This window comes from Equus caballus, chromosome 20 (assembly GCF_041296265.1).
Source record: "Equus caballus isolate H_3958 breed thoroughbred chromosome 20, TB-T2T, whole genome shotgun sequence".
Lineage (NCBI taxonomy): Eukaryota > Metazoa > Chordata > Mammalia > Perissodactyla > Equidae > Equus > Equus caballus.
Window position 1 is genome coordinate 32,536,648 of NC_091703.1, and position 121,896 is coordinate 32,658,543.

General features: G+C 42.2%; 2 protein-coding genes, 3 long non-coding RNA genes and 1 pseudogene across 12 annotated transcripts; 3 read left to right on the forward strand and 3 right to left on the reverse strand.

The window, feature by feature from the left end:
* Positions 1-22,658: 22,658 nt before the first annotated feature.
* LOC138919614 (uncharacterized) lies at positions 22,659-29,142 on the reverse strand. Its single transcript, XR_011429940.1, has 3 exons — positions 29,040-29,142; positions 25,121-25,230; positions 22,659-22,823 (listed from the first exon to the last, which is right to left on the reverse strand). It is a non-coding gene; the product is annotated as an uncharacterized lncRNA (long non-coding RNA).
* Positions 29,143-29,267: 125 nt separating this feature from the next.
* LOC138919384 (class I histocompatibility antigen, Gogo-B*0102 alpha chain-like) lies at positions 29,268-32,345 on the forward strand (annotated as a pseudogene).
* Positions 32,346-59,461: 27,116 nt separating this feature from the next.
* On the reverse strand, positions 59,462-103,068 carry LOC102150905 (uncharacterized). Its single transcript, XR_002801989.2, has 6 exons — positions 103,019-103,068; positions 102,572-102,877; positions 79,401-79,473; positions 67,219-67,517; positions 62,163-63,994; positions 59,462-61,595 (listed from the first exon to the last, which is right to left on the reverse strand). It is a non-coding gene; the product is annotated as an uncharacterized lncRNA (long non-coding RNA).
* On the reverse strand, positions 85,046-102,158 carry LOC102150938 (uncharacterized). Of its 6 annotated transcripts, none has more exons than XR_011429934.1 (3): positions 101,973-102,158; positions 87,679-87,796; positions 85,046-86,256 (listed from the first exon to the last, which is right to left on the reverse strand). It is a non-coding gene; the product is annotated as an uncharacterized lncRNA (long non-coding RNA). The 6 variants fall into 6 exon arrangements; XR_011429932.1 differs by lacking the exon at positions 87,679-87,796 and adding an exon at positions 101,408-101,594; XR_011429930.1 differs by having other exon boundaries at positions 101,955-102,158.
* On the forward strand, positions 102,684-115,875 carry TRIM39 (tripartite motif containing 39). 2 transcript variants are annotated; one of them, XM_023624195.2, is made up of 7 exons: positions 102,684-102,792; positions 104,867-105,326; positions 106,336-106,431; positions 111,029-111,259; positions 112,435-112,457; positions 113,006-113,121; positions 113,843-115,875. In XM_023624195.2, exons 2-7 carry the CDS (start codon positions 104,874-104,876, stop codon positions 114,388-114,390), a joined length of 1,467 nt encoding a protein of 488 aa, XP_023479963.1. In that variant the 5' UTR covers positions 102,684-102,792; positions 104,867-104,873; the 3' UTR covers positions 114,391-115,875. The 2 variants fall into 2 exon arrangements, with proteins under 2 accessions (XP_023479963.1, XP_005603729.2); XM_005603672.3 differs by having other exon boundaries at positions 102,733-103,494.
* A 1,030-nt stretch (positions 115,876-116,905) lies between these two features.
* On the forward strand, positions 116,906-118,681 carry RPP21 (ribonuclease P/MRP subunit p21). Of its 2 annotated transcripts, none has more exons than XM_003363792.5 (5): positions 116,906-117,133; positions 117,208-117,308; positions 117,400-117,482; positions 118,276-118,401; positions 118,538-118,681. In XM_003363792.5, the coding sequence occupies exons 1-5, from the start codon at positions 117,077-117,079 to the stop codon at positions 118,633-118,635; spliced, it is 465 nt and encodes a 154-aa protein (XP_003363840.1). In that variant the 5' UTR covers positions 116,906-117,076; the 3' UTR covers positions 118,636-118,681. The 2 variants fall into 2 exon arrangements, with proteins under 2 accessions (XP_003363840.1, XP_005603728.1); XM_005603671.4 differs by having other exon boundaries at positions 116,976-117,133; positions 118,276-118,408.
* Positions 118,682-121,896: the final 3,215 nt, after the last annotated feature.

A 121,896-nucleotide genomic window follows, 5' to 3' on the forward strand; every position in this document is an offset into this window, starting at 1 on the left:
TCAAAAAGTTACGTAAGAGACGTGAAAGTATATAAAAGACCAAAATCAAACTTCTAGAGATGAAAATGTTTGAGTTGAAAAATACACTGAATGTGAAATGGGATTAATGGTAGATTTGATATTGCAGAAGAAAAGATTATTGACCTTGAAGATATAGCAATACAAACTGCCCAAAATTATATAAAGTAATAATTATTACAGTGTGTTGTTGGGTCTGTAGCACACATAGATATGATTTGTATGACAAAACAGCCCAAAGAAGAAGTAGGTATGCAGCTATAGAGTCATGTCTCTATATCTCACTGAAATTAATACAAACCTGAAGTGGATTTTGATAAATTAATATAAGGATATGGTAAACTCTAGAGTAACTACTGAGTAAATTACTCAAAATATAGTGAAAAATTATTAAATAAAGTATTACAGTAGAAAATATCCACTTAATAAAAAGGAATCAACAAAAAAGGAATAGAGAGGGGAAAAGACATGAGACACATAGAAATAAAAGTAAAATGGCATCACAAATCCAATGTATCAGCATCAACATTAAATATAAATGGATTAAACAAGTCAATCAAAGCACAGATTGTTAGACTGAAAACAAAACAAGATACATCTGTGATGTCTACAGTAGACACATCTGAGATTCAATTATAAATTGATTAAAATTGCAAGGATGGAGAGTTCTCATCAAGATGGTGCTGTGAGCAAATGTTGAACTCGCCTCCTCCCACAAACACAACCAGGTTACAACAATTTTAGGAAGAATCACCCTGGATTGAAAACTGAAAACTGGATAAAAAGAAACCCCACAACAAGGGACAGTCCTGACGAAAGCAGAAGAGGCAGTAACTCCGGCCAGAGAGGAAAGAAGCCACCTTTGGGAGCAGCAGAGCTTCTCAGCTGGCCAGGCGGGAGCCAACCTAAGGATATCCAGATAGCATCTCAAGAGGCCTAAGAGTCTCGTACTACTATACATTGGAAGGCAGAGGGACTTCCCCCGGGAGGAGGTGGAAATAGGTGAAAACTCTCCAAACCCCAACCCCTGACCCCCGGACAGCCTAGTTCCTGCAGGAGGCTCTCTTCCAGCGGACTCCCCCATAGCATCGCCACACATCAAGGGTGGGAGTGTGCACTCACTAGCGGAGCGACAGTGGAAACAGGTGACAACAGCCCTACTCAAGCACCCTGCAATTACACCTAAGCCCAGGGGGAATCCCCAGGGTCCCGCACCCACCAGCAGGGAAGGCCTCCACTCGCCATTAGCAGGGAGGCCCCACCCAGAAACCAGAACAAAGGCAAGCTCCCAGCGAGCAGATTCCCCGGCACAGCACCAGACCGCCAGCTGCTGCTGGGCCCATGGTCTCTGGCACATGGGTCGGTGCAGGGGGTGCCCAGACTTCCCATGGATGTGCTTGGGGACTGGGTGGAGCTCCAACACCTGGTTCTGTGGCCTGGGGGCACACTCCAGGGCCCCACACCCCCCCAGCAGGGAGAGCCTCTGCTCGCCATTGGCAGGGAGGTCCCACCCAGCATTCAGAACACCAGGAAGCTCCCTAGAGCAGAATTCCCCACAAGGCAGCAGCTTCAAGCCACCACCAGGCCCACGGACTCTAGCCATGTCCCAGACGAGGCAAGGGGCTCTTAGAGATCCCGTGAGAATGGAGTGGGGCAGAGTGGAGCTCCGGTGAAATGGCTACGTAGCCCAGGGGGGAACTCCAGGTTCCTACAGCCACCTCAGCAAAAGCCTCTGCACAGCACTAGTGGAGAGGTCCCGACTGGCATTCGCAAGGCGGGAAGGCCCTGGGGCAAAAGCAGCATAGCTAGGTGAGCTAACGACAGCCTGCAGAAGATACCCATAGCTCTGCTGGGACCTATAGTGGACAAGTGTGATCTTGTGGGCTCTGTTAGGGACAAAGTGGCGATTATGGGTGATCCTGCTCCTGGCTGCTGGGAAAGCCCACAACACTGCTGCAGACCACAAGAAGGGAGTGCGTCTAAGTGGGCTGCAACAGTAGGCATCAGCAGCCTGAGGCCCCCTTGCAATTGCCCCCACAACCGACGAGGGACCCCACAGGACCACTGTGACTACGAGGAGGGGTCCAGGTCCAGCCAGTAACAGCTGACAGGGTTCCTGGTTGGTGCAGTCTAAACAGTTGTCCCCCCCACCCCCCACACCAGTCACAACAAGTGGAAGCAGTGACTAAACGCCATCTCTATGTGGAGGCACAAATCCACGCCATCAAGCAGTATGAAAAAATATATTAAATCTCCAGAACAGAAGGAAAATAATAAGCACCCTGAAAACAATCCCAAAGACAATGAAACCTATAACCTAAATGACGATGATTTCAAAACTGCCATTATTAAAAAACTCAATGAGTTAAAAGAGAATTCAGATAGACAACTCAATGAGTTCAGGAGCTATGTCACAAAAGAGCTTGACACTATAAAGAAGAACCAATTAGAAATACTGGAGATGAAGAACACAATGGAGGAGATTAAGAAAAATCTGGACTCTCTGAACAGTAGGGTCGATAATATGGAGGACAGAATTAGCAATTTGGAGGATAGGAATATAGAAATGCTGCAGACAGAGGAGGAAAGAGAACTAAGACTAAAAAGAAATGGAGAAACTCTCCGAGAATTATCCGACTCAATTAGGAGATGCAACATAAGGATTATAGGTATACCAGAGGGAGAAGAGACGGAGAAGGGGGCAGAAGGCCTGTTCAAAGAAATAATAGCTGAGAACTTTCCAAACTTGGGAAGAGAGATGGAACTTCATGTGACAGAAGCCAATAGATCTCCAAACTTTATTAACTCAAGAAGACCAACCCCAAGGCATATAGTAGTGAAACTAGCAAAAGTCAACGATAAATAGAAAATACTAAGGGCAGCCAGGCAGAAGAAAATAACTTACAAAGGAAACCCCATAAGGCTATCAGCAGATTTCTCAGGAGAGACCTTACAGGCTAGAAGAGATTGGAATGAAATATTCAAAACTCCAAAGGACAAAAACCTGCAGCCAAGAATACTCTACCCAGCAAAAATATCCTTCAAATATGATGGAAAAATAAAAACTTTCCCACATAAACAAAAGTTAAGGGAGTTCATCGCCACAAAACCTCCTCTTCAAGAAATGCTCAGGAAGAACCTCATTCCTGAAAAATCAAAAAAAGGAAAGGGGTTACAAAATCCAGAACAAAGGAGATAAGCAGAAGGACAATAACACAAAGTAACAGCTGTCCATCAGGACAAAATGCAAAAGAACCAGAAAACAAGTGATAAAATGGCAACAGTAGGCCCCCACGTTTCAATAATCACTCTAAATGTGAATGGATTGAACTCTCCAATCAAAAGGCACAGAGTGGCAGGATGGATCAAAGAACAAGATCCAACAATATGCTGCCTCCAGGAAACACATCTCAGCCCCAAAGACAAACACAGACTCAAAGTGAAGGGATGGAAGACAATACTCCAAGCTAATAATGAACAAAAGAAAGCAGGTGTTGCCATACTTATATCAGACAAAGTAGACTTCAAAGCAAAACAGATAAAGAAAGACAAAGAGGGGCAGTATATAATGATAAAAGGGACGCTCCACCAAGATGACATAACACTGATAAATATATATGCACCTAACACAGGAGCACCAAAATTCGTAAAGAAACTATTAACAAAACTAAAAGGATACATCAACAGCAATACAATAATAGTAGGGGACCTCAACACCCCATTGAACATCAATGGACAGATCATCCAGACAGAAAATCAACAAGGAAATTATAAAATTAAATGAAAAATTAGATCAGATGGACCTAATAGATATATATAGGACACTTCATCCAAAAACAGCAGGTTACACATTCTTCTCAGGTGCGCATGGAACATTCTCAAGGATAGACCATATCTTGGGAAACAAAGCAAGCATCAATAAGTTCAAGAGGGTTGAAATAATATCAAGCATCCTTTCTGATCATAATGCTATGAAACTAGAAATCAACTACAAGAATAAAGCTGGGAAAGGGCCAAAAATGCAGAGGCTAAACAACACGCTACTGAACAAACAATGGGTTATTGAAGAAATTAAAGAAGAAATCAAATATTATCTGGAGACAAATGAAAATGAAAACACACCGTACCAAATGATTTGGGACGCAGCAAAGGCAGTGCTAAGAGGGAAATTCATTGCAATACAGGCTCACCTCAATAAGCAAGAAAAATCTTACATAAACAACCTCAAACGACACCTAACGGAATTAGAAAAAGAAGAACAAACAAAGCCCAAAGTCAGTAGAAGGAGGGAAATAATAAAAATTAGAGCAGAAATAAACAATATTGAAACAAAAAAGACAGTAGAAAGGATCAATGAAACAAAGAGTTGGCTCTTCCAAAAAATTAACAAAATTGACAAACCCTTAGCCAGACTCACTAAAAAAAAAGAGAGAAGTCTCAAATAAATAAAATTAGAAACGAGAGAGGAGAAATCACAACAGATACTGAATAAATACAAAGGATCATAAGAGAATACTATGAAAAACTATATGCCAACAAATTGAACAACCTAGAAGAAATGGATAAATTCCTAGACTCATACAACCTACCCAAACTGAATCAGGAAGAAATAGAGAATCTGAATAGACCAATCACAAGTAAAGAAATAGAAACAGTAATCAAAAACCTCCCCAAAAATAAGAGTCCAGGACCAGACGGCTTCTCTGGAGAATTCTACCAAACATTCAAAGAAGATCTAATACCTGTCCTTCTCAAACTATTCCAGAAAATAGAGGAAGATGGAGTACTCCCTAATACATTCTATGAAGCCAACATCACCCTGATCCCCAAACCTGACAAGGACAACACAAAGAAGGAAAACTACAGGCCAATATCACTGAGGAACATAGAGGCAAAAATCCTCAACAAAATCTTGGCAAACCGAATACAACAATATATCAAGAAGATTATACACCATGATCAAGTGGGATTTATACCAGGGACACAGGGATGGTTCAACATCCGCAAGTCAATCAATGTAATTCACTACATTAACAAAATGAGAAACAAAAACCACATGATCATCTCAATAGATGCAGAGAAAGCATTTGACAAGATGCAACATCCATTAATGATAAAAACCCTCAATAAAATAGGTATAGAAGGAAAGTACCTCAACATAATAAAGGCCATATATGACAAACCCACAGCCAACATCATACTCAATGGACAAAAACTGAAAGCCATCCCTCTCAGAACAGGAACAAGACAAGGGTGCCCACTTTCACCACTCTTATTCAACATAGTACTGGAGGTCCTGGCCAGAGCAATTCGCAGGAAAAAGAAATAAAAGAAATAAAAGGAATCCAAATAGGCAACGAAGAAGTAAAACTCTCACTGTTTGCAGACGACATGATCTTATATATAGAAAACCCCAAAGAATCCATAGAAAAACTACTAGAAACAATCAACAACTACAGCAAAGTTGCAGGGTATAAAATCAACATACATACATAAATCAGTAGCATTTCTATATGCTAACAATGAACTAACAGAAAAAGATCTCAAGAACTCAATCCCATTCACGATCGCAACAAAAAGAATAAAATACCTTGGGATAAATTTAACCCAAGAAAGATCTATACAACGAAAACTACAAGACCTTCTTGAAAGAAATCGGCAACGACATAAAGAGATGGAAAGACATTCCATGCACATGGATTGGAAGAATAAACATAGTTAAAATGTCCATACTACCTAAAGCAATCTACAGATTCAACACTATCTCAATCAGAATTCCAATGTCATTCTTTACAGAAATTGAACAAAGAATCCTAAAATTCATATGGGGCAACAAAAGACCCCGAATTGCTAAAGCAATCCTGAGAAAGAAGAACAAAGCTGGAGGCATCACAATCCCTGACTTCAAAACATACTACAAAGCTACAGTAATCAAAACAGTATGGTACTGGTACAAAAACATATGCACAGATCAATGGAACAGAATTGAAAGCCCAGAAATAAAACCACACATCTATGGACAGCTAATCTTTGACAAAGGAGCTGAGGGCCTACAATGGAGGAAAGAAAGTCTCTTCAACAAATGGTGCTGGGAAAACTGGACAGCCACATGTAAAAGAATGAAAATCAACAATTCTTTTTCACCATTTACTAAAATAAACTCAAAATGGATCAAAGACCTAAAGATTAGGCCTGAAACAATAAGTCTTCTAGAAGAGAATATCGGCAGTACACTCTTTGACATCAGCTTCAAAAGAATCTTTTTGGACATCGTAACCCCTCACATGAGGGAAACAATAGAAAGAATAAACAAATGGGACTTCATCAGACTAAAGAGCTCCTTCAAGGCAAGGGAAAACAGGATTGAAACAAAAAAACAGCCCACTAATTGGGAAAAAATATTCTCAAGTTATTTATCCGACAAAGGGTTAATCTCCATAATACACAAAGAACTCACACAACTCAACAATAAAAAATCAAACAACCCAATTACAAAATGGGCAAGGGACATGAACAGACATTTCTCCAAAGAAGATATATGGATGGCCAATAGACACATGAAAAGATGCTCATCATCACTAATCATCAGGGAAAGGCAAATCAAAACTACACTAAGATATCACCTTACACCTGTTAGAATGGCAAAAATATCCAAAACCAAGAGTGACAAATGTTGGAGAGGCTGTGGAGAAAAGGGAACCCTCATACACTGTTGGTGGGAATGCAAACTGGTGCAGCCACTATGGAAAACAGTATGGAGATTCCTCAAAAAGTAAGTTAAGAATAGAAATACCTTATGACCCAGCCATCCCGCTATTGGGTATCTATCCTAAGAACCTGAAATCAGCAATTCCAAAAGTCCCATGCATCCCTATGTTCATTGCAGCATTATTCACAATAGCCAAGTCATGGAACCAACCTAAGTGCCCAGCAACTGATGATTGGATAAAGAAGATGTGGTATATATATACAATGGAATACTACTCAGCCATAAAAAAGGACAAAGTCATCCCATTCACAACAACATGCATAGACCTTGAGGGTATTATGTTGAGTGAAATAAGCCAGACAGAGAAAGACGAACTCTGTATGACTCCACTCACAGGTGGTAGTTAACATATGGACAAAAGAACTGATCGGTGGTTGCCAGGGGAAAGGGGGGAGGTGGGAGGGCACTAGGGGTTAAGTGGTGTACCTACAACATGACTAATAATGATGTACAACTGTAATTTCACAAAGATGTTAACTTTCATAACCTTAATAAAAAAAATTTAAAAAGGAATGTTAAAAAAAATTGCAAGGATGGAAAAGATATCTCAGGAAAATCTCAACCATAACAAAGCTGGAATAGCTACACTGATATCAGACAAAAGAGACTTTTTAAAAAATGCTAGTAAGATGAACAGGGACATTTTATAATGATGAAAGGGTCAATCCATCAGGAAGATAAAATACTTATAAACATATATGCACCTAATAACTGAGCACCAAATACATGAAAACGAAATTGACAAAAATTAAGAAAGAATAAACAATACAACAATAATAGTTGGAGACTTGATTATACCACTTTCGATAGTGGATAGAGCAACTACACAGAAGATCAACAAAAAAATAGACAACTTTAGCAATACTATAAACCAACAGTGTAAACCTAACAGACATTTATGGAACACTCCACCCAATCACAGCAAAATATACTTCCTTCTCAAATGCACAGGGAGCATTGCTCAGGATAAACCATATGCTAGGCCAGAAAACAAACCTTAATAAACTTAAAAGGATAGAAATAACATAAAGTATGTTCTTTTCTCACAGTGGCATGAAATTAGAAATCAACGAATAACTGAAAGACATTTGGGAGACACAATCACGTGGAAATCAAATAACACACTTCTACATAACCAATGGATCAAAGAAGATACCAAAATGGAAATTAGAAAATGTTTCAGATTAATGAAAATGAAGACACAGCATACCAAAATTTGTGGGATGTTACTAAAAGAATACAGAGAGGGAAATTTATAGCTGTAATGCCTACATTAAAAGGGTCATCGCAATTCAATGACCTAACCTTCCACCTGAAGTCAAAGGTAAAAGAGGAGCACACTAAACCAAAAGCAAGATGAAGGAAGGGGTAGGGAAAGGGAAAGACTAGAGTGAAAATTAATGAAATCAGAAAAGAGAAGAGAGAAACTACACATAAAACTCACCAAACCAAATTTGGTCCTTTGAAAATCAACAAAATTGACAAAACTTCAACCAGAATCACTTAAAAAATGAGAAAGAGAGAGAAGACGCAAGTGACTGGGATCAGCAGTGAAAGAGTTATGACTGACATGGTGACTGAGCACAGAGAAACAAGGAGAATTACAAAAGAATGTTATGAACAATTGTATGCCAAGAATTGAATTAAACGGACGAATTCATAGAAAGATAAAAACTGCTAAAGCTGATTCAAGAAGTAAACAATCTGAATATACCTACAGTGAGTCAGAAGATTGAATCAGTTATCAAAATTACCGAAAAGTCCAGGCCCAAATGTCCTCACTGGTGAATTCTACCAAATATTCAGATAAGAATTAAAAACAAGTCTTTATAAACTCTTTCAAAAAGGAGAAGAGGAAGGAACAGTACCACATCATTTCATAAGGCCAGTATTATTCAGATACCAAAACCAGACAATGACATCCCAAGAAAAGAAAACTACAGGCCAATATCTCTTATAAATATGGACACAGAAATCCTCAATAATATATGGCAAGTCAAAACCAGCAACATATAGAAAATATTACACACCATGACTAAGTGGAATTTATTCCAGGAATGCAAGGTTAGTTTAACATACAAAATATTAATTAATGTAATACATCACATTAATGTAATAAAATACAAAACCCACACATTTATCTCAATAGATGAAGAAGAAGAATTTGGCATCAACACCCCTCCATGAGTTAAAAAAAAAAAAAACACTCAACAAACACACAAAAGAAGGAAATTATTCAATCGGATTCAGGATAATTATGGAAACTCTAAAGCTAGTATGCTAGTAAATGGTAAAATAACAGTTGTTTTCCTCCTAAATGAGCAATAAGACAAAGATGTCCACTCTCACTACTTCTATTCAACATTGTGCTCGAGGTTCTAGCCAGAGCAACTGTGCACAAAAAAGACATAAAATGCATTCAAACTGTAAAGGGAGAAATAAAACTATCTCTATTCACAGATGAGGTGATGTTATACATAGAAAATCCTAAGAAATCCACTAAAAAGCTTTTAGAACTAATGGAGTTCAGCAAGGTTGTAGGATATGAGGTAAATACGCAAAAATCAATTATATTTCTATACAATAAACAATCTAAGAATGAAATTTTTTAAAATTGCATTTTCAACAGCATCTAGAAGAATAAAATATTAGGAATATATTTCATAAAATAAGTGCAAAACTTACACTCTGGAAACTACAAAACATTGGTGAAAGAAACTAAACATCTACAGAAATGTAAAAATGTTCATGGATTAGAAGGCTTCATATTATTAAGATGGCAATACACCTGAAATTCATCTACAGATTCAACACAATCCCTATTAAATACCTAACTGACTTTGTCTAGGAATTGACAAACTCATTCTAAATTCATATGGAAATTCAAGGAACCTACAATAGCCAACCTTATCAAAGAAGAATAAAGTAGGAGGACTCACAATTCTCAGTTTCAAAACTTCCCACAGAGCAATGGTAGTCAAGACAGTGTGGTACTGGCATATTGATAGACGTAGAGATCAATGGAATAGAATTGAGAGTCCGTAAATAAAACCACATGTCTATGGCCAACTGACTTTCAACAAAGGTGCCCAGATCATTCAATGGGGGAAAGAATAGTCTTTTCAACAAATGGTTCTGGAACAACTGGACAGCCACATGCAAACTGATAAAGCTGGACACTCACCTTACATCATATACCAAACTTAATATAGAATGGACCAGTGGCCAGCCCAGTGGCACAGAGGTTAAGTTTGCACATTCCACTTTGGTGGCCTGGGATTCTCCAAGTTCAGATCGCATGAGTGGACATACGCATCACTTATCAAGCCATGCTGTGGCAGGCATCCCACATATAAAGTAGAACAAGATGGGCACGGATGTTAGCTCAGGGCCAGTCTCCCTCAGCAAAAAGAGGAAGACTGTCAGCAGATGTTAGGTCAGGGCTAAACTTCCTCAAAAAAAAGAAAGAAAGAAAGAAAAGAAAGTGTACAATAAGCCTCATTCATGCTGGGCACCGGAGATACAGGGAGGGAGCCCAGAGTCCCCTGAGGAGGAAGCTGGTCACAGAACAGTGTGAGCACAGGTGCAGTGCAGAGGGGTGTCCAGGTGCAATTGTGACATGCACAACTTACATAAGTAACCATCTAGGGAAATTCTTCAGATGACAGGCAGAGGTGCCCTAGAGGAGGGAGCATTGGGAAGGGAGTGGGAAAGGATGGCATTCCATGTTGAAGAACTGGCAGTTTAAGCTCAGGAATGATGTCAATACTGAGATTCTGGAATCACATTGTGCAACTGGCCTTCTATAAAACTTCCCTTCTTTATCTCCTCCAAATGTGGCTCTAAATCAGCTTCTATGTCTTCCTTGGTGTCATTTTAATCCTAAAATTGGTCCTCTTGCCAGGTTAGGAGTTTTTATATTTCCTCTCCTTTGACATTTCATCTCCACAGCCTGAAATTTGCCATCATTCTTGAAGAACATATTTAGGAGGAAACCCAGGAACCCGGCACCAAGCATGTGAGGCTGAGGGCCATGGCGCGCTACTCCAATTCTAAAAGAGCCCATCTTCCCCCTGTGCTCTAGATTCTGATGAAATGCCCAGCACCAGGGTATCCAGGCACCTTCAAACAGGATAATATGCACCAGCAATTTTGTATGATAAAGGCTTTAGAGACATAACATTGGAAATCCATTCACCTTTGAGCATTCAACATTAATTACATGACTCTGTAGGTGGACAGTGAGTAGCTCACCGAGTCAGTAATGAAACAGGAAAATGTGGAGATCTGTCTGCTGACTCTCAGGCTACAGGTCACGCAGGACTATCTCCTTAACTCAACGTCAACAAGGAAACTCTCTTCTCCTGAGACTCGGTAATCACCATTATTTGCTGCTACTCTCCCTGACCCAATAAGTCCTATAATGGATCATATCTTTGATAGCATTTCCTAGATGAGGGAAAGAAATGCTCTTCCATGACATGTAAACGTGGTCTATTCGTCACCATTTAATTGACACATGAGATATCTATTACCCCAAGGAGGGCTTACAAAGAGGAATATTAGTCAGGGAACCATAACATCTTTTCTACAGCATCCATTCACCCAAGCTAAGTATAGATCTCTACCTGCCAGAAGTAACATTTCATTCCCTCAGTTTTCAAACCCTGAAGATTCTTAAAAGTTTAAAGATGCTGAACATACTATATATAAAAGGAAAGCTAAACTACACCCCTGAAGGTGTCAATTCTTGTGCATTTGGTTAAAAATGTAATGAGCTTTAAACTGTCTCACTGGAATCCTGATTTCTGTTCACAAGGTCTGAATAATCCCTGGAGTTTATAAGATTCCCGAGTCAAGGGGCACAGATTGTGGATGGTTTGCTCACTCGGATATTAAAGCCTAGGAAAAGGCTGACATTTAATTTTTAAAATAACTTTAAATGACATCTTTTTGTCTCACTTTACCCTGGGCTTGCTCCAGAGGAAAACCTGGGTGCTGTTTGCAGGGGAAGAGGGATCAAGGAAGGAGCAGCTCCTCTTTCTTTCTGCGAGACAGAGAGCAATGCTCAGCTGACTACAGCCAGGGAGTCTGGTGCTAAAATCTTCCACTTGAGAAAAAGGTTTTGATTGAATGCCCATGACTGGTTTGGCTCAGGATCCACATTTAAGGCAAGGATCTCAATTCTCTTGTGACAACAATACCACATTAGCTGCTGGATTGTAAAGGGCTTGTGTTTTCACGTCTATGAAATTGAAAGTTTTGGAAGATTCCTGTGGGGTGCCACCACAGAGACAAAGAGCTCCTCAGCTGATGTTGCCTGTGCTTGTCTGAAGGTGGCCAGTAACAGGCAGGAGGTAGTTATCTGATTGTCACCTCAGCTGATCACGTACACTGGAAGCAGAACATGTAATTGCATTTAACCTAGATTTGATTTGTAACTGACTATTAAAAGGTTTGGATGATTATATTATAATTGAATATTAGTCATCACATATGCAGAAGAGTCCAAAATCACATTCAGAAAATAAAATTCTGTAAGAAAAGTGATTATTTATCAAGAGCAGAATGGCTGCACTTTTGGACTTTGTCATGAAGCGACATTCAGCTACAACAGAGGACCCACGCAGGGAAGAGAGCGGAATGTAGAGAAAGCACACTTCCATCTTCCTCCTTGAGACAGGGGTAAAATTGTTGTTTATCACATGCCTTACAATGTATTAAGGGCAGTACAAGCTGTCTTTTTCTAGAACAGTTTATAAATGTGTTAAAAATCAGTAGTTTGGTTTGACCAATTTGTGATACAAACAGGTCATCAATAGCTTCCATTTCATTTTCAAAGAAACTGTTTCAATTACATTTGTGACTTTGGATAGGTTACTTTCTCCCTCAGTACCCCAGCCTCCTTACACCTGAACTGTAGGTTAGTAAAAGTAACTATGATGTCTCAGAGGGTGGGAATTAAATGAGCTGATATTTGAAAGCACTTGGAACGGTGGCTGGCACATAGTAAGTGCTGTACTGGTGTTTGCTGTTATTACTAATCTTATTGCTGCAATATGCACGTGAAATTAGACAAAATAAAATGAGAAACTTTAACCAAACAGAAAATTCGGAAGAAATCCCCTGCCTTTCATTATGCTGTCAAAGTACATAGGTGATCTTGAAAGTGGTAAAATGACCAAGGTCACAAACAAGCTCTGACGAGCAGAGGATGGCAGCAGGTGTCTCAACGATGCTGTGCAAAACGACCTGTGGCCAAAGCAATTCAGAGAACGCTACAGAGTCTTTAGATTTCTCTAATTATGAAATCCTAAATTGTGGGTATTGATGAGAACATATTATACAATTGAATGGATAAATATATGGTATGCCAATCAGCCAAAACATTGCATACATTTAATGTAGATTCATCTCTTTTTTCCTTTAGCTGTTTTTTTGGTGACTTGTCTCAGAAAATGTAGGAAAATTCTCAGGTATGTAATGTTGTCTCCAACACTAGAGAAGCAATCAGTTGGGGGGGTCCCTCTGTGTCGTTGTGGGTTGCACGGAGTCAGTGATTCCCCTGAGGAGTTTGTGTGCCCAGACCCCAGCTCTAATCATAATTTCATTGCAGAAAAGTGACTAGGGACTCTCTGGTGCCTGGGTCTATATTAGTTTCACAAGATCAAATCATAGGCTGTGATCTTTTCTCCACAAAATCCTCTTTCAGATGGGACTTCTGGTAATGGCCGTATGAGAGGTTTGGGCAAGTCTTCCCACAGAAGACAATTATGAAAACTTGACAAAAATATTATAAACAAATGTTTGAATCCACTGAAAAATAAACAAAGGAAGGCAGAAATGGGGGAAGAATTTTCATCTTGAATTACTCCTACGATAATGGGTAAGAACTGCAAGTTTATAGCTTTCTGACCTGTGGGTGCTTCCAATCCACCTGCAGGGGCCCCAGTGGCTCAAGGGGTCAGATGATAGAATTCAGAGTGCAGAGTGGTTGGATATTTAAAGGTGAAAATTTGAAAGTGAGAGAACAGCAGAAGGATTGAGATAAACATGAATGCAAGCTCCATCAAAATCCCTGGTTGACCCCTACACTATTCATAGGTGTGGGAGACTCTAGAGAAACTGCTGAAAATCAGGAAGAACCCAGAGGGAGGTCTACACTTGACAGAAAGGCTGATCCTGGGAAAATCTGCGGTCTGCACTTTGGACTGATTCCCCAGTCAGCACAAAGCTCAGGCAGCAGAAACCAAAAATCTTACTAGATTAACGAATCAAAGGTGAGAGTGTGTGGCTGGCAGTGCATTTGGAAATTTAGGGGAAATATCAAAAACAAAGTAATCACAGAGGAAGTGAGTGTCAAAAAGTGAGTATAAGTTCCCAAATCCTTGGTTGACCATGAAAACACAGAGGCAGGGTAAATCTTTCAAGATCCATAGTAAAAATGCAGCAACTGGATACTGAAAATGGAGCAGAGACATCAACTGTTACAAACTGCAGGGTTTCAGATTTCACAGTGTGGTCCAGGCAAATTAACCACCTTGCAGGAAAAAAAGCAATCCTCAGAAAAATAAATAGATTCCAGATTTGCTAAAACATTACATCTTTGATGTCCACTTCTTTTTTATCTTAAAGATTGGCACCTGCGCTAACATCTGTTGCCAATCTTTTTTTTTCCTTCTTCTCCCCAAAGCCCCTCGGTACATAGTTGTATATTCCAGCTGTGAGTGCATCCGGCTGTGCCATATGGGATGCCGCCTCAACATGACCCGATGAGCTGTGCCATGTCCGCGCCCAGTATCTGAACCGGCGAAACCCTAGGCCACCAAAGCGGAGTGCACCAACCCAACCACTCGGCCATGGGGCTGGCCCCTTGATGTCCACTTTTAAATTAAATATTACTGGACATGCAAAGAAACAAAAATGTGTGACTATAATGAGAAAGTCAACAGAAATGTATTCCCAGTGTGCCGAGGTTGGATTTAGCACCTAAAGACGTCCGTACAGCTTTAGAAACATATTTAAAGAACCAAATGAAAAACTGTTTAAGGAATTAAAGGAAATATACATATTAAAGACTGAACAGACAGTAAATCTGAACAAAGAAAGGGAAAACAGAAAAAGTATCAAATAAAAATTCCAGAACTAAAAGAAAAAAAATGAAATAAAAATTTAGTGGATGAATTCAACAGAAGGTCTGAGAAGACAGAATAAAGAATCAGTGAGGACGAATAGAAATCCATAGAAATTACCCAATCCAAAAGAACACAAAGAAAATGGATTGAAGAAAAACAAGTAAAACCTCAAAAGCCCATGGGAGAATATAAAATAAGGCAAATAAGTGATCAGAATTCAAAAATGACAAGACGGAGAAAAAAGAGCAGAAAAAATATTCAAAGAAATCATGTTTAAAATTTCTCCAAATTCAGAAAAAAACTTTAGCTTATAGAGCCAAGAAGCTCAACAGACACCAAAAGAGAGAACTACAAAGAAGGCCACACCCAGGCTCACCAAAGTCAAACTGATGAAAACCAAAAACAAGAAAAACTCTTGAAAGCATCAAGAGATAAGGAATCTTACACACAGGATGTTGTGGTGTTAAAGTATTTACAAATTCTTTAATATTCCTTCCTTCTAACGGTAGGACTAACTCCCCTCCTCTCGAATGTGAACTAGACTCAGCGACTCACTTCTAAAGAACAGAATGAAGTGGAAGTGATGCTGTGTGACTTCAGGGGTTAGCTCATAAAAGGGACTGCAGTTTTCTGCTCTCTCTTCTCTCTCTCCCTCTCTCAGATCATTTGCTTGGAAGAAGCCATGTCCTAACAAGGAACCTCTGACATTTGCCTGGCTGGATGTGAACATTGCTATGGATCAGTGACTCCTTTGTGCCTCTCATTTCCCCTATTTTTAAATGTCTACTGTGTTTATCCTTCCATCTGTCCCATAGCTGCATAGTAGGTCTATTGTGGGAGGGGGGCAGATAACTCGTCTCTTTAGTTCACAGGTCTTCAGTCCATGAGGAACTCCATGTGAAGAGCTTCACTCACATAAACACACTCAGCGAGCATCATCTTCACCTGGATCTGTGTAGATGATAAGATTCTGGACTTTTCACTGATTCTGTAATGGAATGAGATTTTGGAGTCCTTGTGCAGAAAGCACTTTATTTTGCATGTGGAAAGTGACAAAGTTTCCCTCTTTGAATAAACTTTAGTTAGACTCATCTGATCCCTCTGTTTTACTAGGCCTTGACTTGTGTGCCTCAATATCCATCTTTGCTTCACCAAGTTTTGGTAGAAATCCTATCAAGTTGGTTTAGCAAGAATCCCTCATCCTAGATATCTGGTCAAATTCCTCATCCCCTACTACGCCTCATGTAATATTAGATTGCTCTGGCTTGCCCTCAGTAAGATCCTATTAGGACAGTTTAGCAGAATCACCGTATCGACTCAGGAGTTTTCTATCAACTGACACTCTAGCCCTTGGGTATATATCATCATTTTTCCTTGTTGTATTAATGGTTGAGTCCAATCTCTCTCAGCTACTGAAAAACCTCTAGTGCAGCGGTCCTTTGAATAAAGTCTTCCTTACCATTCTTTAAAAGGTATCAGAATAATTTTTATTTCTCTGATAGAGGAATGTAAATAATTAGTGGCCAGAAGATGGACTGTGGTGGTTTTCAAATCTCCACAAATTCTCTGATACTCCAGAGGTAGAGACTAATTCCCCTCCCCATGAGTGTGAGCTGGATTTACTGACTCACTCCTAAGGAATAGAATAGAGCAGAAGTGATGGTGTGCAACTTCAGGGACTGGGTTTAAAAGCACTGTGATTTCCTGTTTGGTCTTCTGTCTCTTGAATGGTTATTCTAAGAAAGTCACCTGCCATATTGTGCGGACACTCAGCTAAGGAGACACCCACATGGCAAGGAGCTGAGGCTTCTGCCAACAACCACATGAATGAGATTTGAAGTGGATCCTTCCGTGCTACTCACACATTTCAGTTCTGGGTGACATATTGATTGCAGCCTTATGAGAGACCCACAGCTGGAACTACCAAGCTAAGCCACTCCTTCTTCCCTCACCCACTGGAAACATGTGAGATAATAAATTCTTGTTGTTTTAAGCTGCTAAATTTTGGAGTAATTTTTTACAAGCCAATAGATGACTAATGCACAGAGGAACAATAATGCAATGAATGACTGGTTTCTCACTAGAAACAAGGGAGACCAGGAGAAATTGGAGCAATATATTCAAAGTCAAGATCAAAAAGATGGGGCCAAACAAGAATTCTATATCCACTGAAAATGTCCTTCAGAATAAAAATGATTTTTTAAATTATTCACATTGTTTTTAGAATTCAATTTTAATTCTTTTATTAGCTTTTTGGTATTTTTTTATTTTTATAGTGGTTGTCCTATGGATTACAATATACTTCCAGTTACTAATGTAGTATTTCACAGAAATATAGTGATCTTGCAACCATTTAGGCCTCGATATCATGCTCATCTTTTATGTTATAGGTGATATATGTAATACACCTGCGTGGATTACAATCCCCACAAGAAAATGTTATAATATTAATTTCAAACAGTTACATGTTTAAAAGTAACATGAAAAGGGCCTTAAAAAAGACAAGATGGCCTTTCACATTTAGCCAGATATTTGCCATTTTTTGATGCTCTTTATCTTTTCTGGGTCTCAGTTTCCATCTGGTATCGTTTGACTTCAGCCTGAAGAACTTCCTTTGCCATTTCCTATAGTGCAGGTCTGTTCGTGACAATTTCTTTTAATTTTCTTTTATTTGAAAATCTCCTTATTTTGCCTTCATTCTTGAAGGACATTTTTGCCAGATGTAGAATTCTGGATTGACAATATTTTTCTTTCAGGTCATTAAAGTATTTGTTCCACTTTCTTTTAGTTCTATATTTTCTGATGAGAAGTCATCAGAAAGTAAAGGAGGAACAAAAGAACAAAAAAAAAAGAAAATATCATGATAGACATAGAATCTATCATATCAACAGCTTCTATAAACCTCATTGATCACCATTCCAGTTAAAGAGCAGAACTTGTGAGAACAGGTTAAGAAACAACACCCAACTATACGCTGCTTACAACAGATGCACTTTCAATAGAAAGACACAAGTTGAAAGTCAATTGATGGAAAAAGATATGCCACACACAGAGAAATCATAGGAGGGTGAAGTGGCATACAGAAGATACATATGAAGATATATACAGAAAGGAATAACGAATAACAGAAATATACATAATGTTCTGTTTATCTACCTTTTTCTTAATTTCTTTAAAAGACACGACTTTTAAATAAAAAATGTGTTACATTGTATAACTGGGCTTGTAATGTACATTGATGTAATATATATGACAATAACAGCATAAAGTGGTTAAATGGAACTATATTGCTGAAAGTTTCCTCTATTTTACTCATTGTAGTTCAATGTTATCTTAAGCAGATTGTGAAAAGTTAAAAACACAGGTTTCAATTCTTACAACAATTGAAAAATAATGGAAATATAGCTAAAAAGCCACTAGAAGACATAAAATGATAAACAAAAATTATTTGCTTGAAACAAGGGAAGGTAGGAAAGGAGGCCCAGGAATGAAAAAGAGATGAGACCACTCAAAAACAAATAGCAAAATGATGGACCCAATTCCTACCGTATCAACAATCATATTAAATATAAATTGACTATAATTCCAATCTAAAGGCTGAGATTATCAGACTGGATAACTATCAAGACAGACTATATAGTCTATATAATGAAAAAACTTAAAATACAAACCAAAAATAAGTTAGAAGTTAAAGGATGGAAGAATAGACCATGTAAATAGAAAGCATAAGAAAATTGGAATGTCTGTATTACTACAAAGCAAAATAGACTTTAAGAGAAGGAGTATTGCTAGAGACAAAGGACTTTTTACAATGATAACAGGTCACTATCACAAGAAGACAAAAGTAATACATGTATAAATATCTAACTATAGAGCTCCACAATAGATAGAGCATAAAGAACTGAAAAAGAAACAGATAAATTAACAATTTTATTTACAGATCAATACTCCTATCTCATTAATAGAACAAGTAAACAAAAAATGAGTATGAACATAGAGGAGTTAAACCATATTTTGAGCCAACTTAAATAATTCACATGTATTGAGTACCACATCCAGCAAGAATAGAATAGACTTTTTTTTCAAGTGTACTTGGAACATTCACAAAAATAGACCATATTCGGGGCCTAAAACAAGTCTCACTAAATGTAAAGAGATTGAAATTATGGAGTACATTCTCTGACCACAGTGACATTAAACTAGAAATCCATAACATGAAGATATCTGGAAAACCCCAAAATATTTGGAAATTAATCAAGATACTTCAAACCCATAGGTTATCATAGCTTAAAGATATCACAAGGGAAATTAGAATTCTTTTTAATTGAATTGCTCTCCCCTGCTCTCAGTTCCTTGATTCTCCCTGTTACCCCAGCGTAAGGGGGTCGGGAGTAGAGGGGAAGGTCTTGCTCTGGAAAAGGGAAAGCCCCTTAATCACCTCGCTTCTCCTTGTCTTGTCTCTTTCTTCCATGCGTGTTTGAGTTAGACCACACCAGTAAGTAAGAAAAAATGCCTAAACCTAATTATAGTTTACCAGCCAGTTATGGAGCTAATAGCTGTGCAATTACCACCCAGGTGAAAACAGAGCCCTCAGTGCCCCAGAGAGGAGCCCCTGAGCCTCTCCCCACACAGAACCCACCCTCCTTCCATAGGTGTCCACTAAGCTGACCCCTTCCCCTGCCCCATCCTCTCAGGTTCCTCCCCCTCCACTGCTGTTGGCCTCCATTCATCTAATGCCCCTCCTTCTCCTCACTCCTCAAGGAACTTCCCCATCTTCCTAGGCCATTACCCTGGGGATCTCTCCCTCCTCTTCCCCCTTTCTACCCATCCTGGGAATGGAGAATCCAGAATTGATTCCCTGGAGGAGGAGACTTCATCCATAGAAGCAGCAACAGGAACAAGTGACAGGGACTCTGGGGTTCAAGGAGACTGAGGACATCCAGTAGGTTTGTAGGGTCCACTCCAGACCTGGGAACCAGCTCTTATGGACAGAAGAATTGTTCCTCCCTGAGGCCAAAGTCCATTGTCATTCAATGGGGAGGAGAACGTCTATGTCTGCATGTATTTTGGGAAACAATTCAGACTGTGAGCCTGACACTGGATGGGGGCTCCCTCTTGTGTGCACAGCCCTGTCCTGCTGCTGGGAGCCCAGGGAGACACTGGGGAGGTCCTGGGGGAAAGGCCAAAGGGGAGCTTTGGTCTTCCGTCTTTAGTCCTGTAGCCACTCAGGGGCACCACCACTCTGCTCTCTCCTATTCCCACAGTGAGGGCAGAGGATGGGCTGTGGTCTGAGTCAGGCAGAGGTGGCTGACTTGGAGGATGGACATCAGTGGGGGATGAAGATGCCTTCTGAGCAGCCCTGGGCTCAGGCTCGGGGATGGGGCATGGATTGGATGAGAGGGGATCTCTGGAGCCCTGCCCTGCGTCTAAGGCTTCCATCTTTTCTCCCACAACCACTCTCTCCAGCCCCTTGGTGATAACACTCTGGAAAACTGAAAAATAGATCATGTTTTTCTTCCACTCCCTATTCCTTTTCTGAGGGCTATTTTTAAAAACAATCTCTTTTATTTTAGAATACGAGTTTGAGATTTACAAAAGAGTTGCAAAGTTAGTACAGAATTCCTGTATATACCACACTCAGTTCCCTTGATATTAACATCTATAATATGATCATATATTTGTCACAACTAATGAAGCAATATTGATACATTATTACTAAACTGCAGACTCTTTTTGGATTTCATTAGTTTTCTTTTTTCTATTCCAGGGTCCCCTATGATACCACATTAGGTTAAGTCCCAATCACGTCTCCTTTAGGTTCCTCTGGCTGTGACAGTTTCTCAGACTTTCCTTGTTTTTGATGACCTTGACAGTTTTAAGGAGTACTGCCCAGCTATATTGCAGACTGTCTCTCAACTTGAGTTTGGTTGACCGGGTCTATGGGTTTTGGGGAACAAGCCCACAGGGGTGAAGTGCCATTCTCAACACAACTTATCAAGCATATATAATACCCACTTGATGGATCACCGATGATGTTAACCTTCACCACTTGGCTGAGGTCGTGTTTCCCAGCTTTCTCCCTGTGAAGTTCCTTTTTTCCTTCATCCTTTTCCACACAGTCGTCTTCAAAAGGAAGTCACTATGTGCAGCCCACACTTAAGGGGTGTTCTGCTTTAAACATTTACATGCATGTTTTGGTGCAAATGTAAGTTTTCAAATGACTTTGGGTAAACACCTAGGAGAATGATCTGTAGGTTGTATGGTCAGTCTACATTTAGCTTTACAAGAAACTGCTGAATATCTTCCATAGTGGCTGTGCTATTTTGTATTCTTGCCCACGATGAATGAGGGTTCTTGTTGCTCCACGTCCTGGGCAGTATTTGGCATCACCAGCCTTTGGATTTAGGCCATTCTAATAGGTGTTTACTGGGATATCACCGTTATTTTCTTTTGCAATTCCCTAATGACATATGAAGTTGAACATCTTTTCATATGCTTATTAACCAACCATAAATCTTCTTTTTCAGGTGTCTGTTCAGGATTTCGCTCATTTTTTAATTGAATATTTGTCTTCTTATTATTGAGTTTTAAGAGTTCTATATATATTTTAAAATAAATCCCTTATCAGATATGTGATTTGCAAATATTTTCTCCCAGTCTGTGGCCTGAGCCCTTTTATTGACATAACAGTATACATTAACACATAGATAAATTCTTCTGGGAATAGAAATGAGGAATTGCTAACTGCTATGGCTTCTGGGTTCAGGACATGGGTGACATGACTCATTTATTTTTGTATATTCTTGAGACTTATTTGAATTCTCTTGTGTGTGCATGAATAAAGTTTTCAAAAATAAATTATATTAAATTCCCTTACACTTGTAAAACTCTTGACAGATCACCCTCGGATCGTGATTTAAGATTCAGATTCTGATCCTCTACTTGAGGACCAATTACCTTTTCACTCAACTATTTTGCCTTAGAATTTCCAGTTCTGAAAGGGTGGGCTAGATTATATGGATCAATCCTCCCACTGAAAACAGCTAAAAATGCCACGTAAACCACAAAAAGCATCTTCTTAAAAGCATCAGAGCTGACAAGTTACTAATAAATGACCACACCCCAAAAAGAAGGGAAAGATCCTGCTTGGCCTCCACAGAGAACAGCGTCCTGAGAGATGGAGAAAAGGCTCTGTGAGCTCATTGCCCAGACAGGGAGCCCAGCACTTACAGCTCTGGGCCCTGAGCTCTGGACTGTCCTACCTATCTGTCTCCCTTTTAAAATTTAAACAAAGCTTTTATATTCTGATTATGATGTATACGTACAATGTACTATATATGATATAATGTATATTCACTATAGAAAGATTATAAAATGTTAAAAGTTATGTATGACAAAGTAAAAATAACTGTAATCCTCACACTTGGAGATATTTTGTTGCAGTGTCTCCTAGCCTATTATATATCCTCCTGCTGCTGCCCCAGGGCTGGAACTCTCTAAGTTGATAAGCACAGAGCTCAGTGGGCCCCAGCCCTGCTCTCTCCAGATGCCATCTCCAGAGGCAGTTCACTCTCACACCTCCTGAGGGGACCATTTCTCACTTTCTCCTCCCTCCTCAATCCCCCCCTCCCCTCCACTCCCCACTCTCAGGCAATGAGTTTATTTCTTTTTTCACTCAGAGAAAAGAAGACTAGGTGAGCACTGCACCATCATCCCCCCACACCCCACATCTGTACCTGTATCCTCTGCCTTCACAGCAGTGATGATGGATGGTCCTGCTCCTGTCTAAGGCCACCTCTCAGCTTGGGTACAGGATCAGGTCCCCTCCCTCCCCTGCATCATCAACTTCCTGCTCTCTACTGGTTCCTTCATTCCTGCATACAGACAGGCTGTAATAGCTCCTATTTTAAAAGAAAAGAAAGAAAGAAAGAAACTAAATAAATCAAAACAAAATCCTTTCATAAAAATCTACCACTCAATCCCATGTCTCCTTCCAACTATTGCTCCATTTCTTTTCTTTTCTTTTTTTTTTTTTTTCAAAGATTGGCCCTGAATTAACACCTGTTGCCAATGTTCCTCTTTTTTTTTTCCTTTTCCCCAACGCCCTCCAGTACACAGTTGTATATTCTAGCTGTAGGTCCTTCTGGTTCTGCTATGTGGGACACCGCCTCAGCATGGCTTGATGAGCCATGCTACATCCATCCCAGCCAGTGAAACCCTTGGCCACCAAAGCAGAGTGCACGAACTTAACCACTCAGCCATGGGGTCGACCCCTATTGCTCCATTTCTATGACACTCCTTATATGACAATTCTTAAGTCCATTCTTTCACCTACCATGTTGTCTTTTTATTTTTAGCAAATATGCATTTGCATATAGTTTAAAAGATCCAATACCTCTACAAGGCTTGTTAGGAAGACAGATGTTCCCCGCCCCCTCGGCCACATTTCCCGAGGCTCAGAGACAACTGGTTTTAGTTGTTTTAGCCGCTTCTCTAATTGTTACTTCTCTGCCTCTAAATAGAATACTTATAATACTCTTTCTTTTGTTTTTCAGTTTTATGCATCATCTTTAGTGAATTGGCTCTTCTTTCACACACCCCCATCCTCCCAACGTAATTACTTTACAATTTTGATGAGCTCAGTGTGCCACATCTGCCTTATTATGACCATGTAAACGTTAGTCACAACTGAGCTTTTAGTAGACTGTGATTACTTTTCCTTTCTTGAATCAACTTTTTATGTGCCCTGGAGTTAGTAAATACCTTGTTTCTTCATTTGCTTGGTTTAAATGATTCCACTACTCTCCCCAGGATCTAAATGTTCATGAACATATTTGAGCAAATCTCGTATGCTACCAGCTTCAACTCTTCACGGACACCTGTCCCACAGCCCTCAGTCCTGCCCCACGTGGACTGGTTTCCTGCACACCCGAAGCAGGGCTGACATCTTCGATCTCCTTCACTTCATCCTGGGAACCTTTGACTCTCTCTTGTTCTGGCTCGCCTGTTGCCTAGATCCCATTTTTCCCCATTTTTGGTTTTGTCCGTCCTTGTTCCCCACTTTGCCCAGTAATATCCTGAGGAAAGGAACATGGAAAATAAAACATTGAAACTCTAAACATCTAAAATGTCTTTAGGCTGCCTTAGCCCTTACCCACATCTTGACTGGATATAGAACTCCGTGTTGGAATATTTTTTCCTCGGAATTTGGAAGGCATTGCTGCAGTGTCTTCTAGCCTCCAGGCTCGTGTTTGTCGCCTCTTCAAGATATCAAGGTCTCTTCTTTTCCACCATCTTTCTGAAACTTCACTGTGATTGTCATGGTGTGGGTCTGTTTTCATCTACTGTAGTAAGAACTTAAGCCATTCAAAATGAAAATTTTTGTCTCTAAACTCCAAGAAATTTTCTTGAAATTTTTTTATCATTTCCTAGCCTCCATTATTTCTGGAAGTGGTTTTATTAACATGTTGGAATCCCTTGATTGATAGACTGATTTTCTCGTAGGTCTTTTCTCCAGCTTGCCATGACTTTTCCATCTGAACTATTTAGTGGGAGTATGACTTAACAACACATGTGATTATCTTCTTAGGATAAATTCCTAAAAGAGAATTTTCTGTGTCAAAATGTACACACATTTAGGGGCCAGCCCAGTGGCATAGTGGTTAAGTTCGCATGCTCCACTTCAGGGCCCTGGGATTTGCAGGCCCAGATCCCAGGCATGGACCTGGCACCACTCGTCAAGCCATGCTGTGGCGGCATCCCACATAAAATAGAGGAAGACTGGCACAGATGTTAGCTCAGCAACAATCTTCCTCACAAAAAATAAAAATTAAAAAAAATGTAAGCACATTTAAATTGTTGAGATATTTTTCAAAAGCTCCCTCTAAAGATTTTGTGTGTTTTCCAGTCTATTAATCTTTATGACATATATTTTCCCTCCCCTCTGGTTGATACTCTCATGACTTACCTTCATCTTTGCCAAGCTGATAGACTTTTGGTTTTAATTCCCATTTTTATTCCACATTCTCATTTTTGTTTACATTTATTACTAATATATTTATTTGACATTGTCATTTCTGCTTTTCCAAATTGTTTTATAATATTCTTTATTTTTTGTTCGAGTTGTAGTTATTTTAAAATATTGAATTTAGAAAGAAGAGAAAGAAGCCCCAACATTGGGTACTGGTCTGACACTTACAGCGAGGCCTCAGTGTGGTCAGAAGCTGGCCTGGTGCTCACCACTTGGCATGTTATTCTCCTGTTGGACATAAGTCATCTCAAAGAACATCAACACCAGACAAGGACACTCTGAGAATGCGAAAAAGTGAGAGAAAACAAGATCACTACATCACCTAAGCAAAACAAGGCACTGTGAAACTCACAAAATACCAAACATATCCCTCTGCTGGCTCATATGAGCTCCAATTACAGCTTTGTTCTTGCTCTAGTCGGCCCTGTCTACAGATAAGATTTATTGAGATGCCCAATCATAGAATTGCCCCCACTTCCTGACAACACCCAATCTAGAGTGAGCCCCTGCTTCTATAGACCCTCCCCCAAATCACCCAACCAAAGCCCAAATCCCGTATATGTTCTTACACCTTCAGACTAAGATGGCCTGTGGTCCCTGTGGTGTGCATTCTCCCTCACAGCAACAAGTAATAAACCCAAATTGTTTGCCCGTAAGTGTGCTCCTGGTGGTCTCTGGTTGAAAAACATTGGCCATGTTTTTATCCTTTTGTCTGTCACAATTTTCTGTGTGTCTCTGAGGTTGGTTACTGGCATGTGCATTTATCTTTGTGAGTGTGTGGTTGACATAGAGAAGTTTTATGTTTTTCCTTATGGTTTTTCATCTTTGGGTCATGCTTAGAGAATTCTTCACTCCACAACTATAAAACTTTCACATATATTTTCATCTAGGAGAGGGGTACAAGGGTGAAGGGAAATAGAATTGCTTGAATTTGGGCTGAAAGTGTGGGAAGGAGCAATAGGTAAAGAATTCTAAGGTGGTAGCATTCTAAGGTTTATATCTTCTGCTCTATAATTTTACAAGTGGATCCACAGGGCCTACAAGGTAATTGATATATATTGTGTTCAATAAATGCTTCCTCTTAGGCTAAGCGAAGACTTATGTCCCTACTTATATTGACCAGGTTAATGAAAACAACACCAAGAGCCCCAGTGTAATATACATAAGGATTAGCTCCAGTGATGGGCATTTTTGAACAATTATGGCCTTAAGGTAACAAATCATGTTTGGGTTAATGTCTGTACACTCTAGTTGTTAAAATACATGTTAATTCAACTTCTTGGGCATGCTGTATTTTAAGGATATGTCTAAGACCCACATGGACAAATCCACGACCCCCATATGAAGATAATTTTAATATACATCAAACTGTGAGTCACACAGTATCTTTTTTAGGGGAGGAGACTGAAAACTAAGAAGACCCTAGATACGCGCTGTCCACTATGGTAGCTACTAGCCACAGATGGTTACTTAAGTTTAAAGCAAACAAAATTAAAAGTTCAACTGCTCAGCACAGTAGCCACATTTCAAGTGCTCAATAGCCACGTGTAGCTACTGGCTTCCACATTGGACAGTACAGACAAAGAACAATTCCTTCATCGCAGGACATTCTGTTGGACATACTGCTCTTCATACATTGTGGGTCTCAAGCCAGATGCATTAGACTCACGTAAAATGAAAGGGCCAATATTATTTCTCTTAGAGATACGTCAGATTTCTATCTGAGATGTGAATACATATTAAGCTGGTATGTAACAAAACCAACAAATGTTGTCAGTGGTCTGGTGCCTTCACACATAAACTTGTCAGTTCCAAAGGGAAACCCCTGTCCCTGCACCTCCCTTCCCAGACTGAGGACACTCTCTGGCATCAAATTTCCAGCAGATGAGTTCAGGGGAGACTAGGGGCAATGCTCTAAGCTAAGTTTGGGGAGGCAAGGAGTCCAAACTCAGTGAGAGGGATTCTGGGAAATCAAGAGGAGGCAAAGATGGGGACCCGCTGGCAGACTCTCCGTGGTTCATTCAGAACAGCAGTTCTCAAAGTGTGGTCTGTGGAACCTTGAAGTCACAGAGACACTTCCACGGGAGCCATGAGGTCAAAAGTCTTTTCATAGTATTACTAGACATTATTTGCCTTTTCACTATGTTGGCATTTGCACTGAGGTAAAACTGAGTAAGAATGGAGGCTGTGGTACCAAACTGCAATCGTAGTTATCCCCACCTCCACTTACTTGCAGAAAAACAAAACAAAAACAAAAACCACTTACTTTAAAACGTCCTGGTTGAAGCACTAAAAATTATCGTGATCAAATAATTATTCTTAAATCCACATTTTAAAAATATCTTACCTGATGACATGCAAAGTATACATAAAGCCCTTCTGCTACATTTCCAAGTGCTATGTCCCAAGGAGTATAATTTGTGCGAGCTGAGCCAGCCTCTGTTTTATGGAATATCATTTCTACTTGAAAGAATGAATGACAGGAACTATGATTATCTAGACTTAGTTAATTGGCGTACACTCTCAAAATGAACAGGAGCTTCTTCCTTGAAGAAAAAAACCTGACAGGTAACAACTGACAGTACTTATTGCCTTGATAAAATGGAAGTTCTCGAGAGAAAACCAGAATTCTGAAAAACTTGTGTCCACCGTGTAAGCTTGACAGCTTCCCAGTACTGACAGACTTTCCTGTTGAGATCTGTGGTAATATTAATAAATGTGATATTAGATAATTTGTAGTTAAATGCATCAACACGAGAAGATCTATATAACTTAGGAAACAATGTATTACTTTAAAAATTACACATTAGTACAAGAGGCATTGATTATACAAAATAGGTCTGTGGATTTTAATGTAACAGAATAGGAAATATTCCATGATATTGTCTCAGGTTTCACCTTGCAAATAACCATTGAGAAACTACCACTTGTGTAATTTTATATTAGTATCACAGTTGAACATCCACAATTATCTGAAAAGGTTATTAAAAATGCCACTACATATTTGTGTGGGGCTGTATTTTTTTCATATACTTCAACCAAAATAACAGATTAAATGCAGAGCAAATATGAAAATCCAGTGGTCTTCTCATGAGACAGACAAGAAAGAGACTTGCAAAAATGTAAGATGTAAAAAGACCCACTCTTGTGCTACCTTGTTTATTTTGGGGAATATTTTTCATAAAAACTATAGATTACAAATATTATTCTAAATAAATCAATTAAAATATTTAAAAACTTTTATTCCTAGTGTGGCAAATATTGATAGATACAACCAACATAAACAAAATTACCCTCGGGGCCCTCGCTAATTTGTAAGACTGTATGGATATCCTGAAGCCAAAATGCTTGACAATCGCTGATTCAAACAGGCCCTGGGCCAGGACTCAGGGAGACGGTGTGACAAAGAGCTCTCGGTGCAGGAGGAGAGGGGTCAGGACAAAGTCCCAGGTCCCCGGGCGTGGCTCTCAGGGTCTCAGGCCAGAGGGCAGAGTCTGGGGCGGGGAAGTTCAGTGTTGGGGAGTCCCATCTCCTGAGTTTCACTTCCTCTCACAACCTGTGTCAGCTCCTCCTTCCTGGAGACTCATGATGGGCGGCCCCAGTTCTCACTCCCATTGGGTGTCTGGTTTCTAGAGAAGCCAATCAGCATCACGGGGGGGAGGGGGGGGGTCCCGGTGACGCCGCAAAATAACCAATAACTATCCCATAGATAAGAGAAATAAGGTGAGTTTACTTGAGCCAGAGTGAGCATTATAAACCTGGAAGGCCTTAGGAAGCGTTCAGGAGAAGCATGGTTTTCAGTACAGTCTTATATCTTTCTAGAACAAAGAACATACATTAAACACACCCAGGATATATTTTCACATTCAGTTACAAATTAGCAGGTCAATATGACTGTGATGTCAGACTTTACCTATAGGACATTACCAATATGGCGTAGGAGGGGAAGTAGGCATTCTTATCTTAAAAGAGTGCATTCTTTACTTTAATGGTTAAGCAGATGTACAACATATGTTTAATAGGCCGCAAGTCAGGTTTTTTAGTTCAAGCAGAATCAGTTTGGAACCAGAATAGTTACCCCATATACCTCAATAGGTGAAAATCTCTTGTCACCGGTTATAAATTCCACACTGGCCAGGAAGGGCTCAGATTCCTCCTCGACCACGAGGATGCGGGTCATGATGCCCCCAACCTTCCTCCTGCTGCTCTCGGGGCCCTGACCCTGACTGGGCGTGTGAGTGCGGGGTCGGGAGGAAACGGCCTCTGTGGGGGCCGAGCGAGGGGACCGGCTGGCAGTGGCACAGGCACCCAGGTGATGCGGGGTCGGTGAGCCGAGGAGTCGAAAGAAAGATTTCTTAGACTCTTAAGATCTGGCAGTAGTGCTCTTTTATTTAGAGAATAGAATAGCATGGGGACAGGGCCCATGGGCAGGCAGAGCTGGTGCGTGGGGACAGGACCCACGGGCAGTCAGAGCTCCTGCTGCTGCCCGGAGTTGAGGGTTAGGGCTAATTTTATAAGGCATGGGTATGTGAGTCATTTCTTTACAAGACAACGGAAAGAACATGAAAAAAAGTTAAAATGGTATCAGTGCAGGTGGGGTCTGGTCGTTGGGTGATCCCATGACTTTTAGACAAGAATCAAGTTGGATTAAGTAAAGGTCAGAAGCCACCACCCTAAATCAGTTACATGAGATTGCCAGACAGCAAGCAACTTAAGTTCTTGCCTTCCCCATTAAGAGTTTCTAGGGATAAGGTCATCTCTCTTCTTCTTCCTGGTACAGAGAGGGAGCCACCTTTTACAGATAGAGATTTACCTTACAAATGTGAATGTGTCCCAACAAGGGCAAGTTCCATTCCCCAGAACCTCCTTCCCTGTCCCAGTTTATCGAAAGCAATCAGCCCAAAACAATCCCGATGCCAAAGAGACATATCCTGGGGTGGCCAATTTCAGGTCCCTACAAGGTCATCCCCCCTTCCTTCACAAATGCAAATGTCTCTCAAAAGGGCAAGCAAAATTCCAGTCCTCAGAGCCTGCTTCTCATCTGCAGTTTTAAAAGTAACCAGCCTAAAATCCTCATCACAGGGAAGGCGCGTCTCCGCGGACGCAGCCCAGACCCTCTATCTCGGCCTGACCCGTCCTGAGCCCTCCCTTCTCCCGCCCCCTCATCTTTTCACCCCAAGTCCCCAACCTTCTCGGACCTGCCGCCCCTTTTCCGTCTCCCGAGCCCCTTCCCACTCCCGGCCTCATCACCCTCGGGGACCCGCGCCAGAACGAGGGTTGGGCCGGGTCCGGGGTCTCAGCCCCTCCCCGCCCCCAGGCTCCCACTCCCTGAGGTATTTCTACACCGCCGTGTCCCGGCCCGGCCGCGGGGAGCCCCGCTTCATCGCCGTCGGCTACGTGGACGACACGCAGTTCGTGCGGTTCGACAGCGACGCCGCGAGTCCGAGGATGGAGCCGCGGGCGCCGTGGGTGGAGCAGGAGGGAAGGGGGTATTGGGAGCAGCAGACGCAGGGCATAAAGGGCACCGCACAGAGTTTACTAAAGAAACTGACTCTCGCATGTGTCAACTAGAACCAGAGCGAGGCCGGTGAGAGACGGGGGCCCGGGCCCAGGTCGCGACCCCCCATCCCCACGGACGGGCCGGGGTCTCCCCGAGTCTCCGGGTCCGAGATTCACCCCGAGGCTGCGGGACCCGCCCGGACCCCGACCCGGGAAGAGCCGGCAGGGACTGTCCGCGGTTTCATTTTCAGTTTGGGTTTAATCTCTGCGTGGGGGCGGGGCGGGGCCGAGCAGGCGGGGCTGACCTCGGGGCGGGGTCAGGGTCTCACACCTACCAGGTTGTGTCTGGCTGCTACGTGGGGCCAATCTGTGCCTCCGCGGGTACAGACAGCTCGCCTACGACGGCGCTGATTTCATCACCCAGAACAAGGACCTGCGCTCCTGGACCGCGGCGGACGCGGCGGCGCAGATCACCTGGCGCCAGTGGGAGGCGGCCGGTGAGGCGGAGCGCTGGAGGAACTACCTGGAGGGCCCGTGCGTGGAGTGTCTCCTCAGACACCTGGAGAACGGGAAGGAGACGCTGCAGCGCGCGGGTACAAGGGGACACGGGGCCTCCCGATCTCCTCTCGGGTTGGGGGCGTCCGACAAAGAGAGAAGGAAAATGGGATCACCGTCAGAATACTGTCTCTCAGGAGGGGGAGGAATCCTCTCAGGTTTTCGTATTTGTGATAGTGACTTGCACAGAGGGCCTGCCGTTGTTCTCTAAAGGACACTTAGGGAATCCAATTTCTTCAGGGGTCGAAGGTGAGACCATGCCTGAAATTGCTCATCATTGGTCCCCTTTGACCCTGTCAGCGAGATCTTATGAACCGTGATTTCTCAGGGTTTTGTTCTCGGTCTGAGGACATCTTTGCAGGCCTGACTCCAGCTTTTCTGAGTCGTTCACCCTCCACCCAGGTCAGGACCAGAAGTCTGTGTTCTCCTCCTTTGAGACCTGGTGTCTTACCGTGGACTCTCACCCTGATTCTAGAACTTTCCAAAAAAGGATTATTCCAGATCCCCAAGTCCAGGCTGTTGTCTGGCTTACGTGCTTCCTCCTTCCAAACTAATTGTCCTGTCCATTCTCAGGATGGTCACGTGAGTGCTGCTTTAGTGGCCCATGGAGGTAACTGAAAGTGTGAATGAATTTTATGATTCTTCCTCCTCAGACGCCCCAAAGACACATGTGACCCACCACCCCATATCTGTCCGTGAGGTCACCCTGAGGTGCTGGGCCCTGGGCTTCTACCCTGCAGAGATCACCCTGTCCTGGCAGCGTGACGGGGAGGACCTGACCCAGGACACAGAGCTTGTGGAGACCAGGCCTGCAGGGGATGGGACCTTCCAGAAGTGGGCAGCTATGGTGGTGCCTTCTGGAGAGGAGCAGAGATACATGTGCCATGTGCAGCTCGAGGGGCTGTCTGAGCCCGTCACCCAGAGATGGGGTAAGGAGGGAGCCGTGGGCTCAGAGCCTCTTCTCAGGGAAATCAGGAGCCCTTCTGGAGACCTTCAGCAGGGTCAGGACTCAAGCCTGAGGTCAGAGCCCCTCACGTTCCCTTCCATCTCCGGAACTGCCTACTGAGTCCACCATTGCCACCATGGGCCTCATTGTCGGCCTGGTTCTCCTTGGAACTGTGGCCACTGGCACTCTGGTGGCTGGAGCTGTGATGTGGAGGAAGAAGCGCTCAGGTAGGGAATGGAGTGGGGGTTTGAGTTTTCTTGTCCCATTTTGGGGTTTCAAGCCCAGGTAGAAGTTTGCCCTGCCTCATTAATGGGAAGTCCCATCCACACACGTGTGCTTACCACTCTGGAGCTGATTGTTAACACTCTTATTAAAGCGCTTGTGAAAATGAAAGAGATTTCTTCACCTTGATAATTCTGGTGCTGGGAATCTGATTCCCAGCAGTTGAAGGTCAGAGGGGAAGGTCACGGCTGAGAACAGAGCTCCAGGAGGGCAGTTGGTCCAGTCCCCACATATCTCCTTTCTTCGTCTTTCCCGATCCTGTCCTGGGTGTTCAGTCACGGTTCTGGAAACTTCCCTGTGGTCCAGGACTAAGGGGTTCTTCTAGCATCTCATGGCCCAGCCTTCTCTCTCTGTTTTCTTCCCACAGGTGAAAAAAGAGGGGGTTACTTGCAGGCTGCAAGTAAGTTTGAGTTGGGAGGTTGATCCTTGAAACACTCTGGATAGTGTAGACTGGAGCCTGTGGGGGAGCTCACTCACCCCATAGTTCCTCCTTTAGTCTCATCTCCTTTGGGCTCTGGCCAGGTCTCGCTTTTGCTCTACCCCAGGCAGTGACAGTGCCCAGGGCTCTGATGTGTCTCTCACAGATCCTAAGGTGAGACTCGAGAGGGTGTGAAGTGGGAGTGGCATTGGAGAGAGGGGACACGACTGGGGTATGAGGATTCTTTGATTGGGACATTTTGAACATGCAGTGGGCTGTTGAGAATATCAACACTTAATGTGATTGACGTGAATTTATTCGTGATTATTTTCTTTCATGGTGTGAGACAGCTGCCTTGTGGGCACCGACTGATGCAAGATTTGTACACACTCCCACTTTGGGACTTCACATCCCCTGACTTCGCTCTCAGTAACTGGCATCTGAATCTGTCTGTGTTCCATTTAGCATAATGAGAGGAGGTGGGGAGACTCGCCCACCCCATCCCCCCCACGACCTCCTCCCCACAGCGACCTTCTTCTTTCCCTGATGACTTTCTTGTTCCAGCAGAGGTGGGGCCGGGCCGTCCCCATCCCTGTCATAACTTCCTGTTGCACTGAGTAGTAATGATTTGCTTCCTTACTGAAAATAGGAATCTTGATATGAATTTGTTTTTTCTAATTCTTGTCATAAGCGATTTATGTTTAATTAAAAGAGAAGATTCCTGAAGATGGAGAGAGGAAATACACGGATGCACAGGGAACATTCCAGAATTTGCTGTGCTGAATCTGTTGCAGGTGTGGACAGGAGAAGGCTGTGAGGAGCCCAGCGTGGACAGGGCCTGTGCCCAGTCAGTGCTCAGTGCATCACGGGCTTTGATATTGTCATTCTTTGGCCGGGTCATCTTTGCTGCTCCTTTGTTCTGGTCTGTTCAGTAGAACCTTGTCCCACCAAGACCTGTGATCACAGGGATGAGGATATCACCTGGACATTGTCTTCAGAACCATGGTCAGTGAGAGCTCTGTCTGGTTGGGTCAGCCTAGGCTCTGGCCAGGGTCCAGCCCTCAGCCCCTACATTTTGTGTTTGTATTTTGTTTCTTTGGGGATTTTTTTTTTATTATGTCTAGTTTTTCATGTTTAGAGTTCTGATCTCATTTTTTTCTGGGTGTCCCCTGTGTCTGACAGCAGCAGGAGTCATTTTGCCTGTCATTGTCCCCACAAGGGCTAGGGTGGCCCCTGCACACAGGAGACTCTGTGGTATCGAGAGATGGATTTTCGGATTCATCCCGCTCTTGCCCTCCTTCTAGGGCTGTTTCCTGCATTGTTCTTCCCATCTAGGGATCCGATAGGTTCTCATCTTAGATACATTCCTCTTGTATAACTGTCTTCTCTGCAGCCTGCCCCCTCTCTCTACCCTTAGCTCTAGTCATCCTGGTGCTGGCTCCAATCCAAATTCATGGATTTAGGAAGTTGAGTCTACTTTAGATTCACAATTGGTTGGAAAATAGGACTCATAAACCTAGAATTGTCTTTTCTGAAGAGAGAAATATAATTGTGTGTGAGTGTGCAGGAGGGCGGCTGTGGGAGGGAGGGAGGGGAGAGCAGCACTTGTCAGAAAAGCATAGGTGGCATTGATGTCAGTGTGAGTGGACGTTGTGCTGTAGCTGCCACAAAACAGCGTGTGACCTGAGATTACGTTAAGAAAGATACCGTCTCTAGAATAGCGAGGTGCTCTACACTGATCATTCATTCAACTGATTTGCCAGATACATGACAAATTATTATTGCATCTAGGAAACCTCACTGAATTAAAAGTAGGCAAAAATTGCTGGCCTTGGAGAGCATGTGTTCCAGTGGTGAGGGGCAGACTGTATGTTATAGGCATAGTAAATAAGGGAAGTGTTTATGTGAGAAGTTGTAAGTGCTTTGAGGAAGGTGATCCAGAGTATAAGCGTGTGGGGACAGGGAAGATGGCTGTTTTCCTAGGGTGGTCAGTGTGGGCCTCACTGGGAAGGTGACCTTGAGGAAAAACTTCAAGGACATAATTTGTCCATGAGGATGTCTGGAGGAAGTTCTTTGCAGGCAGGGGAACCTCCAATGCAAATGCGCTAGGGCAGGAGTGTGTCTGTGTGTTCTGGGAAGAGCGAGGAGGTGGGCCAGGCTGGAGCAGAGAGTAATTGAGATGAGGTCCGAATTACACCCAGGTCATGTAGACCTTGAGGATATTGAGAGGCTTTGACTTTTCTCTGAATAAGATATGGAGTTACAAGAGGGTTTTAAACAGAAGATCGATGTAGTGTGACTTCTTGAGAAGCATCAGTGTGGTGCTGTGCAGAATCAAGAGGTGAAGGGAGAGCAGCCACTAGAGAAAACTGTAGGAGACTAGTGCTGTGTCCCAGGCTAGAGATGCTAGCTGCTTTGTCTGGGGTGTAAGCAGGGAAAATAATAGGAAGTGTTTGGATTCTGGATACATTCTGAAGATGGGCTTTACAGCATCTCCTAATGGATTAAATCTGGGTTATGAGAAAGAGGATCAAGGAGGACACCCAAAATTTCAGACTGTGTAAGTAGAAATACAGAGTGTCTTCAGTGGAATTGGAGAGGACGATAGAAGAAACACATTTGTGGAAGTGGCATCATAGTCATCCGATTTAGGAAATGCTGAAGTTGAGTTGTTTATTAGAAGTACAGGTGCAGTTAGCAGTTGGATATGACTCTGGAGTTATGTGAAATGTCTTGGTTAGCAAAAATAGATTTGGGAGGTGACACCATATAAATGATATCTAAAGCCTTGAGAACTGATGAAGTCACCAAGGGAGTGATGACTATAGAAAAGAAAGGAACAAGGACCGAACTCAAGACCCCCCAGTGCTATATGATCTCATCAGAGTGCACACACAGAGTAGACTGCATAGTTCTGACACCACATCTAGAAGGCATGGAGACCAGGGAGTCCTAAACTTTTCTGTGCACAGGAATCCCTGGACATATTCTTAAGATCTAGACAGTCTGGAGTAGAGCGTGAGATTCTGCATTTATAACCTGTTTGGTAGTGATGCTACTGGTCTTTAGATCACACATTATTAGCAAGAATGTAGACCAGGATTCCCCCATGGCTGTGCATCAATCTCAGATGTAGGGCTAGCAAAATAAGTGATTCTTGGGCTCCTTGCCCAATATTCTGGGATAGTGGCTCTGGGGAGAGGCCTGAGTATTTTGTAACAAGCCCACAAGCAATCCTGGTGCTCAGCCAGATTAGGAACCGCTGAGCCCATGACCAGAGAGTGTTCAGGGAGGGGTCTTAAATCCACATTTAAATGTTTTTTTGCTACGAAGAAAGGGGCAAGATATATGCTGGGAGATACATGTTATTTTCTATACCACGGGGTATCGCCAGGTGGAAGATTTTGGAAGTGGTTATCAGCTCAGCAAAAGAAAATCTCTGAGTTGCTAAGAGAGTTCTTAAATGTTCTCACCACAAAACAGAAATGGTAATCATGTGACGTGATGCAGGTGTTAGCTAACTCCGTGGTGGTGATCATTTTGTAATATATAAGTGTATCAAATCAACAGGTTGTACACCTTTAACGTACACAATGTTATATGTCAATTATACCTCAATAAAGCTGGGAAAAAAATCTCTGCATCCTTTCTCTCTGAAACAATTCCCTATATGAATTTCTCACTCCCTTCTTGGTGTGAACAATGGATTCCAAACTGTTCTAATTGAAACATAAATGTATATAGATAGATAAATAGAGAAAGTATTGGGGCCTCGGGTCCCACATAGGAATCGCTGCCACTGCTGCTGGGCACAGATGCCACTGCTCCTACCATTGACTCTCCTGATGCTGGAGATGATCCCGCGGCTAGGACTGCTGTCTCTGCTGCTCCTGGCAACTGGATGATACTGCTGCCACTCGCCACCTTGGCCAAATGCATTCTGCACAGTCCCAGCTTTTCTGAGTCACCACATCCTGAGTCAGAGTCCAACATGTGGTCATCTGACTGGTGAAACCTCATGCCATGTCCAACTGCAAGAATGGGTGTCCCTCTTTTATGGATAGAGATAGTTTCTGCCTCCCACCAAGACTCTTTCAATGTGGAATTCTCCTAACGTGAGAAGAGGATAGAGGTTCTAGGGGTGTGGCTTGGTGTGAGGGATGGAAAAAGAATGACAAATTTCAATTTTTGGAGCAGTGATCTGAGACCAGAACTTGACCTGGAACATTGTAGGCACTCCGGTTTGGTTGGATGAATGAGTGACTAATAACATCTTTCAACTTATTCCCTTGATGGTCTTATGGGGTCCAGCTTTTGTCTAGTCTATTCTCACACATAAATGGAGTGGCACTGTGGGATGATGGAGTGATTATTCAAAATGTCTTCTCCCTGCCTTTGTCTCTTGCTAGGACTAAAAAACTAAAATCTATAAGACTTCAGAGGATCCATATATACACACTGACATTTCATATTAACTGTTATTTTTCTTAGTATATGCACATATTTCTTGGGAGAGTAGCTATAACATTTATCAGTATTTATGGACCCCAAAATTCTAAAAACCATTCTAGTTTAGACACTGTACTGTTCAATCTCCAATCCATGAAGAGCTAATAATCAAACTGTTTTAGCAGATCCAATGGCATGATGTAAATGCTCATCTTTACCTTGACAATTACCAATCTGCGCCAAGATAACGTAGAGGTTTACTTGCTGACACTCACTTTCAATTTCTATACGTATCTTATTGTGGGCTGAAAACAAACACCTCACAGGCCAGCACTGGCTCACAGACCACACTAAGTACCATTAGTTTAGGTGGACTTGTATTCTAGCACCTACACTGGAGCCAGATAAATATCAGGAATCAATAAATAGATCATGGGGATTCCATTTCCATAACATGGTAGGCTAAGTTTTAAGGCTGCCTTTTGCACCAAAAACAGCTAAAAATAATAGATAAAATATAAAAAGCATCCAAAAGTATAGTAGAATAATCAAGAGAATAATGATTTAGACCAATATATAAGTGTGGACAAATAATTCAGAGAGAAAAGTTGTTTTTATCCTTAGGGCATTTTCCAAATCTGTAAAAACCTTAGCTTTGGTTGTCTTGGGTTCACGAGCTGTAATACACCGGAAATGATGCTCAGAGCTTATTCATGTGGGGAGCATAAGACACATCCCCTCCCCAGAAATGTGGGGAAACAAGGTTCATATCCTCAGAGTAAGGGTGAAACAAAATAAAACCTGCTTCATCCTCTAATACAAGAGTATTCCAAGGAAATTTGCCTTTGAGCCAGCAAAAGAAGGGAGCAAACAACTGTTTCTGAGAATTTGCAATCATAGCTACACCTCATCTGATTTATAGTCTAAATTTACTTTACCACTTGGGGCCAAAATAACTTGATGGCATTAATTTAGTTTATAATTATCCTGGATTGATGATGACCCAAAAATTGGAAGAAAGAAACAGAAATAACTACAGAAATCTACAATTAACCTAGTTATCAAAGAATTTACACAAATAATTACACAAGGAAAAATAAGCAGCGCATAGCAAGAAACATGTAAGTACAAATGGAAAAAAGACTATGAGAAGCAGTAGAAACAAAAGATAGTGTAAAGAGGCTGATAATATTTCAATATTGGAATTATGAGATATAGACGATGACATAACCAAGATATGATATAAACATATAAATATATATGATGTAAAGAAAAAAATGAAAAATTGAAAATGCCTGCAGAAAAAAAGGACAAAGTTAAACATACTTGTAGGACATAGGAAACTAAATATAACCTATCTTATTTTAAAAAGAACTAAATAAATCTTTAAAAATTAAAATTAAAACAATTTGAATTAAAAACTCAGTTTATGGACTTTTGTTTTGGGTCATGATGGGATAAAGAGACCAGATTTACTCTCCCGTCTTAAACAACTGCAAATTCAGTTAAATATATGAAACAATGATGTTCAGACCTTGGACAACAGGCAGCAGAGGATTTGATCCCTAAGAGAAGGGAAATAAAAGAAGTGAGGCCTACAGTTGCCCAGCTTCCTTCCTGGAGAGAGTGTCCAGGACACTTGCAGGGAGGAGGAGCCCTAACAGAGCCCAGCAGTCTCGCTGAGTTGAGGGGACAGAGTTGTGAACTGGAGATGCCAGCACAGCCAGAATTGAAGGTGAAGGCAGGCAGAGAAGAGAGCTGAACAGAAACAGCACTGAAAGTCTACAAAGAGTTCCCCTCAAGACTTCAACTCATCAGTGCATGGACCTAAAGAAACTATCCAAGGATAGGGGAAGACTAATCCAGAAAGACTACAGGGAACAGTACCTATAGCTCTACAGGGCTAGGAATAGACCTCATTCCCACCAACCAGACTGGAAAAGCTTATAATTTGCTGGGCATTGGGTAGAGTCTGCAGAAGGGTCTTATTTCAGAAGTTGGGAATAATTTACCTTGGTCTAAACATTTTCCTGTTTTGCCAAACAGATATTAAAAGCAAGACCCAAAATAATCCACCAATTTGCAAATAACTTGTGTCCTGGAAATAAAAGCTGAAGAATATTTGTGACATACATAAAGGTCTAGCACCTAATAAGCTAAAATCATAATGTCTGGCAACAAATAAAAAATAACCAGGCATGCAAAGAAAACAAAATACAACACATAAGGCAGAGAAAAGTAATCAATTTAAACTAACTTAGAACTGATACAGATGTTAGCATTAGCAGTAAATGACATTAAAAGTTATTGTAAATGTATTTCTTATGTTCCAAAAGTTACATAAGAGACATGAAAGTATATAAACACCCAAATCAAACTTCTAGGGATGAAAATGTCAAGTGGAAAAATACACTGAATGTAAGATGGAATTAATGGCAGATCTGATATTGCAGAAGAAAAGATTAGTGACCTATGATGTAGATGTAGCAACACAAACTCTCCAAAATTATACAGAGTAATAATTATTACAATATATTGTCATGTTTGTAACCTATTTATATGTGATTTGTACAATAAAACAGCCCCAAAAGGAAGAAGTAGAAATAGAGCTATAGAAGGACATATTTGTATATCTCACTGAAATTAAGTTAATATAAATCTGAAGTGGATTTTGATAAATTAAGATAAGGATATGGTAAACTCTAGAGTAACTACAAAGTTACTCAAAAATATAGTGAAAGATTATTAAATAATTAAAATATTACAATAGAAAATATCCTCTTAATAAAAAGAAACCAGTAAATGACGAATAGAGAGGGTAAAAAGACATGAGAGACATAGAAAATAAAAGTAAAATGGCATCATAAATTCACTGTATCAGCATTAACATTAAATATGAATGGATTAAACAAGTCAATCAAAGCACAGATTGCTAGACTGAAAGTAAGGTACATCTATGCTGTCCACAGTGGACACACTTGAGATTCAGTTACAAATGGATTAAAATTAAAAGGATAGAAAGATATCTCAGGCAAATGGCAATCATAAGAAAACTGGAGTAGCTACACTGATATCAGACAAGAGACTTTTTAAAAAAAAATGCTAGTAAGATAAATAGGGACATTTTGTAATGATAAAAGAGCCAATCCATCAGAAAGATAAAACAATTATAAACACATATGCCCCTAAGAACTGAGCACCAAATACATGAAAATAAAACTGACGGAAATTAAGAAAAATAAATGATACAACAATAATAGTTGGAGACTTTAATACACAACTCTCTTTTTTTCCATTGCAGTAACATTGGTTTATAATACTATATAAATTTCAGCTGTACATCATTGTATTTCCATTTCTGTGTAGATTACAACTTTCAATAATGGATAGAACAACTATGCAGAAGATCAACAAAGAAAGAGAAGACTTTAACAATACTATAAAGCAACAGTATTATCCTAACAGACATTTATGGAACACTCCACCCAATCACAGCAAAATATACATTCTTCTCAAATGCACACAGAGCACTCCTCAGGATAAACCATATGATAGGCCATAAAACAAACCTCAGTGAATTTAAAGGATAGAAATAACACAAAGTATATTCCTTTATCACAGTGGCATGAAATTAGAAATCAACCGATAACTGAAAGAAATTTGGGAAACTCACAAACATGTGGAAATCAAGTAACATACTTCTACATAACCAACTGATCAAAGAAGATATCAAAATGGAAAATAGAAAATATTTGCATTCAATGCATTCAAAGTGGAAAGGAAGAAGTAAAATCATCTTTATTCACAGATGACATGATCCTGTACATAGAAAATCCTGAAGAGTCCGCTAAAAAATTATTGGAACTAATAAAGAAGTTCAGCAAGGTTGTGGGATATGAGGTCAATAAGCAAAAGTCAAATATATTTCTATAAAATAAACAATTCAAGAATGAAATTAAGAAAATATTCCATTTATCAAAGCATTTAAAAGAATAAAATATTAGGGATACATTGAGTAAAAGAAGTGCAAAACTTATACTTTGAAAACTACGAAACATTGGTAAAAGAAATTAAAGAACAGCTACCTTCATGGATTAGAAGACTTACTATTGTTAAGGCGGCAATACTCCCCAAATTGATCTATAGATTCAACACCATCCCTATCAAATACCTAACTGACTTCTAGGGACGGACACTCTGATTCTAACTTCAGACTGAAATTCAAGGAACTACAATAGCCAATCTTATCAAAGGAGAACAAAGAGGCCTCACAATTCTCATTTCAAAGCTTCCTTCAAAGCAATGGTAATCAAGACAGTGTGGTACTGGTATATTGATAGACATGTAGATCAATGGAATAGAAGTGAGAGTCCATAAACAAAACCATGTGTCTATGGTCAACTGACTTTCAACAAAGGTGCCAAGATCATTCAATGGGGGAAAGAATAGTCTTTTCAACAAATGATGCTCAGAGAACCAGAGAGCCACATGCAAAATAATGAAGTGGGATGCATACCTTACACCGTATACAAACATTAATATAACATGGACCAAAGACCTAGACATAAGAGCTAAAACTTTAAAACTCCTAGAATAAAACATATGGGAAAATCTCCATGACATTGGATTTGGCAATGATTTCTTTGATATGACACCAAAGGCACAGGTAACAAAAGCAAAAATAGGCTAATGAGAGTTCATCCAAATTAAAAACTTCTGTGTATCAAAGGACTCTATCAACAGTAAAAAGGCAACCACAGAATGGAAGAAATATTTGCCAATCACGTATCTGATAACTGATTAACATCCAGAATATACAAAGAACACAACTCAACAACAAAAAGATCAACAACTTGATTTTAAAATGGGCAAAAGAATAGACATTTCTCCTAGTAAGATATACAAATGCCAGCATATGCATATATATGTATGTGTATATATACATATCATGCTAATGGGTGTGAAGTGGTGCTTCATTATGGTTTTGACATTCATTTCCTGACTGATTAATGATGTTGAGCATCTTTTCAGGTGCCATGATACATATACACCTGGTGGTTTCTCGGGTCTGAGGAAGAGGTGAATTGAGAGTTATTGATCATTGGGAATATAGTTTCAAAATGGTTCTGCAACTTTGGAAAACAATCTGCCAGTTCCTCAAAGTTTAAACATCGTGTTAACTATATGACTCAGCAATTCCATTCCTAGATATTAACCCAAGAGAAATGAAAACATATGTCCACACAAAAACTTGTACATGATGTTCGCAGCAGCATTATTCATAATAGCTAAAACAGTTGAAACAACTCAGATGTCCATCAATTGACAAATAAATCAATAAAAGTGTTTTCTATGCAGTGGGATATTATTTGGCAATAAAAAGGAATGAAGTATGGATGCATGCTACACATGGATGAACCTTCAGTACATTCGGCTTCATAAAAGAAAACAGAAACAAAAGATCAAACGGATTGTTTGATCCTATTTATATGAAATGTCCATAATAAGCAAGTTCACATGTGCAGAGAGTAGATTAGTGTGTTCCTAGGGATGAGGGGAGTCTTGGAGGGAAATAGGGACTGAGTGCTCAGGAATAAATGGTTATGGGGTGATGAAAATGTTCCAAAATGGATTGTGGTGGTGGCTGCACAACTCTGTGAATATACTAAAAATAAGTTCTTTTAAGTGGTTGAATTATATATGTGACCTACCTCTCAATAAAGCTGTTCTAAGAAAAAGTGATGGCCCACGTTAAATAAAGCAGAGATGACAGGACTGCCATGGCAGATTGTAGATGAAGAGATCAAAGGGCTCAGAGAAGTGGGCATGCTAGTATGAATCTACCCTATAAAACTGGAAACCCACCAGGTGATTGTTTTCCTTGGAAGGGCCCAAAGGATACTCTGTATATCAGGCGATGAGGAATGAGCAGGTAAGCAGGGTATCAACCTCACTGTCTGTGTTTTGGAGTCTGGGACTGACTCTAGGAGATAATATTACAGAACTAGGCTTCCTAGCATCAATGGGGATAGTAGGATCCCAGAAAGCCAGAGAACAGATGGCAGCAAGGTAGAAACAAGGGAAAAATTGCCAAAATAGCCAGCAATGTCAGAATGGAAGCCAGGAAATCCTTACTGCAAGGGATTTATGGAAATGCCTAACAGACTATGTTGTTTCTAGGGGCAAGATAGATGGGCAGCCAACAAGAGTGTCGCTTAATATTATAATTAATAGAACAAGAATGAATGAATTGGGGCAAGCCCAGTGGTGTAGTGGTTAAGTTCGTGCACTCCACCTTGGCAGCCTGGGGTTCACAGGTTTGGATCCCACGTGCACACCTACACACTGCTCATCAAGCCATGCTGTGGCAGTGTCCCACATACAAAACAGAGGAAGAGTGGCACAGATGTTACCTCAGGGACAATCTTCCTCAAGCAAAAAGAGAAAGATTGTTAATGGATGTTAGCTCAGGGCCAATCTTCCTCACCAAAAAAAAGAAAGAAAGAAAGAAAGAAAACGAATTGAAGGCTGAGATTAGTTGCCCCCCAATAGAAAGTTACAATCCCTTACCCAATTTCCAGACCTGAGCCAAATCTCAGACCCAGAACCCATTGATTAAAGGGGAGCCTAGGTTCCCTGAGGAAGTACCCTGCAACATGATGACAACTGTGTACAGCAGTAATTCCCCAAGTCCTTCCATAACAGTACCTAAGGTCATTTACTCTAGTCATCATACACAGGGAAGAGAATATTTAGATACTTTTTAGGTCTGCTTGGTGCATAGTCCCATTTGACACTGATACCTGGGGAACGAAAGCACCATCATGAACCCCTGTTAGAGGAAAGGCACATAGGGAACAGGAAATACTTTGAGTCCTGCCTCAGGTCCATCCAAATCTCAGTGGGTTCTCTGAGTCCATACACCTACTTGGTCATTTTCCCGGTTTCCAGACCCATATTTTTAGAGCTGGCAAGAAACTTCACATTGGTTCTTTCTTGAGTGTGAGCTTTTCAGTGAGGAAGGCCAACTGGAAGCCCCCAAAACAGCCTCCTAACTTCGGCCAAGAAAGAAAATTAAAACAATATTGCACCTTGAGGGCAATGAAAGAGGTTAATGTCATCTTCAAAGACTTAAAGGATGCAGCAGTGGTGGCCCCATCGCAGACCCATTCAAGTCACCACTGCGGTTCCTGCAAATACTGGATGGATCATTGCCAATGATAGTGGATTACTGAAAACTTAATTGATGATTAGTCCCGATTTACAGCAGCTGTTCTGAATGTGATATCTTTAATAGACCAGATTTACAGAGCTGCTGGTACATGGTAACGACTATTGATATGCCTAATGCATTGAACACCTATGAAAAAGAGGATCAGAATTTGCTTATGTTCACATGGGACAAATAAGACTATACTTTCTATTTTTCCCCAGGGCTCTGTTACTTCTCCTGCTCATCATAAGGTAGAAAGAAGAAATTCTTATGGAACCACAAAAGACCACAAGTAGCCAAAGCAATCCTGAGGAAAAAAGGACAAAGCTGGAGGCAACACTTCCAGATTTCAAGCTCCAATATAAAGCTTTAGTAATCCAAACAGTATGGTACTGGCATAAACACTGACACATAGACCAATGGAACAGAAAGGAGAGCCTGTAAATAAGCCATGTGTGGTATGGTAAGAAATACATTAGATCCTTGTCCCTGGTTCCTGGCACAAAGCTCCTAAATCCCATAGAATTTCCTGAGTGATAGGAGTGTCTTTTGTTACTCATAAGGAGCCCTTTTTGGCACATCTGAGTTTATACAAAAGAGATAACTTAGTGTGGGGCTCCTAGATAAACTCAGGATGGTCACCGAAAAGACCAACTGATTGGAGGGTTGGAACTTTCGGGCCCACCCACCAACCACTGGGAAGGTGGGGGGTGCTAAAGTTAAGCTCTAAAACAACTCTTAGACAAGATTGGATGAGCTTCCAGGTTGGTGAATGCATCCACATGCCAGGAAGGTGGCTCACCCCAGTTCCACAATGACAGAAGCTCCTATGCTAGAACCCCTGTGGACCTCTCCATATGTTCTGTTTATCTGGCTGTTCATATGTGTCTTTTATAATACCTTTATAATAAACTGGTAAACATAAGTAAATATTTGTCTGAGTTCTATGAGTGGCTCTAGCAAATTAATTGAACTTGAGGAGGGGGTCCGGGGAACCTCTGATTTATAGCCAGTTGTTCAGAGCACAGGTAACTACCTGGACTTGCAACTGGCCTGTGAAGTGAGGGGAATCTTGTAGGACTGAGCCCTTAATCTGTGGGATTCAATGCTATCTCCAGGTAGAAGTGTTGGAATTGAATTAAAGTGTAGGACTCCCAGTCTCTGTCCACCGAGAACTGGAGAAATGTTTATTGGTGTAGAAAAAACAGATTGGATCATGCACATATAGTCAATTAATATTTGACAAGGGAGCCAAGAATACTCAATGGGGAAAGAATAGCCTCTTCAATAAATGGTAATGGGAAAACTGGATGTTCACATGCAGAAGGAAAGGAAATTGGACCCCTATCTTACACCACTCACAAAAATTGACTCAAAATAGATTAAACACTTAAATATCAGACCTGAACCCATAAAACTCTTAGAAGAAAACATAGAGAAAAAACTCTTTGACGTTGGTATTGGCAATGATTTTTTGGATATGACAACAAAAGCACAAACAACAAAAGCAAAAATCAACAAGTGGGACTACCTCAAACTAAAAAGCTTCTGCGCAGCAAAGGAAACCATCAATAAAATGAAAAGGCAATGTGTAGAAAGGGAGAAAATATGTGCAAAGTATATATCTGATAAGGGGTTAATATCCAAAATGTATCAGGTACACATACAACTCAATAGAAAAAAAAACAAATAATCTGATTAAAAAATGGGCAAAGACTTGAATAGACCTTTTTCCAAAGAAGATATCCAAATGGCCAACAGATACATGAAAAGATGCTCAACATCACTAAAGATCAGGGAAATGGAAATCAAAACCATAATGAGATATCACCTCCCACCTGTTAGAATGGCTGTTATCAAAAAGAAAAGAGCTAACAAGGATTGGAGAGAATGTGGAGACAAGGAAGCCCTTGGGCACTGTTGGCAGGAATGTAAGTTGGTGCAGCCACTATGGAAAGCAGTATGGAGATTCCTCAAAAAATTAGAAATAAAACTGCCATATGATCCAGCAATTCCACTTATGGGTATTTATGTGAAGGAAATAAAATCACTATCTTTGAAGAGATATCTACAGGCCTATGTCGATTATAGTATTATTCATAATAGCAAAGACCTGGAAACAACCTAAGTGCCCTTGAATGAATGAATGGACTAAGAAGATTTGGTATTTATATATAATGGAATATTATTCAATCATAAAATGAAGGAAATCCTGCCATTTTTGACAACCTGGATGGTGCTTGAGGGCATTATGCAAAGTGAAATAAGTCAGACATGGAAAGAAAAATATTGTATGATCTCACTTATATGTGGAATCTAAAAAGGCTGAACTCAGGGAAAGGGAGAGTAGATTGCTGATTGCCAGGGGCTGAGCATGGGGGAAATGGGTGACATTGGTCAAAGGGTGCAAACTTCCAGTTATAGATGAATAAGTTCTGGGGATCTAATGTACAGCATGGTGACTATAGTTAACAATACTGTATCGTATACTTGGAAGTGGCTAAGAGAGTAGATCTTAAATGTTCTCACCACACACACACACACACACACACACACACACACACACGACGCACAGGTAACTATGTGAAGTGATGGATGAGTTAACTTACCTCACTGTGGTAACCATTTTGCAATATATACATATATCAAATGATCATGTTACACACCTTAAATGTACACAATGTTATGTTTCACTATATCTCAATAACGCTGGAAAAACATTTTTTTAAAAAATGGAAGATAATTTCTATATATCAGTAAGGAATATTTTGAAAAAAAAAGGGACTGGGCCACCTGGACATTCTACAGAACATCACATTGGTCCAACATATTGATAGTGTCATGTTATTAGACTCTGAGGAGCAAGAATTGGAAAGTACTCTGGATGCTTTGGTTACATGAATGCATCCCAATGGTAGGTTGTTAAAACTCTTCAAAGATTCAGAGGCCTCTCCACAGGGCTAAAGTTTGATTATTCCAGTGGTCTGGGGCATGGTGGAACATCCTCTCAGAAGTAAAGTGGTCAGGGGCATGATGGAACATCCTCTCAGAAGTAAAGGACAGGGTATTGCACATTTTATCTCCTGCCACTAACAAACAAGCCCCACATTTGGTAGCTCTCTTCAGAGTTTAGAGGCAGCATGTCCTATACTATGGCAATGTTTTTCTGACTTGTATATCAGGTAACATAAAAGTTGCTGGTTTTAAGTGGAAGCATGTCCAGGCTATAGTAACTAGCCTTACTACTTAGGTCATCTGATCCAGCAGATGTCATAGTGCTAGAGGTACGTGTGGTAGGAAAAGTTGCCATGTGGAATCTGGTATATCTGGCAATTCCCAATAGGAGGGTATTCAACACAGACCCCCAGCCCTCTGAGGCAACAAGCATGGCCATCTGCTGCAGAGAACTATACATCATTCAACAAACAGCTCCCACATTGTTGCTGGGCCCTGGGAGAGATGGTGAATCTGATCATGGGACACAGGTGCCTTTCATGACCTGGGTACTGTCAGGCCCCAGCAGCAATCCACTCTAAGATGGAAGTAGTACATCCAGGATTGGACTAGCATGGGGGTCGGCACACTACAGACCATGGGTCAAATCCAGCCCCCTGCCTGTTCTTGTAATAAAGTGGTAGTGGAACACAGACACATCTGTTCTTTTAGGTGTTGTCTATAGCTGCTCTTGCACTACAACAGCAGAGTTAAGTACTTATGACAGAGACTATATGCACACAAAGCAGAAAATATCTGCCACTAATTAGTTGTATAACAAATGGTTCAGACCTCCATGTCACCTACCACTGTCATACCTTTGTCTTTTCCTCAGCCCTTACCTATGATCTAACGGGGAGTTCCTATGACCAGAGGACCTAAGAGGGAAAAAACGTGAGCTTGGCTCACAAATGTGTCACCTCACTATGTTGGTGTGAGCCAGTCGTGGATTGCACTACTCAGGGATGACCACACACAGTGTCAAGCGAACTTCCTCCCAATGGGCAGAACGTCAGGTAGTGCTCCAATTCATCCGCTTTGTGTAGACACAAAAGTGGCCTGAGATAAGAACATGTACAAACTCACAAGCAGGGGCAATGGCTTATCTGGTTGATCAGGGTCCTTGAAGAAGCAAGATTGGAAGATCAGGGACAAGGATATCTTGGGAAGAGGCATATAGTAGACACAAAGTGTTAGGATCTTTTGTATCAAGTGTTAATGCTCACCAGAAATTATCCACCATACCAGAAACACTAAACAGCTAAGTGCACAGGATGACAGCCTCTGTCCTTAGACATCCCAGAGCGTGGACAACAGGCTCATGAAAGAGTATGCATGGTGGCAAAGAAGGTAACTATACATGGGCCCAACAGCATGGGCTCCCTCTCACCACAGTTGATATAGTTATTGCAAAAACTGATATGTGACCTTCCAGCAACAAATAAATTCCAATCTATATCAACCCCATGGAGGCCAACAAATAACATTATTACTCTTCTGCCCCTGAAAAGTCAAAGATTTAGCCTAATCTGGATTGACATGTATACCGGGCATGGGTTTGTCCCTCCTTCCCAAGGTGTCTCATTCAGAACCATTATCCAAGCACTCACATAGGTAAGATCTTCTAATATGGGACTGTACAGAAGTCCCAGACTAAGGAACCTACTTCACAACAAAGGCAGTGTGGCAGTGAGCATCTGATCGTGAGATCCACCGGTCCTACCCCATACCACACCATACAGAAGCTCCCAGCTGACAGAGCAGTGGAAAGACCTCCTGAAATTGTAGCGGCAGAACCATGCTGAAGGTGACACCCTGCAAGGATGGGTACTGTCCTCCAGGATGAATTATACACAAAGTTTTAAATAAACAAAGATTATATGATGCTGTGACCTCAAAGCGTAGAATAAGTAGGTATTACAACCAGGTATGGAACAGGACTGACTCTACTCACCATCACTCCCAGTAATTCACTTGGGGTGTTTCTGCCTCCCATCCTCTCAACAGGATCTACTGTTCTAGAAGTTCAGGTTCCCAGAGAATGCTTTCAACAGGGAACACAGTAACAATCTAAGAGTCCCATTAAACTGAGAGTTATGGCTACCACCTGTTCTCTTTGGGCTTCTTATGCCAGTAAACCAGGGAACGAGGGAAGGAGTTACTTCATTCCACTAATGGTCTTACTTGTCCTTTGCTAAGTTTCCTACAAATTGTGAACTACCAGAATTCTGGAGAAGCTGTGCCCACAGAGTGACTAACGTAAGAAGAAAGTGGAACTGATTAGTGCAAAAGATGGACTGTAGCTGGTGGTTTTGGTACCCCAATAAGATTTAGTACACCCATACCTCAGCTGCTATCAGTGTTATTACTAAAGAATCACAACTGCCCCACTCTGCAGAGAATTGCCTTCAGCTCATGGAAGCTGCTGGGTATGAAGTAGGCAGTCTTGAAAAACCAGACCCCTCGAGGGCTCTACAAAGCGCATAAGCCTTGGCCTATGAATTCTGGACATTCTTTAAATTATAAAACAAGAGGTCTGCATGCTGGAAGACTAAACCATCCTTCTCTTCTTCTCGCCTCCCCTACTCTCCTTGCCTCCTCCTTCACTTTCACATTCCTTCTCCTCTCCATCTCTGCCCTCTTCTCCCCTTCCCCCCACCTAAAAAGTTCAAAGTAAATATTTTATAACATTCTGATAGCAAAGGCCTTTCTAAACATATCCAAAATCCAGAAATGATAAAGTAAAAAGACTTAAAAACCTTACTATCTGTATCTGAAATTTTGGTATAAAAAAAAATAGGGAAAATTGTTATTATTCATAATATCTATAGTGAAGATTTATAAATCAATAACATCCACAAACATGCTCTTCTATGCTCTTCATTCTTCTTCTTGATGAAGATGACCACAGCAACCTTAGGAACCACATAATGAACGTGGTACAAACTCTGTCAGCCTGAATCCCTGAATGATTGTGTGGAGCAGATAGTGCTGCCTCCCAACCGCCCAACACACTGCTCAGTTAGGACCCCACTGAGCAGCTTATAGGCAAAAATAATCTCTATTATGTTAAATCACTGAAATTTGGAGGTTTATTTGTAATAACAACTAACTTACCCTAACTAATATATACCCTTCACCAACAGCCAGATTCAGAGCACTAACTTACTTGGCAGAGCAGGCAAGTGTAATGGGCTGAATGTTTGTGTCCCTTCAAATTCGTATGTTGAAACCTCAGCCTCCAATATGACGGTTTTTGGAAATGGGGTCTTTGGGTGGTAATTAGGGTTAAATGAGGTCATGAGGGTGAGACCCTCATAATGGCATTAGTGCCCTTAAAAGAAGAGATGCCAGGGGCTGGCCCTGTGGCCGAGAGGTTAAGTTCGCGCACTCCGCTGCAGGCGGCCCAGTGTTTCGTTGGTTCGAATCCCGGGCGCGGAAACGGCACTGCTCATCAAACCACGCTGAGGCAGCGTCCCACATGCCACAACTAGAAGGACCCACAATAAAGAATATACAACTATGTACCAGGGGGCTTTGGGGAGAAAAAGGAAAATAAAATAAAATAAAATCTTAAAAAAAAAAAATCAAGCCAGGGGCTGGCCCCGTGGCCGAGTGGTTAAGTTCGCGCGCTCCGCTGCAGGCGGCCCAGTGTTTCGTTAGTTCGAATCCTGGGCGCGGACATGGCACTGCTCATCAGACCACACTGAGGCAGCGTCCCACATGCCACAACTAGAAGAACCCACAACGAAGAATACACAACTATGTACCGGGGGGCGTTGGGGAGAAAAAGGAAAAAGTAAAATCTTTAAAAAAAAAAAAAAAAAAAAAAAAATCAAGCCAAAGAAATATATTAAAAAAAAAAAAAAAGAAGAGATGCCAGAGAGCTTGCTCCCTCTGTCCATCATGTGAGGACACAGTGAGAAGGTGGCCGTCTGCAAGCCAGGAAGTGAGGTTTCCCCAGGAATGAAATCTGCCTTTACTTTGGACTTTCCAGCTTCCAGAACTGTGAGGAAATAAATTTCTGTTCTTTAAGCCATCCCATCTATAGTATTTTCTTATGGCAGACCAAGCCAACTAAGACACCAAGATTTGAATTTTCATATCAAATTTGAGATTAAAGTTTTAACAGGATTAATTTTTTTATACTGTAGCAAGACTGTACTGGTAACATGAAGTAACTGTAAAATCATGGACTACACCCAGCTAATTATTAAGGAACCCACTATCCAGTAGGAAAGAAAGGTTAAACACAGCAGAGTGGGAAGCCATTATCAGGGGGGAAAATTAAAACTTTTTCATTGAGAATGGATTGAATAAACTGTTATGTTGTTTAGCATAACAAAGTGGAAAAGGTGTATTGCCTGGAAGAACATCAATACGTTGTGGGAGTATACTGGAGAAGAAAATGGAGAATTAAGAAGTAACTTTGGAAGTAACCACTTGGTGCTCTTGGAAATGCTTGAAAGGGTCTTTGCAGGGGCTGGAAAGCCTGGTGAGCAGTTGTAGCCAGAGCCTGGAAATGTGCTGAGACCCAGAGCTAGATGCCCTGGAGGCTCCTTCCCTCCACTCTTGTTATCAGACTAGGGATTTGGGTCAGCAGGTCTGAATCTGCTCTTCAGAAGAACAGGCTGACGCCAGGCACTGAGCTCCAGGGACTGCCACTTTCTAACAAGCTCAGATCCTTGACCATGGATCTGCTATTGTATCAGAGTAGCACAGATGTCTCTGTCTTGCTGTCCCGGTAACTACACAGAGCATTTTGGGGCGTCCTCACTCCTGGAACACTGGCCATGGGAATACAGTCCACTGTGCCAGCCTAAGCGAACCCTTCATGGGACAGTGAGAACGTGGAGATCAGTGTATTCTGATCCTTCTCTGCTCATGAATATTCCTTGATATCTTTTACACATGCACCATGGCACTGTGGCATGTGTGCTGTGTCCCTTTGAATCACATTTGGGTTATGTATTGAAGGGCTTCGCCAGGATTGTTCTGACTCCGGCTACATCATGGACTAATCTCTATCCTAATGTAACAAACAGGCAGGAACAGCATTACAGCCTTAGCACTGAAAAGTGGGCAGTATTAGACTGTTTTACATTTGTGAGCAAGAACATAACTACAAGACAGCAGGTATTCCAGCTGCCAGCAGAAAATGATTAGTCTTAAGGAGAAAGGGCTTTGTTTTGGTTTGGGAGGATCAGACTCAGAGGAATTTAAGAGCAGAATGGTTACAGCTGAAAGAAGCCGCCTCATCCAAGTTGTGAAGGCATCAATAACGCAGAGTCCTCAGCATTTTCCTCCTCCCTCTCTCCATCCTCCCTGCATCTCTGGTCCAGCAGTGATGGCAGCAGTGTGAAGCTCACAGCCTCAAGGGAGCAACTGAGGTCCAGCATCACCTGCAAAGGAACCAGGACTTGCCCTTTAGATAAAAGAGGGAAATAATTGTTCCCAAAACCTTTAGGGGAGGGCTGCTCCAGATACAGGGTGTGTCTGGTTCTGTAGCTCTTCTATATTCACTACACCAAATGGAGCAGAAGCTTGAGGCAGAATATGATAAATGACAGCATCACTGCCTCCTCCAGAGGTCTCGGAATGTCCTGTGACTTGTCCTTAGTGGGACGTGAACGGAAAATTGGTAAAGTAAAAGGTAGAATAGACACGCATGCATCAGCATATCCTTTGTGAGTTACAGGAAATACAAGAGATAGAGAAACAAGTTAACAACACCAGGGGGAAGCCCTTAGCCAAGTTCAGAATGTGGAACATTTTACAGGATAAATGACCTGGTTTCTTCAACAAATCAAAGGCTTGAAAACAAACAAAGATGGGGTGGGTGGTATTTTACAGAAGCAAGGAGACTAGAGAGAGACTATCTGCTTCAAACAAATCAACTGAAAAAGATACACTGAAGACACCAAAGGACATTTGAACATGCACTAGGTATTAAGCGAAATTAGACAATTTTTGATAACTTTGTTAGGTGTGATAATAGCATGGTGGTTATGTTAAAAAAAATAACCCTTATCAGTAAGAGATGCATACTGAACTATTTAAACGTGAAATTGTAATGCATAGGATTGGCCTTTAATGTACTCCAGGAAACATGAGTGGGAGGAATGGATGAAACGATGATAAAATGTTGGAAATTGTTGAAGCTGATGATGAGTAATAAGGGTTCATTAAACAATTCTCTCTACTACTTGGGCATCTGAAATTTTCCATAATAAAAATAATTTGAAAAAGAACATGGGGATAAGCACAAGAAACTGTTTAAAGCATTGATAATGGTTGCTGATAGGAAGTAAAAATCCCAGGTGAAGCGTGTTGGGGCAGGGAATTAATCATGTCTGTCCAGGAAAGTTGAGCGTTCATCCGAATTGTGTCCCACCCCCAAATTCATATATTGAAGCCCTAACCCCCAGGGTGATGGTATTTGGAGATGAGGCCTTTGGAAGGTAGTATTCCATGAGATCATAAGAGTGGGGCCCTCATGATGAGGTTAGTGCTCTTATAAAACAGACACCAGAGAGCTTCCCCTCTCCACCATGTGAGCACCCAGTGAGAAAGCAACCATCTATCTGCAAACCAGGGAGAGAGCTCTCACCAGAAGCTGACCATGCTGGCACCTGGATCTCGGACTTCCAGCCTCCAGAACTGCTGGAAAATAAATTTCTGTTGTTTTAAGCCAAAAAAAAAAACCTTTACGGTTCATTATAAGCTTGGTAGTACTATTTTACAATGGTATATAATGAAAATGAAAATAAAGTGCACAATAAGCCTCATTGGTACTGGGCACTGGAGATACAGAGAGGGAGCCCACAGGCGTCTGGCGAAGCAGCTGGTGGCAGTACAGTGTGAAAACAGGTGCAATGCAGTACGTTCTCCAGGTGCAACTGTACACAGAAAGTTGCCGTCTAGGGAGATGCTTCACATGATATGTGGAGGTGCCTGAGAGGAGGTGACATTGGGAGGGGAGGGAGAAGGGATGGCATTCCATGTTGGAGAAGTGGCAGTTTAAGCTCGGGAATGATGTCAACACTGAGATTCTGGAATCACACTGTGCACCTGGCCCTATATAAAACTTACCTTCTATATGTCCTCCGAATGTGGCCCTAAATTCAGCTTCTATATCCTCCTTGGTCAGAGTCTCAAACCCAAAATTAGTCCTCTTGCCAGGTTAGGAGTTTCTATGATTCCTCTCCTTTAACATTTCTTCTCCATAGCCTGAAATTTACCATCATTCTCGAAGACCACATTTAGGAGGAAACCCAGGAACCCTGAAACCCAGAATGTAAGGCTGAGGGCCATGGCGTGCTACTCCAATTCTAAAAGAGCCCACCTATGCTCTAAGATCCTGATGAAATGCCCAGCACCCCTGTGGGAACCCAGGTGTATCCATACAGGATAATAAGCCCTAGCAACTGCATATAATAATGGCTTTAGAGACATTACACTGGAAATCCATTCACCTTTGACCATTTCAACGTTAATTGCATGACTCTGTAGGTGGACGGCAAGTAGCTCACAGAGTCAGTAATAAAGCAGGAAAACATGGCTGTCTGTCTGCTGGACTCTCAGGCTACACTTCGTGAAGGACTGTCTCCTTAACACCAACCAGGAATCTCTTCTCCTGAGACTCGGTAATCACCATGGAGTATCTGCTGCCACTGTCCCTGACCAAACAAATCCAATCTCGTATCATTGAGAGCATTTCCTAGGTGAGGGAAAGAAATGCCCTTTAATGACGTGAAGCATGGTCTAGTTGTCACCATTTTATTGACATGAGATATCTAGTACTCCCACTGAGGCCTTACAAAGAGGAATATTAGAAAACCATAACATCTTTTTCTCAGCACCCACTCACCTAAGATAAAGGTAGATCTCTACCTGCCAGAAGTAACGTTTCATTCCCTCAGTTTTCAAACCGTGAAGATTCTTAAAAATTTAACAAGTGCTGAACAAATTATATGTAAGAAGTAAGCTACCCCTGAGGGTGTCACTGCTTGTTGTTTGTTTAAACATGATAAGGAGCTTTAAAATATCTTACTGGAACCCTGAATTCCATTCACAAGATCTGAATAATCTCTGGCATTTATAAGCTTCCCGAGCCAAGGGGCACAGACTATGGCTAGTTTGCTCACTTGGGTATTAAGGCCTAGAAAAAGGCTGACATTCAATTTTCAATAACTTTTAAAAAAACATCTTTTTGTCTGACTTTACCCTGGGCTTGCTCCAGAGGAAAACCTGGGTGTTATTTGTAAGGGAAGAAAAATAAGGGAAGAGCTCATCTTTCTTTTTGCAAAGTAGAGAGCACTGTGAAGGGGACTGCAGTCCAGGGAGTCTGGGGTTAAAATCCTCCACCTCACAAGAAAGTGGTGATTGAGGGTCCATGGCTGGTTTGGCTCAGGAAGCACATTCAAAGCAAGAATCTCCAGTCTCTTCTGACAACAACACTGCATCAGCTCCTGGATGCTAAAGGGTTTGGGTTTTCACATCTCTGAAACTGCAAGGTTTGGAAGATTCTTGCGGGGTGCGACCACAGAGATAAAGTTGTCCTCAGCTGGTGTTGCTTATGCATGTGTGAGGGGGCCAGTAACCGGCAGGAACTGTTTATCTGATTGTCACCTCGGCTGATTCCCTGCATTGGAAGCAGTACATTCAATTGGATTTAACCTAGATTTAGATTCGTAGCTGCCACTTAAAAGGTCTAAAGTGATTATAGGATAATGGAATATTGGCTATCATGTATGCAGAAGAGTCTGAAATCAAATTCAGAGAATAAAATTCTGCAAAGTGATTATTCATCCTGAGCAGAATGGCTGCACTTCTGTACTTTGTCATGAAGCAACATTCAGCTACAATAGAGGACCCACGCAGGGAAGAAAGCAGAATTTCGAGAAAGCACACTTCCATCTTTCTCCTTAAGACAGGGGTAAAATTGTTGTTTATCACATGCCTTACAATGTATTATAATGGGCAGAAGTTGCCATATTCTAGACCATTTTATGTATGTGTTAAATCAATAGAGTTCGGTTTGATCAATTTGTGATACAAACAGGTATCATTCAATAGTTTCCAGTTCACTTTCAAAGAAACTGTTTCAATTACATTTGCAACTTTGGCTAGGTTACTTTCTCCCTCAGTACCCCAGTCTCCTTACACCTGAACTGTAGGTTAGTAAAAGTAACTACGATAACTCAGAAGTTGGGAATTAAATGAGCTGATATTTGAAAGCACTTGGAACAGTGGCCGGCACATAGTAAGTGCTGTACCAGTGTTTGCTGTTATTATTAATCTTATTACTGCAACATGTACATGAAATTAGAGAAAATGAAATGAGAAAGTTTAATCAAACAGACAATTCATAAGGAATCCCTTGTCTTTCAATATGCTGTCAAAGGACATAGGTGACCTTGAAAGTGGTAAAACGATCAAGGTCACAAACAAGTTCTGAAGACCAGAGTGTGGCAGCAGGTGTCTCAGTGACACTGTGCAAAACAACCTGTGGCCAAAGCAATTCAGAGAATGCTCAGACTCTTTAGATTTCTCAAATTATGAAACCTTAAAATTTGGGTATTGATGGGAACATATTATATGAGTGAATGGATAAATTTATGGTATGCCAATCATCCAAAAACACTGCATACATTTTATGTAGATTTAACTTTTTCCTTCAAAGCTATTAAATTAATAGTGCAGCTTAGAAATGATCTAAGAGCTGTAATATGTTGAAGATTTTCCAGGTGCCAAGTGCTGGCACTTCACATTTATTCTATCACTCATCCCTACAATAGCTCAAAGCTCATTTTAGAGACAAGGACCCTGGGGATTAGAAAGGTTAATGTAAGTAATGTGTCCAAGGCTACACTTCTAGTCATTACAGCTGAGATGGGGAGAACATTAAATTCTGTGGGCCTTCATAAAAAACAAATAATATTTGCATTACTATGGCAAGACTCTTTTAGTTGTGAGTGAATGGTTCAGGCAAAGAGATTTAACATGTTGATTTACCTGGGAAGGCCAGGGGTGAGGCTGACTTAAGACATGATTGGATCCAGGGACTCAAACTTGTCATCAGATGCTATCTCTCTCTCTCCCTATTCCTAGGGAAGGTAGCCACAAGCTCCAACCCCCCCTCACATTATCCCACTTTAACAACTTCCACAGAAAGATAGGCATCTTTCTCACGTGTCCATACTCAAAGTACCAGAGATTATCATCCTTGGACCAATACCTGTTGCTAGGCAGATGTGGTACAACCTGATTGGTCAGTTCTGGGTCATGTGATTCTCTCATCCCGTGGTGCATTATAATATTTCCTAAGATATTTAAGGTCCTGCTGATTATTAAACCATGCAACTATTAACCCAAAATACCTATGCAAATTCTGCGGTCCATTTGAGAAATAAGAGACAACATTCACTATCAGAACTGCTGGCTTTCTTTTCACTTCCTTATCTCTTTAGGTTTTCACCTAAAACTTCCATCTTTTAATCCCAAAATTACCTGGAAGACTGGGTCACCTTTCTGGGATCATAATTTTGATGCTAATTCTTTTGGGGTGAGTACCAAATCCATTTAACCTAAGCTCTGTATTTATTCTAGTCTCTGCATTCATAGCCACAGCTCTGTGGAGGCTATGCATTCAGTTGGTTCCCAAAGTCACCCTGTGGTTGGCCAGCTCTAAGAGTCCCCCAGTGTTCCCATCCTCTGGCATTCCAGCCTTTGCATAATACCCACCCTTGGAAACTAAGTTGGACCTAGTGACTTGCTGGTAACAACAGAATATAGTGAAGTGATGAAATATATATTTTTGGATTACAAGGCAACAGGATATATAGAAACTGGGATCAAGTGTCTCAAGGCTGGCTGTCCAAGCTAGGTTGGGGAAGCACAGACTCCCCATGGAACCCAATCACAAATAACCCTGCATTCATTGTCTACCTGAGAGGTTGCTTCTCTAGATGTCAACCTCCACAGTCCCTGCTATCAGACAGAAGGAGGAGGAGGAAGAGACCTCCAGCAGCGATTCTCATCCTGGCTGGAATGAACTAGGGATCCCTGTTTAAAAAGGACATGGAGGGACGTGAAGAAACAGAGACTCCCAAATCTAACATCCCTCAAGCCCAAACACCCCTCCAAATCAGGTGCACATCGCTAGAAAGATGAGGAAAGTAACAGTCTCTAATCTCCCTGTGCTGCCCTCTATGGTCCAGAATCCCTTTCTTCAATGTAGAATAAGGTCCCAGGGAGCCCACATTGATGAACACTATAAATCTCTCTCTGCTCATCTCCAGAAGAGACCACCACAGCCACCCACTCCTCGGAAGTCCTATTTTCTCTACATGTATTAGTTTAGCTGTGTGTAGAAACCCAAATAACAGTGGTCTAAACAGGAAGAAGTTTTTATGTGTCTCACATGACAGTGAGGCAAGCAGTCCAGGGCTGCAAGGGTGACTGCACCATGAGGTTGTCGAGGCATCCAGGTTCCTATGACCTTCTTTCTCTGCTGTCCCTGGGATATTGTCCTTATTAGCATGACCCAAGGTAGCTAAGAGCATGTCCATGGTCCATGAGCAGGGCAGGGAAAGCAGAGAAGGAGGTACAGTTTCTCCCTTTAAGGACAAAACCTACAACTTTACATCTGCTTCATCTGATTGGCCGGAACTTAGTCAGACAAACACAACTAGCCTCCAGGGAGGCTTGACAATAAAAGAACTTTTTAATCTGGGTGACCCTGTGACTAGATAAAATACTATTACTATGGAATAGAATGACTTATGCTATACTTAGTAAACTTTTAAAAACCAGGAATGACAGAATTCTCACTGTCAGTATCTTAAACTGAACCAGATTTATATGTAAAAAAAATAGAACAATCTCAGAATATATTGTTAATTGATAACAAAGATGCAAATAGAATGTGTGGTAAAATACCACCTGATAAAAAGGGAAATCTCTCTCTGATACTGTGAAAACTAGTAACAGTGATTATGTCCAGGGAAGGAATTGGGAAGAATTGTCAATGAGACACAGGATGAAATTTACTTTTCACTGTATACCCTTTTAAATTATATGAATTTTTAAAACCTTGTGCATGTATTACTCATTCAAAATAAATTCTGACTTACCAAAGAAAAATCCACATTCATTTAGCAAACATTTATTAGGCAGTTACTAGACAGCAGACTCTCTGCTGGGCTCAGTAAGAGAAACAAGGAATTCACAATGGGGTTGAATAACCTGGCACATGCAACATGTTATAATTAGTGGTTAGGAAACAGCTTCCAGGAGGAATCAAAGTCAAGACTGAGACCTGGGACCTTGGATTAAGGAATAGACTTAATCCAAGTAAGTGGGCAAAGGAAGCCTTTTAGAGAAAGAGCATCACAAACAAAGGCTCAGATGGAGAGAACACGTTGCGAGTGTGGAGGAGTGTTAGCAGATCAGGGTGGAGATTAGAGAAGAGCACAGTGACAAAAAGCAGGAGTGGATGGGGACCACGCTCCAGATCTCAAAGGCCATCTCAGCCTGAGGAGAACCTTGGCTTTTAACCTGAGAACAACATGCAGCACATGGCGGCACTGAAGCCAGGGAGAACCCTAATCAGATCCGCATTTAGGAAGACTCTCTCTGGTTGAAATGTGAGAATGAACGGAGATACATGGAGAAGAAGCGGGGGTGGGCAGGGAAAACCTTTGCAGGAACAATAGTGAAGATATTAGGATGGAGAAAAAGGCTTGAAAGGACCAGAGTTCTGAGTGTAAAACTCAACTGCTTGTCATGGGAGCAGGAGCGTGTGAAAAATGCAGTGGAAAAGAGAAGGCCCCAGATGGTCAGCATCCCACCTGAAGAAACAAGGGCTTTGGGCCCATAGCTTAAGGAGTAGTTGGCGGGTTCATAAGTTTTTGGGTGATTGGCAGGGAGTTCAATTTAGTGGAGTTCTATAAACACCTATTGAGTGCCAACTATGCACCAGATGTTGTGCCACCCACTGCATAAAGACAATTAAAGTACATCCCTTTGTGACCTAAATGTCTTGTTGTGACGAGGAACTGTGCTAATCTATGGCCTTCCAGGAGCCCCACTAATTTTGTCTCGTCCCTGTGTGGGAAGTTGGGAAGTGAGCTGAGACCTGGAGAGGAAACTTCACCCATTTGGTCCAAAGATTAGTGGGGAGTTTAGTCAGAGAACACTCATTTCCTAATGTAGCTGACTAATCAATACAAGAGAAATAAAATCTCACAGAAATCGCCTGGATGAAGGGGAAGAAACCGACAAAGTGGAATCAGAAGAAGTGACTTTGTGGGATCCTGTATGAAAGCTAGCTGGAAGAAACAGTGGGAGCCAGGATTTGCCTGGCAGGATGACACGTGGAAGAAAAACCAATTCAGTTTAGTGATGGTGTTTTCCTAGGGACGTGGGAGGTCTGAAAGTAAAGGGGGAAACATTCCGAGAGGATGCTCTCTCAGGTTCACATAAACTCGAGAGAAACCTTTCCAATGACACTATAATTCTTGTATCCAGAACTGCCTTTGATAAACACAGCTCAGCTCTGCAGATCACGTTGTCTAACACAGGACTCACAGTCTCTTGTTCAGTGACTGTCTGTCCTGTGCATGAACACATGTAGTGCAGAGGCCTTGCAACCTCTGGTTCCTGCTTTCTCTGACCTGGAACAACCCTGTGCAGATTCTAAGATGGTGCCCAAATATCCCCACGTCCTGGTGATCAGTCGCTTGTGGAATCTCCTCCCCTTGAGTGTGAGAGGGACCTGTGACTTGCTTATCACCAACAGAATGTGGCCACAGTGATGGCACTTCCATGATTAGAATCATATAAGATTGTGACTTATGTCTTGCTAGTCTGTCTACTGTCTTCTCTTCCTGCAGGCTCTGATGAAGCGAAAGACCCACATGGCAAGGAACAGAGGCTGCCAATCTAAAGGTCCACCAGGAACTCCTCTCACTCCTCTTCTCTAGGGCAGCCCTTCCTTTTCCTGAAGACAGACATCCTGCTTTCTCCTTACCAGCATAGACATCAAGTTCTCTTCCGATCCTAGTTGTTTTTCTCTCACTCTATCCAGGAGGCCCCAGTAGGGAGCAGCAGGCAGAGGAAGTGCCCATGAGCAGGGATATGACCAGAACTCTCCTCATGTTTTCACCTTGGAGAGCAGATGTTACCAGGGAGGCAGTTGGAAGAAAAGTCAGGGGCAGCAGGATTAGAAGGAGATGAGTGAACCCTTCTGTCTCTCATGTCCTTGTGGGGCTGTGCTTTCGGGCTGTGAAACAAAACAGTGATGAATAAACTCTGCATGGCATTGCTGGTTATTACCCCTTCAGGATAGCCCACCTCACACCCCAAATATAAACACCATTGATTCCATACAGCCCAGATGTGACCCTCCATTCCTGCCACCTCCAGCAAATATAACCATCAGCCAACAGAACCATCTCTCCTTTCACTTCAAACCCCATGGACTCATCTATAGGAAGCGTGAGAAATGCAATAGATTCCTAACCAGGCAGTGCCTGGTAGGGAAAAGGAAGCTGTCAGAGTCCACAGGAGGAGGTGACCCTTAATGCGGCAGGTGAACAGTGGACAGGAGTCAACCTAACAGAGGGGGACCTTGGGCTCAGGAGTCAGACTGTTTCCTTAGAGTCACAGCTTAGCCAATTGAGAATGAGTTACCTCTCAGTGGCCTCAGTTTCCTTGTCTGAAAATGGGACTGGGTTTTTATGAGATTTGAATGATTTAATTCATGCGAGTCTCTTACTATCTTAGTGAGGATAATAAGGACTTTTACTAAAGCAGAATCCTGGAAAGGAAGCAGGACCCACCAATTTACCTTCTATTTCCTTCCTCCAAGTGCGATGAGGGCCAATTCTCCAACACTCACTGCCCTGAGCCTCCTCTTACTTGCCTGCAGATGGAGAGCTGCTCTGTCCCTTACAACCTGTGGACTGGGGGGGGGGGAAATGAGGGAAGGGCCAGGGTGGGGCCAAGGATGAGAAGGCCTCACAGCAACACACACATACATAAGTGCTTATATATACATACACCCTCACACAGCTCATACACATACACACACCCGTATACACTTATACACACACACACATATGCACACTCACAGACGAAAAAAATACACAACTCATACACATACACACGCCCGTATACACTTATACACACACACACACATATGCACACTCACAGACGAAAAAAATACCCATACATATTTATATGCACACGTGAATCCAGACACACAGACACATACACATGCACATCACACACTCCCTTCAGATGTGGGTCCTGGCTTACTCTCACTTAATCTCTTATAAGAAATTTAAGATCCTGAGGGAGATGGACCTGAGAAAATTTGTCCCACCAGAAAGAGACCCACTCCGCAGGCACTCTGGTACTTTCTAGATCTCATGTGCCCTGCTCCCGGCATCCTCCTAGACGAGCAAAGGATCTGACCTTAGATCAAGAGGCTGTCACATACACTGGGTACCTGGGAATTGCGCTCTGGGAGTCCAGCAGCCCACCAGCCTCCCACCTCACCTGCCGCTTCTCAGCCTGCCCTCCCACAGTCAGGGGTCCCTCCCAGACTTTGCTGCACAACAGGATGTCTGCTCATTGGCTCCAGAAGGAGCAGGGACAGGAGGTGCTACTCAGCCCCTTGGGGTGAGACACTCTTAGATCAAAATGAGGAAACCCAGATCCTCTTCCTCACCCGAGCTCTTGTCCTGTGACCCGAGTTACTATGAACTCAGCTCCCAGGAGATCCCAGCTGGAAAATCTCACCCCACACCTTGTTGAACTTTAATCTCTGCCTGCTTGAAATTTATTTATTTTCTTCATTGACCCAAATCAAAAATTTCCTTCAGGTTCTATCCAAAGTTCTATTTATCTCATTCATGAAACTCTCTCTGACCACTGGAATGTCTCGCCTATGAACTTTTGTAAACTATTTTCTCTGCTTCTCATTTGACATTTAAGGAAGTCCCAGTCCTTGACATCACTTGGTGCATCAAAGGGTCCACAAACTGCTCCCAGAAGTATGAGTGCCTCCCCATATTAATTGTAAGCTCTCAGGGGACAAACACTAGATTATACTCTTGTAGTTCCCCCCTCCAGCCCCCAAAATATATATGCTAAGCTTACATCCATGACCAGTGAACTGCTGAAATCATGAGTAATGGCAAACAGCCTCCATTCCCCATGTGACCAGACTGGGCGAGGCTTTACTCTCATGTGATAACTTGTGCACACTCGCCTGTCCCACCTGACCCTATGGGAACTGTTGTCGAGAGGCTTCCTGTCCCTGGGGACGGGGGTGAGGTGGTGAGCAGTGCTTCCCTCTGCTTTCTCCCAGGCACCAAGCTACTTGATTTTGTGGGTGCTGTTTGTTCAGTCCATGCATCATGGTTTGATTGTAGTATCACTGCATGTTTCTCAGATTTAAGGGGAAAATTTTCATCCAACTTGTAAAGATCTTGGTCTCATCATCAGAGTAACTTGGCTCCTCCATCAATCACTGAACGCAAGACTTTGCCTTCATTTCTTCACTGTCACAGCAGATGAAGGGTTGGTCATCCACGAAGTCAATGGCAGTAAACACAGGGACTCCTGTACCTGGCTCAGACACAGCCGAGTAGAAATACTGCAGAGAGTGTGATCCTGAGGTAGGAACCAGAGACAGTGGATCAGAGTCAGCTCTAGTATTCATGAGTGAGTACCCAGTTCACAATGTGTGGGGAATGAGTGTGTATGTCTGTGTGTGGGTGGGTGTGAGTGTGTCTAATAGGAGAGAAAGGACACACAACATAAAACAACGGGAAGACACCTGCACAATGACCTCCTGCACAAGTGAATTCAAATTCCACACAGAGTATGCACTGAGAGAATTCAAAGAAACAAAAATAAATGTTACTGCCATGCCTCAATAAGAGAAGTTCCATGAAGAAGTCGTTCTTGAATAGGGCTTGAACAAGTGGAGGGATGTGGAGTAGGGGAGAAGTTTTAGTATCTTCTCACCGCTTAGATTGAGGAGTAAGGGAACTGGAAATAGGACCCTCCTCCAGGTCCCTGCTATGATGATGCAGCATCTCAATCCCTGATGGTTCCCTCACTCTCCCCACTAACGTCCTCCTTCATGCACATCACCTTTGGTGTCACTGTGGAAACCCACTGGCCTCAGAGTCAGGGAGCTCCAACTATGCCACACTCTCTGTTTCCTGGGGAAGTGACTTCCTTCTGTGGGCTCAGCTTCTTTATTTCTAAAATAGGAGGGTCAGCTAGGGCACACACTCCTCCTGTCCTCAGTCTGTTTGACTCCCTCCCTGAGTTTGTTCTGCACTGCTTGGGAAGCCATGCTGTGGTAGGCGTCCCACATATAAAGTAGAGGAAGAGGGGCATGGATGTTAGCTCAGGGCCAGGCTTCCTCAGCAAAAAGAGGAGCACTGGCAGTAGTTAGCTCAGGGCTAATCTTCCTCAAAAAAAAAACAAAAACTGGATAATGTGTTTAAATTTTTGTTTTGTTTGCTTTTGCTTTGCATTTTTCTTTGCATTATGATAGTCCACATCACCTCTTGTTCTTTCTCCCAATATTTTCTCAATCCACAACACCAAAGGTGATGTGCATGAAGGAGGACGTTAGTGGGGAGAGTGAGGGAAGCATCAGGGATTGAGATGCTGCACCATCATAGCAGGGGACCTAGAGGAGGGTCAGGGTTAATGCAGGTTCAATATCAATTACTTAGCTGAACTTTTGTCTACAACTCCAGGAAGGGAGGGATGTAACGGAACGGTGTCTATTTCAGCTCCTTATGGGAAAGTTTCATATTAGAGTGGGTAAAACTATTGTTTCCTTTCTCTTTTCTGGGGTTCTCCCATCTCTCCCAGGTTAACCACTCCATGTTGCAGCAGGTAGAGGATCTCAGGCAAAACCCAGACTGTCCCTGCCACCCTTCCTCCCTCCCTTATTCACCATGTGTTGTGTTCAGGATGAATTCTCTTGCTACAGATTTTTGGAGGGGAAAAGGCAGACAGGACTGACTTGCATCTCAATCACATATCTATACCTCATACCTGAGGAGAAAGGAAAAAAGTGGAGGGGAGGGAACAATTAATATTGCTCAGTGGGCTTGAGAAAGGAGACAAAATGATGTCCATTCATTTTTCTCTTACTCAAATAGACTTTTCACCTCAGTTTTCCCTCCAACCATCCAAAGCAACCAACTCTTTTCTTATTATATCACATGAAGGTCCTGGGGGTGGCAGAAGGCTCATGACACTAGCAGGCCTTCAAGCACTGTTAACTGATATGGTTTCCCATATTAGCTCCCAAAGGCATCCTGGTAACACTAAAAAAGTGCAGAGAAATAAGTACAATTATTGTGTAAAGCAGTGGGGAGTTGTTTTTTCATTTAAAGTTCTTTTGTTGTTGCTGCTGCTATAATGATGTTGCATTGTGAAGTCAAGCAACAAAAGGAAATCCTCACAATGAGCCAAATTCTGTCTCCCTGAAGCTTCTACAGAATGAACAATTTCTGATGTTTACAGTCAAACAGAATAAGTACAATTCTTCACACAATAGCCCTTGTAACATCTGAAATCTCTATAGTCATAAGCAAAGTATGTTGTATCAAAATAAATGGCTGTTTTGGGGCCAGCCTGATGGTGCAGCGGTTAAGTTTGCATGTTCCACTTCGGCGGCCCGGGGTTTGCTGGTTCAGATCCTGGATGCGGACATGGCACCACTTGGCAAGCTATGCTGTGGTAGGCGTCCCACATATAAAGTAGAGGAAGATGGACACGGATGTTTGCTCAGGGCCAGTCTTCCTCAGCAAAAAGAGGAGGATTGGCAGATGTTAGCTGAGGGCTAATCTTCCTCAAATAAATAAATAAATAAATAAACAAATGGCTGTTTTCAGTAGGAAGGTTGGTGTAAATGTCCTAGACCACCATTATCAGAAAAAAGAAGTCCTCTCAAATTACTTTTTGGGCAACTGTATTAATTAATCAACTCATGTAATATTTATTTTGGGTTTGATATCTTCCAGGCACTGGGATTGCAACAAAGAAGAAGTCAAATGTGCTCTGTGGCTTTACATACTAAAGAGTCGAGCTGGAAACACAAGCATTTGGAATACAGAGCTAGGATGCCCACCCTAGACTGGGAGCAGCTCAGGAGGTGACATTTGAACCAAGCCCTGAGGAACAACGGGAGTTGACAGGGGAGGCATGGTTTATAGAGAGGGAAACAGCTGGGGAGAAGTCCTGGATGTTCGACAGTGTGGCAGGTTCACAGGACCGATCAAGTCCAGGGAAGTTGGAGGCCGCTGCACCATGGCACTGAGGAGTGTAGACCTTGACCTGGACCACCTAGATTCTAGTATTTCCTCCACCACCCACTTAGCTGTGCGACCCCAGATACGTTACTTACCCACTGTACACTTTAGTTTCCTCACCTGTGAAATGGGTGATGTTTTAGGAATGTGGTGAGGATCGGTTGAGTTGATATATGTCAAGTGCTCAGAACAGTGCCTGGCACATAGTTGATGGTCAACCAATGTTTATTCTCACAGCTGGAGAGAAACAGATGAGAGAGAGCAGGGAAGGTGACGATAGAGGCCAGGTCCTGTGAGCCGCCCTGCTGGCATGCTAAATAGAAAAGCCAAGAGGAGAGTCCCATTTTGAAAAAGGCTACTCTGGCGCAGTGTGGAAAACACACTGGAGAGGGTGAGACTGGATCTGCAGGGACCCGTTAGGGCCTTGCATTAGTAGCATATTTATCCCCCTCCATCCTAAGCAACTCCTCTTCCCATCTCATTCTTTTGCACATTCCTAACCTGATGCTCCTTCGGTCACAAAGTTAGTTAAGAAGGAATTGCTGAGCATACCTTGAACAGCAGTCATGGTGGCAGGCCATCTATTGGGAACCTCCTGGAAGAGGTGACCTGCAGTGTCTGCCTAGAGCACCTGAAGGACCCTGTGAGCATCTTCTGTGACTGCAGCTTCTGCCAGGCCTGCATCACTGAGTGCTGTGTCACTCTCAGATCCAAGGGAGCCATGTGCTGTCCATTCTGCAAGAATCCACTTCAAGAGGCAGACATCAGGCCCAATGGATTTTAGCCAGTTTGTTCTCCATCCTCTTAACACTGGAGCCCAGGAGTGAGAATCCAGCAAAGGAAATCGGGTTCTGTGGACAGCACAGGGAAAGGGCCTTTTTCTATTGCCAGGAGGACCAGCACTTCCCGTGTGTGGTTTGCAAAGATTTCATTGAGCACAAATGCCAGTGCTGCAGATGAAGAAGATGCTATGTCTTAAGAGGTGGGTAAACCCTTTACTGTCTAGTCTAAATTTGGAACAAACCTTTGGTGGCTTTCTTTATTATTGGCTTTAGCACTATTACAGAAAAATTAACTACTGTATTCTAAACACAATTCTTAATGAAACAATAGCTTTCAATCCTGGATTATATTGGTAAAAATTACTTTCAAATGCATACTACTTCACTTTAAAATTCTCAGGCATTAGAAGGCCTGACTACCTGCACAACATAGAAACATCAGTGTTACTATAAGATTACACATACCCTCTGGAATCCCCAGGAGATTTCTGGATGTGAAGGAAATATTATTGGACACAATATTGAAAATGGCAACCAAGCCCTGGATAGATAGAGCTTTGGTCTGAGTTGGGCTATACTATCTGGGCAAATAAAAACACTGTATGATTTCTACAAAAGTGAAATCTGGGAATGTTAATCAGCTCCTGTTTTTTGGCTGAAAATGGCAAAATCTAACTCAAGCTTGTCAAAATAGAGATTCATCATCCTATTCAACAAACTAAAAGAAAAGCAGGGATGCAATTGAACCTCAGGTATAACTAGAACCAGGACTCAAATGCAACTATGACTCTCCAACTCTTATTTCCTCTTTTCTCTCTATTGGTTCAATTTTTTCAGACGCATTTTAGGTACAAACTATAATCATAGTCACTTCTAGGTTCATACCTGTGTACTCTAATTTTATATAACCTTCACCTTATGCCCGCTCACATCCTAATTCACTCCCACTTCCCATTTCTATCTCACTTTCTCCATAAGCCCTTTTGGATCCCCAGGGATTTACTTGTGGATCCATCATTAACCTAGCTTGGAATGTTGTGAATCCTTGGAAATAGGGAGATGTTGAGATTAAAAGTGTTGATTCATGAAGAATATGATGGTGCTATTTTCATAGGATCAAATCCAGAGCCACTTAGTGAGTCTGAAGAAAGACAGGGAAGAGATCAAGAAGCAGCAGCAGATGGGAGAAGAGGCATACAGGTTTTAATGGTGGGTGAATTATGCCTTCTTTCTATTAGAGTTTCCCAGCTAAGAGATTCAGGTTAATTTTCAAGAAGATGCCACTAACCTCTTCTAGCCTGAGTCCAGGAAGGATAGGGAGAGGGAAAGGGAGAAGGAGATAAGGTCTCATTCAAAGGAGAATATGCGAGACCCAACATCATGTACTTGGGTAGAAAAATGAAGTCACAGCCTCTGGATCAAGAGAACAACAAAAGATCCAAGAAGAAACAAGTTTCCTTAGCTCCCACTTTTGACCCCTGAATCCCACTTTCAGTGAATTTCCATTATTTCAATTTCCATCTCCTAAATTTCCCACTCACATAACTACTACCCCAGAAGGATCAGCTTATGCTTTCTAGACTTTGGAAAAAAACTGAGACCTAAGGAAGCAAACAGTGTTCCATGATAAGGCTAGGACTCTGAATGGTGCAGAACCAGTCCTTGGAGTCCAGTTCTCTTTTTGTATGCAAAATTTCTACACACTTACTTACAACTTGTTAGATTCTAAGAAACAAATACACAATTCCATCAAGGTCAAACCAACAAGTTATTGGTATTTCTTGATGGGTTATGTCCATTGTGCCTCCAGGATCAGATCATTAATTCTCTTTTTCTTCTCTAGAACCAGATGCAGGGGCCGGCCCAGTGGCACAATGGTTAAGTTCACACGTTCCGCTTCAGCAGCCCAGGTTTCGCCAGTTCGGATCTCAGGTGTAGACATGGCACTACCTGGCAAGCCATGCTGTGGTAGGTGTCCCACATATAAAGTAGAAGAAGATGGGCATGGATGTTAGCTCAGGGCCAGTCTTCCTCAGCAAAAAGAGGAGGATTGGCAGCAGTTAGCTCAGGACTAATCTTCCTCAAAAAAAAATTTTAAAAAAAGAACCAGATGCAAACCAAGAAGCAGCAGGTTGTGTCTGAATATAAACAGACTTGAGAGCTCTTCAAAGCTCAGGAGCACCTCTTGCTGCCCAAATGGAGGCACTGGAGAAGGAGCTCACTAATAGAAAAGATGAATATGTCACCAAAGTATCCAAGAACTGACCTCTCTTGACAGACTGAGAAGTACGGTGAAGCAGAGTTCTCACTCAGGAATGAAGAGCCTTAAGGTAAGGACACAAAGGGCTCATCTATATTCCAAACATATTCTTCAAAGAAAACTCTTCAATATTTAGTAGTACTTTTTTTATAGCATATGCTCTTGATGGTCTGTAAAGTTTTAACATGGGATGTGGAGGTGACAGGATTACAATAATGGTTTGAGCAGGAACTAGACCAGCCTTTGTAACTGGTCACTTTCACAAACAATCAAAAAGGGCACGGGGTAGGGAAGTGAGCTCTGTGTTTTTGAGGTTTTTTTTTTTCCTATAGGATATGAAAAAATCAGACAGAAGGTAAGATTCCCCTGTCCATCCAACAAACAAGTCCCCAGTACAATCAAATCAAAATCACCCTTTCCCCAAGTGTTACTGTTGGCACACTGTACCCCAATACCTGATTTCGTCAAAGGCTGTTCTACATGCAGACATGGAGGCAGACATGACTGCACGACTGTTGGAGGAAAACCCTTTTCCATCTCCACGGTTTCCATGAGGAAGGACTTTTCCTCAGACCACTTATAGCCTCTCTCCATCCTTTACTCTGGAACCCAGAGAAGGTGGAGCGCCTTATATAACTAGCAAACTGGGAGAAACTAGCTCAGCATGTCCTTTATTCTTCTTGGGAAAAAGCCTGCAACAAAGCCTGATTCCTCTCTGCTCCTTCCTGCTGGAAGTTATGGAACATCCTTTCCAGGGAGGACAGTCCTGAGCCAGTGCTGCCATGATGGAGTGGGTGGATGAAACTGATTCTGGGTTTCAGTAGTAAGAAGACATTTGCCTCTTGCACTAAGCTATGTCCATCAACTTTGATGTTATTTGTGTTAGAAATGATAATTGGATCTTCCATCTGCCTTATTCATTTCTCAACTTGTTAGAAAAGAGAAAGCTATTTATCAAAGGCCCCTTCACAGATGGCAACAGTGATGATCTCTCAGGCCTGAGGATCCTCTGACTCTGAGCGAGGATCTAGGGGTCATCTAGTTACTGTGCTTTCCTTCCCTCCGGTGGAAGAGGGTACAGTTTCCAATCCCCATTGCCATGTCCCCAGCCCCTGGAAAGAGTCTTTGAAATCACAACTAAGACAGATGTCCTGCGAGAGTCTGAAGCATTTCAAAGGTCAGAAGGGTATTTGCTGTTAGACTCTTGCTCTCATTTCTACCTGATAAGAGTGAAGAATTTCTAATGGAATGTTAGATTACAGGTGTATTTTTTTTAACAGCATGGGTATTTGGTGAAGGAAAACAAAGTTTTTTAGACCAGGAATCAAACTCACAAATACATTCTTTGAAGTCAGTAAATTGGTGTCATGATCAAGAAGCTACTGAGCACCTCTTAGATGCTGGAATTGTGCTCAGTGCTTTCATTTTTCTCAATATACTCACATTACTTATTATCCTTCATTTTACTTATGATAAAACTGAGCTTGGAGAAATTATGTGATTCATTCAACATTGCACAATCAGGAGGAAGAGTCAGGATTCAAACCCAGTTTTTCTTCATTTGAAAGATTGTGCTCTCTGCTGCACCACACTCTACAGCTTTTCAAAGTGATCTAACAGCTACAACAAAAATCAGTCGACTTTATGAGCCTACTGGGCAGGAGGTTGCCCTTAATGGGTTCACCTAACAGCAGGGTCAGTTCAGGGCAAGATTTTCCGCCTCTTCTCCCTGTTTTAAGTGAACTGTCGCTCTATGGTGACCAATCCTCCATTTCTTCTTCCAGAGGCCACATCAGTTGACTTGGAGCAACACCAGGGAACTCTGGGAACAATTTACACACCAGGATAAAGCACCCAGGACAGCCCAAGGTGAAGCCTGTTGTGGCAGCTAAAGAGAGAGTTTACACCTAGTATCATAAAATGAAGAGGTGCCTTTTCCTTCCCACTCTGAATAAAAGAGACTGGGAAGCTCTTCAGCACCTTCTCCTCCTGCCCACTTTATGGAAGTTTCTTCTACCTCTAGAAGCAGACTGTGGGCACTGGTCATTTTACTGCAGCCACACGACTAGACATTGGAACTGCTGACCATCCCGCTGCAGGGTGTGTGCATGACACACCTGACAGCTTCCTTCTCTGTTCGCTTCTGAGAAAATAACACCAAATAAGGAAGGTGAAGCTACAGAAAGTCATTACTGCTGTAAAATGTTAGGATTTAGAGCTAGCAAAGACATTAAACATCAACTAAAGTTTATGGATGAGGATAAATTAATTTCTAAAGACTACTAAGGTCAGTAAGTGGCAGAATGTCAATATAAAGCTAAGACTCCTGAGTCCTAGTCCAGTGCACTTTCCATTCTGCCATGAGGAAGGACAAAGCCTGATGACCCCAGGAAGGCTAGAGAGTCATCTTCTTCTCCTTAAAGCTATGAATGACAATATCATTCTGAAAGGTGGGAGCCAACAGCAGAAGGCTTTTGTTTTCTCTACAAACAGTTCAAGTCATTTCACAAAAATGTTACTAATATAGAGGGAAAATGAGGAACTAATGTTAGATATCAAAAGCATACCCTAAGTTTCAGGAGTACTGGGCACTGCAAGTGATAAATAAATTTTTCTCATAACAATGGGGGTGAATTTCAGGACAGATCACCTCGTGAACAGAAGCAGCAAGGCTGGTGAAAGCAATCCAGGGTCAGGCCTGTATGCATACAGCTAAGAGACCTGTTTAGGGTTCACAGTTAACGCAGACAACTCTATTTCCTTCCTGGTGACTTCTCTACAAAATCAATAAACATTTGTGAATTAAATCATGACTCTCAAAAGTCTGTGTTGGGGGAGCAATTGTGCTTAAAATAGCATAGTGGGAAAAGTTTGAGATTCTCTGGTGGAGGAAACAATAAAAAACAAAAGAAATGATTTTCTATTTCTTTTAGGAGCCAAAGCCATTAACCCAGAGAGAAACCAAAGGATAAGCAGGATTTTTGTGAACCGCAGGTTGAAGCAAACACATCAGTCAGAAATGGCTTCTGCTACAGTAGCCACAGAAAGTGAGTGATGGAAATTAAAGGATAGAGATATCTAGAAAGTCCTCTTTCCTCATGTGGAGAATGAAGGAAATAGGAAAAGTAAGGTCAGCCTCCAGTGTTCATATTAGAGCTGCTCTTCTATCTGAGGTAGCCAAGCGACAGAACACAAACCACCTTACCTTTCTGAGACACACTGCTCTCCTGTAAAAGAGAAGTAACACGTTTCTTCTTTATCTCCCAGAGCCCTGTGAGCCTTAAATGTGTTTTTGCACATTGTTAGCTACTATGTAAATTTAAGCTGTTTAATAGTATTCATTAATAATAATGACTTCTCCTTTCTTGTGGAGGAGGAAACAGGAACAACTTGCTAAAGCAATTTGCTCCAAGTCTAGCCAGGGGTAGGTTCTGTCTCCTATTTCCACCCAGTGGAACTCTGACCCTCAGTCTCTTTTTCTAGCAGTGGAAGTGGTCCTGGACTGGGACACTGCTCAGTCAAAGCTCTGGATCTCCGAAGATGGGAAACATGTGACAATGAGAGCTCATGCCAAGGGATTCAACACCAACCCCTATGTGCTGGGCCAGGAGGGCTACTCCTCTAGGACACACTGCTGGATGGTGGCACCGTTATACTGGGGAGATTGCATCCTAGGGGTGGCTCGAGGATCAGTGAGAAAAAAAAAAAGGAAGGCTCTCCCTCTGCCAGAAGGAGGGAGTCTAGGCTGTGAGGGTCACTAGGAGACAGTTCTAGGCTCTCACAACCCCAGAGACCAAACCAACCCTGAGCGAAAATTCCCAGATGATAGGAGTGACCTTAGATTTCAGGAAGGAGCAGGTGACCTCTACTAATGCAGATAAAGAGACCACCACTTTTACTTTTCAGGACTCTTTTACAGGGAAATTAGTCCCACTTTTTGGCCTCTACGATCCAAGGGCACAGCTGACCCTGTATCCCTAAGATGGGCATTGCTTTCCCATGGCCTCTCACAAGAACTTGCCCAGAAATGGGTTAATCGCCAGGGTCAGTGATTCCCATCATCAATTGGCCATCAGTGAAGGGACAGATGTGACAGCCTTCCTGCCATCATATCCATGAGGACAGCAAGATTCTTGAGGATAGCCTTCCTGCCACAGATTCTTGAGGATGGCAAGAGATCTGCATTCTCCACGTATCAACTGGATTGGCTCCACTGATCCCAGTAGAAGTCGAGGCATGTGTGTTCCCGTTCCTAAACATCACCATTCCAATTCTAGCCCACAGCCCTCCTCTGCTCAGATTTCCCACCGTCTAAAGGAGTGGTCCTCAAACGTTAGTGTGCACCAGAACCTAGGGTGCTTGCTGAAAATGCAGCATTCTGCAGGGAACCAGATGCAGTAGTCTGGGGCAGAGCCTGAGAATTTGCTTTTTAAGAAGAGCTCCAGGTATTTTTGGATCACACTGAGAAAGATGGTCCAAGAGCAGTACTTCTGAAATTTTAATATATTAGCAACTTCTCTGGGGACTTGCTAAAATTCAGATGCTGATCCTCTAAGTCTAGTGCTGGCCCTGAGACTCTGCTTTCTAACGAACTCCTAGATGAAGCTGATGCTACTGGTCCTCTGACCATGCTTTGAGGACCTAGGACCCAAGGACTCCAATCTTTACCTGGGCCTGAGAGAGCAAAAATGCCAGGAATAAACACGGTCTTAACCCTCCTTTATTCTCTGTGTAGTAGGCTCACTCTCTCAACTCTAGTCAGCTAGGTCCCCATGGAGGAGAGATTACTGCTCTGGCATGCATATCCTCAGTTTCTCAACATGGAATTCTATCCTGATATCTAGTCTCTACGAGCCCTGCTCTTGGAAGTGCTGAGCCTTAGTGTTCTATGTGTAGAAGAAGCTATTAAGAAAAAAGAAACGTAACACATGTGGGTGACAAAATATTAGGAAGGGAAATCATGGGAGATCCTGGAGTTTCCATCCTCAAAATATTTTAGGAAAAGAATACTGGATAGACATTCCCCAGAGGGCTAGACAGATCATTTTTCAAAGTTGCTCCCCAGTTTTGGATTTTTTAATTATTTTAGATAATATCCATATTGCTTCGTTACTCTTTTTTTTTTTTTTTAACTTAGAAAATGAGTTGCATTTAAGTTTTCTCCTGAAAGAACTGCAAAGATGAACTTTGGCTTCTTTCTATTTTGCAAAAAGTTTTGTCTTGGAATTAAAAAGCCTACCCTGAGAACATAAAATTGAACTCGATACAGCATAGAGCTCTTGCTGTTCCTTCTGTCTACAATATAACACTGTGGCTAATTGTTGCCAGCTGTCTGTCTCCTGTTCTCCTACTGTGGCAGATCCTTCTTTCCTTGATACCCACTGACTACTGGAGACATACGGTTCATATCTTGTGGCTAGAAATGAGATTTTCAAAGACGCAAATGATCACTCCAGAAGTGGATGTCCCTCCTTCCCTTAGGTTACTTCACTAGAGTCAATTAAGAATAGGTACATGGAGAAAGGACCAAAGATTGTGCTGTAATGCACAGATCTGTCCAGAGACAACAGCTCAAGGAGTTAGGGCCTGCCCCCCTGAGTCATTCCTGCCTACATAATTCAGTGTAACCAACCTGTTTTGCTTTTAGCTTTTGCAAGATTTTTATAACTAGTTCCCCTAGCATGGGCTCTTTTTCCCAACTGTATCCTGATTGATATACTGGGTATCATGTCAGGGTAGTGGGCTACTAGCCCTGTCTCTCTCTTCCCTGGTCGCCTGGTGTCCAGGGGCTGCTGCGTGTGGCAGTGGGTTCTAGAGATAAGAACGCACAGCTCCAGTGGTGACTCCAGTAGGTGCCTTACTGGGCTGCTTCTGCATTACTCCTGGAGTCATGCCAGGAGGCATAAAGAACCTGCTCTTTCAGCCATTCCAACTTTTTTTGGATAAGAACCTAATTCCCTGAATTAAATCTCTTCCTAATTAAAATACCTACACTGTGGTACTTTACATTTTTCCACACTCAATTCAAATGGCTTCCTTTTTGAAATCTTGCTGAGTCTCCTAGAAAACAGAGTTCCCTTCCTGAGTCCTTCACAGATTCAGTATTTCTTTCAGCAACGACCACAATATTTATCTGCAAGCCTCTTTTTTTTTTAATTTTTTTTTTTTTTTTGAGGAAGGTTAGCCCTGAGCTAACATCCGCTGCCAATCTTCCTCTTTTTGCTGAAGAAGACTGGCCCTGAGCTAACACCCATGCCCATCTTCCTCTACTTTTTATACGTGGGACGCCTACCACAGCATGGCTTGCCAAGCGGTGCCATGTCCGCTCCTGGGATCTGAACCGGTGAACCCCGGGCTGCTGAGAAGTGGAATGTGCACACTTAACCGCTGCGCCACCGGGTAGGCCCCTAAGCCTATCTTTTAATAGTTACCAAATCACAAGTTCCTTCAGCACAGAAACCATTTTTACCGCCTAGTCCCACCCTGGACCTAGCAATATTCCTTGAACACAGCAAATGTTCAATAAATATTTGTTGAAATGCCTTGAACTCAGGTTTGGCTTTAAAAAGTTTTAGACTGTTACAGAGGAAAGCATAACTTTGAAGTAAAGAAGAAACAGCCTGCCAAAATGGCAGGAGGCAGAAATGGGCAGAGCAAGTAGAGAAAAAAAAACAACTTGCTCTTCTGAACAGTAATAAGGAATACTAATTATCCTTCCATTCTCAAGAAACTTCCCGAACTAGGCTATAGGGGTCTAAATTTCCACCATATCCATAGGTTGACTTCCTTAAGTTAATTAAGACTCATTTGTTGCTAAAATGCAAATATCCTGGGCTTAGAAAGAAATTAACACTATAGCAAGATTATCTCAAAATTATCCACCACTGACTGAAACCTCCTAGTTATTAGGTACTTTATACATATTACCCCATTTAACCTTCCCAATAACACAGTGTCATGTCAAAGATGAGGAGCTACAGTGCAGAGCGGTGAAGCCCATAGCATAAACCACACAGGTAGGAAACGGCAAAGTAAAAGCTGACACCCAGGTCGGTGTCCCTGGGTTTTGCTACCATGCACTTTGCCTTCTACACTGAAGATATGCCCCACAGAATGAGACTCGGGTAACTGGAAGGATTCAGTGGGGAAAGGGGAAAGTCAAGATGATCAGAACTAGAACATGGCCCACGGAATGCAGGCCTGGGTAGGGTGTGGCACTGGAAGCCCAAGGATGGCTTCAGAGAGGTTAAAAAAAAGAAAGAACAGAAAGATTAAGGAGCAAAATGTACAAATGAAATGCAGATGATGCTCAAATAAAACTTTCTTTTTACTGCAAAGTTTGATTCAGCTCATCTTGGGAATGTTGAGGAAGATTCTGTTAGAAGTTCATGGTAAAGTGTGTGTGGGAGAAGGGGCGAGACTGAGCAGACGGGACTATACCAACAGTACTCTGGGAGAAAGGAGGAAGTAGCCTGAGCGGTGTCAGGTGCAACAGAGAAGACTACAGAAAGGCTTCTGTGGACCACTGGGAGACTGAAATTAAGTGGTGGGAGGAAGTGCAACTGCAGAAATCAAAACTGAGGAAACCAGGATAAATGAAGACCACCTCTCACTGCAGCCAACCAAAGAAGATGGTTGCTACACGGGTCAAGCAGGGACAAGTAAAGGCTTTTCTTTTAATGCTGATCTGAAAGCAAAAGAAGGAAGCAGAGGAAAAACTGACAATCATAAGAAAAAAAAGAATATGAAAACAATATCAAAGAGATATGATCAAGATTGGAGTTGGTGAGGAAAAGGCTGTATTTTCTAGAGAAATACTTTGGAGTGATTTGTCTGCCTTCCCAGCTATGACCTCGGCTTCCTGAAGGAAGGAACCATGTCCATCTTGTTCACCCTGTATCCATGGGACCCAGCACAACGCCTAACATAGTCCCTCAATAAAAGTTTGTTTCCAATCGAATCTTCCTTCAATATCTTGGGAGTGCATGCTTAAGGAGAGTCCTCAATGGTCCATGGCCTACCTCTAGAGAAAGAGTAATTTCCCACGAGCAGGCTGCAAAGATCTGGGCTTCCCTAAAAGGTGCTGTCTCAGTTTGACAAAACAGAAGGACCAGCTTTGCTCCTTTCACCAGCCAAAAGACAGACTGTAGGAAGCTGGTTTTAAACTTTCTCTTCCTGCATTTGTAATGGGATCACATCTGCAATCTCACCCATAGCTGAGCGTGCAAAGGTGCGGTGTCTTCATGTCTTTATAACTGGTCTGTTCTTCCTCACAAGTCTCTCATCCATAAACTTAACTCAGCATATTGGAGAAGATCATAAAGAGCCTTGTAAGCCATTCCAAAGAGATTTAGATTTTACCCAATAGGTGAAAGGCAATCATTAGAGATGACTGAGTAGGGAAATGCTACAAAGTTTTACATGAGAAATATCGCTGAGGAGGCAGTACAGAGGAAAGACTGGGAGTGGAGCAAGGGAGTGAGACCAAATGCTGTGATAAAGGTAGGGAGGCAGTCGCCACCATCTAGACAAGACTTGAAATAGGACAGTGGAAGTGGAAATGGAGAGGGGAGACAGCTAAGACATGTTTACAAATGTCAGAAATTGGCAATTAATTGAACAGGAGCAGTAAGAGAGGAATGACATAGCTAACAAAGCAGTTAAGCATTGGATACCAATGGCAAACAGCAAAGAAAGTGCTCTTTAAAAAAAATTAAGAAATGGAGAGACTAAAAAAGAAAATGAGAGAAAAAGAGAAAAAAGGCAGCATTCCAGGCCCTCCACGTAGAGATTACCTCCCAGTATCTCATCCATGCAGTTACACATCCTCAGGGTTGGGATCTCCATTTGGGGATCTTTCTGTGGTGCTCTATGGGGGCGGAGTGTGGCTTTAGGGGTTATCAGTTTTGGGTCAGTTCCTAAACAGCGGAATTCTAGGGCAGGGAGGGAGGACATTCTAGTCCTTAGGGAGTCACTAAAGTGAATCAGGGGATGATCACTGACAACACTGTGTTGATCCCAGAGGAGACAAAGGTCTGAGAGTCAGAGAGATGGAGGTTCCTGACACCTCTATGACAGATAAATCCATGAGCCTGTGGTCCCTACCTAACCCTTCTCCAGTTCTAAACTCCTTAATCCTAAATCTGACCTCAGTCTTGCCGGTACCTCTAAGAGTAAATCACAAGGTCTGAGATCTCAGCAACAAGAGAAGGAGACTCAAACTCAATGAAGCAGCCAAAGGAAAGCCATTAAAACAGAGAGAGATGGAGAAATGCAAAAGAACAGAAGATCTGACTCTACCACCTGGGTAGTGCCTTCCATTCCCCTGTGGTTTTCAATAAGTCATTAAGAGATCATCTGCCATCTTCTTTTTCTTCAAAAACAAACCAAATGTGCATTTGGGAAACACTTTTAGAAAACACAGGGACATCTTTTTAGGGCCACTCAGCTAAGCCATTTACAGATTCCTGACCCAGAGAAACTACAAGATAATAAATGTTTATTGTTTTCAACACTAAGGTTTGGGGCAATTTGTTACACAATAAGAGATAACTAACACAAGCCCCTTTAGCACAGCTCTCAAATCCCAAGAATTTTTCCTGCCTGTACCTTTCTGCCTACAAAATCCTCCCACTGAGATTTCTTCCTGTCCATCAAATACCTTGGGAACAGCTGAATTCCAAATTCCTTACCCAGCTAGAAGAGAGAATGCGCAGGATTCTGCCTCTGTCCTTTTCCAGCTCAAAGACTGCAATGTCCACGCCACTAAGGAAGACAGAATCAAGAGCGGAATCTAGTGAGGATCAGGAACTAGGAGGGAGGACACAAGATCAGGATCCTTGGGTTCTCACCCAAGGTGAGACTTTCATTTGTGAAAAAAATAAATTAGGAAACAAAATGTAATCATTGACAACAAGCATGTATAGTATCCTCTATGTCAAGCACAGTACTAGAAGCAGGCACAAAAATGATCCTTGTTTAAAAATTCACAGGAATGACAAATTAGTTTTACAGCAGAAATTATTGGTACCCCACTCCTATCCCCTTAGGCCAAGGACTGGCTACAGAATTTTTAGAGTCCAGTGCAAAACAACAATGTGATGTGTCTTGTTAAAAAATTACTAAGAATTTCAAGAGGGTACCAGCAGAGTAGTAAATCAAGCTGTGCATGGGATATGCCCATGAAGCCGGCCCTGCCTCAAGCGCTCACCTCTACATGAAGGCTGCTAAGTGCTCTTCCTGAGGCCTTTCTTCCAGCTGAAGGGCCGTGCTTGGCTTGCACCAAGAGGAAGCATGAAATGCCTACTACTCCTGGAACAGCCCTCAACCATGACAAAGAGGGAGTTGGTAGTAAACACTCCAGCTTTCTCACCCCTTGGTTGGTATAACTCTGAGTAGTAGTCTAGTCTTTAGAGTTCTCCAGTGGGATTAAGATACAGATGCCCACAGTGGTAACTGGGACATTTCCTGGAAGCGCTGCTAAATAAACTATGCGCACTCATAGTCTTGTCTCAAAGTCTGCTTCTCAGGGAACGCAAATCAAAACAGGTTTCATCTTACAAGCCGACTCTAATTAGCAGTCACTGCTTGGAACCCAGTATAATGAAACAATTTAAAGTTGCATTGGGATTCAACAGGAATGAATGTAATAATTATTAGTAATGTTGGCCATCAGCACAGCAAAAGAAGTGGTGGCTCTTTAATCCTAATGATTCTAGGCTCTTTAATCCTAAAGACCTTGTGTTTGGACTCGACAGACAAAAAGCAGTTACTGAAGGCTGTTAAGCAGCAGTTACAGTCTTATATCTGTTTTAGATATGTCTTTCAGCAACGTGGAAGATGGATTAAGGGGTGGCAAGACCGAAGGTAAGAAGACCAATTAGGAAAGTAGAAGCTAGCAACTGGGAAACAGGATAGGATATTGACCCAGATGACTTCCCACACCCTGGGAGTCCTTCACTGGCCCAAACAGGGAGAAAGCAAACTAAGTCGTCAAGGATAAATTAATCTGTGTTGCATAAGGGACCACAAGTACCGGGAGCACCTAACCATCAAGACCTTGATTTAACTAGCAAAGAATGGGAAACGAGAAAGGTCAAGGGACCAATTTTGAGAACTAGGAACTGATGGCTCTTTTTTACTCTAAGGCTAAACCAGGAGCAGCCCATCTCTACTTTTCCCCTACAACCACTTCGCTACTCTGCCTTGCCTGTCTCTCTCCAGAACAGCTCAAAGCACTGACAGTGCTGCCCCATCCCATGACTGATTTTCACCCAGGAATACTTAATGAAATCAAAATAAGAACTTGTGTCTCCAACAAGACACCATAATCCCAGGGCTACTGGAAACTAAACTTTAAAACTTTTCAGGAGTTTAGAGGAGATCAAACCATAAGACACTGCTATGGTGGGGAAAAACTAGCTTGAGAATGTGTCCTAGTTGACTCTCTTTGGGATTAGAAAACAAAATTAAGGATGAGGATGTCATTATTATTTTTTTTTTTTTTGAGGAAGACTATCTCTGAGCTAACTACTGCCAATCCTCCTCTTTTTGCTCAGGAAGCCTGGCCCTGAGCTAACATCTGTGCCCATCTTCCTCTACTTTATATGTGGGACACCTGCCACAGAATGGCACGCCAAGCGATGCCATGTCCGCACCCAGGATCCGAATGGGCAAACCCCAGGCCATCAAGAAGCTGAACATGCAAACTGAACTGCTGCGCCACCAGGCCAGCCCCTGAGGATGTCATTAAAATGGTATATGTTACCAATGGGTATACCCCTACCCAAGGTTTGGGAAACCATCCAACATCAAAAGTCAGTGGATTGCATCTGAAAAACCATTCATTTGGAGAATATCTGGTTCAAATTCAGCCACATGACTGGCCCAGAAGTAAAAAGACTTCCCCAGCCAAAGACCAAGGAATTTAAGAGTTAAAATGATGGGGCCAGCGCAGTGGCTGACTGGTTAAATTCACATGCTCTGTTTTGGTGGCCTGGGGTTCGCTGGTTCGGATCCTGGGTGCAGACCTACACCACTCATCAAGACATGCTGTGGCAGCATCCCACACAGAAGAGCTAGAATGACTTACAACTAGGATAAACAACTATGTACTGGGGATTTGGGCAGGGGAGGGGGGCTGAGAAGGAATATTGGCAACAGACCTTAGCTCAGGGCAAAACATCCTCACCAAAAAAAAAAAAAAAAAAAAAAGGAGTTAAAATGAGACACAAAGATTGCAAGAAATCTTGAAAGGGCTCCCTGACCCCAGCAATGTCTGAGTCAAGATAATAAAGCTTCAGGGTTGATGATAAAACTCATGACGTATCAGTTAAGAAGGTTGGCACACTGGTAAAGAATTCTACATTGTCACCAAGTCTTGGAATGTGAAGACATTCATCATTCAAACTCAGGAAATAGCCACTTCTATGAAACTAAGCCCCTTACTGAGAAACATCATGACTATCTACAGTAGAATACCAAAAACACACTAGTTTTGACTCCCAGCTTCCACTCTGTAGAAAGCTGGAAAGGGTACTGCAACTATCCTAACAACAAGAAAAAGCCAAATAATCTACAACATCATAACTTTTCTGAAAACCATGAGAAAGCTATCCAAGTAGCCTAAAACTCAAGAAAAGACAGGAACCCCCAGAGACAAGGTGTGAACATAGACTCACCAGAGGCAGAGCACAGTGGAGGATGGGGCCACCAAACAAATGGAAAAGAAGCATCCAACTAAAATTATTTATCCACTGCTAAAGGATAGCAAGGAAGTAGAGAACTCCTGGGAGCCACATTCCAGTGGGAGTTTACACTCACTTGCAAGCTTTTCTCCACAGACCTTTAGAGTGCTCAGGAGAAAGATGGGGACAGGGCAGGAGACTAGAGCAGGACTTCCTTAGATCCAGGACTGAAGGACGGGGGATGCCTCCATAGCGGAACAGGCAGAAAGTCTTGCGTAGACATTTCTCACCTAAGGAACAAAAGGCAAAAAGCTTCCCGATGAATTCTAGCATTTAAGGAAGAAATAATACCAAATCCACAGAATCTCTTAAACAGAACACAATAGGGCGGAATATTTCCCAACTAATTTTATGAGGCCAAGATTGTCTTTATCCAAAACCAGAGAAGAACACTACAAGAAAACTCTACAGGTGAACATCCTTCACGAACACAGATGCAAAAATTCTCAAGAAAAACTTAGCAAGTCGAGCCCAGCAATTACACAAAGGATAACACATCACGACCAAGTGGGGTTTACCCTCCAAAAGCAAAGCTGGTTCAACACTCGAAAATGGATCAATATAACTCACATTAAAAATCTAAAAAAGAAAAATCATGATCATATCAATTGATACATAAAAAGCATTTGACAAAATTCAACATTCACTCATGATAAAAACTCTCAGCAAGTTAGAAACAGACAAGAACATTCTAAACCTGATAAAGGCTACTACAACAAACTACAGCTTCCATCACACTTAATGGTGAAAATCTAAAGCTTCCCCCTAAGACTAGGAACAAGGTTAAGAATGTCATTCTCTCACTACTCCTGTTCAACTTTGGATTGGAGGCACTAGCCAGTGTAAAAAGGCAAGAAAAAAGAAATAAAAGGCATCCAGACTGGAAAGGGAAAAAATAGACTTGCCTCTATTTGCAGAGAGCATGATTCTATATAGAAAATCTCAAAGAATCTACCAAAAAAGCTACTGGAACTACTAAGTGAGTTTATCAAAGTTGCAGGACTAAGGTCCTAATGTACAAAACTCAATCGCATTTCTATAGCCTAACAATGAACAAGTAGAAAACACTTTTGAAAGTAAGTACCATTTACAGTAGCATCAAAACCACCAAATACTTATGAATAAATGTAACAAAATATGTGCAGGATCTGTAGGCTAAAACTACAAAAAATGATGGAAAAAAATAAAAGAAAGCCTAAATAAATGGCAACATATACTGTGTTCACAGACTGGAAGGCTTAATCCTGTGAAGCTGTCAATTCTCTCCAAACTGATCTACAGATTCCCAGAAGGAGTTTTGTAGAAACCTATAGATCCCAGCAAGAGTTTTCATAGAAATCAAAAAGTTGATTCTAAAATTTATATGGAAAGGCAATGGGATTAGGATAGGCAAAACAATTCTGAAAAATAATTAAAAAGTTAAAGAACTCACACTACCCAATTTCAAAATTTACTAGAAAGCTGACAGTGTGCTACTGGCAAAAAGACAGGACCACAAATCACTGAAAGAGAAGAGAGATTCCAAAATTAACCCAAACATACAAACTCAAATGATTATAGAAAAAAAGATAGTCTTTTGAACACTTGGTGCTGAAACAATTATACATATGCAAAAAAAAAAAAAAAAAAAAAAAAGGAAAGAACCTCAACAGTTACCCCACCCCCCCGCAACACCTCACACCTTAAACAAAAAAGTAACTCAGGATGCATTATAGACCTAAACGTAAAACTAAAACTAAAAACTTCTAGAAGAAAATAGAGGAGATAATCTCTATAACCAAGGATTAAACATTTCTTAGATATTACACTAAAAGAATTATCCATAAAAGAAAAAAAAATAAACGTCAAAATTAAAACCTTCTGCTCTTCATACTATTAAAAGAACGAAAGGAGAAGCCATAGCCTGAGAGAAAATATTTGCAAGACACTTATGTGATAAAGGACTCATAACAGAAGATATTAAGCACTCTCAAAACTCAATAAATAAGAAAACAAACAACCCCATTAAAAAAAAATAAAAGACAAAAGATCTAAAGTGACACGATCAAGACGATATATAAATGGTAAACAAGCACACTACACATCTACTAAAATAGCAAAATAAAATAAAAACAAAAAGTAACTAGCAGTACAAGTACTGGCACAGATACAAAACAACCAGAACTGTCAGGTTGCTGGTAGGAATGCAAAATGTTACACTTTGGAACACAGTTTAGCAGTTTCTTACAAAGCTAAATACATACTTACCATTTAACCCAGCAATCCCATTCCTAGGTACTTACCCAAGAGAACTAAAAACTTACTTTTACCCAAAAACTGGTAAGTCAATGCTAATAATGGCTTTATTCATAACAGCCCCAAACTGGAAACAACCCAAATGTCATTCAGCTCGAGAATGGATAAGCACTGTGGTACATCTCTACAATGGAATACCCCTCAGCAAAAAAAGGAATGCACTAATCATAAATGTACAGCATGGTTGAACTGCAAATGCATTATGCTAAGTAGGCAGTACCTGGGCATCCCAAAAAATTTTTCTCCCATATGTGAATGGCTTAATGGAAAATAAAGAAAACAACATAGAAACAAGATTATTCTGTGAAATAGTTTTAATGACAGTGACCCACTTCATTAGCTAGTACACAAGTTCAGCAGCTGTAACTGAGACTCCAAGTAACAGGCTTACACAAATTAGAAGTCTATTTCTCTGCCATGTGATGGGCCTGCTGTAGGGAGTCCTGGACTAGGGTGCTGTCAGCAACACAGGCTCCTTTAACGTTCTGTTCTGGACTCCCGAAGGCAGTGATTCACAAACTCTGCTTCACAGTGGAATCACTTGGAAATTTTTAAAAACACTCATGTCTTGGCTCCCACCCCCAGACATTCTTATTTGATTGGCCCACAGCATAACCTGGGCATTGGGATTTTTAAAAGCTTCCTGGGTAATTCTAACGTGCAGCAAAGTTTGGGAATTATTGTCTTAAAGAATTGCTTGCATCCACACGGTCCAAGACGGTTTATGACCACATCTGCATCCCAAACAGGAGGAAAGAGGATGGAGGCATGAACCAGAAGTGCCAAAATCATTTCTGCTCACAGCTCACTGGTCAACCACATGGTCATACCTGGTTGCACGAGATGCTGAAAAAGGTAATTTTTATTTTAGTCAGCCATGTGCCCAACTAAGAATAGTTTTATTAAAAGAAGAGGAGGAGGACAGATATTGGGAGATAACCAACAATCTCTCCCATCACTCCCTCCCTTTTTCGTTCAAACAGAAACAGTCCAATCTGGCAAAAGCGCCAAATCCTTAGATTTGAAGAAAAACTCCTAACGGTCTCTTTGACTTGGTCAGGTATCTTCCAACCACATGCAGACTGAGCCAGAGATTGTAACCCATCATCATCAGAGGGAGGAAGGTCCAAGCTTGGTGACATATGTATCAGAACGGCTACCTCAGAAAATTCCTGTGTTTTCACTTGAGTGGTGTGCCGGAGGAGTAAACTGTTCTGTTGGCCAAAAGCAGGCAGGGACATCAAAACTCCATGAACCCCACCCAGCTGACTGATACAGTGAAGAGTTCTCAGCACAACATAGAGAAACTTCAAAGGAAGGGGTCTTCCTCTAAAATCTGCCAAATATGTTGTGCCTGAAATCTTATTTTTGTTAAACTACTTGTTGAGGCTCTTCATTCTAGTTTTGCTTGGTTTTGCCTTTGCATTCAAGCCTTGTTTTCCAGAAGAAATTCAGGCACAATCAAATTGCAATTTCATCATCATGCATCTTGGATGCTGCAGTTAATCTAAATAAAATAAAATATACATAAACATATGAAGTAAGAGATACCTTAGAAAGTAACATCAAACTATTTATAAATGACTCAACTTTCACATTATCAACCTAGCATTAAGTAAACCATTCCTTTACAGAAAATCCCCTTTATGACACTCTAGTATCATATACTCTTTACCAATGAAAAACACTCAAGTACAGAAAAATTAATTTCTTGAAAGCCACATAATTAGTAAATGGTAGGACTTCTGGATTGGAACTTCTAATGGTCTGACTTCAAATCTCTCATATTTTCATTATACCATGGAGCATCTCATGTATCCTTATATAGCTATATCGATCTGTAGTTTTTTATGTCTAAGTTATTTTCTGCTGCTGTTCCACGTCTGCCCTCCCTCTCACCCTCCTTCTCTCCTACTAGACAGTCCTTGCCTGTCTGCTGGCCCCCAACCCCAAGACCACATTGGAAGGAGGGAAGGCAGGGCAGAAAGGGCCCACTGGCCCACCACCTCTCAATGTCCCTCCGTAGAGCCTGGGCCCATTCAGGCGCCCCAGTCAAAGCCACATCAAGCTTCTGGCTACTGCTCAGCACACCCTTAGGTGTGGTTTCTCTGGACTTCTCATCTGTAATTTTGGTTTTCTGGTTTGGTTTTTTTTGAGGAAGATTAGCCCTGAGCTAACATCTGCTGCCAATCCTCCTCTTTTTGCTGAGGAAGCCTGGCCCTGAGCTAACATCCATGCCCATCTTCCTCTACTTTATATGTGGGACGCCTGCCACAGCATGGCTTGCCAAGCGGTGCCATGTCTGCACCTGGGATCTGAACCGGTGAACCCCGGGCCGCCAAAGTGGAACGTGTGAACTTAACCACTGCGCCACCAGGCCGGCCCCCTAATTTTGGTTTTTAGTTAGTCTAATTCAGGCATTCCTTCATTTCACACTGAGCATCTATTTCCTCTCTGATATCCCTGTCTCTGGCCTCCCCTCTGCTATTCACTTGGGAATCCATTACAAAGTAAAACATCCAAAACCCTACTTTCATCATCTTACTCCCTAGCCAAGATCACCAGAAGCTCCCCGTTAGCAATTCACATGGAAAACTCTCCAGTGTTACTATGAGGAAACCACCCAACATTTTCTTCTACACCGTTAAGCAGCATTGAGTTTGCCTGATGTCTGTGTTAAAGAGCAGGCTGTAAAATAAGAAAACCTGTAGTGGTTTCTAAGGCAACTAGCTGTTTGTTAATAGCAGTTATGTGCTGGGAAAGGGAAGATGAAGAAAAATCTTCTAAAGAACTTTTAAAAAAAACCTGTTCCTTTAAGTAAAGCATATACAGGGAAGTACAGAAATCATAATAAATGTTCACAAAGCAAAACTCAACACATCTGTGCTCCCACCACCCAGATTCATAGAAGTAGATCAAGAAGCAGTGCCTAAGGAAATTCCGATTGAAAGGGGACAGCCACATGATATTTCTCTTTTCTTTTGCTCTCCTTTGTGTACCACAGAGGATACTTAGGCTAGAGACTTGGACCTCAAGACAAATTTTCTCTGGAAAAATTAAAAGCAAGCAGTTAGAAGTCTTGCATACAGAAGGGTCAAAACTGAAAGAAAAACAGACATCTGATGCCAAAGAGTTTTTTGTTGTTGGTTTTTTTTTTTTTTTTTTTTGAGGAAGATTAGCCCTGACCTAACATCTGCTGCCAATCCTGCTAAGAAAGACTGGCCCTGAGCTAACATCTGTGCCCATCCTCCTCTACTTTATATGTGGGACGCCTACCACAGCATGGTGTGCCAAGCAGTGCCATGTCCACACCTGGGATCCAAACTGGCGAACCCTGGGCTGCCAAAGCAGAACGTGTGCACTCAACCGCTGTGCCACCGGGCGGCCCCCACAAAGAGCTTTGTACTCACAAAATGCCAGAGCAAAAACAGGAGTAGCATATATTTCCCATAATATTTATAATCATAAGAAAAGATCCAAGGTGAGTTTTCTACTTAAGCCTGAAAAATACCAGTACTAGCTTAAGCAGGGAATTGATAATAGTTGAAGTTTAGTGAAAATGGCCAAATTGTATGCTGGAGTTTACAGAAGTATCGGTTGTAATTTCCAAAAAATTTCCTTAAAAGTGAGGGGATGCTAAAAGGACAATAATTAGTTAAAGAATACATAAAATAAAAAGCTGTAAAAGCTGACATCAAAAATATAAAACATGGGAGGAAGGAAGTAAAAATGTAAAGCTTTGGAATGTGTTCAAATTTAAGTTGCTATCAACTTAAAACAGACCAATATATACACAGGATGTTATATGTCAACCTCACAGTAACCACAAAGCAAAAACTTATACTAAATACACAAAAGAAAATGAGAAAGAAACCTAAACATACACTAAAGAAAACCATCAAACCACAAGGGAAAAGAAAGTAAGAGACGTAGGAACAGAAAGGAACTACAAAAACAGCCAGAAAACAACAAAATGGCAATAAGTACTCATCTATCAATAATTACTTTAAGTGTAAATAGATTAAACCTTCTAAATGGACTAAGGGACTAATAGACTAATACGCTCTCCAATAGGAAGACAGAATGGCTAAACAGATTAAAAAGCAAGACCCATCTATATGTCGCCTGTGAGAGACTCACTTCAGCAGGCCACACACAGCCTGAAAGGGAAGGGAAGGAGAAAGAGATCCCAAGCACAGGAAACAAAAAGAAAGCTGCTGTGGCTACACTCACATCAGACAAAACAGATTTTAAAACAAAGACTGTATAAAAGACAAAGAAGGGCATGACATAATGATAAAGGGTCAGTCCAGCAAGAAGATATAACATTTATAAATACATACGCATCCCACATAGAAGCACCAAAACACATAAAGTAAATTAATATGGACCGAAAGGGAGAAACCGACAGCAATACAATCATAGTAAGGGACTTTAACACTCCACTTACATCAATGGATAGATCATCCAAAAAGAAATCAATAAGGAAACATCAATCGTAAACAACACTTTAGGCCAGATGGACTTAACAGATTTATACAGAACACTCCATCCAAAAGCAGCAGAATACACATTCTGCTCAAGTGCACGTGAAACATTCTCTGGGAGAGATCACATGCCGGGCCACAAAAGTCTCAATAAATTCAAGAAGATTGAAATCATATCAAGCATCTTTTCTGACCACAGTGGTATGAAACTAGAAATCAATTACAATAAGAAAAGTGGAAAAACCACAAAAATGTGGAGATTAAATAATATGCTACTGAACAATAATGGATCATTGGAGAAATCAAAGAATTAAAAAAAAACCTAGAGACAAATGAAAACAGAAATACAACATACCAAAATCTATGGGATACAGCAAAAGCAGTTCTAAGAAGACAGTTCATAGCAATACAGGCCTACATCAAGAAACAAGAAAAGGGGCCAGTCCAGTGGCACAGCAGTTAAGTTCGCATGTTCTGCTTCAGTGGCCTGGGGTTCACAGACCCACACATTGCTTGCCAAGCAATGCTGTGGCAGCCATCCCACATATGAAGTAGAGGAAGATGGGCATGGATGTTAGCTCAGGGCCAGTCTTCCTCAGCAAAAAGAGGAGGATTGGTGGTAGATGTTAGCTCAGGGCTAATCTTCCTCAAAAAAAAAAAAAAAGAAAGAAACAAGAATCTCAAATGAACAACCTAACTTTATACCTAACAGAACGAGAAAAAGAAAAACAAGCAAAGCCCAAAGTTAGTAGAAGGAAGGAAATAATAAAGATCAGAGTGGAAATAAGTGAAATACAGACTAAAAAGACAATAGACAAGATAAATGAAAGTAAGAGCTGGGTCCTTGAAAAGATAAACAAAACTCTCTATTTGCAGATGACTTGATTTTATATATAGAAAAGCCTAGAGACTCCACCAAAAAACTGTTACATCTAATCAACACATTCAATAAAGTTGCAGGATACAAAATTAACATATAAAAATCAATAGTGTTTCTATACACTAACAATGAATTATCTGGAAAAAATATAAAGAAAATGATTCCATTTACAATAGCATCAAAATCAATAAAATATTTAGAAATAAATTTAATCAAGGAAGTAAAAGATCTCCACAACTGAAACCTACAAGACACTGATGAAAGAGAAGAAGACACAAATAAATGGAAAGGTATCCTGTGTTCATGGATTATAAGAATTAATATTGTTAAAATGTCCATACTACCCAAAGCCATCTATAGATTCAATGCAATCCCTAACAAGAGTCCAACGGCATTTTTTTACAGAAGTAGAAAAAACAATCCTACAATTTATATGAAACCACAAAAGACTCTCAATAGCCAAGCAATCCTAAGAAAGAAGAAAATGGGAGGTATCTCACTTCCCGATTTCAAGCTATATTATAAAGCTATAGTAAATCAGAATAGTATGGGACTGGGGCCGGACCGGTGGTGCAGAGGTTGAGTGCTCACGTTCCACTTCTCGGCAGCGTGGGGTTCGCCAGTTCGGATCCCAGGTACAGACATGGCACCGTTTGGCACACCATGCTGTGGTAGGCGTCCCACGTATAAAATAGAGGAAGATGGGCATGGATGTTAGCTCAGGGGCCAGTCTTCCTCAGCAAAAAGAGGAGGATTGGCAGTAGTTAGCTCAGGGCTAATCTTCCTCAAAAAGAAAAGATAATAGTATGAGACTGACATAAAAACAAACACATAAACCAATGGAACAGAATCGAGAGCACAGAAATAAACCCAGGCATAGATGGTCAACTAATATTTGACAAGGGTGCCAAGAACACTCGATGGGAAAAAAAGACAAATCTTCAATAAACGGTACTGGGAAAACTGGACATTCATATGTAAAAGAATGAAACTACGCCACTTATGAAAATTAACTCAAAAGGATTAAAGACTTAAACATAAGACAGAAACCATAAAAGTTCCAGGAGAAAACAGAGGAAAAAAGCTCCTTCACATGGGTTATGGCAATGATTTTTTTGGATGTGACACCGAAAGCAAAGACAACAAAAGCAAAAATAAACAAGCAGGTCTACAACAAACTAAAAAGCTTCTGCACAGCAAGGGAAACCATCAACAAAATGAAAAGACAACTTCCCAGAATAGTAAAAAATAACTGCAAATCATCTATCTGGTAAAGGGTTAATATCCAAAATATATAAAGAACTCACACAACTCAATGGCAGAAAAACAAAAAATCCAATTTAAAAATGTGCAAAGGATCTGAGTAGACGTTTTTCCAAAGAAGATATAGGAATGGCCAATAGGTACACGAAGACGTGCTCAACATCACTAATCATTAGGGAAATGCAAGTCAAAACGACAATGAGATTTCATGTCACATCTGTTAGAATGACTATCATCAAAAAGACAAGAGATAACAAACGCTGGCAAGGATGTGGAGAAAAGAGAACCCTTGTGCACTATTGGTGGGATTGTAAATTGGTACAGCCACTATGAAAAACAGTACAGAGGTTCCCCAAAAGATTAAAAATAGAACTACCATATAATCCAGCAATTCCACTTCTGGGAATATATCCAAAGGAAACAAAAATACTATTTTGAAGAGATATGTGCACCCCGATGTTCACTGCAGCATTATTTACAAAAGCCAAGACACGGAAACAACCTAAGTGTCCACTGATAGATGAATGGATAAAGAAGTTTTCATACATACATACATATACACACACACACACACACACACACACACACACACACACACACACACAATGGAATATTATTCAGCCATAAAAAAGAAGGAAACCCCACCATTAACAACAACATAGACGGACCTTGAGGGCGTTATGCTAAGTGAAATAAGTCAGAGAGAGAAAGACAAATACTGTATGATCTCACTTCTATGTGGAATCTTTAAAAAAAAAACACCTCAAAGAAAAAGAGATCAGACTTGTGGTTAACAGAGGTGGGTGGTGGGGGGTGGGGGGGGATTGGATAAAGGTGGTCAAAATGTACAAACGCCAAGTTATAAGATAAATCAGTACTGGGGATTTAATGCACAACATGACAACTATAGATAACATTGTTATATGGTATACTGAAAGTCACTAAAAAAGTAAATCCAGGGCTGGTCCCATGGCCTAGTGGTTAAATTTGGCACGCTCCACCTCGGCAGCCCGGGTTTGTTTCCCAGGCATGGAGGTACACCAATCGTCAATGGCCATGTTGTGGCAGTGACCCACATACAAAATAGAGAAGACTGGCAACAGTTGTTAGCTCAGGGCTAATCTTCCTCAAGTAAAAAGAGGAAGATTGGCAACAGATGTTAGGTCAGGGTGTATCTTCCTTATCAAAAAAAAAAAAGGAACATCAAATGGCCTATAAACATAGGAAAAGGCATTCAATCTCATTTGTAATCATGGAAAATAAAAATTAAAAAGTGACACCACCACAATAGTAAAAATGGCTAAAATTCAAAAGTGTGAAAATATGGAGTGTTGACGAGAATTTGCAGCAATGCAGACTGTAGTTATGGTAGGGTTGAGGAGAACTGATAAAACCTCTCTGCAAGGCGAGCCTAGCAGTGTAGTGGTTGAGTTCACATGCTCCATCTTGGCGGCCTGGGGTTCACCAGTTTGGATTCCGAGTGCGGACCGAGCACCACTTGTCAAGCCATGCTGTAGCAGCATCCCACACAGAAGAACCACAAGGACGTACAACTAGGATATGCAACTACGTACTGGGGCTTTGGGGAGGGGAAAAAAAGAGAAAAGAAAAAAGAGGAACTGGTAACAGATGTTAGCTCAGCGCCAACCTTCCTTACCAAAAAGCATACCTTTGAAAAAAAAAAAACCTCTCCGGGAAGTGGTGTAGAAGTAACCACTAAAGTTGAACACATGCTTAACCAGTGATCCAGCAACTGCACTTCTAGAGTTATTCACAACTGTAAGCACACACATGTAAGATACACATATGAATATTCACAGCAGCCAAAAACTGGCCAAGAACCCCAGAGTCTATCAACAATAGTATGAATAAACTGTGGCACTCATAAAATGAAATACTGCACAGCAATGAAAATCAATGAACTGCGGCTACAAGCAACAACAGCTGAAGAAGAAGTGTCATGTTGGCAAAAGAAGTCTGACATACAAAGGAATTCAGTATGTGATTCTTTTTTACATAAAGATAGAAAAATGGTCAAAAGTAAACCACACAGTGCCTAGGGACGCATACTTAGGTGGTGGCAAAGCTATAAAGAAAAGCATGGACGAAAATGCTGCAGAGGTCGGGCAGCTGTATGAGAGAGGGGGTGAAGATGAAGAGGCGGAACAAGGAAGGGGGATTCTGAAGGGCTGGCAATGTTCTATTTCTTGAGCTGGATAGCGCTTACAGGGTGATTTTTTACTGAAATATCACTGTGCCACACTTTTTACGTTTATGACGTTTCTGAATGCGTCAATTTCACCGAAAGCACATCTATATCTATCTACCTACCTATCTATCTACTTTTAAAGTAATTGGGGGAAACAATTCTTCCTCATTCTCACGGTTTCCTGAAGAAGAGATTTCCTCAAACCACTCCCCACTCCCCGACCCCTGGCCTTTTGAGGACTGACCCAACCAGCAGGTTTTGGAACAGGAGCTGAGCATGTTTGGCCCAGCCCCTTGCCCTTTTCCTCTTCAAATCTTCGTGCAGAGGGGATGACTTCTCATCTGTTCCGTCAAATGGAAGCTTAGCTGGCAAGTTCTGATGGGGTGGGGGGAGGGGGCGGGGAGGCCTCAAGTGTTGGGTGACAAGTTCAACTCAAGGGAGGGTAAGCAAATCAACTAGCTATTTCTGAGTTATTCCCTCAATTACAGTTTCATAAAACTAATAAAGGTGGCATTTTAGTCTCTGTCTGACTCTGTACCTCTTGTTCTGAAACTGGCAGGGAGAAAAGAGGATGTTATTTATTGTGCCCCCAATATCACAGCAAGAAAGAACAGATAAATGATTTTTTTCCCCTAGCACTAAAGTTCACTATTTTCCTTTCCTTACCACTGACAACCAGGGAGTAACCTCCTACACACACCAGGATTCAACTTTTAATTAAGAAGCAACAATACACTAACAACAAAGTAGCAGAAAGAGAAATTAAGAATACAATCCCATTTACAATTGCAACAAAAAGAATAAACTTAACCAAAGAGGTGAAAGATCTGTACACCAAAAACTATGAAACATTGTTGAAAGAAATCGAAGAAGACACAAAGAAATGGAAAGATATTCTGTGCTCTTGGATTGGAAGAATTAACATAGTTAAAATGTCCATACTTCCTAAAGCAGTCTATAGATTCAACGCAATCCCTATCAAAGTTCCAACAACATTTTTTACAGAAATAGAACAAAGAATCCTAAAATTTATATGGAACAACAAAAGACCCCGAATAGCCAAAGGATTCCTGAGAAAAAAGAACAAAGCTGGAGGTATCACACTCCCTGATTTCAAATCATACTACAAAGCCACAGTAACCAAAACAGCATGGTACTGGCACAAAAACAGACACACAGATCAATGGAACAGAATTGAGAGCCCAGAAGTAAACCCACACGTTTGTGGACAGCTAATATTCGACAAGGGAGCCAAGAGCATACGATGGAGAAAGGAGAGTCTTTTCAATAAATGGTGTTGGGAAAACTGGACAGCCACAGGCAAAAGAATGAAAGTAGACCATTCCCTTATACCATGCACAAAAATAAACTCAAAATGGGTTAAAGAGTTGAATGTAAGACCCGAAACCATAAGACTTTTAGAAGAAAACATGGGCAGTATGCTCTTTGACATCGGTCTGAGCAGCATATTTTGAAGTCCCATGTCTGCCCAGGCAAGAGAAACAAAAGAAAAAATGAACAAATGGGACTACATCAAACTAAAAAGCTTCTGCACAGCAAAGGAAACCATCAACAAAACGAAAAGACAACCTAACAATTGGGAGAAGATATCTGCAAACCACATATCAGATAAGGGGTTAATATCCAAAATATACAAAGAACTAATACAGCTCAACAACAAAAAAACCAACAATCCAATTAGAAAATGGGCAAAAGATCTGAACAGAGATTTCTCCAAAGAAGATATACGGATGGCCAACAGGCATATGAAAAGATGCTCAACATCATTAGCTATTAGGGAAATGCAAATCAAAACTACAATGAGATATCACCTCACTCCCGTCAGAATGGCCATAATTAACAAGACAGGAAACAACAAATGTTGGAGAGGATGTGGAGAGAAGGGAACCCTTGTTCACTGCTTGTGGGAGTGCAAACTGGTGCAGCCACTATGGAAAACAGTATGCAGTACCCTCAGACAATTAAGGATAGATCTACCATATGATCCAGCTATTCCACTGCTGGGTATTTATCCAAAGAACTTGAAAACACAAAGGCATAAAGATACTTGCACCGCTATGTTCATTGCAGCATTATACATAATAGCCAAAACATGGAAGCAACCTAAGTGCCCATCAAGGGACGAATGGATAAAGAAGATGTGGTATTTATACACAATGGACTACTACTCAGCCATAAGAAATGACGAAATCTGGCCATTTGTGACAACATGGATGGACCTTGAGGGTATTATGCTGAGTGAAATAAGTGAGAGGGAGAAAGTCAGATACCAAATGATCTCAATCATAAGTAGAAGATAAAAACAATGACAAAAAAAAACACATAGCATTGGAGATTGGATTGATGTAAGTTAACACAGGGGAAGGGGGAGGGGGAGGGCAAAAGGGGTGATTAGGCTCACATGTGAGGGGGTGGACTATAATTAGTGTTTGGGTGGTGAATATGATGTAATGTACACAGAATTCCAAATATGATGCACGTCTAAAAATAATTTTAAAAAAAGAATATCTTTCCAAGAAAAAAAAGAAGCAACAAAATCTGCAATGAGGGCCTATACTATCTATATTTAGGGTCATAAATGATACTATTAAGTTTATTTTTTTTAGGTTAGTGACTTACAATCTTAATGAGTTCATTAAAAACTTAGATATATCAGCAGGGAGAGGGAAGCAAAAAGAACAATTTAGAATATTACAAGGTGCTAAAATTCCAAGCTCAAAGGCATACTACAATGGCAGAAGTTCTGGAATGACAGAGGCCAGAAAATCCACAGCACGAATAGCACTGTAATGCTGGGCAGGACAGCCACAGGCCTTGCTAGCTGAGACTGGGACTGCTTTCCTCAGCAAAGCTTAACACCTACTGTATTCCTCAGGGATTCCTAACCAAGAAACTGTACAATAAAAAGAAAATTCCCTCTCCAATCCCTTACCGCTCCTGAAAAACAGCACTGTGCTCCCTCTCATTTTAAACATTGTATGCTTATTACTATGGGAAAAGAGAAGGGATCAGGAATTTGGAGAATTCATTCTACATTAATTGAGCATATATATGCCACAAAATGTTTTAGGTTCCTAGGGATAAAGATAAAAGACTATTTCTATCCTCCATGTGCTCAGTCAAGGTAAGGAGACACATAAAAACAAAAACAAGGTGAGGGATGGGAGTGCACGTGTGGGTGTTATGAGAGCCAGAAAAGAAGTTCAGACAACCAGCTAGGAATTAGAGAAATGACACCTGCATAAAGTTTTTAAAGATAAGAACTGAAACAGTGTTTGGGAACTATGTAAAGTTCATTATGGCAGGCGCATGTGGTACAAATAAGTGAGCGGTGTGGAGGGGCCTATGCATATCATGCTATATGTGCTAGGCTAAGGAGTTTGGACGAGATCCTAAAAAAGCGCTAGAGAGCTACTGAATGGTGGAGGTAGAAAATCAAATCTGTGCTTGAACTGGAAAGAGGCAGAAGGGGCAGGGAGCCTACTGTGACAGTCCAGGTGGGAGAGAAGGGCAGCAACTGAGAAGAATTCTCAGAACTTAGCAACAAATTAACTGTGAGGGGTGAGAGGGAAAAATCGCAGGTTTTGTCCTGAGACTGAAAAAACCAAAACTCTTAGCCAGAATATAAAAAGAGTAATCTTTCTTTTGTTCTTGTGAGAAGATAGTGTGTTCAGTTTTGCACATGTTGAGCTCCAGGTGTCTGAGTTTCAGGAGAGAGATATAAGCTGGAAATAAATTTTGAGAACATTTAGCATACAGATTAGCAGATCTCAAATATACTTCTCTGGCCAAATGCATAAGAATTATCTGGGGAAACACTGAAATCATGGAGTGCCAGTAACACTTAAATAAACTCTATAGTTGGAAAAAAAAAAAGTACTATTATTAGTAAGTGATTATGATGGGGGTCTAGATATGAGAAATAGTCAAATTAACAATTATTTCTTCTTTATCCAAGCAATGAAGCATCCAGTTTGCTTATTGGAAAATGGGGGGAAATCTCCCTTCATCATAGCAATAAAAATGATAAAAGAATCTGTATCAAGAAAATCCCAAGATCTTATTGAAGAAATAAACCAAGACCTGAACACACAGAAAGCAAATCACATTCTTGGATGGCAAGACATAAAAAATGCAACTCTATCCAAATTAAGTTATATATTTAATGCTTTTCCATTTAGAATCACAATATATTTTTTCTTTGAGGGGAGAGAATGGCAAAAAATGATTTCAGAGTTTATGTGGAATACACACCCAAGAACATGTATGGAAAAGCATAAAAGTAACAGTTAGCTGAGACTTATCTTTCTAAATTTCAGAAAATACTATAAAGTCAATGAAATAAAATCTGTGCTATTGGTGTAAGAAAAAAGAAACAGATGAGAGGATTAGAATATAGAATCAAAAATCTAGAAACAGGTTTATGAAAGAATTTCATATATGACAAGTGTAGTAGTTCAATTCAATGAAAAAAGGACAACTATTTAATAAGGAGCTAGCACAACGACCCATCCATCTAATGCATATAGTAGCATTATAGTATAGGCCAATATAGTAGCCCTAGCCACACGTGGCCAACGAGCACGTAAAATGTGCCTCATCTGAAGTGAGATGTGAAGTTTCAAAGACTTACTATGAAAAAAGAACATAAAATATCTCATTAATAACTTTAAAATTGATTGCTTGTAAAAATAGTATTTTTGATACAATGTGTTCAGTTGGTAAAATAAAATGCTATTAAAATGAATTTCACCTGTTTCTTTTTACTTTGTTTAAAGATTGGCACCTGAGCTAACAACTGTTGCCAATCTTCCTTTTTTTTTTTCCTTTCTGTTTTTTCTCCACAAATCCCCCCAGTACATAGCTGTATATTCTAGTTGTGGGTCCTTCTAGTTGTGGCATGTGGGACATCGCCTCAACATGGCCTGACGAGTGGTGCCATGTCCGCGCCCAGGATCAGAACCAGTGAAACCCTGGGCCACCAAAGCAAAGCATTCGAACTTAACCACTCAGCCACGGGGCTGCCCCCTCTTTTTACCTTTTGTAATGCTGCTACAACTAGAAAACTTAAAATTGCATAACTAGCTTGCATTATATTTCTATTGGACAGCAATGCCTTAGATAAAAATAAAGATTTTCCCTTTACATATTTTTTAAAATAAAGATAATGACTTAAATGTAAAAAATAAAAAATATTCTAAGAAAACCTAGGAAAGCAAATTAGAATCTGGGGTCAGGATGGATTTCTTAACGAGGACAACGTGATGTGTGTATATGTAAGTAGAAATCGATAATGGGCAAAGGACAGGATTGGAAATGCACAGAAACACAAACACCAACGACAAACAAACAATGATACCAACAAAAGATACTCAAAATTACTAAGGAAGAGAAAATGTAATTCAGTCACTAAGACATCTCTTTACTGGCTGTAAAAAAAACAAAAACATAGATAACACCTGTCTCTACTGGGAAAGAGGGAGAGGGGCAAGCTCATACATTGCTGCCAAGACAAATGTAAAGAGTAACAGGCTTCTGAAACAACAAACAGAACTATCCGTTAAAATTAGAACTACATAATATCCTTCGACCCAGAAACCTTTCTCACAGTAATAAATCCACTAGCATAAGGACATATGTTCAGAAAATCTTTACTGTAATACTGTTTGTGTAGCAGCCAAAAAAAAAAAAAAAAAAACAAAGTAAGGAAAAAGAGAACACTAAGTAACAAACCATGGACAGGAAACTAGGTAAACGCCCATGAGCTGATAAAAGGTTAAAAATGCATGGTACCTACAGAATAAGACCTGCTATACAATCATTAAAAATTTTAAATGAAAAACAGTAAATTTTTTAAATATGAAACTTTCAGCACTGGCTCCACTGTAGGGAAATAGACTATCTCATAATATGCTGGTGTGGGTATAAAGAGGTACAGCTTTATGGGAAGGAAACTGGAAGACCCCATCAGAATTTTAAATTTGCATGCCTTCCAACCCAACAGCCCAACTTCCAGGAATTTGTCCTACTAATACATGGCACGACAATCTAAAGATACATGTGCAAATATGTCAAATTCTTGTGTTGTATCTTTAACACAATGTTATATGTCAATTATATCTCAATAAAACAGGGAGAAAAAATATATGTGCAAGAATGTTCACTGCAGGCTTTATTTAATAAGACATGGAAAGAACCTAAATGTCTACTCTTTAAAAAAGGTTGAGTAAATTATACATCTACACAATGAAGTAATAATGCAGACTTGAAAAAGAGTGGGGTAGTTCCATGTCACTGAACTGGAAAGATAAAAGACAGCCAGCAGAAACTATCAAAAGCAAACTGAAGACTGTCTTTCTGTATGTTTGAAATTTTTCATAATAAAAAAATGGTGAGGGAAAATTAGATGCTTTGCCTTAAGAATCCCAGAAGTCTGGACAACTGAACCCTCTCCCTCCCCAACCCACCATATCTGGCCTCAACCAGTTTTCTACCTGCAACGCTAATAATATATCTGTTTCCTCTATATGACTCAGAGATTTCAAGATATCTTTTATTCTCCTTTCCTGATATAAAAACAATATTAAAAATATATATTTAAAAAAATTTTAATGACCCTTTATCTCATTACTTAATTCATTTTTGCATACTCCTGGAAATCTCTTAGAATAATTTAACATTATAACTCAATGCTATTCCACCTCTCCTGAACTACAATTCCTTTTAATCTTAAACAAAGAATATCCTCCCTTGTTTAAAGAATGTACTTCTATCCTAGTACATTCATAAATCTCAGCCCACCAAGTTTTACAGGTCACATAACAAACTTGTGTTAAGATCTCAGATTTCCTTTATTATTATTTTGTGTTATTATACAGACAGCTGGAAATAAGAGATCACAGCATTGTGTTCACCCTCTTTCCCAATTATTCTCTCTTGGAAAATACTGTGTCCTTCATTATTGTTCTATGTCAGGGGTCAGCAAACTATGACCTGCTACCTATGTTTGTGTGGCCTGAAAGCTAAGAATGGTTTTTACATCTTTAAATGATTGTGGGCAAAATCAAAAGGAGAACACTATTTCACCACACATGAAGAATTTATATGAAATTCAAATTTCAGTGTCCATAAATAAAGTGTCATTGGAACAAAGCAACGCTCGTTCATTTAGTATTGTCAAATGCTGTCTTCAGACTACAAAGACAGACTATGGGCCACAAAGCCGAAAATATGTCTTATCTGGCTCTTTAAGATTTGCCAATCCCTGTTCTATGTCATACTACATGTCCTTCATAATTTTACAGTTTTACCTAAACATTCCCTCAATATCCAGCATAAAGTTCTCTTAATAATCTATTAGTCTCCAAACAAATACATTTCTTCATCATCCTTGGAAATGCACTTCAATCCTGGGAATTTCCTTAGTCTAACCACATCCCTGGTCACCTACAGAAAGCCAGAATGGAGGGCGAGAAACACCTTAAAAGTTACAAATAAACAAATCAAACCCAGAACCAAACCTCACCATCATCACTCACCCTCCAAAAGCAAGGCTAAAGAGGCTGACCGCCCAGTTGGTGGCTTTCAAACTATCCTACCTTAGGATTGAGGCGTTTTGTGAACTAGAATAAGTACTGCCGCTAAATTCCTAAAGGCCAAATAGCAATGAGGGAAAAAAAGTTTACGTAATTTTCTCAAGTTTAACCCTCTTCAAATCATTGGCTCCCGAAAAAAGTGAGCAAAAAGCAAAGGAACAGTAAAGAACAAGTAGACCAATTGTGATCCTAAATCTTTATACCTCAAACATTTGATATTTTCTGCAAGCAAACAGTTTCTAGTCTTCCAGAATGAGAGGTTAAATACTGCACAGTGTTTGTAAACAGCATCACAACTTAACAGAGGAGCAACGGTCCATTGGGTCATTTCCTCTCGGAGAGTACACCGAAATTTGCTCATCTCTCTCAGTGGGCATTCTGCGGCCAAGCCTAGGGGGAGAGAGGGCAGGGCAAGCTGCCTTTCCTACCAGCAGTGTCAGACATTCCTAGCACTAACGCCTCCCCGGCCCCACCACACCTCTACCCGGCACTAGCTCCTCCCCAGCTCCAACACCTCTACTCAGCACCTCCTCCCCAGGCTCATCACACCTCTCTCAGCGGACTCATCTCCAGCCTCACCACCTCGCCCTCTTCCTCCAAAGTCACAGGCCTGCGAAGCTTCCAGCAGAGGAGAGGAAAGCAGGGAGGCTATAATGCAAAAGTCTGGAGTCCCACACAAGCACCACCTGCTCTTGTGGAGAATCGCAAGTCACAGCCCCCAAAGTGGAAAGAACAGGCCTCGGTCCGTACCCACTTAACAGTGTTTACCGCGCTTGCTGCTGTCGGGCCCGGAGCTAGGAGCTGAGGATACAAAGGTGAACCGCGGAGTCGCAGTACCAGCTCTTTCAGGGCTCCCGCTTCGGTGGGGGAAGTAGGTCATTTCAGCAAAGCCAGCCAAGCAGGGGTAGGGCGAGGAGCATTCAAAGCCCACGGCACGGAGAACTCACTTAATCCCTGAATGTTAAAAGGCTAGACTCAAGTAATCGGAAGTGACGTGCCAGCTGAGACCCGCAGGTCCGCCACGCAATTGGCCGCCGCCTCCACTAGCCACCTTCCCCCTGGACTGGCTGCATAGAGGATAAGTGTAGCTCAAAGTCCCCAACCCGCCCTGGCCCCGCCCCCGGCGGCTCCCAGCCCCACCCGGGCCCAGACGAGCCTGGCCAGCGCCCAGGCCCGCAGCCTGGACGGGACAGCCCCGCCGGCCCGGGAGTCCATCGGCGCCCTGCGGGCAATGGGCTTCAGCGCTCAACCACGCGCATGCGCGGTCCTCTTTCTCCGGAGGCTTCCTCGGGTCACCTGGACGACCGCATTTCAGCCACCTGCCCCTCCGGGTCCCTTCTCGCCCTTGACTCCTCCTGGGTTCTCACCTCCGGCCCCCGCCTTCTCCTTCCTCCACAGGCACCGCTAGGCCCTCCCGCGGCCACCCGGCGACACCCCGGCTTCCACTGACACGAGCCTCTCGGCGCGGCTTCCGCTTCCGGCGAGTATTGTGTGTCGCGCTGCGGGGCGGGGGCGGGGGGAGGAGGAAGGAGGGAGGCAGCGCTCCGGCGGCTCCGCGCCCCGCACTCCCGGACCCGAAGCCGGGAAGGTAGGTGCTGTCCCGCCGCCGCGCCCGGGCCCTGGGGCCTGCCCCCGCCGGCCGGCTCCGCACGCCGCGTCCCAGCGCCCCAAGACTGCGTCACCGGCCCCCCGCACGTAACCACTGCTGCCTCCGCCCGCCTCGGGCCCGGGCGGACGTTTTGCCGCCCCGGCGACGTCAGCGCGTCCGGCGTTGCTTGGCTACCCCGCCGTTCCCCCGTCCCGCTGCCGCTCGCCTCCCCGGGTGCAACTCTGACGCCGGCACCGCGGCTCTCGCCTGCGTCATAGCGGCGGGCATCCCACCTTCACGTCACACCTCCTCCTCACCTGGACACGCACCCCTCCCTCCCTGCCGACTACGACGTTTCCTCCCCCCTCCTCTCCAGTCCCCCTGCGCCAGATCTGGCGGGAGAAGATGGAGACCGGGGTGGGACCGAGTTGTGGACCACGCTCAGGAGAGGGTCGCAAAGTGGGACCCCGGACAGTGGTAGAAACAAAATGAGGACGTCCCTGAAGTTTGCCCTTCTACTGAGACACAAGGAATAGAGGGAAAGAAATGACCAACCCAGAGGCACCCGAGGCCTCACCATGGCTGTAGCTCCAAGCCCTCTCCATACTTCCCTAACCTTTTCCCCATTTCTTTTCCACATCACTTCTTTGCCAGTCTAGATCCATCCTGGTCCCTAACTGCATACAAATCAACTCACTCCAGGTGAGGAGGCCACCTAATTTCTAGAAGATTGGGGAAGGGACAGGGTCACTAGTCAAAGTCGGATTTCCATAGGTAGCGAAAAATCATCTGACTGAACTCTCCTGGTTGAGGGGAGAAATTCAGCTCCAAATAAGTTATCAGCTCCTACTCCAAATTAAACGCTTTTCAAGTGTGCCATCAATATACACAGGAATAATCATTGTTAACCCAACTCATTATATGGCCACTTCTCTCTCAGCACATAGACCTACTAAATTTCCTTCCTTCTTTTGGGTCCCTTGATGGGGGTGGAGGGGGAGGGTATGGAATAGAGAATCAGCTATTTCATTGATAAAAGAGGTGACATTTAAGGATAAAGTAGAGGACCAGCCTTCTGCTTTATAAATCTCTTTGATGCATTTCCAATTCTTTTGAGACTTCACTTCAGGGAGATTTTGTTACCTCTTTTCTTCCTCTTAATTCCCAACCACTCTAGAACCTATTGGAGCCACAGTATGTCCGAGGAATTAGTTATCAATATCTATTTCAAAAGACTCCATTCACTGCTGAATATTTAGAATAGACTCGTCAGCCCTCTTTTCAAGAAGTTATTGGCCTGGGCTCAGTAATATGCTCTGTAGTATAGTTGCCATGAATTTATCACTTTTCAGCAGTTGCAGATGTCCAAATGCACACAAATAGAAATGGGATGTCATGTGAATCATTTCATTCCAAGAAGAGGGCACAGTTCTTCTAGGCTAGTCTGATAAAAGGAAGAATTTCAAACTTTCCTGAAAAGAAGAGGTTGTTACCATTGCCTAACTCATGCCATTTATTACCCTTTGAAAGAGTAAGAGAACAGTGGCAGGGAATCAAGCTTAGGCTCCCATGGACTACTGCAATAAAGCTCTTTATAACATTAAACTTTGTATTTAAGAAATCTTAATTAATACTTTGACTTTTATGGCACTTTTTGCTTTCCCAAATTCCTTTGTCATCTATTGGAAAAATATGTTAAGCTAGGGCTACATTAGTCTAGAATTAGTGGTTCCAAGATACAGATGGTATGAGCCTGCATCAGGAGAAATACACTGGGTTGAAAGAAGCCTCTGTTTCTAACAAGAGGAAGCGGAGGTAAAAGACAGAAGAGAGTGGGGGTTGTGTGTCAGTTTGGTGAAGAGGGAAAAAAATTAGATTGATGGCTGGGAGTCACAAGTTTTGGAAATGAAGAAACAAAAGACAGGTTGAATTTAGTGGAAGAGAGGTGTAAAGTACCAAGATGGGGCTAAATCTGGAGTTGGGATTTAACAGGGGGGTAAATGTCAGATGAGGGATGCTAAAAAAAACCTCCAACTAATATTTTTCTTTTCTCTGCCTCTTTCCTATCCTCAAGTTAAATAATGGCAGAGACAAGTCTGTTAGAGGCCGGGGCCTCTGCAGCCTCCACAGCTGCAGCTCTGGAGAACTTACAGGTGGAGGCGAGTTGCTCCGTGTGCCTGGAGTATCTGAAGGAGCCTGTCATCATTGAGTGTGGGCACAACTTCTGCAAAGCTTGCATCACCCGCTGGTGGGAGGACCTAGAAAGGGACTTCCCTTGTCCTGTCTGTCGAAAGACATCTCGCTACCGCAGTCTCCGGCCTAATCGACAACTAGGCAGTATGGTGGAAATTGCTAAGCAGCTCCAGGCCGTCAAGCGGAAGATCCGGGATGAGAGCCTCTGCCCCCAGCACCATGAAGCCCTCAGCCTCTTCTGCTATGAGGACCAGGAGGCTGTATGTTTGATATGTGCAATTTCCCACACCCACCGGGCCCACACCGTCGTGCCACTGGACGATGCCACACAGGAGTATAAGGTGGGGAACAAGACACATGATGTTAACGTGGGGGAAGAGGGAGGAATGCAGAGGGTGGGAGACTCCCCGGGTAGAGGATCAGAAGCTCCTGAGGGCAAGACTGTATCTGGTCCTCACTCTGTAGACCCTCAGAGCTACATATGCAGGGAGCACATAGTACGTCTGGTCAGTTATCCCCAAGCATGAAGAAGAGCAGTGGTGTGGAGTACTCCAAAATTTCTCTCTGAGTTTTGTAACACAAAATTTGAGTATGTGGTCTTGGAATGTATTATATTTTTCATAAATGAATGAAACCACATCGAAAAAATCAAACTTGGGAAGAAGTGAGAAGTAGTCTGGTTTCTTCATTCTCTCCCCCTGCTCAGAACGCTGCTTGTTCTCCCATTGGTATTGGGAATAGGTGACATAACATTAGCCTGATCCCCACCAGACTAAGCTGAACCAATCTGTAGTTTGCGTCTTCCCCAATGGATAACGTGGCATCTGGTTTAACTTACTGCTGAGACACAAGGTAAATGCTTGAGTAATAGGAACTAGAGATTTTAATGTCTTAGCACTTTATCAAGTACTTTGCTTAATTATGTTAATAAAATCTTGGATACAGGATTTAAGGCAGTTTATAGTATAAGGAAGATTTTATTATGTTTGCCAGTGGTTAGAGTTGGATGGGAAGATGAGTTTGAAGAAGGATATGAGGGTACAGAAGGTCACTTTGACATGATAGGCAGTTACTTGAGTAAGAAAATGGATAGGGTTGGGGAAGGGCACAGAGTTGGTGACAGCTGGACAACTAGGAGATTCAGCGAGAGGAAAGTTTGGTGAGCACGGTGATGGGGACAAGCTGGTGGCAGGTGGAGGGACTTGTAGGAAGTTGACACCCCATATGACAGTCAAGGAAGAGTTGGGTCAAGAGGTGGTGAGATGCATAGGAAGCAAACAAATGATTTAAAACAAAGGTAGGTTCTGCCAGCCAACCCAAACGCCACCTCTCCTGCTTCCCACCCCTCAGGAAAAACTGCAGAAGTGCCTGGAGCCCCTGGAGCAGAAGCTGCAGGAGATCACCCGCTGCAAGTCCTCTGAGGAGAAGAAGCCTGGCGAGCTCAAGGTAAAAGGCAGGCAACCCCACTTGGCCTGCTCTGCAGGCAATTAACCAAACATTAACTTAACCACACATTATTTAATCTGCTAGTTCTGATTTGTTAGAAAACTGCTATTCTCTCAGAAATAATGGCATTTTATAGGCATGACTGTCATTCAATATTGTACTTAAATTACCTGCCATGAATTAAGCATTGAAGAGAAGGATGTAAGAGGTGAAGGACAGACAGAACATCTTACATCTGGCAAGCTGAGGGAGTTCATGCCCCTTGGTCCCGTTTTCTTTGTGAAGCAGGGAAGGAGGCTGTCTGCTGAGAGTAGAGTTTCTTAGAGGGATAGAGGAGAGGAGAATTTGGAAGGTTCACTGGGGAGGAAGGGAGAAGGAGCTGACCAAGAGCTCCCAGAAGAACTGCCAGTGACATCGGGACCACATTCTCTTAACTCAAGTACGCTATATGATGTTGGTTTATTCCTAGAATGTTCCCCTCCCCGTCTTCTGTCTGTAGGATCCTATCCATCCTTCAGGCAGGATGAAAGCCACTTCTATGCAGCCTTTCCTGACCCTTCAGAAATTAACTTTTTTCATTTTCATAAAATTTTGCATCTCCTTTGTAGCATAACCATATTTGTAGCATGGTATTTTGGTATCTGCCCTTATTTCTTCTATTGAACAGTGAACAAGTATTAATAGTCCTATGCATTAATTCATTGGGTGTCCATGACATTCCAACCTTACAGGGTTATATTAGGTCTTAGGGTTCTGCCTAGGTTGCAGTTCTAAGAGTTCAGGCCACAGGTGGCACAAGTAGGACAAAGAGAAGCTACAAGACAAAGGGAAGGGAGTCCTGGAAGTCATCTTTGGCAAAGGTGAACTTAGATACCCCGTAAGGTAGGTATTATTACCCCCAGTTTACACAAGAGGAAACAGAACTTGGATAAGTGTCTAGTCCAAGATCATACAGCCAGTATGTGGCAAAACCAGGGATTCTAGTTCTGCATGAAACAATAAATATTTATTAAGCTTCCAGTATAGGTCAAACCCTGTATTTGACATTGGGGAATGATGATGAGCAAAAGCACAGACCCTTCCTCCTTGAGCTTACAGTCAAGTATGGAAAATAGAAAATGACATGGCACAGAAAGCACAGTTGCAAATTCATAAGAAGACAGCGTAGAAATTTGACGACATTAAAGGCTTCTAGAAGAAATAATGAGTTTTTGGAGTTGAGATTTAGGGATCACCAGAAATTAAACACAGGTTTTAAAATAGTAGAAACAATAACTTTTAACAATGACAATATTTCAAAAGAAAGCAAGTATTATTAACTTAGTCCTTTATACATTTTAACGAAGCAAGCATTTGAATTTTATAAAATTTGAACTAATTTTGATTGCAAAGGTGAGCTTTAAAAAAAAAGTTCTTCATTCTTTTGGAGGGCCCCTGAAAAACTTAAAATGTGTGAGAAACGAAGCTTACTCCCAGCCATTAACTTTCCTTTTCCCATTGATCAGCTTCTTAATGGTAAAGGATGGAGAGGGGTCTAAAAATTTTTGAAACCTTCTAAATTCTGGAACAGAACTGTGCTGTTTTTAAAAAATGTAAGTTATCATTTCAGTGGTCTCTGAAACTGCCAACATTCCTTTTGTGACCATTTGAATTCTCCTTCCCTCTCCCTCATCCCCACCTCCAGAATCAGACCCAGTGCCCTTTCTAGAAATAAATAATTTGTAATTAACCATACTGAAATGAAAATTATAGATAAGATAACCTATCTACATAATTTTTTAAAAAGACTAACATGCCCAAATATAGGATATATAATACAACATAAAGAAAAGTAATTTATAATAAAATCTTGTGTGGCTACCTTGAAAGACACTACAATGTAGTTTTATCCTTGCACCTATATGTGACCTCAACAATGCAAAAAATAAAAATTCAGACTGATGCAATTGGTAGTAATGTTGACTCAAATACAACCAGCTTAGCTCTTGGCAACATAATTTCTCAAAATGATAAGTAACTTTTGGTAAAGTTCTAAGAAAAACAAAGTACAGTCTTAATGAGTTTTATTCAGCCGTTCCTGAAGAACCAAGGTATATTAAAAGCATATAAGAATTGCTCTGTATTTATATATAAAATGGCCTTCAAGTCCAGGCCCACATTTTTGAATATCCAGCAGAATATGAGAAAATGGTGCAGGCCAATTCATCTTGCTGGGTTATCTCATACATTGGAGGATTGCTAGCCTAGCATCCTTGCCAGGAGCACCCCCAATCATAGCAAACAAAAAAATACCCCCCATTTCCAAAATACCCCTAGAAGGAGGTAACACCCTCATTAAGAACCACTGCCCATGGCCCCGTGGCCAAGTGGTTAAATTCACGCACTCTACTTCGGGAGCCTGGGGTTTCACCGGTTCAGATCCTGGGTGTGGACGTGACACCACTCGTCAAGCCATGCTGAGGCGGCGTCCCACATAGCATGAGTAGACTGTACAACTATGTACTGGGGGCCTTCAAGGAGAAGAAAAAGAAAAGCAAAAGAGGAATATGGGCAACAGATGTTAGCTCAGGTGCCAATCTTAAATATATATATATTTATATAATATATACATATTTATTTATTTATATTTATATAATATATATATTTATATATATAATTTTTTAAAAAAAGAACCACTGCCCCACTTATATAGAGTGAAAAAAAGGAAAGGGATTATGGGATTATACAAGGGATAGCCCTTTTGCTTCCTATTTACCAGTTATGAATCCTAAATTCTACCCATACATCACTCCTAAGCACACACACAGAGGGAAAAAGGCTGTGTTTTACTTAAGGATAATTGTTGTGAGAATATGTTTTGTTGAGTGTGTGCCTGAGAAGGCAGCAGTGGAATGGGAAGCAGCAAGTGGCTCTGGAACTGGAGCTAGTCAGGCTCTGCTGAGAACTAGCCTGGAAACCAGAAACCCCAGGCTTGTAAGGCCCACCCTGGCTTTGCAGCCCCACTCTCTCTTCGCCCTCAGCCCTGCCTTTCAGTCCATATCCACTTCCTCTTTCCAGAGTCCCAGTGTCTGCTTCTCACTTGCTTCCCTGTTGGGTTGATTTCTCCCCATCAGTCACATGACGCTTAGAGAATCCTTCTTGAGGGAGATCACTTCTTGTTGCAGTGGAGGTACAGAAGGGAGGATGTACTTGCTGATAACCCTCAGAAAGGGTTATGGCTGGTATTTGAGTCCTATATTATCAAATTTCAGGAATGTTAGGGGTTTAAGTCTATGTGCTGCCTGAAAGAAAGGATGTTTCAAATTTCAAACAACTACGGTAGTCCCCTCTTATCCACGGGGGATACATTCCAAGACCCCCAGTGGATGCCTGAATCCGAGGATGCTACTGAACCTTACATATCCTATGCATACGTATTTGAGGCGCAACAGCAAAACTAACACATACTTCTTTTTTCTTCTCCACAATTTCACAGATAGAAGATTCATTCTTACCATAGATCTTAGCAACCTCAGCATACAATTTTTTTTCTTCCCTTTTTAACTTGAGAATGTTTACCTTTTCACCTAAAGGGAGCATTTTGTGACTTCTCTTTGGCATATCCAAATTGCCAGCATCACTACCCTTGAGCTTTGGGGCCATTACTAAGTAAAATAAGGCTTACTTGAACACAAGTACTGCAATACTGTGACAGTCTATCTGATAACCAAGAGGGCTACTAAGTGACTAACAGGCGGTAGCGTATATACACGAGACGAAGGGATGCTTCAATTGCCGGTGGGATGGAGCAGGACAGCTCAGCTAAAGATTTCATCACACTACTCAGAATGGTGCGAAATTTAAAACTTGTAAATTGTTTGTTTCTGGAATTTTCCTTTTAATATTTTCAGACCACAGTTGACCTCAGGTAACTGAAACCACAGAAAGTGAAACCACAGATAAGGGGGGGCTAATGTAAGTTACTAATAAACTTCTAGAACCTGTTCCTGGGCTGGGAACTGTCAGTTCTCTGAAGTAACTTGAAACTATTTAACAGGTTCAGCCCTGAAATCTACATATATATTTTGTAACAAACCATTGCTAAACACTTACTGATTCTGATACTTTTCTAGTTGGTTCTCTGGTTTTTATCAGGTAGATATCCTGCAATATACAAATGATGACAATGTTATCTCTAACTTTCCAGTATTTGTACTTTCCTTTTCTTGATACATTACCTTGAACTTTAGAGTTGGGAGTAGCAGAGATATCTCTGTTATGTATAGTAGTAGATGTCTTAATATTATTGAGTTTTTATGTCTTGAATTTTTTTACTAAAACATAAAAGTACAGCTTTTTTAGAAGTTAATATAATTAAAGAAAATAAAAATATTTTAAACATTGATTTTTTTTTTTTATCCTCCCAATGGTCTTCACTTCACTTCACTTGGGAGCTATTCTTACAGAAGGAAATTCCGGTGGAGGGAAACATGAGTGTCCTTTTAAACTATTTCCAATGACACTGAAAGTCTGTGTTAATTCAAACACATGGAGGGTGGGGAAAGGCACCCTACGGCCACTGGCCCCACTCAACATAACACCCTCCCTCTTTTCTCAGAGACTAGTAGAGAGTCGCCGACAGCAGATCTTAAAGGAATTTGAAGAGCTTCATAGGAGGCTGGATGAAGAGCAGCAGATGTTGCTTTCACGGCTGGAGGAGGAGGAACAGGACATTCTCCAGCGCCTCCGAGAAAACGCTGCTCACCTTGGAGACAAGCGCCGGGACCTGGCCCACTTGGCTGCTGAGGTGGAGGGCAAGTGCTTACAGTCGGGCTTCGAGATGCTTAAGGTTCGGCCTTTGCTCCTGCATAGCCCCTCAGGTGCAGCGCAGTATAGCTTTGCACAGGCCATTCTGTCAGCCCAGGATGCTCACTCTTCTGCTCTGCTTCTCTAACTCCAATTCTTTCTTCCAGACATACTCAAAGGATCTTTCTCTATAGAAAGGCTTCTCTGATTCCTCCCATCCCCTTCTTATCATTTCTTTGTTCTTATGTCTTGTCAACAATTATGTGCTTAATTTGTAACTAAGTAAAAATTCAGTCTTTTGAAAGAAGGGACGTCAAGTCTGAATTAGTGAAAAACTATTCATTAGGAATTGTGTAAATGCAGTTACCGTTACTTTTCAGTCCTAGAACTTGATTTATTAATGCTAGAAAAGAATAGAAACATAGTTTGAAGGACACTTGAAATTATGTATAAAATAATATATTACTTTCGATATGTAAATGGTGCCTCTAACATGTTTGAACTAATCTGTTCTCTTAAGCAGATGAATGGTGTTAGCAAGGCTGTAGGAAACTTTTATCTTAGCGATCAGATTACCAGCATTTGAATCAGTGAGGCTTCATTGTACATTTATCTGCATGTTATGTATTGCTTGGTATTTATTCTTATGTCCTTTCATGTATGTGTGTTCCGCCTTCCACATTAAACTGGGAAATCCTTGGAGGGCAGAGATTTGTCTTCTTTGTTTTCTGGACCCCAAGTATTCACAAATCAGGATTGGCACACGGTTATTAACGTTTATTAACCAATACCAGACGGGGGATACCAAACCACCACAGGAAAGTATGAATCGTTCCTATGCCACCAGTCTGGAACTATCTCTACTGATCCTCAAGGAGACAGGTGTGTGGTTGGTACTTGGGGGACAGAGTAAAGAGCAGACACAATCCCTGTCCCTTGCATTGAGCTCCCAGTGTCCTTGAGGAGCCAAGATAAACACACAAGAAACCATTTGGAAGTAATATAAATTACCAAGCTTCATGATGACCAGAAGTTGAAAGTGGGAATTATGTTGTGAGAGATGTACTCAGATCCCTCTAGAGTCCCCTTGCATTGTGACCCTCAGTTTGCCCTATCCTATTTTATAGATCTAGAACTTTTGGGAGGAGGGGGAACCTTTTGCCTTTAGGACCCTTGAATACCGGGACCAATATTGCTTTCTTTTCTCCTTCCCTCTAGGATGTCAAAAGTACCCTGGAAAAGTAAGTGATTCTTGCATCTCTTTGAGTGAGTTAGGTCTTGGCTGGGAACTAGGGGTACAATAAGGAGTTGGAGGAGTAAGGATGGAAAAGTCATGTAATGTCTGGGTAGGAGAAGGTTCATTGCATCCATCAAGCCAGTAAGAGAGCAAATCATCAGGAGTCATAGGCCCTTACCTTTTCCTCTTTGAGCATTAGGACTTCCTTGGTGAGGAAGATACCAAGATAACATAGAACCACATTCTGCCTGTGCCTGTGGGTGGAACTGTGCCCAAACGAGATGTAAGAAGGGAGGGGTTGGGAGAGTAGGGGAGGGTGATTATTTGCATGAACTATAACAGTATCGCCAGAATCTTTTGAGACTCATTCTTAAGATAAGGGTCTTATCTTAAGACCCTTAGCAAAAGAAAGCAGCAAGCAAGTACTTATCTTCAGGGAGAAGGGAGAAAGTGGGAGGATGGAAAATTTTAGTGTCTCCCACATCTGAACACACTCGGCTGCAGCTTCCCCTGACCCTGCCCTCTCTTCCCCTATCTCCCTATCCCTCTTAGATGTGAGAAGGTGAAGACCATGGAAGTGACTTCAGTATCCATAGAGCTGGAAAAGAACTTCAGCAATTTCCCCCGACAGTACTTTGCCCTAAGGAAAATCCTTAAACAGCTAATTGGTGAGTTGTTCCCAAAAGGAAAGTAGCAGGGAGAAGGAAGTCCTTAGGTCCTGCTTTATCTGGGCTTCAGTTATCCCATCTGTCACTTTTCATGCCCATACCCGCACCTACCCCTTTACCTGGCTTTTGGTCTCTGGGTCGCAGAACTCAAAGGGAGCAGCCTTAGATGTCGTCTACTCTTAGTCCCACAGTTGTGTCTGAATAGGGACCCAGAAAGGTTAAATAATTTGCCTAAACTCGTCCCCTCTTGAGAGTGAAAGGGAGTGTCATTAATATTTACTCATGGAAAATAGTCCTAAACCAGGACTGTTCCAGGAAAACAGGCACATGGTCACCCCATCCCTAGACCATAACGCTGTCTTGTCCTTCTTAACATTCTCCATTCTTTCTGGCCCTGGACTGTGCCTTGCACTTCTCCACACAGTGAGATAGATGATGATGTCAGAGGGGGATGGAGAGAGAACCAGGCGGGAGCCTAACCCACCAGCCCTTGCAGAGTCAAGCCATCAGCATCTGTTTATTTTAGGGCCAGGGTGAGAAGTGAAGCCGTTGTTCCCTCCCCTCCCTTAGATGACACCATGGATTGAGAAAGTTAACCAAACCACGGTGTTCTGGGACCTTTAAGGGAATAGGCTCTGTAACGGCGGGCTGGGAGAGTGAGGCAGGGGCGTTTAGCTATTCCCGTCCTCATCTAGCTCCCCACTCTGGCTTCTCCCGCCAGCGGATGTGACCCTGGACCCTGAGACTGCTCATCCTAACCTCGTCCTCTCAGAAGATCGTAAGAGCGTCAAGTTCGTGGAGACAAGACTCCGGGATCTCCCTGACACACCTCGGCGTTTCACCTTCTACCCTTGCGTCCTGGCTACTGAGGGTTTCACCTCAGGTCGACACTACTGGGAGGTGGAGGTGGGCGACAAGACCCACTGGGCAGTGGGTGTGTGCCGGGACTCCGTGAGCCGCAAGGGCGAGCTGACTCCACTCCCTGAGACTGGCTACTGGCGGGTGCGGCTATGGAATGGGGACAAATATGCAGCCACCACCACGCCTTTTACCCCTTTGCACATCAAGGTGAAACCCAAGCGGGTGGGCATATTCCTAGACTATGAGGCCGGCACACTGTCTTTCTACAACGTCACAGACCGCTCTCATATCTACACCTTCACTGATACTTTTACTGAGAAACTCTGGCCCCTCTTCTACCCAGGCATCCGGGCTGGTCGGAAGAATGCTGCACCACTTACCATCAGGCCCCCAACAGATTGGGAGTGACAGGTAGGGACGTGGGAATAACTGGGGTGAGGCAGGGTCAAGAGCTATGGGCCTTCCTTCCTGTGACCTGGTGGAATGTCTTCGTGTCTGCCTGGTTCCGGTCCTGAACCGTCTGGGAGAAACACCTTGGTTTCTGGAATGGTTTATATGGAGGAGTAGGTGGGACTGGGCTGGAATGAGAGCACAGCTGTGTCTCCCTCCTAACTGTCAGGGTGGGGAGCTGGTTCCCAGGGGATTGTCTCCTCTGAAGTCCATCAGGTTTCCTATTGCACAAAGATGGGTTGGGAAGGAAGGAGAGACTTTTCCAGAAACAAAAATTCTGTGAGAGGTCTGACTTGCTCAAACCGAAGGAGGAAACAGAAACTCCTGTACATCCTTTTAGGGGGTTCTTTGACCCAGAATAGTCTTATTTCTTGTGGAAGATCACAGGGGTCTGTGTACCTCTAGACTGAAATAAAGATGAATAACAGTTGCTCTTATGGGTCTAGAAGTTAAGGAGTTTTTTTGAGGGCAGAGATTGAGCATCAAGAAGGTTAGAAAAAAGGTCAGGGAAGGGGGCTAAAGGAACAGATTCCTAGAGACTAATGAAAAGGAGAGGGGTTTCTTTGGTCTTCTATTCCCAGAGTAGGGTTGCCATTATGAGTAGGATTGCCAGAGGTAGGAATGTGGGGAGGAGAGGATGAGAAGAAAGAAGAGGAGAACCCAGGTCCCTGCCTCAGCCTTCAGCAGAGCTGGCTTATTGCCTGCCTCCTTATAGTTGATTTTCTCCAAGAAGTCAGTCACCTTGTTCCTCCTCAGAAGCAAGGTGCCACAGATTCTGCAAGACACGTCTACCCTTTCACCGCTTTCCCAAGGGAACTTGGAAAGTAGAGAGTCAGGTATTAGAGGAAAGAGAGAAGTATTTCTGTCCAAAGCCCTGGCCTTAAAGAATGTTACCAGGTAGCTACTCCCCAAATGTCAGCCTTGCTAGCTGGCTGAGGGGTCCAAGCCAGAAAGGGAGAAAGGAAATGGAGTCTTCCTCACCCTGAGGACAGGGTAGAAGAGCGTGGTCTGTAGGGAAGGGCCAGATAGGCGTCTTCCTTTTGCCTGTGTGCATCTGGCCTGGAACTAGTGTTCACAAGAGCCAGTCTTTTGCTTGTTTGTTGCCATCCTTCACCGTTTACCATTTCCCCTATCGGAGAATGTAAATCATTTTAATGTTAGGCCAAAATAAACAACCTGTAGGGTACATATGTTGTCCAAAAAGGTAAAGCGATGCATGCCAAACCAACCTAAAATGACTGGGATTATCTGCTACTTGGATAATCGGGTTCACAGAAGATTGGGACAAGAAACTGCAGTTTATTGAGGGCATTTCAGTTCCTCCTACCACCTCAACAGGACTTTGTCCAGACTCTCCTCTTACCTTTGTGCCTTGACTGTGGTTCTTTGTGGCAAGATTTTGGTTGGTAAACATAATATGGAACAAAGGATCCACTGAAGTGATCTCTGTGTTGTGTGGTCATTGACGATAGTCTTGTGTTACTACGTCAGAATCATTGGGGGTTAAATGCATGTTCCTGCGGCTCACCCTCAGTGATTGGTCAGGGTCTGGGGTGGGCCTGGGCATCTACATTTTAAACATACTCTCCTCTCATTTGAGTCTGGGGACCCTTGTGAAACTCATTCCAGAGGAGGTTTCAGCCATTTCCTCCAAGCTGGAGGTCTGGTTCCTCACCCAGGATTTTTTTCCAGGGGTTTTGAGGTGGGGGAGAGGCCTCATCCTCTCCTGACTTAGGTTGCCCTCTCCCTGTCAAGAGTTCATTCCTGTTCTGTCCCTCCAGCTTGCATCCCTCTACTTCTGACCTCAGGAACTGGTGGTCATTAACTATGAGGCAGAGATAAATACAAGATGCCAAACAGAACAAGTGGGAGACAGAAACAGGTCATAGGGAGGGGTGTGAAGTACATGTCTGTGTTGGGGTTGGCGTGTAGTTTCAGGGGCAGGTGATGCCTTCAACAGGTCTCTGTGTGTCAGTACCTGAGACTAGGAGTTAGTGAGGATCACCTACTGTGTGTCCAGCATCGCATAACAGGGAGTGTGTTTCTTTGGTGAGTGGAAAAGAATGGAAGTAAGCTGTGCTTTCTGAGGGCCAGGAGCCCTCTTCCCTTGCTCCACCATCCTCATGATGCCTTGTAATTTCACTCCCACTGGCACCAGTGCTTTTTTTAATGTATAACCTCTGTTCCTTTGGTGTGTAGATCTTCCAGGCATCCGCCCTTGGCTTCAGGAGAGTAGGGCAGAAGGTCTAGCTGGACATAAATTGCACGTGACCAACTCCCCAACCTATCTGTGTAAAGAGACCAGTCTTCTGTCCAGAAAATGCTTAGCAGTTTAATATCCTCTCCCGTTCCACTAGCCTCTCCACTCTCTACCTAGTGTAATTGATCATACACCTGAAGAAGACTAGAAGAAAGCCAAAACGTAAAGGGACCCCGGGTTTGGATTGCGAGGGGATGCGTTTACAAATAGGTCTGTGAGGCCGCAGGGTGGCGCCAGAGTAAGAACCTCAAGGGACGTGCGCGAGGGAGCGCTTCGCGGGACCAGGAACTACGCTTCCCGGGAGCCCTTGCGCGGACACCGGGCGGGGTTCTCCGAGAGGCGGGACCTGCGGACAGTAGCGTGTGGGGCGCTCAAGCGACGCGGATGGCGGGGCCCGTGAAGGACCGGGAGGCCTTCCAGAGGCTCAGCTTCCTGTACCAGGTGAGTCCGCGTCGGGACCGCACCGGGAGGTGCCGGGTGCGGCCGGGCCCCGAGTGACCGCTCGCCTCCCCCAGGCCGCCCACTGCGTCCTTGCGCAGGACCCCGAGAACCAGGCGCTGGCGACGTTTTACTGCCACACGGAGAGGACCATCGCGAAGCGGCTCGTCTTGCGGCGGTGAGACGGAGCGGAGCCTGGCGGTGGGCGGGACGGGGAAGAATGGGAGAGGCAACGCCGGAGCCCAATCCCCATGCCCCTCCGCCCACAGGGACCCCTCGGTGAAGAGGACCCTCTGTCGTGGCTGCTCTTCCCTCCTCATCCCGGGTCTGACCTGCACGCAGCGCCAGAGACGTGAGTGTTCCTGGGGCAAGCGACCCCTTCCTCCATTTGGAAGGGTGTAGAGCGTGGGATTTGCAGGAGCAGGCTTTTTCCAGCTCGGGGTTAAGTTGCTAATTGCACGTGGACAAACTAAGGTTTGGCCTTGGCTTTTATACTCTATCTGGGCAACAGAGAAATGATGTGGCCGTAAGAGGCAATCCCACCCGTGCATAATAATAGATATTATTTGGCGTCGTGGAAGACATGATTCCTATCATCATTCATTCATTCAACAAATATATAATTTTCTAAAATGTGCCAAGTATTGTGCTAGATTTATTATTCTCATTGCATTTCTAGTCTTCTGGGACAGACTAAGATAGAAACAGTTAAAATAGTGTAGAAAAGTGCTTTAACTGGGAGAGTGGGGTGCTAAATTACTTATGCCAGGGGTGATGAGGTTAAGCAAAGGGAGTGGAAAATGGGAATTCTAGGCATTTGTGAGGACTCTGAGACAAGAGAGCTTGTGGTGCTGCCCAGGAAATGAGAGTTCAGGAGGCTGGAGTTTGCGGTACGCAAGAGAAGAGGTTGGAGAAGGAAACAGGGCACATCTTGAAGAGTCTTGTTAAGGAGTTTAGGCTTTATCATAAAGAATACCAAGAAATTGATAGAGTTTATGCAGGGGCCTGACACCATCAAATTTGCATTCCAAGTGGGGAGGGGGTGGAATTCCTACTGGAAAACAGTGGAGGCAAAACCAGGTACAGGAGACCTTTTCCTGTCCTAAACGTGGACACTCTCTTCCTTTTTCCCACTTTCACCCCAGGCTGCAGGGGACAGCGCTGGACAGTTCAGACCTGCCTAACATGCCGGCGCAGCCAACGGTTCCTCAACAATCCTGGGCATCTGCTCTGGGGAGACCGGCCTGAGGCCCAGCTGGGGAGCCAGGCAGGTGAGCAGCGGTAGAGAAAATGGGGGATAGGGACAATGGGGAATGTCCCAGTGTGTCCCAAAGAAGACACATAGGTGAGCTCTGGGTTGGTGAGAGGTGCTAAAGTCTTAGAACGCTCTTCTGCTCGTCTACACAGATCCCAAACCACCACAGCCCATGCCGAACACAGCCCACCCCATTCCAGCCCACCTTCCTGAGGAGAAAGTGCAGCCTCCGAGCTCCAGTCACCAGTGACAGATTCACCCTATCCTCCAAATAAATAAAGTTTAATTTTGTTTCACTTCGTGTGATTATGTTTTGTGAGTATTTCAGCTCTTAATTCATTTTCCTCTGTTGCTCTATTTCTCTGTCACTGGCTAACCTCTCCTTTGTCCTTACCATCCTCGTAGTCCTACCATTTAGGGAGATCCTGATTTCCATAGACCACTTGGTCCCACTCAGCTGCTCCCATTTCCAGGATCCTGACCCCAGTGCACCTTCGTCTCTTCTTCCTCAGTGCAATGCCTCATTTGGAACTCAGGCTCCCAGGTTGTCTGCAAGGGCCTGAGCCATCTTAAGGCATTCCATATTTAGGGAGCTCTGACTGTTGACTAAAGGGCTGGACAGACTGCTGATGCCACTGATGCTATTTTTTAAAAAGTTTGGGTGGAAGGAGCTTCAGATCCTCCAAGCCCACTCAGAGTTGGTCTTTTCCAAACCTCTAGATTTTTCTTCTGTAAAATTCTAATAAGGGAAATTGTACAAACCTGAACTAACCAAGTCAAAGGTGCTAATAAAAGGACACTGGCAGATATCACACAAGTATGCTCTGTAGGGAAACCTTCAAGGTTTTCTTGAGAATCAGTGAACAACAAAAATTGTTTTGTTTGACATCCCTAGAGAACTACTCAAGGACAGAATTTCAGACTGACCTCTTTCCTAGGTGCCAGCCAGTCCTTCTACCCTAAAAGCATCCAAACTAAATTCACTATTCCGAGGACGTAGTTTTCTTTCCTCCCCTTCTCTTATGAATCCTGTGTTGCACTTACTTATTGCTGCATAAAAATCGTTCCATAACGTTGTGGCTTAAAACAACAATGATTTCTTATTTCCCCTGATTTTGTAGGCTGGGCTGTCGGAGTGCTTGGCTGGGTGGTTCTGTTCCATATGCATCAGCTGGAGTCCTTCAGCTGCATTCAGCTGGTGGCTGGTCCCTGGTCTGGAAGACCCAAGAAGCTTCATTTGCATGTCTGGTACCTCATTGCTTCTCCATGTGGCCTTGCTATGTAGCTGGCTTTGACGTCATCACAGAATGGCTGTCTCGGGGTGGTTGGACTTCTTACATGGCTCCTGGCTTCCACAGAGAGCATTCCAAGGGAACAAGCTCCAAGGTGCAAGTTCTTATCTAGCCTCTGTTCTTGTCACACTTGCTAATGTCCCCGTGACCAAAGCAAGTCATATGACCAAGCCCAGATTCAATGTGGAAAGGGCTACATCAGGGTGTGAATACTGGGAGGGTCGTTGGTTGCCTGGGGACCACCAATGTAGCAATCTACAGCATCCTTGTTTTGCCTTCACCCCTGACTCAGTCTTTCCACTGATTACTTCGCACGTCAGTATTCTCACGGAAAATACTAAACAATGTGCACATAACTAAATGTTTCTGAGTTCTTTGTCAGTTTATTTCTGTAGATAGTGCCTACCTGGGTCAACTGTAGCAGCCAACAGAAATATGTACTCTTGGGGCCGGCCCAGGGGCTCAGCGGTTAAGTGTGCACATTGGACTTCGGTGGCCCGAGGTTCACTGGTTCGGATCCCAGGTGCGGACATGGCACTACTTGGCAAGCCATGCTGTGCAGGTGTCCCACATATAAAGTGGAGGAAGATGGGCATAGATGTTAGCTCAGGGCCAGTCTTCCTCAGCAAAAAGAAGAGGATTGGCAGCAGATGTTAGCTCAGGGCTAATCTTCCTCAAAAAAAAAAGAAAACAAAAGAAAAAAAGAATACATACCGTGAAAGTGGACCCTTTGTGTCCTCACTCTCCTTCCTTGGTTCCCCCCATGAGTCTCATTTCTGAGCTCCTTGGTTCTTACACACTAAATCTGATTTTTGGCCAAGTTTGTTTGGAGTGTGATTATGATTGCACATGACTGTCCACATCCACAGTGGGATTCCTTTAACTGGAGATCAGAGCCCTCTTCCTCCTTCCAAAACCGTCCTTTTTCATATTTACTTACTGTGACATGGTAATTGTCAACATATTCAAAAATGGATTTCCTATATCAGAGGAAATCAAATCCTAGTGTGTAATAGTCAGCTTTCTTTAATGTTTATAAATGATTTGCTAATTCAAAATTTGTGCCTTTTTAGGACCCTTGAAATAAAATTAATAGAGGAGAGAGACCAAACAGGTCATTCCTACTGAATAAAGAAAATGAGGTCTTCCAAAAGCAATAGAAATCAAGACTTAATCATTTCTGAATCTTATCATTCCTAGACGTTAGGTTTAGCATTTTTTAAACTGGTAAAAATGAGTATCATTGTCACGAGGAGAAAGAAGGATTGAGAGACTGTCCTCAATTCAGAAGGAAATTTGAAAATTACTTAGATTCTCAACAAAGAGAATAATAAAAAATAATTCTAGCTTTATCTATGTCACATAGTTACTGTAACTATCAAATGAGATAATACATATGGGGGTACCTTGAAAATTGGGTATTATAGGGCATTTTAATAGAGTGTAAGTAGTAATCAAAATTATGCTTTGGGAATAATAATAAGTATCAAAACATATTAGAAAAGACATTTCGTGGACATCAAGGAACCTGAGTTATTGTCACCACAATATGTATTAGTAAAATGAGACAGTTTGACTATGTTCTTTTCCTAAAGTTTCTTCCAACTGGAAACTAACAAATGAAGTTATCCAATTTTTCCAGTAGATGTTAAAAAGCCGGGTTTCTTTCAGACTTTTTCATGCATTCATTCAATAGATATTTTCTGAGGGCCTCCTCTGTGGCAGGACATTCCTCAGGACTTAGGATATACATCAGTGAACAAGAGTTAGGGGTAAGACAAGCAAAAAGTAATGTTTGACAATAAATTATATATCATAAAAGGATGTGTGCAATACAAGAAGTCAGGAGGGTAAGGAAGCTGTGGGGTACAGGGTCCAGTTTTAATTAGAGCAGCCTAGGGAAGCAGCCCTGAGAAGGTGACCACAGCAGACTCTGCAGATGCTTCTTCCGTTCTCAGACAACCCCAGAGAAGGTCACTTCCTGCACATACTTCCCATACATGACAAGAACTTCTGTCTCTCTACCCAAGGGTATTATGTGGAAGCAGGAGCCATGCAGGGTAAGCCAAAACTGCCAGGGAGTGATGCCCCCGGGAGCAACCCCAAACAGTGAGGGATGAGAGTTGGTGGATAAATATTCTACATAGCGTCTCAGGGTCTCCAGCAGGTGGCTTGAGCCCTGGTGGCATCAGTGCTTAGATGTGCCCTTCATACACTTT

Bases quoted from the DNA above. Each gene is read 5' to 3' on its own strand.
- TRIM39 (XM_023624195.2), top strand. From the start codon at position 104,874: ATGGCAGAGACAAGTCTGTTAGAGGCCGGGGCCTCTGCAGCCTCCACA. The intron at 111,260-112,434 runs GTTCGGCCTTTG...CCTTCCCTCTAG, and splicing joins CGGGCTTCGAGATGCTTAAG to GATGTCAAAAGTACCCTGGA. The intron at 112,458-113,005 runs GTAAGTGATTCT...TATCCCTCTTAG, and splicing joins GTCAAAAGTACCCTGGAAAA to ATGTGAGAAGGTGAAGACCA.
- RPP21 (XM_003363792.5), top strand. From the start codon at position 117,077: ATGGCGGGGCCCGTGAAGGACCGGGAGGCCTTCCAGAGGCTCAGCTTC. The intron at 117,134-117,207 runs GTGAGTCCGCGT...CGCCTCCCCCAG, and splicing joins GGCTCAGCTTCCTGTACCAG to GCCGCCCACTGCGTCCTTGC. The intron at 117,309-117,399 runs GTGAGACGGAGC...CTCCGCCCACAG, and splicing joins AAGCGGCTCGTCTTGCGGCG to GGACCCCTCGGTGAAGAGGA.